Source organism: Martes martes, assembly GCF_963455335.1.
Source record: "Martes martes genome assembly, chromosome: 1".
Taxonomy (NCBI): Eukaryota; Metazoa; Chordata; class Mammalia; order Carnivora; family Mustelidae; genus Martes; species Martes martes.
In genome coordinates, this window is record NC_137888.1 from 64,619,285 (window position 1) to 64,763,463 (window position 144,179).

The 144,179-nt window shown below is 40.4% G+C and overlaps 3 protein-coding genes and 1 pseudogene across 5 annotated transcripts; 3 read left to right on the forward strand and 1 right to left on the reverse strand.

The window, feature by feature from the left end:
- Positions 1–39,662: 39,662 nt before the first annotated feature.
- On the forward strand, positions 39,663–55,546 carry TEX55 (testis expressed 55). The gene is made up of 4 exons (XM_080816652.1): positions 39,663–41,358; positions 41,959–42,105; positions 44,091–44,153; positions 54,407–55,546. Exons 1-4 carry the CDS (start codon positions 40,081–40,083, stop codon positions 54,455–54,457), a joined length of 1,539 nt encoding a protein of 512 aa, XP_080672778.1. The 5' UTR covers positions 39,663–40,080; the 3' UTR covers positions 54,458–55,546.
- A 9,709-nt stretch (positions 55,547–65,255) lies between these two features.
- UPK1B (uroplakin 1B) lies at positions 65,256–93,647 on the forward strand. Of its 2 annotated transcripts, XM_080822040.1 has the most exons (8): positions 65,256–65,298; positions 76,719–76,806; positions 77,823–78,023; positions 80,450–80,524; positions 81,229–81,351; positions 83,715–83,894; positions 88,811–88,894; positions 92,848–93,647. In XM_080822040.1, the coding sequence occupies exons 2-8, from the start codon at positions 76,738–76,740 to the stop codon at positions 92,896–92,898; spliced, it is 783 nt and encodes a 260-aa protein (XP_080678166.1). In that variant the 5' UTR covers positions 65,256–65,298; positions 76,719–76,737; the 3' UTR covers positions 92,899–93,647. The 2 variants fall into 2 exon arrangements, with proteins under 2 accessions (XP_080678166.1, XP_080678167.1); XM_080822041.1 differs by lacking the exon at positions 88,811–88,894.
- An 8,508-nt stretch (positions 93,648–102,155) lies between these two features.
- B4GALT4 (beta-1,4-galactosyltransferase 4) lies at positions 102,156–120,230 on the reverse strand. The gene is made up of 6 exons (XM_080813173.1): positions 119,829–120,230; positions 116,154–116,386; positions 113,491–113,678; positions 108,013–108,135; positions 105,980–106,084; positions 102,156–103,069 (listed from the first exon to the last, which is right to left on the reverse strand). The coding sequence occupies exons 1-6, from the start codon at positions 120,079–120,081 to the stop codon at positions 102,937–102,939; spliced, it is 1,035 nt and encodes a 344-aa protein (XP_080669299.1). The 5' UTR covers positions 120,082–120,230; the 3' UTR covers positions 102,156–102,936.
- Positions 120,231–137,025: 16,795 nt separating this feature from the next.
- LOC308358551 (large ribosomal subunit protein uL23-like) lies at positions 137,026–137,502 on the forward strand (annotated as a pseudogene). Its single transcript has one exon. The product of its transcript is annotated as a large ribosomal subunit protein uL23-like (transcript).
- The last annotated feature ends 6,677 nt before the right edge of the window (positions 137,503–144,179 follow it).

Consider the following 144,179-nt stretch of genomic DNA (forward strand, 5'->3'; position numbering starts at 1 on the left):
ACATCATTAGTTTTTGATGTAGTGTTCCAAGATTCATTGTTTGCATATAAACCAGTGCTCCATGCAATACACACCCTCCTTAATACCCATCACTGGGATATTCCAACCCACCACCCCTGTCCCCTCTGAAACCCTCAGTTTGTTCCCTGAAGTCCACAGTGTCTCATGATTCATCTCCCCCTCTGATTTCTTCCCATTCATTTTTCCCTTCCTTCTCCTAATGTCCTCCATGCTATTCCTTATGTTCCACATATTAGTGAAACCATATAATTGTCTTTCTCTGCTTGACTTATTTCACTCAGCATAATCTCCTCTAATTCCACCCATGTTGATGTAAATGGTGGGTAGTCATCCTTTCTGATGGCTGAATAATATACCATTGTATTTATGGGCCACATCTTTATCCATTCATCTGTTGAAGGGCGTCTCGACTCCTTCCACAGTTTGGCTATTGTGAACACTGCTGCTATGAAGACTGGGGTGCGTATGGCCCTTCTTTTCATTACATCTGTATCTTTAGGGTAAATACCCAGTAGTGCAATTGCTGGGTCCTCTATTTTGAACTTTTGAGGAGCCTCCACAGTGTTTTCCAAAGTGGCTGCACCAACTTACATTCCCACCAACAGTGCAGGAGGGTTCCCCTTTTTCCACATCCTCTCCAACATTTGTTGTTTCTTGTCTTGTCAATTTTTGCCATTCTAACTGGTATAAGGTGGTATCTCAATGTGGTTTTGATTTGAATTTCTCTGATGGCTAGTGATGTCACCAAACTATTAAACTTATCCTGGTCGACCCTACTGGTTAGGAAAAACTTCAGTTATTAAATGACTCTACCTGTCTACATTTTTCTAAATATGTCTCCTCAAGCGAAGAAATCAAAAGCAAAAATAAAATATTAGGAATAAACCAAAATAAAAAGCTTTTGCACAGTGAAGAAAACTACTTACAAATTAAAAAGGCAAGGACACCTGGGTGGCTCAGTTGGTTAAAGCAGCCCACTCTTGATTTTGGCTCAGGTCATGATCTCAGGGTTGCAGGATCGGCTTGGGATTCTCTCTCTCCTTCTGCTCCTCCCCTATCCACCCATGCCCATGTACACACACTTTCTCTCTCTCTCTCTTAAAAAGAAAATAAAAGAAAATATAAGGCAATCTGCTGTATGAAAACAGATATTTACAAATGATATATTTGATAAGGGGCTAATATCCAAAATATATAAAGAACTTATATAACTCAACACCAAAAAAGCAAATAATCCAATTAAAAATGGACAAAGAACCTAAAAAAGACATTTTTTCAAAGAAGACATACAGATGGTCAACAGACACATGAAAAGGTACTCAACATCACTCATCATCAGGGGTATGCAAATAAAACACAAAACAAGATATCACCTTAAATCTGTCAAAATGACTAGAGTCAAAAACATAAGAAATAACAAGCATTGGCAAGGATGTGGAGAGAAGGAGTCCTTGTGCACTGTTGGTGGGAATATAAATTGGTGCAGCCACTATGGAAAACAGTATGGAGGTTCCTCAAAAAATTAAAAATAGAAATATTATATGATCCAGGAATTCCACTAATGGGTATTTACCCAAAGAAAATGAAAACACCATTTGAAAAGATACATACACCCCCATGTTGATTGCAGCATTATTTACAATAGCCAAGATATGGAAGCAAACCAAGTGTCTATCAATAGGTGAATGGATGAAGAAGATGTTTATCAATGGAATGTATGTGTGTGTGTATACATGTATACATGTATACACACATACACATATACAGAGAGAAGTATTACTCAGCCATAAAAACAGATGAGATCTTATCATTTTTTACAACATGGGTAGACCTAGAGGGTATTACACTAAGAAGTAAAACAAGTCAGACAGAGAAAGACAAATATCATATGACTTTGCTTTTATTTGGAATCTAAAACAAATAAATGAATAAGCAAAAAACAGAAACAGACCCATAAATACAGAGAACAAACTGATGGTTGCCAGAAGGGTGAGGGATAGGAGGATGTGCAAAATGGGTAAAAAGGAGTGGTAGGTACAGGGTTCCAGTTATGGAATGAATAAGTCATGAGATGAAAGATACAGTATAGAGAATATAATCAATGGTATTGTACTTAGTGTTATACGGTGACAGAGGGTAGCTACACTTGTGGTGAGCATAGTACAACGTATACACTTATAAATCACTATGTTGTAAACCTGAAACTAATGCAATATTTTTTATCAACTACACTTCAATTAAAAAAAAGCTAACTAAAAAAAGTTTAGCTTCTGAATTGAGATGTGCCATAAGTATAAAATATACACAGGACTTCAAAGACTTAGTATGAAAAAAGGTAAAATATTTCATTGCTAATTTTTAAATATTGATTATATGCTACAGTTAAAATATTTTGGATAGACTGGGTTAAATAAGATATGGTATTAAAATTTTTTAAAAATAAGGAGATCTGTGAAATTAAAGCAAACAAACAAATGAAAACTTTTGAAACCCACCTTAACTAAAAGTTCAGGAAATTAGCAATTCATGTAAAAATGAGCTAAGGAAAAGTATCAAAGTAAACCCCCCCAAAAATTATTAATTAAAAATGGCAGAAGCTGAATAAATCTCTCTCACACACACACACACACATACACACACACACACTTCACATTATGGTTTCTCAGGTCTGAGAATAATCAGTCTTTCTTTTAGCTGCTACCCTCTCCTTCACACTAAGAAACATGAACTCGTAAAGATCTACTGCAAAGAGGGTGCACAAACTCACTTTTTCCAAGAATTGAACTCATGAACCAAGTAGAGCTATAAAGGTCAAAAACAGCAAGACTGCTAAAGCCTTCACAGGATAAACTTGCGTATGTGATCTTCTCGTCAGCCTGGAAAATCCATGTTCATTCCTCAAGTCTCAGTTTACTTCTCCAACAGATAATACAATCAGAAATTGTGAAAGGTCTGGGATTTTACCCTACTTACAAGCTAAGAAGTTAGCTTCCTACATTTCATGGATGCTGGCAGAAGACATGATATTGTTGGATCAGAGACAAAGGACTTTGTTACTTATAGCAAAGTAGAGCCAAAACTTCCCATCTGTGCCAGTTCCTTGGGTCCTCCAAGTCTCGCAGGGGTGACACAGATGGGGCTAGAAAGTTGTCTATGTATGCAGTGGGTTTTATTAAGGAGAAAAACACTTAACTTGGAGATTCACCACTTTTACATCGAGCAGTAAGCTATTCTTTGGAGAAAACATTACCTTATCCTCGGGGTTGCTCACTCCAAATCCAACTCTGAGCAATCAACCAAGTAAAGAAAACTCGGGCCTTTATTCTTGGCATAGCCAGCGGAAACATGCAGGATCCTCAGAGCTCATACGAACAGCCTCTGATAACCATCTTTATTTTTCACTTATATCATATTGTGCTTTAACTATTCATTTATATTTCCTTCTTTTTAAGCATATTTGAGCTCCTTGAGGACAGGGGCAGTTTGGTTTATATATTTTTCATCTCTGGCAACTACCTAGCTCATGTTTAGTACTTAATAGGGACTCACCAAATAAACAATGGGTGTACTGACTAAAATCTACCCTGGTTAGTGACTTTTCTTTCAAGTATTCTTCTTGGTGGGAGAGTGCCTACTGGTGGGCACACTTGTCCTCAAGGCTTTCTTGACTGGCCTACTCTCATGGTCCAAGCTCTGGATCATATGTGTGGATATAGGCTAAATAGTTGTGACTCAAATGGAACATATATGTAGCTTTAACTTCTTAAAAGGAAATGCAATCTTTATTGATGACAATAAAGTCCAAAAATTCTAAAGACTCTTTAAATGGAAGAGACAACTAGACTATACTCCCCACCCCTGAATGAGATTCTTCCTCCCCCCTTTGGGTCTTCCTGCTGATTACTAATGCCATCATTGTATTTGGGAACAAACTGACAGTTGCCAGTTGCAACTGTGAAGCTGCACTACTTTGCATTTAACTATCTACCGCATACTGTGCAAATGTATCTTTATGTCCAGCAGCTCGGGAAGACTGGACATTCATGCTGTTCCTAGATGCCAAGGCATATCAAAAGGGAAAAGAAACAGAGACAGGAACACAGACCTTGATTGGCTTTCATAAGTTGTAACTTACTGTCTGTCTTTCAAGCCCCATTTTATCTCAATAGGGCCTTAAGCAGGGAGCCTGGCCATGGAGTTTCTCTCTCCTTTTTTTAAGATTGTATGTATGTATGTATGTATGAGAGAGAGAGCACGCAAGTGGGGGCAGGGGCAGATGGAGAGAGAGAGTCTTAAGTGGATTGCATACTGAGCATAGAGTCTGACAAGGGGCTCCATCTCAGGACCCTGAGATCATGACCCGGGCTGAAATCAAGAGTCAGACATTAACAGACTGAGCTACCCAGGTGCCCCATGGATTTCCTCTTTTTAATCCACTGAGCTTTACTCCTTCTAATCCATACCATACGATCTTCTACACCAGGAGTCTCAGATAATGTTAGACAAGCATTTTGTCACAAGGTCTGTATTCTCACACTTTTTGAGCCACGTCTTTGTCATGCAGCAATCTGTCTGATGCTTCCACATCCCTACCCCACTTTTAAGGGTGATTACATTGTACCTAATTTGTCTCAGCCATTTCTGGCTGCTGTAACAAGACACCACAGACTGGGGGGGCTTAAAGAACATTTATTTTCTCACAGTTCTGGAGCCTGGAAGCCCACTATTAAGGTGCCAGCACGGTCGAGGTCTCATGAGAGCTCTCTTCCTGGCTTGCAGACAGTGTTCTTCTCACTCTATGGTCACATGGCCTTGCTTCTATGTGTTGTGTGCTCTTAGAGAAAGAGAAAATTCTCTCCCTCTTGCTCTTGTTATACTAGCACCAATCCTATCATGAGGGCCTTGTTCTCACAGCCTAATCCAAACCCAACTGTCACCTAAAGACTCCACCCCCAAATACCATCACATTAGGGGTTAAGGCTTCAACATATGACTTTTGGAAGGACACAAGTATTCCAGTAACACTACTGGATAATTCAGGATAATCTCCCATTTTAAAGTCAGCTGATTAATAAACTTAATTCCATCTGCAAACTTAATATCATCTGCAAGCTTAATTCCCCTTTGACATATAACCTAACATTCACAGGTTCCAGGGATTGGAATGTAGGCATCTTTGGGGGATCATTATTCTGTCTATCACAACGACTTTCTCAAAAAAATCAACTAGGAAATAGCAGGCAAGAGCTAGAAAATATTAGAGGGGTATGAATCACTACTTCTGATGTTTCCTTCCCAGAAGGATCTCACTGATTTTAATTACTGGCTTCTCTCTGCTCAGAATATGTAAGGTGATTCATCTGAGTGGTGAATTTGGGAAGAATAAACTGGTCAGTCTTGGCTCAGAGCCTTCCTTCTTCTTTTTGGGAGTGAAGTGCTTATGGGAAGCACTCATTTCACTGTTCATCTGGGGACTGTGTCCTTGCTGGGGGCAGGTGCTGAGTAGAGGACTGGGGATGAGGTATACCCTAAGCCTGGGCTCATGAGATGGGGAGGGGTGAGTGGGGAAGACTGCTAATTCTGTGGCTCAATATCAGTAAGCCCATTTGCTAAACAAACCTAAAGCCAAATCCTCCAATTCGGCTTATATCAGTAATACAGGTAATATTTTGCCCCCATCTCCCAAGTCTTCGGTTTATTCCTTTAACTGATCAGAATCTAGTTGAGAAATAGGAATCCTTTTATTGACACTTTGTCATAGACCTCAAGAAGAAGCACTTAAGTCATGATACTGTTTATTTCCCCAGGATGTCTCATTTCTCCATAAGTAACTTTTTTGAGAACAGAGCTTACATGGGAAAGAGTGGACTATAGGTGTTGTATTAAGACTGCCTCTGTTCAAGAAAGGGGAACCCTCCCACACTGTTGGTAGGAAGGCAAGCTGGTGCAGCCACTCTGGAAAACAGTATGAAGGTTCCTCAAAAAGTTGAAAATAGAGCTATTGCACTACTGGGTATTTACTCCAAAGATACAAATGTAGTGATCCGAAGGGGCACGTGCACCCCAATGTTCATGGCAGGAATGTCCACAATAGCCAAACTATGGAAAGAGCCCAGGTGTCCACCGACAGATGAATGGATAAAGAAGATGTAGTATATATATACAATGGAACATTAAGCAGCCATCAAAAAAATGAAATCTTGCCATTTGCAACAATGTGGATGAAACTAGAGGGTATATGCTGAGCAAAATGAGGCAGAGAAAGACAATTATTGTATGATCTCACTGATATTAGTAAATTGAGAAACAAAATAGAGGATCATAGGGGAAGGGAGGGAAAAATGAAACGGGACAAAACCAGAGAAGAAGACAAACCATAAGAGACTCTTAATCTCAGGAAACAAACTGAGGGTTGTTGGAAGGGAGGAGGGTGGGAAGGATGGGGTGGCTGGGTGATGGACACTGGAGAGGGTATGTGCTATGGTGAGAGCTGTGAATTGTGTAAGACTGATGAATCACAGACCTGTACCCCTGAAACAAATAATACATTATATGTTAATTAAAAAAAAACACACACTAAGGAAAAAAAAAAAAAAAAGACCGCCTCTGTACAAATGCTGGCCCCACCACTTAAAAATATTATATGATGCTTGCAAGGTACTAAACCTCTTGTACCTCTACCTCCCACCTTTAAAACAACAATACTGGTTCCTACTTCTTAGAGGTTTTAGTAGTAAGTGAGATGAAAGAAGTAAAGCAACTTATAACAGTGCCCAGTGCATTGTATGCATTTGATGCATGCTATTTATTATTATGTCTTATACGTAGCTGGATTCCCTATTTTATTTAGCATAGGAATACTCAAAAAATTTTTTTAATAAAATAGGGTTCTTTGCAGCAAGGACTATATGTTATTTAGCTTTGTATTTGCAGAGAAAGCACAGGGCCTAGCACAGAATAGAGCTTAATTCATATTTGCTGCATGAACAAATAAAATGAGAAAAGAAGTTGAAAACTGATGTAAGAGAATTGTTCTGCTATGTAACACATTTTGCTTTATTAAACTTAATGGCTAAAACTAGGGCTTAATTTCTACTTGGTCAGAAAGTCAACAAAATATATGCTTTTTAAATTAGTGACAAATTTGCATTTTGTACAATTTTACTTTGAAAACTGTACTCCACGGATAATTCCAAAGCATTTTTAAAGATCGCCTGATGAAATAATGAATCATTGCTGCTCTCTAGTGGAAGAAGGCAAGTGGTGCAATATAGGTATTGTCCTTAGCTAAGTGACTTCTTTAAAAATCACTTTTCTACTCAAATATTTCTTTCAAATACTTTTATACATTTTCAAAAACTGTCCCAAAACCTGCATTAATATTTCTGGTAACAAATTTGTTTGCATTCATCATCTAGTCTCTTTGGGAAATCAGTCATATCAAATACAATGTCTCACTTTTTAAAAATCTGCACCAATTATAATAAATTGCAACATAAATAGACATGTGGAAATTGCAACCAAAAAAAGGTCACAGTGGAGAATGCCATTTAGAAGTACAGCAAGTCTCCAGGGTACTTCTGTTGTGCTATTATTTAATTATTTGTGGTTAATCCCTCCAGTTTCTAATCTGTTTTCAAGCCACTTTCAGACCACTAAAGTTCTGCAGAGGAGTCACAAATTTCCGATTCACCTGGGGCATCATCTCTGAGCCTATAGAATGTGCAAAAGTTGGGGAAGAGAAGGATGGTGGAATATACCAAAATGAAAAAGACACAATCTCTCTATGTAAAGAAGAAGGTACATGGACACAAACACCCCTAACTAAAAAAGAAAGCAAACCACTGTCAAAACACTATTCTATTGATGGCACAGACTCAAAGACATGGGGGTAAAGAGAAAAGATTTGCTCTAGAAAGCCAGATGGTAAATGAGTGGGCTCTTAAAGATGGATAAATCTTTAATAAAAATAAACAAAGGAAAAGTTACTTCTGAGTGAAAAAGTACAGATGAATTTTGGAAACAATGATTAGTCAAGTATGGTGGCAGTGGCAGGTGTATTCAGAAATAAAATCAGAAACAAAGACTAGTTACAAATCATGGAGGTCTTGAATGCCACCCAGGAATTCTGAACTTTGACCTACCTGCTTTGAACAGTTACTGAAAATTTTGTGAGAGGTCAGAGTAAGATCCACATTTTTAGAAAGTAACATTTGCTATAATTCAGAAGATACACTGAACAGAGAAAGGCTAACATCGTGATCAGTTTGAAGGTCACTGCTAGGGTCCAGGCAAGAGAATCTGAACTCCAGCTACAATGGTGGCAATAGAGGAAAAACACCAATGTGTTTCAAAGAAAAACCAAAGTCATTCAACAGTGGATTGATGCAGGGTGCGAGGTAGGAGAGTATAATTAAAATAAGAGAGAATAAAGAAATCTTTACCTCTTGAGTCTAGGCAGCTAAAGAGATATTAAAGCCAACGAGACAGAGACAGTCTGACATTCTCATTCATTGTCTATTTGCTACACGTGGTTACAAGACAGTGGTGTTGGAGCACCTGGGTGGCTCAGTGGGTTAAAGCCTCCGCCTTTGGCTCAGGTCATGATCCCATGGTCCTGGTATTGAGCCCTACATCGGGCTCTCTGCTCAGTGGGAAGCCTGCTTCCTCCTCTCTCTCTCTCTGCCTGCCTCTCTGCCTACTTATGATGTCTGTCAAATAAATAAATAAAATCTAAAAAAAAAAGACAGTGGTGTCCTAGTATCCACCACTTAGGTGTGTTATAATTTATTATCTTTTAAATAAGGGAAGAAAGGGAAGATCAAAAATATGTAAGTTCATAATCCAACTTTTAAAAATTTTTAATAAGAAACTAAATCACATAATGCCTCTGCCGTTAGGGTTTTCATTGGTAAAATAAAATGATGAAACCGTGTTTCATCATTTCTAAGGTCCATTTTAAGATTTAGATTTTATGATTCTTTTCTCCTAACTACCTTAATTAGGTAATCGTGAATATGTTTTGAGTTGACAGCCAGTGTAACATGATATTCTAGACGATCCTGAGTTTATAAAAAACAGAGAAACTGTCCACAAAGAGGTGAAAATATGTCATGGGAAGGTGGAAAGGCATAAGGTAACAGAATCCTACAGAGGAAGGCTAAAGCCTGAGTGTCCCACCTTGTGGAATGGGACAAGCACCCCTCCAGTGCCCCAAGCCAGAAGAAACCTACATGTTAGCTTTGACACCTTCGCCTCAATACCCATCATTCCAACTGACAATACTTCCAACCCATCTGCTTCTTTCCATCCCCACCGCCATCTCTGTAACTCAGGTCACCATCCTCTCTTACACAAATAACTTAAATAGCCTCTTAAAAAAAAAAAGTTACTTTTTAAAAGTAACAGTACCAAATGTGTGATACAAAAAAATATGTGATACAAAATCTTAAGATTGCCATGAGGTATATTATAAACATTTTCTTTCACCCTGACCCTCAGGAACGCAGTTCTCTTAATAAAAGGAAACCAAGCTAACAAAGTTTTGTGTGTCCTCCAAGATACATTTTAAACATACACAAGCAGCACATATATATTGGTTTTCCTTCCCCATTCTATTCACTCGGTACCTTGTTTTGCCACTTCAGAATACGTTTTGGAGATGATCTCATATAAATACATAGAAAGCTCACTCTTTAAAACACTGCAATGTATGGATACACCATGTGTTATATACATGTGTATACTATTGAGATACTATATAAGTATGTTACCCCCAACTTTTTGCTTACACAAAACAACAATGTTGCAATGAATATCTTTTCACTCACTTTCTCACAGTTGCAATTATACCTGTGGGCTTACTGTGTTTATAATATATTTAATCTTCTATTTCTATGGATTAAATGATCTGATGTTTACATTACTTTATTTCTATTTCCTTTCTACTCCTCTCCTCACTCCAACACCTAATTTTCATGGATTATAAGATTTCTTTTAGTACTTATCTTTCAAATTTTAAATATATATTTCTATTATTTCATTCATTAGCTTTAAGTAACTTCTGGCTTCCAAATATAAAAGGTGCTTATGTTACTTTCCATTTTTCCTCCTGCTTCTCACCTTTTATCTGTTCTATCATTTCCACCTGTCCAAGTTTATAAAATAGATTCCATTCTAACCATAACCCCTACTTTTATTTCCATCTCAAGCCTACATTTACTCATACTGCCACCTTGCTCCACTCCTTCTGTCACAGTTTCTCCGTTCATCCAAGTTGTTCAAGTTTTCCTGTTAGAATCTTGAGGAAATATCCGGGGTGACTGGGGGGTTCAGTTGGTTAAGTGTCTACCTTTGGCTCAGGTCATGATCGTCATGATCTCAGGGTCCCAGGGCCAAGCCCCCTTGAGTCTACTTCCCCCTTCTCCGTTTGCGCCTCGCCCCTGCTCATGCCTTCGCCCTCTCTCTCTCAGATAAATAAATAACATTTTTTAAAAAGATAATCTTGAAGAAATCCATCTGCTGTAGATTAATGGAAATTACGTTCTCTAGGGGTTTGAATGTTCAAAGATATCTATTGTCTTTATAACTGGAATGATGATTTCACTGTGAATACACTCCTTGAGTCCACATTTTCTTTCCTTGAGGAATTTTAGGCATTGTTCCACTGTTTCTAGTGTTGATTGTTACTGTGCAGAAGTCTGAAGCATACTTTGTCCCAGGAAAGCTTGATACAGAAAAGTCAGCACTGATAGCATAGTTTTTAAAAAATAAATGGTCCTTAAAGATTAAGACTCCTGTGCAATGAGGCAAAAAGATCAAATTTCATACATGGAAAGAACGTTTTCCTGGGATGAAGTATGCCTTTTCCATAAATAGATCCAAGGCTTTGTTTCTAGGAAGAAAAATCTTAAATTATACATTTAAAAATTGATCTATTCCATTTAATCTGTACCTTCTGATGTGTTGGATCTTCTTTACCTTTCCTATCAATTATTTTTGTTTCCAATTCTTTTACTTTTTTCATATATTCTGTTTCATTTTTCATGCTTTTCTTAATTCTACCTATCCTCCTTGTCTCCAAAATGTTTTCCGTTATGTCAAGTCTCCTGTGGGCTAGTTTCAATGAGACTTTCATTTCTGTAATACTTTCCTATTTCTTCCCTGGGTTCATTTTTCAATTCCTTCTGTGGTCTCAGTATATCTTCCCTGAGTCTTGGAGTTCTCTGGTTTGAGTTTTAATTTATAGAGAGAATGCATGATTGAAAATTGTTATTATTTTGTTTTATCCTTTAATTCACGACAACGTGCCTGGTCAAAGTTTTTATCTGATCCATTGTGACCCTTTTCCTAACAAGAATTTTCTTTTCCACTTATCTTTCTTGTTTATTATTTCTTTCCTCTTTTGGGGGGAGGTGAGGGATATACATATATATATATATGATCCCATGCTGATTCCTTTTTAAATTACTGCTCACATTTTAATGTGTTGAGTTCTTCCAATGGTCACTATTGGTAAGAGGTTTATAAGAGAAAGGAGCCAAGACCATGCTCTAGATTAGCAGAAATTCTTCATTCTTCCTGGATCATAATGATGTTTCTTATGGTACAGGGTTATGTGTTAAATTTTCTTTGCTTTCAGTTTTCCTTAGTCAACAAAGATCAGTAGCTCTAGGGTGCCCCCAAATGCAGCATCTTTCTTAACAATAAAATCTCTCTTAATACAATCTCTCTCCTCCACCCTATCTCACTTATAAATAAAATTATGGCTTATCAGTTTGATTCTCCATTCACTCTTACTGGCCTGCTTTTCATTTTTCTGAACTAGGTCTAGAGATGCTCCCACTGCCACACTCCCACTATTCCAAATAAGTAAATGTTTGGGGATTTTTTTTTCCCCCTCAAAGTACAGCATCTCCTCAGGTGAACTTCTCCTTGCCAGTTTTGGCTGAAATAGGCAGATATAAGGAGCATCTTTCTGTATCTTCCCATACTCCTTTTGACCATAACTGCTATCAGGAATCCCTTCTCATATATGGTGGTTCAGGGATATAGATCTCACCTAGTGTTTTTCAAAGACTGAATTTGCATTTCTATTTCTTGCTTTTCTTATCTTGCATCGATTTCTGAGGGAAGAGCGTAGTGCCATCTTTCCCTGGCCATTTTATAAATGGAAGTCTCTAGAACAGGATTTTTGGTTTTTGTTTTTTTTTAGATTTTTTTCTTTTATTTAAATTTTATTTTATTTTTTTCAGTGTTCCAAGATTCATTGTTTAGGCATTTTATTACTCTCCCCACCTCTGGTCTAATCCTTAAACTCATTTTTTCATTACAACAAAAATTATCTAAAATGCAAGTATGATGTCAGTACCCTGCAAGAAAACCGTTCATGACTCTGCACACTCTTTTGTCACTTAAATTTCAGTGTAGTTAGCTTACAGTGTTATATTTGTTTCAGGTATACAATATAGTGATTCAACTGTTCTATATATTACTCCATGCTCATGAAGATAATGTACTCTTAATCCCTTTCACCTATTTCATGCATTTCCCCCCCTTCCACCTCCCCTCTGCTATCTTTTTGTTTTTTGGCTTGTCTCTTTTTTCCCCTTTGTTAATTTTGTTTCTTAAATTCCACATATAAGTGAAATCATATGATATTTGTCTTTATCTGACTGTCTTATTTTGCTTAGCACTATACTCTCTAGATCCACCCACATGGCTGCAAATGGCAAGATTTCATTCTTTTTGATGGCTGAATAAAAGCCCATTGTGTGTGTGTGTGTGTGTGTGTGTGTGTGTGTGTGTGTGTGTTAGATCTTCTTTATTCATTCATCTGTTGATGGACATGGGCTCCTTCCATAATTTAGCAGTTGTAAATAATGCTGCAATAAATATAGGGGAACACATATCTTTTCAAGTAAGTGTTTTCATATTCTTCTCCGGGCAAATACCTAGTAGTGTGATTCCAGGATCATAGGGTCTTTTTATTTTTAATTTTTTGAGAAACCTCCATACTGTCTTCCACAGTGGCTGTACCAGTTTGCATTACCACCAACAGTGCATGAGGGTTCCTTTTTCTCCACATGCTTTCCAGGACTTGTTGTTTCTTGTGTTGTTCATTTTAGCCATTCTGACAGGTGTGAGGTGATATTTCATTGTGGCTTTGATGTGTATTTTCCTGATGATTAGTGATGTTGAGCATTTCCTCATGCATCTGTTGGCTGTCCATATACCTTTAGAGAAACGTTTGTTCATGTCTTCTGCCCAATTAAAATTGGATTATTTGTAGGTTTTCTGGTGTTGAGTTGTATAAATTCTTTATATATTTTGGATACCTTTATTAGATATGTCATTTGCAAATATCTTCTCTCATTCCATTGCTTGTCTTTTAGTTTTGTTGGTTGTTCCCTTCTGTACAGACGCTTTTATTCTTGATGAAGTCCCAGCAATTTATCTTCACTTTTATTTCCCTTGCCTCAGCAACATGCCTAGAAAGATGGTGCTATGACCAATGTCAGAGAAATTACTGCCTATCTTCTCTTCTAGATTTTTTATGGTTTCATGTCTCCATTTAGGCCTTTAATCCACTTTGAGTTTATTTTTGTGTATGGTGTAAGAAAGTGGTCTAGTTTCATTCTTTTTTTTTTTTTTTAAAGATTTTATTTTTTTATTTATTTGACAGAGAGAGGGAGATCACAAGTAGGCAGAGAGGCAGGGAGAGAGAGAGGGGGAAGCAGGCTCCCCGCTGAGCAGAGAGCCCGATGTGGGGCTCGATCCCAGGACCCTGGGATCATGACCTGAGCTGAAGGCAGAGGATTAACCCACTGAGCCACTCAGGCGCCCCTAGTTTCATTCTTTTGCATGTAGCTGTGCAGTTTTCCCAATGCCATTTGCAGAAGAGACTATCTTTCTCCCATTGCATATTCTTGCCTCCTTTATTGAAGACCGACTAATTGCGGGTATATTTCTGGGCTTTCAATTCTGTTCCATTGATCTATGTGTCATTTTTGTGCCAGTACCATACTGTTTTGATTACTACAGCTCTGTAATCACTTGAAATCTGGAATTGCAATACCTCTAGTTTTGCTTTTCTTTTTCAAGGTTGCATTTGCTATTCAGGGATTGTTTATTCTAGTTCTGTGAAAAATGTTCTTTGTATTTTGATGTGATAGCATTAAGTATGTAAGTTATTTTGGGTAGTATAGACATTTTAACAATATTTGTTCTTTCAATCCATGAGCATAGAATGTCTTTCCATTTCTTTGTGTCTTTTTCAATTTCTTTCACCAAAGTTTTATAGTTTTCAGAGTACAGGTCTTTCAACTCTTTCATTAAGTTTATTCCTAGGGATTTTATTTTTGGTGCAATTGTAAACGGGATTGTTTTCTTAATTTCTCTTTCTTCTGCTTCGTTATTAGTGTATAGAAATGCAATGGATTTCTGCACATTGATTTTGTATCCTGTGACTTTACTGAATTCATTTAACAGTTCTACTAGCTATTTGGTGGAGTCTTTAGGTTTTCTGTATATAGTATCATTTCACCTGCAAATAGTGAGTTTTGACTTCTTCCTTGCCAATTTGGATTTCTTCTATTTCTTTTTGTCATCTGACTGCTGTAGCTGGGACTTCCAGTACTATGTTAGATAAAAGTGGTCATAGTGGACATCCTTATATTGTTCCTAAGGAAAAGCTCTCAGTTTTTCTTCATTGAGTATGATATTAGCTGTGGGTTTTTCATATTATGATCTCTATTATATTGAGGTATGTTCCCTCTAAGCCTACTTTGTTGAGGGTTTTTATCAGGAATGAATGTTGTGCATTGTCAAATGTTTTTTCTGCATGTATTGAAACAACCATATGGCTTTTATCTTTTCTCTTGTTGATGTGATATATCATGTTGATTGATTTGTGAATATTGAACTACCCTTGCATCCTAGGAATAAATCCCACTTGATCACAGTGAATGAATTTTTTAATGTATTGTTGGATTCTGTTTGTCAATGCATATATATTTTAGAGAGGGAGAGGGCTGGCGGCAGAGAAAGAGGGAAAGAATCTTAAGCAGGCTCCACTCCAAAGGTGGACCATGATGCGGAACTCAATCTCAGAACCTTGAGATCATGAGCTGAGCCAAAATCAAGAGTCAGACACTTAGCCCACTGAGCTACTCGGGCACCCCCAAAATATTTGCCAATACTTTTTTGAGGATTTTTCCATCCATGTTCATCAGAGATACTGGTTTTGTTTGTTTGTTTGTTTGTTTGTTTGTTTGTTTTGTGGTGTCTTTATCTGGTTTGGTATCAGTGTAACGCTGGCCTCATAAAATGACTTTGGAAGTTTTCTTTCCTCTTCCATTTTTGGAAACGTTTGAAAAGAATGAGTGTTAACTTTTCTTCAAATGTTTAGTAAAAGTGTTGTTCAACGTAGTATTGGAAGTCCTAGTCTCAGCAGTCAAATAAAAAGAAATGAAAGGCATCCAAATTGGCAAGGAAGAAATCAAATTTTCACCCTTCACAGATAACATGATACTCTATGTAGAAAACTTGAAAGACTCCACCAAAAAATGGCTAGAACTAATACAGGAATTCAGCAAAATCACAGGATATAAAATCAACCTACAGAAATCTGTTGCCATTTCTATACACCAATAATGAAGCGGCAGAAACAGAAATCAAGGAATCAATCCCATTTGCAATGGCACCAAAACCTATAAGATACCTAGGGAAAAAACCTAACCAAACAGGTAAATGATCTGTACTCTGAAAATTGTAGAACACTTATGAAAGAAATTGAAGAAGACACAAAGAAACGGAAAAACATTCCATGCCCATGCGCTGGAAGAGCAAATATTGTTAAAATGTCTATACTCCCCAAAGCAATCTACACGTTTAATGCAATCCTATCAAAATAACACCAACATTTTTCATAGACCTAGAACAAAACTTCTAAAATTTGTATGGAACGAGAAAAGATCCTGAATAGCCAAAGTAATGTTGAAAAAGAAAAGCAGAGCACCTGGGTGGCTCAGTCAGATGAGGGCCAACTCTTGGTTTCAGCTCAGGTCATGATCTAAAGATTGTGAGACTGAGCCCCGCATCAGTCTCCCCTCTAAGCAGGAAGTCTGCTTGAAAATTCTTTCCCTCTGCCCTCTCTCCCCACACTTTCTCTCTCTCTCTCACTCAAATAAATAAATCTTTCAAAAAAGAGAGAAAGAAAGAAAGAAAAAAGAAAGAATAGAGAAAGAAAAGAAAAGTAAGAGACATCACAATTCTGTACTTCAAGCTGTATCAAAGCTATAATCATCAAGACAATATGATACTGGACAAAAACAGACACATAGATCAATGAAACAGAATAGAGAACCCAGAAATAGACCCACAACTCTATGGTCAACTAATATTCAACAAAGCAGGAAAGAATAACCAATGGAAAAAAGTCTCTTCAACAAATGGTGTTGGTAAAACTGGACAGCAACATGCAGAAGAATGAAACTGGACCACTTTCTTACCCCATACACAAAAATATATTCAAAATGGATGAAAGATCTAAATATGAGACAGGAAACTATGAAAATCGTAGAAGAGAACACAGGCAGTAACCTCTTTGACCTCAGCCATAGCAACTTCTTACTAGACATGTTGCCAGGGGTAAGGGAAACAAAAGCAAAAATGAATTATTGGGACTTCATCAAGATAAAAAGCTTTTGCACAGTGATGGAAACAATCAACAAAATTAAAAGGCAGCCTATTGAATGGGAGAAGATATCTGCAAATGACATATCTGATAAAGGATTATGTCCAAAATCTATAAAGAACTTACCAAACTCGGGGTGCCTGGGTGGCTCAGTGGGTTAAGCCTCTGCCTTCGGCTCGGGTCATGATCTCAGGGTCCTGGGATCGAGCCCCGCGTCGGGCTCTCTGCTCAGCAAGGAGCCTGCTTCCTCCTCTCTCTCTGCCTGCCTCTCTGCCTACTTGTGATCTCTGTCTGTCAAAATAAATAAATAAAATTGTTAAAAAAAAAAAAAAAAGAACTACCCTACAACCAAGCAATTGCACTACTAGGTATTTACCCAAATGATATAAAACTACAGATTCAAAAGGGCACATGCACCCCAATGTTTATAGCAGCATTATCAACAATAACCAAACTATGGAAAAAGCCTAGGTGTCCATCAACAGATGAATAGATAAAGAAGATGTGGTATATATTTATAATGAAATGTTACTCAGCTGTCAAAAAGAAAGAAATCTTGGCCATTTGCAACGACCTGGATGGAACTAGATTATATCATGCTAAGCAAAGTAAGTCAGTTAGAGAAAGACAAATACCATACGATTTCATTCATATACGGAATGTAAGACAAAATAGAAGAACACAGAAGGGAAGGTAAAATAAAATAAGATAAAAACACAGAGAGATGCAAACCATTATGAGACTCTTAACTATAGAGAACAAACTGAGGGTTGGTTACTGGAGGGGAGGTAGGTGCAGAGAAGAACTAAATGGGTGATGGGAATTAAGGAGAGCACACATTGTGGTGAGCACTGGGTGTTACATGTAAATGATGAATCACTAAATTCTGTTCCTGAAACCAATAATAAACAAACAAACAAACAAACAAACAAATGTTTGGTAGAATTCACCTGTGGAGCCACTTTTGTTTGCTGGGAGTTTTTTTTTTTTTTTTTTTTTTTTTTTTTTTTTAAAGATTTTTTTATTTATTTATTTGACAGACAGATCACAAGTAGGCAGAGAGGCAGGCAGAGAGAGAAGGGAGGAAGCAGGCTCCCTGCTGAGCAGAGAGCCCGATGCGGGGCTCGATCCCAGGACGCTGGGATCATGACCTGAGCCGAAGGCAGCGGCTTTAACCCACTGAGCCACCCAGGCGCCCCAATTGCTGGGAGTTTTTTGATTATTGATTCTATTTTGTAGCTGGTAATTAGTCTGTTCAAGTTTTCTATTTTTTCCTGCTTCAGTTCTGGTAGGTTATATGTTTCTAGGAATTCATCCATTTCTTATAGGTTGTCCAAGTTGTTGGCATATAATTTTTCAAAATATTATAATCTTTTTGTATTTCTGTGGTATCAGTTGTTATTTCTTCTTTTTCATTTGTGATTTTGTTTATTTGAGGCCTTTTTCTCTCTCTATTATGAATCTAGTTACGGGTTTGTCAATTTTGTTGATCCTTTCAAAGAACCAACTCCTGGTTTCATTGATCTATTGTTTTTTAAATGATATAGTTCCTATATCATTTACTTTTGCTCTAATCTTTATTATTTCCTTCCTTCTGCTAATTGTGGGTTTTGTTTTTTCCTCTTTTTCTAGCTCCTTTAGGCGTAACATTAGATTATTTTAAATTGTTCTTACTCCTTGAGACAGGCCTGTTTTGCTATAAACTCCCCTCTTAGAACCACCAGATTATGCTAAGTGGAATAAGTCAAACAGAGAAAATAAATTATCATATGGTTTCACTCATTTATGGAACATAAGAAATAGCATGGAGGACATTAGGAGAAGGAAGGGAAAAATGAAGGGGGAGAAATCGGAGTGGGACATGAACCATGAGAAACCATGGACTCCAGGAAACAAACTGAGGGTTTTAGAAGACAGGTGAGTGGGGGTCTGGATGAGCCTTGTGATGAGTATCAAGGAGGACACAGATTGCATGGAGCACTGGGTGTTTAATGCAAACAGTGAATCATGGAATACTACATCAAAAACTAATGATGTACTGTATGGTGACTAACATAACATAATTAAAAAAAAAAAAAGAAGAAGAACCACTTTATCTGCAGCCTGAAGATTTTAGACCATTGCATTTTCATTTTCATTTTTCTCCATGTAATTTTTCATTTCTTCTTTGATTTCTTAGATGACCCATTCATTGTTTCATAGAATGTTATTTAAACTCCACGTATTTGTGCTCTTTCCAGACTTTTTTCTTACTGTTAATTTCTAGTTTCAGAGCATTGTGGTCAGAAAAGATGGATGGTGTGACTTCGATTTTCAATTTGTTGAGATTTGCTTTGTGGCCTAATATGTGATCTATTCTGGAGAATGTTCTGTGTGCACTTGAAAAGAATGTATGTTCTGCTGCTTTAGGATGGAAAGCTATGAATACATGTGTTAAAATCATCTGGTCTAGTATGTCATTCAAAGTTGTTTCCTTATAGGTTTTCTGTTTGGAGCATCATCTGTCCATTGACACAGTGGAATGTTAAAGTCCCCTACTATTATTATATTACTATTTATTAGTTCCTTTATGTTTTTTATTGCCTATTTTATGTATTTGGGTGCAACCATGTTGGGTGTATAAGTATTTGTAACTGTTATATTTTCTTATTGGATTGTCTTCTTTATTATTAAATAGTATCCTTCTTTGTCTTAGTCTTCTTCTTTGTTACAGTCTTTGTTTTAAAGTCTGCTTTGTCTGCTTTAAGTATTGCTACCCCAGGTTTTTTTTTTTTTAACATCTATTTGCATGATAAATGTTTCTCCATCCCCTCACTTTCAATCTGCAGGTATCTTTAGGTCTGAAATGAGTTTCTTGTAAGCAGCACATAAATGGACTTTTTTTTTTTAATCCATTCCATCACCCTATGTCTTTGATTGGAGCATTTAGTCTATTTACATTCAAAGTAACTATTGTTAAGTATTTTTTATTGTCATTTTATTACTTGTTTTGTAGTTGTATTTGTAGTTCTTCTTTGTTTCTTCTCTTGCTCTTCTCTCTCACGGTCTGCTAGCTTTCTTTAGTGATCTACTTGATTCCTTTCTTTTTTTCATATCTATTACTAGTTTTTGATTTGTGGTTACCATTAGGTTTGTATATGACATCTTCTACATACAGCGGTCTATATTAACTTGATGGTCACTTGAGTTTGAGCACATTCTTTACTCTTCACCCCCCTACATTTTTTGATATGCAATATCATATCATACTTTACTTTTTATTTTGTGAGTCCTTTGATTTTTACAGATACACTTATTTTTACTGCTTTTGTGTATCCTACTTTTCTTACTCTTTGTCTTTGTTTATGGTCTTTCCTTTCCACTCAAAGAGTCCTCTTTAACATTTCTTACAGTGTTGGTTTAGTAGTCATGAACTCTTTCAGCTTTTGTTTGTCTGGGAAACAATCTCTCCTTTTATTCTGAATGATAGCCTTGCTGGGCAGAGTATTCTTGGCTGCAGACCTTTTCCTTTCAGCATTCGAATCCCACTCCCTTCTAGCTTGTAAAGTTTCTGCTAAGCAATCTGCTGACAGCCTTATGAATTTTCCCTTCTATGTAATTGTCTTCTTTTCTCTTGTTGCTTTTAAAATTCTCTCTTTATCACTACTTTTTGCCATTTTAATTACTATGTGTTTTGGTATGGACCTCTTTGGGTTGATTTTGTTGGAGGTCTATTGTATCTGGATATCTATTTCCCTCCCCAGATTAGGAAGTTTTCCGTTATTATTTCTTTAAATAAATTTTCTGCCACCTTTTCTGTCTCTCCTTCTGGGATCCCTGTAATGCAAATGTTATTATGTTTGATAGAGTCACTGAGTTCCCTAACTATATTCTCATTTTGTATAATTTTTTTCTCTAATCTGCTCAGCTTGATTACTTTCCATTATTCTGTATTCCAGGTTTCTAAGTAATTCTTCTGCTTCCTCTAGCCTGCTATTTATGCCATCTGGTGTATTTTTAATTTCATTCTTCATCTCTGTTTCTTTTTTATGTTTTATATGTCTTTGTTAAGGGTCTCACTGAGGTTCTCCAGTTTTTTCTCAAATCCAGTGAGTATTTTTATGAGCATTACTTTAAATTCTTGATCGGACATCTTACTTATATCCATTCCACTTAAGTCTCCTGCTGTGGTTTTATCCTGTTCTTTCATTTGGAACATATTTCTCTGTCTCTTCGTTTTGTCTAACTCTCTGTGTCTGTTACTGTGTGTGTTAAGGGTATCATCTCTATCTCTTGCTCTTAAAAGTAATGGCCTTATGAAGAAGATGTCCTGTAATGTCCTGCAAAGCAGTGTCCCCTGTTCACCAGAACCTGATGCTTCAGGGGTATCTCCTATGTGTGTGGTGTGTGCCCAGCTATTGTTTCTTGGCCACTTTTTCCTTCAGACCAGTCATTTGCAGAGGTTCTCTTTGCTTTTTATGGACAGTGTTTCATCCCTTGCCAGTGTGGGGCAAGAAGTTTTAACAAGGTGAGCTCTGGTATGCTTGAAAAATGAGACCCTCCTCTGCCACCACCACCACCACCACTGGGACCAAGGTCACATAAAATGCGCGTATCAGGAGATACAAGGTTTGCACTGGTCTTCTGGGGGAAGGGACCTGCAGTGCCCAGACTGAGACAAACCTGACCAGAAGGGGTGGATCTGCAGAAGTATGTGTGTGTGGTGGGGGGTGGTGTAAGCAAGTTAGGTAGTAGAATGTCAGTGCCCCACTGGTTACACTGTGGAGCATGGAAGGGATAAGGCACTTGCCAGTTTCTTTGTTCCTAGAGAATTCCCTCCAGGACTTGCTCTGAAATGGGTAAATAATTCTCCCTCCCATATGCCCCAGGTGTTTCCACACTGCTGCTTCTACACTGTATCTCCATGAGCTGTTTGTTGTCCTGTTTCTTTAAGGCCAAGGACTCAACTTCTTGTTACCTTCAGGGTTCCCCCAGAACAAGCACACTGATTTTTAAGATTCCAGGCTTTTTTTTTTTTTTTTCCACATTTTGGGGTTATTTATTGGTTGCGAGTCACATGGCAAGAGCTATAATAGGCACCACGGTGACTAAAGCACTGAGACAGAGCCCTACCCACAAGGAGATCACCGTGCCATAGGGGACAAGCACACATGTTTTTAAAAAATCAAATACCCAGCATATAATGTGGATAGTCTGTTGCATGAAGCTGTTGGGAGTGGCAGGGGGTCAGTGTCCAGGCTAAGGGACTCCCCATCGTGGTGCTCACATGGTGTGTCCTGCTCCAACCATAAGGCCATGCTGGTCCTCCCCCATCTGTGCCTTGCGAAATTCTTGGAGCATCCTTCTGCCTCTAGATCTTCAGTCCAAAGCGAAGACACTGACACTTTGCCTTTGGGTTTCTCAAGCCTCAGTCATGATAAGGCCTCCACTCACAGAGACTTTGCAAAGTCAGGCCAGGAGCTAATAAGAAGCTAGCTGTTCTAGACATGGCCTAGCACATTCTTTATCCTGGGGGGCTCAGCATGCCAAGGCTTCCCAGCAGAAACCATGCATTTGAAGAAGTGTCAAGTCGAGTGCTGGTGGACGTGTTGTGAGCAGAAGATTCTAGGCTTTAAGTGCCACTGGTTGTAAGAACTCGTGAAATTCAGCGCCTCCAGTTTTCAAGCCAAATGCTATAGGGATTCATCTTCTCAGTGCAGGATCCTCTGTGATAGTATGTTTCTCACCTTGTCCTATGCTCAGGCTACCCTCTCTGCAGCACATGCCCACATCTCCACCCTTCCTACCTTTGTCGATATGGTGTTATCTCTGATTTAGTTGTGGAGTTTGTGCTACCAGTCTTTAGGTCATTATTTACACTAATTTGAGTGTTATCTAGTTATTTACACTAATGTAAGTATTATTTAGCTGCATCCATGGGAACAGGTGAGCTTAGGGTCCTCTTATCCCATTATCTGGGCCCCCCTCTCAACTCTGCATACTCTTGGTATAAAGACCAAACATCTCTCTGATCTGGCGCCCCATCTATCTCTCCTCTCTCATCTGTTTTTCTCCAGCTCTCTCCTACTCAGTATTACAGCATAATGAATTTCATTTAATTATTCAAACTCTCCATGATCTGTTCTGCCTCCAGGCATGCAACATGCTCTTCTCTCTGCCTGAAATATTCTTCTGACATTGACCATTCCATTTACTTCTTCACTCTTTATAACCCTTCATAATCATAACCCTTTTAGAATCATAATCATGAGTTACTTCTTTATTGTTTACTACAGCCCTATGCTAAGCACTTTATATTAACTCATTTGTTTTCACAGAAAACCAATGAGATGAGTACTATTATTGTCCCTATTTTAAATATGAGAAAATTGAAGGTAGTAAAGATTAAGAAATTTGTCGAAGGTAACAGAGCTAGACTGCACCTGCAGCTAGACTCTAGCACTCCAAAGGTACTACAGCAAACTGACTATACACCGCACTACTTTTATGTCACTGCTCCTCTCCCCTCAACTTTGATTCAAGCATCCCACTTACATAAACCAATACCTGTTTGTACATCTCCTGCCATAGCTCTTAACACATTTTTATAGTTACTTGTTTTCTTATCAGAAATCCTTTCTAGAATATGAGATTCTTCAGGTTAAAAACTGTATCTATCTTGTTTCCTTTTGTATCCCCCTTGCTCAATAAATATAAACTTATATATATTACCAGTGAAATTTTTAAAATATATTTTCCCAGAATTGAGAAATGGGAGAGTGTAAGAAGTCAGTATCATAAAAAGCCCTTCTTTCAGCTAGGTCATCAGAGATAATAACTACAAATAGTTTTAAAATCTAATAATAAGTAACTCACCACTATTAGAAAAGTAGTCCCACCAGAGCAAAAGTCCCACCAGAGACATCTCCTCTTTGTACCTGAGAGAGGTAAAGAGAAAAAGATTCTATGTTGTGATAACATTATTATAATAATAGACAAATACCATATTTTAAAATTTAAAAATAGTTGCTTTTACTAAGACATATTTGGATATTTGGATACATGATTTGAGTACAAAATATTAGGTGGAAATCATTTCATTAGACTACTTAGTCACACAGGAAAAATTTTTAAAAATGGTTTATCTGAAGCTAACCCAGTTTAGATTTACAGGAGATCACCTAATGGGATAGGAGGCCCATGCAGGACTTCTGACCTTGTTTGTCTCCTGTTTTACTCCTTGTAGAAAGTCATCTGCATCAATTTCAACAAGTTATCAGAAAAGCAGCGGACTCATCCAATCTTTCTTAGTAAATTATGGTTTCTCTGCCATAATCAGTAAGGAGTTAAATGTTACAAGCTCTTTGAAGATTAGGAAACCACAGATACATTGAGTCTCTTCACTAAGAAGATGGCATTTACTGGTTTTCATCAATAGATCTAAATCTCTGAGATCTAGGATTAGACAATGTTTTCTTAAACATAACAACAAAAGCACAGGCCATAGAAAATCATTAAAATTTAATACTTCTGTATGTCAAAGGATACCATCAAGGAAGTAAAAAGACAACACACAGCATAGGAGAATATATTTGTAAATCATATATTCCATATGGGATTTATATCTAGAATACACGAAGAATTCTTACAACTCAAAATAAATAGACAAGCAACCAATTTAAAATGGGCAAGGATTAGGAATTTCTCCAAAGCAAATACACAAATGACCAATAAACACATAAAAAAATGTTCAATATCAGTAGCCATCAGGGAAATGAAAGTAAAATCCACAAAGATATACCACTTCATACCCACTAATGAGGCTGAAATAATAAACACATAATAATAAGTGTTGATGAGGATGTAGAGAAATTGGAACACTCATATACTGCTGATGGGAATGCAAAATTGTGCAGCAATTTTGGAAAAGAATTTTGTGGTCCTCAAAAGATTACACAGAGAGTTATCATATGACCCAGTGATTCCACACCAGGTATCTAGCAAATAGAAATTAAAATATATGTACACATAAAACCTTGTACGTGAATGTTTATAGCTGCATTATTCATAATAGCCAAAAAGTAGAAACAATGTGAATGCCCATCAATTGAAAAATGGATGAACAACATGTGGTATATCCAAATAATAAAAATCATTTGACACTAAAAAGAAAATGAAATACTGATACCTGCCACAATGTTGATAAACCTTGAAAACATTACGCTAAATGAAAGACATAGGTTTTATTGTATTTATGTATTTATTGACTTTGTGAAATGTCCCAAATAAGCAAATCCACAGATACCAAAGATAGAATGGTAATTACCCAGGTTTGGGGTGACATGGGGGAGGAATGAGGAATGATGACTAATGTGTATAGGATTTCTTTTTAGAGTATTAAAAATACTCCAAAATTAGATTGTGGTGTGGTTGCAAAACACTTAATATGCTCTGAGTTAATCTTATAGTATGTGAAATACATGTTAACAAAACTCTTTTTTAAAAATACATAATTAGGGCACCTGGGTGGCTCAGTGGGTTAAAGCCTCTGCCTTCGGCTCAGGTCATGATCCCAGGGTCCTGGGATCGAGACCCACATTGGGCTCTCTGCTCCACGGAGAGCCTGCTTTCTCCTCTCTCTCTGCCTGCCTCTCTGCCTACTTGTGATCTCTCTCTGTCAAATAAATAAATAAAATCTTTAAAAAAAAATACATAATTAACAGGGCGCCTGGGTGGCTCAGTCGTTGAGTATCTGCCTTCCCCTCAGGTCATGATCCCAGGGTCCTGGGATCAAACCTGGCATCAGACTCCCTGCTCCACGGGAGGCCTGCTTCTCCCTCTCGTGCTCCCTCTGCTTGTATTCCTTCTCTCACTGAGTCTTTCTCTGTCAAATAAATAAATAAAAGCTTTTTTAAAAATGCATATTTAAGTATGTTTAAAACACTTAGCCTTGGGGCACCTGGATGGCCCAGTTGGTTAAGTGTCCAACTCTTAGTTTTGGCTCAGGTTGTGGTGATCTCAGGGTTGTGGGATCAAGCCCCACATCAGGTTCTATACTCAGCACAGAGTCTGCCTCAGTTTCTCTCTCCCTATCTGCCTCTGCCCTTCCCCCCGACACTTACTCTCTTTCTCTCCCTCTCTCAAATAAATAAATAAATCTTTAAAAACAGCCTCATGGGCACCTGGGTGGCTCAGTTGGTTGAGCAACTGCCTTCGGCTCAGGTCATGATCCCGGACTTCCAGGATCGAGTCCCGCATCAGGCTCCCGGCTCCTTGGGGAGTCTGCTTCTCCCTCTGACCTTCTCCTCTCTCATGCTCTCTCTCACTCATTCTCTCACAAATAAATAAATAAAATCTTTAAAAAAAAATAAATAAAATAAAATAAAAACAGCCTCATGCTTAAAGAATAAGACACCAACCAAAAGGAACAAAACAAAAGAAAAACAAGAAAAAAATTATCTTCCCTAGTCCAAACTGCAGATTTTTTTTTTAAAGATTTTATTTATTTATTCAAGAGAGAGAGAGAGAGAGAGAAGCAGGCTCCCCTGCTTCTCTGAGCAGGGAGCCTGATGCAGGACATGATCCCAGACCTGGGATCATGACCTGAGTCAAAGGCAGGCCCTTAACCATCTAAGCCACCCAGGTGCCCCAAACCACAGATTCTTTTTTTTTTTTTTAATCACATAATGTATTATTTGCTTCAGGGGTACAGGTCTGTGAATCATCAGTCTTTCACAATTCACAGCACTCACCATAGCACAAACCCTCCCCAATGCCCATAACACAGCCACCCTATCTCTCCTACCCCCACCACCCGGCAACCCTCAGTTTGTTTCCTGAGATTAAGAGTCTCTTATGGTTTGTCTCCCTCCCGATCCCATCTTGTTTCATTTATTCTTTTCCTACCCCCAAACCCCTCACTTTGCATCTCCACTTCCTCGTATCAGGGAGATCATATGATAGTTGTCTTTCTCTGATTGACTTATTTGCAAAGCCTAATACCCTCTAGTTCCATCCACGTCATGACAAATGGCAAGATTTCATTTCTTTTGATGACTGCATAGTATTCCATTGTATATATATGCCACACCTTCTTTATCCATTCATCTGTTGATGGACATCTAGGTTCTTTCTATAGTTTGGCTATTGTGGACATTCCTGCCATAAACATTTGGATGCACGTGCCCCTTCGGATCACTACATTTGCATCTTTAGGGTAAATACCAGTAGTGTAATTGCTGGGTCATAGGGTAGCTCTATTTTCAACTTTTTGAGTAGCTTCCATGCTGTTTTCCAGAGTGGCTGCACCAGCTTGCATTCCCACCAACAGTGTAGGAGGGTTCCCCTTTCTCCGCATCCTCGCCAACATCTGTCGTTTCCTGACTTGTTAATTTTAGCCATTCTGACTGCTGTGAGGTGATATCTCACTGTCCAAACCACAGATTCCTAAATAGGTTTAAGGATAGGCAAAAATGATACCCTGAACTCAGCTCAAAGTTGCTTTCACTTTGGTTTACTCACAAAGCAATAAATAAGTAGGCTACAGAATATAAAGGAAAGATGCAGGAGGCTCCCCACTAATCCCTATGTATATCATGGATGCAAACTTCAAATTTATTGATCTTGGTAGTCCATGCAGAGTTAGATATTACAGGTCAGAGGATCATTAAACTATAAACTCCCTGTCTAGTATACTATAACCTCAACACCCCCAAAGCAACACACAATAGACCTGACAAACAAAAGAGATGTTTCTTTAAAAAGACTGTTTAACAAACATTAAAAGAAACATACTAGGAAGGAAGCATAACTGAATCCAATCAAGAAAGAATGAGGACTCAATATTGGAAATTCAAAAGGAAATATAAACATATATGGGGATTGAAATAATATTCTAAGAAAATACTTATGCTCAATAAATTTTAAATTTGAAAGGAAATGCAGTATTTTTCTAAGTAAAATTGAATTTTCAAAAAATTTTTAAGTAGAAGGAGAAAATTTAAGTAGACCAATAACCATAGAATAAATTGGAAAAATCTATAAAAGATTTGTACACAATACAATCATACTCTCCACACCCCCAAAAAAACAGATCATGTGATTTTATAGGTGAGTTTTAACAAATCTAGAACAACAGATAGTTCATATATAAACACTCTCAGGGCAAAGAAGAGGATAGTAGGTTTCTTTTTTTTTTTAAGATTTTATTTATTTATTTGACAGAGAGATCACAAGTAGGAAGAGCAGCAGGCAGAGATAGAGGGGGAAGCAGGCTCCCCGCTGAGCAGAGGACCCAATGTGGGGCTCCACCCCAGGACCCTGAGATCATGACCTGAGCTGAAGGCAGAGGCTTAACCCACTGAGCCACCCAGGTGTTCCAGATAGTAGGTTTCTAAAGTCATTTTATAAAACTAATATAATACTGGTACCAAAAGTCAGTAAATACAAAACAAGAAAAGGTAACAACAGAGAAATCTCACTTGTTACTAGAATATAAATGCCTTAAATGAAATATTAGCATAACTGGTCCCGGAATTATATTAAAAGACAAATGGAGGATGACCAAGTAAGATCTATTCTAGGAATGGATTACTGATTTGACATTTAAAAATCTATGGATGTAATGTGAATAAATTAACAGATACAATCATATGATCACCTCAATAGATTCTATACATGATTTTACAAATTTCAAAAGCCAATTAAAATCTTTTGTAAAATGGAAATAGAAAGAAAATTCCTTATCATAGAAATTATTCTGTGATCTATTCTTATTCATATATCAGAAACCAAAATTAAGCATTGTACTTAATGCGGCATTCCCATTTTATTCAGGAATAAAATGACATCTGTAATCCTCATAATTATTAAACATTGTTTGGCAGTCCTATTCAATATTAGGAAAAAAAGAATTAGAGTATAAATATTATAAACACAGAGGAAAATTATCATTACAATTATCTATCAAGAAAAATGAAACTATTCTGAAAATCTATTTAATCTAATAAGAAAATAAAGATGGCAGGAGAAAAGAGAAATACAATTATCTTTCCTACAAATTAGCATTAGCTATTTAGAAAATATATTGGGAAAAAATATCCAATTCACAACAACAATAAAATTCATAAATTACATAAGAATAACATTTTTAACCACATATACTCAACATATAAGAAAAAAATTCCAAACATTACCAAGGGACATAAAAGATGACTTCAATAAATTTACATTAAAACTCATAGCAACTATATTTATTTGCTGAATGTTAGGCACTGGACTGAATTCTTCATAAATATTATATCATTTACTTATCTCAATAACTCAGTTGAGTAATTATGTTTCTCTTCTCTTACAAATGAAGACACTAATGATCACAGTGGACAGATCATTTTTCTAAGGACACACAGCCTTTAAATGGTGAGGAAAACATTCAAATACAGTTCTGTCTGCCTCAAGACCTAGGTTCACAGTCACTACATAATACTAAAGAGACTGAAAAGTAAAATGGGTGAAGGAACCAAACAGGTAACGTAAATGATTTGGAAAGTGCAGGGAAAATGAAGAACGTATGTCGTGCCTGAACTGGGCAATGGCTACTCACCAGGCAATTGTTGATAGGTGGAACTATGGGCTCAATATTTTCTAATTCCTCAAAAGAAACTAGATGTGTGATGTGGATATACAAGTTACCATTTTCAAAACTTTAAGGGGGAAGGTAGGAAGTGATGTCAGTGAAAGTGACAGAATAGCTAGCTCCAGGGATTCATCCTTCCATAAAAACAATGAAAAAATGAGTGGAAACTGTCAGTCGACTTCTTCAGAATTCTAGAAAAGAGACAAGGATAGTAGCAATCAAGTGAATGCTGAATCAAGGAGGCAGCTAACAAACAGTAGGAGACCAGTGCAGCATTTTTACGTGTACTTGCTCTCTGCTTCTCAACTCAGCAGATGTCCAATGGATCAAATATCTAGATAGAGGATAAATAAAGAAAATACTGGACTTGAACAACACTATAAACCAACTAGATCTAAGAGACATATAAAGAATATTCCACCCAACAATAGTAGATATACATTCTTCTCATGGAACATTCTCCAACATTCTCCGTACATTAGGACCCAAATCAACTCTTAAAAAATTTTAAAAGATTTAAATCACACAAATAACTTCTCTGGAAACAATGGAATGAAGCTATAAGTCAATAACAGAAGGAAACCTGAAAATTTCACAAATATTAGGAAATTAAATAGTACACTTCTAAATAACCAATGGGTCAAAGAAGAAGTTTCAAGGGAAACGTAATGTTTTGAGATAGAAGAAAATACCTTGAGACAGATGAAACTGAAAATACAACATACAAATTTATGGGATGCAACAAACTAAATGTTCAGAAAGAAATTTACAGCTATAAATTCTTATATTAAAAAAGAAGAAAGATCTCAAATCAGAAACCTAATTTTACATCTTAAACATCTTTAAGGAGAAGAGTAAACCAAACCCTAATTCAAAAGATGGAAGAAAATTCTATTTTCAAAAATAGAGCAGATATAAATTAAACAGAATAAGAAAAACAATAGAGAGGATCTACAAAAGTCCTTTAAAAAGAACAAAATTGACAAATCCTTCAGGTAGACTGAAAAAAAAGAGAGAGAGAAGTAGTAAATAACTAAAGCCAAAAATGAAAGTGGGGACATTGCTACCAATATTACAGAAATAAAAAGGATTATAGAGAATTTTATGAGCAACTGTACAGAAAAAGCAAACAAACAAAAAACAAGCAAAAAAAAAAAAAAAAAACAACAACCCCAAAGAGATAACCTAGATGAAAAGGACAAATTCCTAGAAATACACTACCAAAGCAGACTCAAGAAGAAATAGAAAAAAATCTCAACAGATCTGTAACACATAAACAGGTTCAATCAGTAATCAAAACCCTTCAAAAATTAAAAAAAAAGATCTAGTAATATATGACCTCACTGATGAATTCTACCAACAACAATTTAAAGAAAAATTAACACCAAGCCTTCTCAAATTCTTTCAAAGAATAAAAGAAGAGGGAACACTTTTTAACTCATTCTATAAGGCAGCATTACCCTGACACCGAAACCAGACAATAACAATAAAACTACAAACTAATCTCTTATAATACAGATATAAAAATTCTCAACAAAATACTAGCTAATTGAATCCAGAAACATACTAAAAGCATCACATCCTATGACCAAGCAGTATTTATTCCAGGAAGGTAAAGGTAGTTCACCATACAAAAATGAATTGATGTGATACACCACATTACTAGAATGAGGGAGATTAAGGAGGGCACATGATGTAAAGGACACTGGATATAATATAAGACTGATGAATCACTGACCTCTACCTCTGAAACTAATGATATATTATATGTTAATTAACTGAATTTAAATAAAAATTAAATAGACAAATAATTCAAAAAAACAGAATGAGGGAAAAAAACACATAATCATCTCAACTGATATATCAAAAGAATTTTAGGGGTGCCTGGGTAGCTCAGTGGGTTAAAAAGAGTTTTAAAATTCCAGTACCTTTTCCTGATTAAAAAAAAAAAAATACTCAGAACAAATCAATGAAACTAGGAACTGGTTCTTTGAAAGAATTAATAAAATTGATAAACCCCTAGCCAGCCTTATCAAAAAGAAAAGAGAAAGGACCCCAATTAATAAAATCATGAATGAAAGAGGAGAGATCACAACCAACACCAAAGAAATACAAACATTTATAAGAACATATTATGAGCAACTATACGCCATCCAATTTAAAAATCTGGAAGAAATGGATGCATTCTTAGAGAAATATAAACTACCAAAACTGAAACAGGAAAAAATAGAAAACCTGAACAGACCCATAACCAGTAAGGAGATTGAAGTAGTCATCAAAAATCTCCCAACATACAAGAGCCCGGGGCCAGACGGCTTCCCAAGGTAATTCTAACAAACATTTAAAGAAGAATTAATACCTATTCTCCTGAAACTGTTCTAAAAAATTGAAATGGAAGGAAAACTTCCAAACTCATTTTATGAGGCCAGCATTACCTTCATCCCAAAACCAGACAAAGACCCCACCAAAAAGGAGAATTACAAACCAATAATCTTGATGAACAGGATGCAAAAATTCTCACCAAAATACTAGCCAATAGGATCCAACAGTACATTAAAAGGATTATTCACCACGACCAAGTGGGATTTATTCCTGGGCTGCAAGGTTGGTTCAACATCCACAAATCAATCAATGTGATACAATACATTAATAAAAGAAAGAACAAGAACCATATGATACTCTCAATAGATGCTGAAAAAGCATTTGACAAAGTACAGCATCCTTTCTTGATCAAAATTCTTCAAAGTGTAGGGAATGAGGTACATACCTCAATATCATCAAACCCATCTATGAAAAACTCCCAGCAAATATCATTCTCAATGGGGAAAAACTGAGAGCTTTTTCCCTAAGGTCAGGAACATGGCAGGGAGGTCCACTATCACCACTGCTATTCAACATAGTACTAGAAGTCCTAGCCTCAGCAATCAGACAACAAAAAGAAATAAAAGGCATCCGAATTGGCAAAGAAGAAGTCAAACTCTCACTCTTTGCAGATGATATGATATTTTATGTGGAAAATGCAAAAGAATCCACTCCAAAACTGCTAGAACTCATACAGGAATTCAGTAAAGTATCAGGATATAAAATCAATGCACAGAAATCAGTTGCATTTCTTTACATCAACAGCAAGACAGAAGAAAGAGAAATGAAGGAGTTGATCCCATTTACAATTGCACCCCAAACCATAAGATACAGGAATAAACCTAACTAAAGAGGCAAAGAACCTGTACTCAGAAAACCATAAAGTACTCATGAAAGAAATTGAGGAAGACACAAAGAAATGGAAAAACACTCCATGGTCATGGATTGGAAGAACAAATATTGTGAAAATGTCTATGCTACCTAAAGCAATCTACACATTTAATGCAATCTCTCTCAAAATACCATCATTTTTTTTCAAAGAAGTGGAACAAATAATCCTAAAATTTATATGGAACCAGAAAAGACCCCAAATAGCCAGAAAAATGTTGAAAAAGAAAGCCAAAATTGGTAGCATCACAATTCCAGACTTCAAGCTCTATTACAAAGCTGTCATCATCAAGACAGTATGGTACTGGCACAAAAACAGACACATAGATCAATGGAACAGAATAGAGAGCCCAGGGACACCTGGGTGGCTCAGTTGGTTAAGCAGCTGCCTTCGGCTCAGGTCATGATCCCAGCGTCCTGGGATCGAGTCCCACATCGGGCTCCTTGCCCCGCAGGGAGCCTGCTTCTCCCTCTGCCACTCTGTCTGCCTATGCTCGCTCGCGCGCGCTCTCTCTCTCTCTCTCTCTGACAAATAAATAAATAAAATCTTTAAAAAAAAAAAAGAATAGAGAGCCCAGAAATAGACCCTCAACTCTATGGTCAACTAATCTTTGACAAAGCAGGAAAGAATGTCCAATGGAAAAAAGACAGCCTCTTCAACAAATGGTGTTGGGAAAATTGGACAGCCACATGCAGAAGAATGAAACTGGACCATTTCCTTACATCACACACAAAAATTAAACTCAAAATGGATGAAAGACCTCAATGTGAGACAGGAATCCATCTTGAGGAGAACACAGGCAGCAACCTCTTTGACCTCAGCCACAGCAAATTCTTCCTAGAAACATCGCCAAAGGCAAGGGAAACAAGGGCAAAAATGAACTACTAGGATTTCATCCAGATTAAAAGCTTTTGCACACCAAAGGAAACAGTCAACAAAACCAAAAGGCAACTGACAGAATGAGAGAAGATATTTGCAAATGACATATCAGATAAAGGGCTGGTATCCAAAATCTATAAAGAACTTATAAAACTCAACACCCAAAGAACAAACAATCCAATCAAGAAATGGGCAGAGGACATGAACAGAGAATTCTGCAAAGAAGACATCCAGATGGCCAACAGACACATGAAAAAGTGCTCAACATTACTCAGCATCAGGGAAATACAAATCAAAACCACAATGAAATACCACCTCACACCAGTCAGAATGGTTAAAATTAACAAGTCAAGAAACGACAGATGTTGGCAAGAATGCAGAGAAAGGGGAACCCTCCTACAATGTTGGTGGGAATGCAAGCTGGTGCAGTCACTCGGGAGAGCAGCATGGAGGTTCCTCAAAAAGTTGAAAATAGAGCTATCTTATGACCCAGTAATCACACTACTGAGTATTTACCCTAAAGATACAAATGCAGTGATCCAAAGGGGCACAGGTACCCAAGTGTTTATAGCAGCAATGTCCACAATAGCCAAACTATGGGAAGAACCTAGATGTCCATCAACAGATGAATGGATAAAGAAGGTGTGGTATATATACACAATGGAATACTATGCAGCCATCAAAAGAAATGAAATCTTGCCATTTGTGACGACATGGATAGAACTAAAGGGTATTATGCTGAGTGAAATAAGTCAATCAGAGAAACATAATTGTCATATGATCTTCCTGATATGAGGAATTTGAGAGGCAGGGTAGGAGGTTTGGAGATAGGGAAGGAAAAAAATGAAACAAGATGGGATCAGGAGAGAGAAACCATAAGAGACTCTAATCTCACAAAACAAACTGAGGGTTGCTGGGGAAAGGAGGAGTATGGAGAGGGTGGTTGGGTTATGGACATTGGGGAGGGTATGTGATATGGTGAATGCAATGATATGTGTAAGCCTGACAAGTCACAGAGCTGTACCCCTGGGGCAAATAATACATTATATGTTAATAAAAATAATAAAAAGAAGAAATGCCATGATTCAGCAATTCACTTCTATATATATCCCCCCACAAAGAATTTGAAAACAAGTACTCACGTACGTGCACACTGTTTATAGATGTAGTATTCACAATAGCTAAAAGTTGAAAAGAACACAAATGTCCATCAACAGAAGAATGGATAAAGAACATGTGTTATATACATTATAGTAGAATATTATTCAACCATAAAAAGGAATAAATTATTAAAACATGCTATAATATAGATGAACCTCAAAAAACACGTGCTAAATAATTCAAAATCCAATCACCAAATACCATATATTGTATGATTCCACTTATTTTAAATATCTAGAAGAGGCAAATCTATAAAACAGAAAACAGATTTGTGGTTTCAAAGGACTGTGGGGAGGGGATAATGGGGAAGGACTGCTTAATGGGTATGAGGTTTTCTTTGGGGGTGATGAAATGTTTGACTTGACAGAAGTAGTTGCACAACACTGTGAATGTACTAGATGCTACTGAATTGCATACTTTGAAATGATTAATTTTATTTTACGTGAATTTCACCTAAAAAAAACCCCAGCATTACTTCATTTGAAATATATTCAACTATTAGATCCCTCTCTCTTCTCTAATAATGTTAAAATAGCAACTAAGCGTCAAATGTTTAAAAAAATATATAAAAACTTAATGGAAGGGGTGCCTGGGCGGCTCAGTGGGTTAAAGCCTCTGCCTTCTGCTCAGGTCATGATCCCAGAGTCCTGGGATCGAGCCCCGCATCAGGCTCTCTGCTCGGCGGGGAGCCTGCTTCCTCCTCTCTCTCTCTCTGCCTGCCTCTCTGCCTCTCTGTCTGTCAAATAAATAAATAAAATCTTTTTAAAAAAATTGGAAAACTGTATTAGTCTGCTAGGACTTCCATAAGAAAATACCCAGACTGGATAACTTAGAACTATAAAAATTTATCTTCTCTCAGTTTATCTCTCACAAACTAGAAGTTCAAGATCAAGATGTCAGCACATTTGATTTCTCCTGAAACCTTTCTCCTTGGCTTATAGATGGCAGTCTTCTACCTGTGTCCTCACATGGCCTTTTCTCTGTGTGAGCACCTCTCTTCTTTCCTTTCTTCTTCTAATAAGGTCAACAGTCAGATTAAATTAGGGCCCCACCTCTATGTCTACCCCTAGGTGTATGGTTAATCACCTCTTTAAAGGCCCTACCCCCAGATGCCTTTGCAGGGGTTAGGGCTTCAACATATGAGTTTGGGGGGAACACAATTCAGTCCACAACAGAGATCAATGAAACAACATCAGCTAGTCAGACTCATACATCCTCCGCCTAGAAGGTTTTCCTTAAATTAATATTTAAATTTAAACAGTTCCAACAAGTTTTTTGTTGATGTCATTGTTGGAACTGAACAAAATTATACCAAAGTTACTTGGAAGAGCAAATATATGAAGTAGTCAAAAATTTGCAGAAAACAAATGAAAGGGAACTTGCTCTATGAAATATTAATGTATAGTACAGTAATGTATACCACAACAATAAGAACAGTCTGAGATAAACACCAGAACAGGTCATTTCTTTCTTGATAAAACAGGAGTGAAATGCCCAGAAATAGACTCAAGTATGTACTAGAGGGTGTTATATGGAAAAGCTAGTATTTAAAATCAATGGAGAAATAATTTGTTTAAAAAAAAGGTACTGGAATATCTAGATAACATTTTGCAAATAATATTAGGTTAGATTTCTATCACAAACCATCTACCAAAATAAAATAGGGAAAGCTTTAAGTGTTTAAAAAATACACACATACCTACAAATGCATACATATGAGCATGCTACATAAAGAAGTCCTACAAATCAATAAGATAAACAATCCAACATAAAAACGGGCAAAAGATGTGAACAGGCGCTTCTTAAAAAAGGATACCCAAATGGCCAACAAGCACCTCTAAAAGGACTCAACATCATTAGTCATAAGGGAAATACAAATGAAAACTCCAATGAGAACCAAAAAACCCGGAACAGCCAACAATAAACGGCAAAAATGCAAAGTAACTTGAACTCCTTTATGTATTGCTAGTGAGAGTGTAAATTGCTTCTACCATTTTGGGAAACTCTCTGGCAGTATTTACTAAAGCCACATAGAGTCTATCCTATGACCCAGGAACCCTATACTCTGGTATATTACAGAGAGATAAGCACTCATGTCCACCAAAAGACATATACAAAAAATTACTTCATAGTTCCAAGCTGTAAACAATCTAAAGTCAATCAAGATCAGAATTGATCAATAGTTTGTGGTATAATCATACAATGGAATACTGCTCAGCAATCATAAATAATATTTACTACTACATGGTGAGTGTCCCAGACATAAAGATGAATAAGAAGCCAGAACAAGAGTCATATTGTCAGATGTTCAAAAGCCAGAAAAACTAAGCAATGGAAGCAAAGATCAGAACAGTACTTAACTTTGAGAAGGGTATTCACTGGGTGAGGACACAGAGAAACTTGCTAGGGTACTGGAAACAGTCTATCTCTTGATCTGGGTGCTGTATGTGTAGATGGATACATAAAAATTCATCAACCTTCACATTTTAGTGTTGAGCACTTAACTCTATGTAAGGTAAAAGGAAGTACACACATGCTGAAAAGTACTAAAAGAAAACATAGATGGGGAACATTTATGTAATCTTAAGAGAAGGGGAAGGTCTTTGTAAACATGACCTCAAGATAAAAACTAGAAAGAGAAAAATGAATTTAACTTCATAAAAATTAAAAAAAATGAAACTTCTACATGGCAAATAAACTAGGAAACGTTTTTGCAATTATATGACAAAGAATTAAAAATTTAATATGTAGGAAGAATTAAAAATTTTTTATATAGGAAACTCTCACAAATCAATAAGGAAAGACAAGGGTATGGTAAGGACATTTACCAAATACAAAAATAAATAGCCATTAAACACATAAAAAGAATACAAATTAAAACAAGATACTGTCCTTCACTTATCAGACAGGCAAAAATAAAAGTATATTCAGAATAGTGTTGGTATAAGGAAATAGCTCTCTCATATATTACTTGTGGAGCCACAGAATGGCAACCTTTCTGAAGGGCATTTTAAAATATAGTACTTTCCTAAGACCAGAATGAGCACATTTCCTTAGCCAAACAATTCCACAAGTAAAAATTCATCTTAAGAGAAAAAAACCAACCTGACAAGCTTGTAAAATTTCTGTACAACGATGGTCAGGGCAGCACTGCTAAAAGCAACAAAGCAAATTCATATAACAGATCATGTATAAATTCTAAAATAGCCACTCTTTATGAAGCACATATGAACTAATTACATGTATTATCTCATTTGGTTGTCACAAGAACTCTGAGAGCTATTAGACCATTCCCATTTTCATCTGAAGATGAGAAAATTGAGGTTCAGAGAAATAATGAGATTTGCCCAAGCTCAACAATCTAGTGAGTGACAGATACAGAATTAGAATAAACTTGGTCTGACTCCAAAAGCCAGTGTTCTTTAATTTAGATTACATCTATTGACAAGGAAGAACATTTATACCACAGTGCTAAATAAAAATGCAGTTTATAGAACAATTGCACGGTTTGATTCTATTTTGTAAAATATACGCATAACTATAGCTATTAGACGTACAGACGTGAGTGGGGAAATTCTGGAAGGATATATGTTAAAATGTTAATAAATGTTCTTCTTTAGGTGTTTGGGGAATTTTTTTCTTTATGTTTGTTTTTCTTTTCTACAGTGATTAAATTCAATTTATAAATAGAAAAACAAGTCTATAAAATCAATGCCTCTTTGAAATTTTAAACCATAGCCTATTGCCTATTTCACCAGAAATGTGAAGTCTATTTCCCCCACACATTTTTAAATAAATAAGGATCCTTCATACACTTATACTCAACAAACACATCTTGAGCACCCACTACGTTCTGGGAACTATTACATAAATGATTTTACTTCGGTGTACCTAGATTCTCCTATTTGCTTCTAAGTATGGCATTAAGGGTACCCACCCTCCCTCATATCTTGATCACAACTATCTGCATTTGGATTTTAAGTGCTATCTCTAATTACTGAATGGAATTAAACCCATACTAAAGGCATATCTGGTATGATACTACCAGTGGTTGGCCTGTCTCAGTGATTTCAGGCTTTGCAGAATCAGATAAATAAATGTCTCATCAGACACCACCTCTGTACTGCCCCACTCCCGAAAGTAGGGGGCATGCTGGCCTGAAGTGGGTTCTTAAAGTTTATTTCAAAACTTTACGTGGAGGGCCACATCTCACAACCCAGACCACGGTGGCCACCACCATCAGGTGCAAATTCCCCACTTGTTATATAGTCCTTCTTCTATCTTCCCCCCACCTTTCTTACTCCCTTTCTTTCCGGAACCCTGGGTCCTAACCCTAACCCTCCCTTCTGCTATAAGCCCATCAAATGGGGTGATTTTAGAGCCCATTCTCACTGGATCTCCTCTCTTCCCTTTAGACCTCCAGGTATGTCTGATTCAGAAAACAAACAAGCAAACAAAACAAAACAAAACAACTCCCCCCCCCCCACCACCACACACACACCATGGGACTTTCACAGCCCCAAGTTTTCGCAGCCAAGACAGCTCTTCCCAAAGGGGAGGAAAACAGCTGCTCACTTGTCCCTAGAGACAGAGAAGGAGGTGATCCCGCAGCAGTGAACGCCCAGGGGTCCGTGGTGGTGAGGGAGGGAAAGAGAGCAAATCTCTCCTCTCTACACTCTTACTGCGAGGAAGGATCCATTGGGCTTTGCTAACGTGAGTGTTAGGGGACTAAACTCTTCCTGCTACCACTGAAAGCAGCACGGGCACTGTTTGTGCACGCAGGATCTTTCAAATGGTTTCTTAAAAATAAAAGAAAAAAATCAAGGATTTGGCCACATCACTACAATACCGGTTAGAGTCTAAAGCAGACGCGCAGTTCGCAGGGGCATTCCCTGGCGCGGCGCCCGGCATGAACTCGCACTCCTTCACGACCGTGAGGAGGCGGGAGTCGGCGGCTCGGAGCGTGGATCTGATTGGATGGCAGCAGCGAGCGCCGAGCTGTGTGCTGCCCCCCGGTGGTCGGCCGCAGCCTCCTCGCTAACACTTCGGTGGGGATTCGAGTCGGGGGTACCTGAGCGTTCTCGGTTCCCACGCCCGCTGGGAGCTTCCACAAGAAAACGCGGCAGGTACAATTCTGGGGCGTCGATTCACAGAGCCCGGAGCCTAGTGGCTGGGCAGCGGCGACCGCCGCGTGAGGTCATCACCTCCTCTCACGACAAGGGCGCCCGCCCTGAGCTCGCGACCACACTGAGCGTCGGCGGACTGGGCACTCCTGGCGGCACACAGAGCCCGAGGCGCTCTAACCCGGGCGGGGTGGCGCCCGAGCACCCAGAAGAGCAGGCGCACAGAGGCCAGAACAAAGCTGTGGGCAGCAACGTCGCCCACGCTGTGAAGGTCACCTAGGAGACCAGGTTTGCCCCACCCACCGCGTCTGGCAACCTAGACCAGCCAGGGCAGAAAATGGAAGAGCCTCCCGAAGAGGCTCCCGCAGAATCCTTGGCACCTGAAAGCACAGCCAAGTCCCCAGATGACAGCCACACAGATGGCCAGGAAGACAACTGGCAGAACCAGGATGAAGAAAAGGTAGAGGACCAGACTGATCGCAGAACGGCTGGGCACGCTGCCCAAAGAATGTCCGGACAAACTGACCACAAAGGATCTGAACCCACCGGGCTCCAAGCATCCGATCAAGCGGATCTCAGGGCATCCGACCACGCTAATGTTGCTCTCAGGGCATCCGACCACGCTAATGTTGCTCAGCGTAGTGCATCTGATCAGGACGACCAAAGAATGTATGAACAGACAGACAGGAGGACATCTAGACAAACCAGTCGTGTACAGGTGGAAGAGACTGACAGCCAGATGTTTCTTCCACGTGAACAAAGAACTTCTGAGCAGTCTGAACGCAGGAGGTCCCGCCAGGCTGAGAGCAGAGATTACGGGCAAATTGACCGCAGAATGTCCAGCCAGACTGGGCCAAGAGTTTATGAGCAGAGTCACCATAGATTGTCTGTCTCATCAGAACAACGAGCCTCTGAACAGATTGGCCACAGAATGCCCAGCCAGTCTGACAACAGAACTTTAGAACAGATCGACAGCAGGTTGTCTGGCCTGGTGCAACGAAGAACTTCTGAAAAGATCGACAGCAGGTTGTCTGGCCTGGTCGAACGAAGAACTTCTGAAAAGATAGACAGCAGGTTGTCCGGCCTGGTTGAACGAAGAACTTCTGAAAAGACTGGTCATAGACCATCTAACCAAGCTGACCTCATACCATCTCTAAAGACTCACCAAGATGTGTATGAGGAAGCTGCTGACCAAGCTGACCGCAGTGCCGATCACCTTCCCCTTGACAATGCTGACTACAGCGACGAGATGGAACACTTAATGGCTGAAGAGAATTACTACAAGGACTACCTAAATAACTATGGAGCACCTGTCCAGTATGACGACAGAATATTTGCCCAATTTGGTGACATTAAGGGGTACAAAGAAGCTGAGCCCAGAATAGAACTCTGTGAATTTGAAACCAGAGAAACCACCGGTGACAATTCCCCAGTTTCAGTTGAGACTGACAATGAAAGTGAGACCTATCTGCCAGCCTTTGGCTCGTTTGGTGCCAGATTCACCAGTGATTTGCAAGCAAAAGACCAAGTCTATTCCCAAAGATTCCCCTATATCTCACCCAAGTTGGACTATATCATCAGTCAAGAAAAAACTGAAGCTGTAGAAACCAAGCCTGTAGGTTAAAGGGCATTTGATAACCACCTGAGGGATTGGAGGCCAAGGCAAGGGCCTGTTGTAGTGGTATGGGGGCAGGGAGAGGGTACAGGTTGAAACAAAGATGAGGAATAAACCTGCCTGTTGCAGTTGATTCAGGAAGGGCAGGAGATCCCAGAAAGGCAGGAAATAGGGTGGGAAATAGATTTGTTGTTCTGCTGCTACAGGAAGGGCATTCAGGAAGGATCATGAGCCAGGATTCAGGAGACCTAGGTTTCAAGACCTAGGTCTGCTGCCTTCTCTGGGGCACTAAGTCATTTCCCCTCTCTGGGATTCCTCCAAAGGAAAGGCTTTTTGAATCAGTTGGAGATCCCTATGAAGGGGAAAGTATTTGAAGTAGATTGGATTTGTGTAAGGTACGTCCCGGGACTTGAGGTGCATTATGTTGCCAGGGGGACCAGTCAGGTTTGTCATCAGAATGTGTCTTTTCTCCAGCTCCTGGTGTTCAGGTCCCTCCAACACCAGATTCCACTGACAAAAACAACAACAACAACAACAACAACTTCCTGGGTCTTTTCAGTTTATTAAAGACTCTCTGGTGGGGGAATATTTCTATTTCAGGATGATGTTCCAGAACACCAAGAAGGAAGGAAATCTTTTGGATACAATCAAACTTACAGGATGCAGTTCCCTCCTATTGTATATGAAGATCCTTATCAAGTTTCACTACGATACATGGAGAAGCACCACATTCTGCAAATATTCCAGGTAAACCTCTCAACCTGTTCTTTAAGAGTGAGTTTTACAGTGATTACGGTGTAAAAGACAAACTTGGACCTGGCTCGTAGAGGTACAAGAATGGGTCTTTGTTATAAAAAGGATGTAAACTCATTGAGAAGTCAGTAAGTGCACTGAAATGTGTTAACCAAAAGTAGTAAATGAGAAACATCAAAGAATGAGGGTACCTGGGGGGCTCAGTCAGTGGAGGTAGTGTATCTTAGGCTCAAGTCATGATCTTGGGGTCCTGGGATCAAGCCCCACATCAGGCTCCTTGCTCAACCAAGAGTCTGCTTCTCCCTCTCCCTCTGCTCCTCCCCCACCTCATGCTCTCTCTCTTTCAGATAAATAAATAAATAAATAAAATTGGGGGGAAAAAGACAAAAAACAAAGAATGCTACTTAGTGTAGTATGAAGCCCTTCAGAGGGATTAGAGGTAAGGCAGGTTGGTTGATAGGGGAAAAGTTGGCCAAGGCTTAAAGCTTGAGTCAGACTGCAAAGGAAAGACAAAATATTGGCAATTGAAAAGGCAAGAAAAAAGCTTTTTCAGGCACGAATATAATACTTTCACAAGATGACCAATCTGGGACCACCTAAAAACTGCATTCCTTAGGGAGAAAAAGAAGTAGTTGAAAGTTGCTTTTAATTCTTGAAGTTACAAATTTCATTGACCTCAGGATATGGGGCTGGAGCCTCCTTGAAAGTGTGACATTTTCTTGGTCAATAGAGAATTAGAAGAGATTATCACGTTGATATAATTTTTTGTTATTTGGTGGGTTGTTTTTGTTTTTCCAAATATTTATTTTTATGTTAATATTATTACCCACCAAGGCACAAGTATGTATATTATGAGGTGTACATGTAGTAACGTTGTGGTTAGAAAGGTGTAAAATAAAAATGGCCTACCTCAAATGAAAATGTGCAAACTGGGAGGAAAAAAAAACCACATTTAAACTGGGAAAGTTTAAGTTTAAAGAAGTAGGGTATAGAGGCAAGAGCGCAAATTATGCAATCTGTTAGCCAAAGCCCCAACCTAACTTTGCCAATTCTCATCTTTGTGATTTGGGGAAAATTAATTAACTTCAGTGAATCTTAGTTTCCTCACATAAAACAGAGTGATTTTACTCCATCAACCCTGCTCTATGCCTTTTCTTTCTTAAAATATCCTTTTGTGGGAGAGTGCTAATGGCTGGGGTTTCTGGCTTTAATCAGAGAACTACTAATTATTAATGAATTGAAGAAAGTAGAAATCAAATCATTTTATAAATAATTTCCTTCATCTGTCAAGGAAAAACAGTACTTGAGAATACAATATTATTATATGAAAAATTAGTTATCAAGTATGTGCTCAATAGAAACATATATGAAATATGTAATTGGCATGGGTGCATTAAACAGATATTAAATATTTTATACCTGAAACTTGCCCCACTGTTATTCCCTGCAAATGAGACTTCTGCTTACTTTATTATAATTTTTTGAGTTATTAAACAACAACAAAGTATGGAAGTGAATTTTGAAGTTTTGTATATGCTTTCTCATTTATTATTATAAACATTAAACGTCTTTTTCACCTTTTAAAATCCAATGCCTCACAAGGAAGTTTCTATGTAAAGACATATCATGTTTTTAATTTACTCAAAAGACTTTTCTTTTGAATAAAGATAAAGTGATTAATTTATTTATTTCTCAGGCTAGCAAATCACAATTCTCAAAACAAAAACTTTGTCCAAAACTTTCTCACTACTTGTTTGATCTTGGAAGCTAGAAAAATATCCATTCCTATTTATTATGAAATTTTTATTCTTCTATATTTTACTTTAATTTGTCAGAAAGTAATTTGTCACTTTGTAGAGATGCATAAATTTCTTTAAAAGACTATGGTGTTGGGTTAGTGCAAAAAGTAGCTTCAGCTAGAACCTGACCACTTAACTTCAGCTCAGAACCATAATGTGATGCCTCATGCTCTCTCTCAGCAGATCACTGAGAACTTAGTCTATGAAAAGCCAGAGGACCCCCTCAGTTTTATGCTGTGCCAGGTATGGAATAGGAGAAAGAGAACAAGCTTTTAATACTGTTTATTGTAAAATGCAGCACGCATACATGCACCCAAAACAAAACATGTCCAACTCCATGGGTTATCATGAAGTGAGCACTTATAAAATGTTGAACGCTAATGTCTTTTTAGCATTAGCCATATTCATGGGTAAATAGTAACATCTGCGGCGTCCATCTGCTTTTTCCTGATGACTAAGGCAGCTGCATACCTTTTAACTTGTTTATTGGCCATTTGGAAGTACTTCTTTTTCTATTGCTTGTCTTTTTCTTACACACTTATCACAGTTTTATATGATTTCTAGAAGGGTATGAGCCCTTTGTTGAGTTTCTTGCAGGTTTCTTTTCCTGCTCTCTGCCTTCCCTTTTTATCCCTTGAAGGTATCTTTTGATGAACAGAAATTCTTAATTTTTTATTTTTTTAGTTTTTTTATAAACATATAATGTGTTTTTATCCCCAGGGGTACAGGTCTGTGAAGAAATTCTTAATTTTGATACAGTTACATTTACAACCTTTTAAATTCATGGTTAGTACCTCTGGTGTCCTCTTTTGGAAGTCTTCTTAGTCCAAACTCCTGACATAGCCCCTTATATTATCTCATAGAGAGTTGTAGTTTTGTTTTTTTTTTTGGCAGGGGGTTACATTTACTTTATTTTGCCTTTGACATTGGTATCCAGTCACTTCAGAATTGACTTTGTTTAGGGTGTGAGGTGGGATCAAGTTACATTTTCTTTTCTAAGCAGACATCCAATTAACCAAGCACCTTTAGTAAAAGGACCATACCTCCCATACTGCTTTTTAGTTAATTTTGATGGTATATTTGTTTATCCTTGCTCCATACAAGACTTCTTAATTAGTATACCTTAAATTTAAGTCTTAAAATCAATCAGAGCAAGTCATCATATCTTACTTCTCTTTAAAAATAACTTGTTTATTCTTAGGCCTATGCATTCCCATATCAATATTTGGAGTTATTTATCAAGTCACAAACACATATACACACAATTAGAAACACACACTGATGAGATTTTTACTAGGACTGTGCTAAATCTGTAGATCAATTTGGGAAGAAGGGATGGCTTGAAACAATGAGTATTTCTAATCCTTTATCCTCTGCATTTACTTAGGTCTTTAATTTCTCTCAGTACAGTTATTATTTGCATGAAGATTTTACATATTTTGATAGACTTATTCATAGGTATTTTACAATTTTGATGCCTTTGTAAATAGAAATTTTTGAAATTTCAGGTTCTATATGCTGGCATATAGAAATACAGCAATTTTTTTGCTGATATTATATCCAGCAACCTTACTGAATTCAACTTATTAATTCTAAACATGTATTTGTAGATAGTGTGGGTATTTCTACATATATAATCATATCATTTGCAAACAGTGACAGTTTTATTTAATTTTTCTGATCCTTATCTTTTTTCCCCACTTGTCTTATTGCATTTATTATGTATCTTCTCTTTGCCTCTTCAGATCCACCTTTTTCTCTTTTCTACCCTACAAAGTAGCTAATCCATACGAACTAGATCAACAGGCTTTCATTCCTTCTGACTTCCGGATGGGTTAAACCAATGGGAAACTCTGGAAGATGATTGGGAGGAGGAAAGAGAGTGAGATCAGGTTTATTTCCCTGGTCTTTTCCCTTATGATCTATCTTGAGTTGTCTGAAGGTCGCTGCTCCTCTCAAGACAACTTTTTACAAGACTCTTTGCTTCTGAATTCCAGTAATGTCCTCTCCTCTTGACCTTCAAGGTTAAGAGGTTATCTCCACTTTTACTGGCTTTGGATTATTGTGTTATCTTCTGTGACTCCCCTATGGCCTATTCTTTTGAATGAACCCTTTCTGAATGAACCTTCATTGAATTCTATTTTGAATGTGCTGTCTATTTTCTGTTGGGACACTGACTGATACACTACACTAATTAGGGATCTCCAGTAGAATTAATATTGAATAGAAGTAGCTACAGTCGTTCACTTTGCTTGCTCTTGATCTTTTAAAAAGAAAAAAATTTTTCCCTATTTAACCGTTAAGTATGATGTTTGGCATGTTCTATAGATACTATTAACCATATTAAGGAAGTTGCTGTCTTAATCTGTTTTCTGAGAGTTCTTCATCATGAATCATTAACTTTATCAAATTATTTTTCTGTGTCTATTGAGATGATTGCATGATTTTTTCTCCCTTATTCTGGTAATGTAGTAAAATATGTCTATTTTCATTTTCCAAAACTTTTCAAGCATACATACAGGAAATTACACAAGTCAAAACTGTACAACTTGACAAATTACCACTAATTTAATAGACCCATGAAACTACTGACCAAGTCAAGAGATAAAATGTTACCAGCTCCTCAAATCCCATATGGTGCCTGTTTCCGATCACTACACTTTCTCTTCCACAAAATAACCACTATTCTGACTTCTAGATTAGTTTGTCTTTTTTTAGATTTTTATATAAATGAAATAAAATATTATGTACTATTTGAGGACTGGCTTCTTTTGATCAACTGTATGTTTATGAGATTCATTCATCTTATGCATATTCATTCCTTTTCATTTCTGTATCCTCTATTCTGAGTTAGACTTTGGGTTGTTCTGAATAATGCAGCAGTGAACATTTGTACTTACCTCTTGGTGCACATGTACATGCATTTCTATTGGGTTCATACCTAGAAAGAGAATTGCTAAGTTGTGGGGTATTGACCTAAGTTCAGCTTTAAAAGATGGCTGCCCAAAAGGTTTCAAAAATACTTTGATCAGTTATACTCTCACTTAAAGTGGCATTGCTCTGCTTTTCTTCATGTTTCTTATGTGGTGCTTTGAACTTCTAGGAACTGTGGGCTCATGGTCTTCATCATATTTGGAAAGTTGTCAGCCAAATGTTTCTTCAAACATTTTTCTGTCTCAGCTTCCTCCTCTTGGAACTCAGTTACACATATAATGGGCCCTTTGAAGTTGTCTCACAGCTCACTTGATTCTCTATTAAATTTCTTCCCTCTCTCTGTATCATTTTGGATACTTTCTATCACTATGTCTTCAAGTTTACTAATCTTGTTTTCTGCAGTGTCTAAATTCCCATTAATAATAAAGTATGTTTCTCACTGCATACATCATAATTCTGTAGTTTCATCCCTAGGAATTTAGTTTGTGTCTTTTCTAGACTGATGATATCTCTACTTCACTTTTTGCACATAGAGAATACAGTTATAATAATGGTTTTAATTTTCCTGCTTCTTTATATGCCTAGTAATTTTTTTATTGAGCTATAATTGCCACATAACATTGTATTCATTGTAGGTATATACCTGGCAATTTTTTATTGGTGTAAGATATTATGAATTTTGCCTTGGTAGGTAGTAGAATTTTTTGTATTCTTGTAAATATTCTTGGACTTTATTTTGGGGCCCTGCTAATTTACTTGGAAACAGCTTGATCTTTTCAGATTTTGCTTTTAAGATTTTTTAGAGGAGCAGAAGTGTTTTCAGGGCTAATTATTCCCCACTACTGAGGCAAGACCCTTTTGAGTATTCTACCCAAAGCCCCATTAATCATGAGGTTTTCCAGTTTGACTGGTGGTAATAGGTAGATCAATTTGCCGAGGCCTCTGCTAGTTTTCTCACACACATACACCGATCAATATCCAGAGGATAACTTGAAGGGGACTTTCTGCAGCTTTCCAGAGTGCTTTCTGTGCCATTCTCTCATCTCTGGCACTCTGCCCTATGTACTATAACTGTCTTGGTTTCCCCAGGATCTCAGCTTTGTCTTCTCAACTCAAGGATCTACTGAGTTCCTCTTGGGTTCTTTTCCCCTACACTAACGCCAGGACATCTTCTGAAAACAGCAAGGTACATGCATATTTGTGATTATTATGTCTTTCTGATTAATTGACTCTTTTATCATTATGAAATGTCCAGCTTTCTCCTTGGTAATATTCTTTGCCTTGAAGTCTATTTTTTCTGATATTAATATAGCCAGTCCAGCCTTCATATCTTATTTGGTATATTTTTTTATCCATTTATATTTGGTATATTTTTTTCATCCATTTATTGGTATATTTTTGGTATTTTTTTTTCATCACTTGGTATATTTTTTTTCATCCATTTATTTTCAACCTATCTATGCTTTATATTTAAATTGTGTCTCTTGTAGGTACTACATAGTTGGGTCTTTATTATCCTTTCTGATATTCTCTGCTTTTTAACTGAGCCATTTAGAACAAGGGTAGGCAAACTATGGACCACCTAGTTTTAAATGGCCTTCAAGGTTAGAAAGAATTTGCCATTTTAAAGTGGTTGAAGAGGAAGGAGGAGGAGGAGAAGAAGGAAGAGAAGAGAGAGGAAGAAGGAGAAGAAGGAAGGAGAGAGGAAGAAGAGGAAGAGGAAGAAGAAGAGAAATAAGTTCAAGAAAGGAAAGGGGTGGGCGCCTGGGCTCAGTTGGTTGAGTGACTGCCTTCGGCTCAGGTCATGATTCCGGAGTCCTGGTATCGACTCCCACATCAGGCTCCCAGCTCCAATGGGGAGTCTGCTTCTCCCTCTTACCTCCCCTCTCATGCTCTCATACTCTCTCTCTCTCTCAAATAAATAAATAAAATCTTAAAAAAAAAAAAAAAGAAAGAAAGAAAGAAAGAAAGGAAAGGGGGAGGGAGATTCCGTAGCATCAACAAATAGTTTGTGTTCTGCAATGCCTAAAATATGTAGTATCCAGCTCTTTTCAGAAGAAGTTTGCTAATCCCTGGTTTAGACCATTAGCATTTAACCTAATTATCAATATGGTTGAATTTAGAGCTCTCATTTTATTATTTTTCTTTTTGTCTTTTTCATTCTTCTCTTCCTGTCATCACTTTCTCTTAGATTATTTGAATAATTTCAGTATTCTACCTTAATTTGTATATTGGTTTTTAGCTATACCTCTTATTATTTTTTAGTGATTGCTCTAGGGATCGCAATATGTATTGCTAACCTTCCACAGTATACAATTAATACTTGTATTGCTGCACATGAAAAGGAAACTTTATTATCATACAGAGTCCTTTAGTCCCATCTATTCTTTTATGTTAAACTTGTCATATCCATCACTTTCTACATAAGTGAAAACTCCCACAAGACAAAAATTTTGGCTTTAAATAATCATATGTATTTTAAGGAACTTAAGAGAAAACAAAAGTCATCTTTTACATTTATCTACATAGTTTCTGTTTCTAATGTTCTTTCTTCCTTTGTGAATTTTTATATTTCTCTCTGAAGTTGTTTCCTTTCAACCTGAAAAACTTCTTCCAGCATTTTTTTAGATTTTATTTATTTATTTGACAGAGATCACAAGTAGGCAGAGAGGCAGGCAGAGAAAGAGGGGGAAGCAGGCTCCCTGCTGAGCAGAGAGCTTGATGCGGGGCTTGATCCCAGGACCCTGGGATCATGACCTGAGCTGACGCAGAGGCTTTAACCCACTGAGCCACCCAGTTGCCCCCTTCCAGCATTTTTTGTACTGCAGCACTGATGGCAAAGACGACTCTTAGTTTTCTTTCACCTGAAAATCTCTGACACATTCCTTCTTGTAGAACATTTTTGCTGGCTATAGAATTCTGAATTGACTTGTCCAGCTCTTAAAAAAGTGATTTTACTCATTCCTGGCCTTCATAGTTTTGGATGAGAAATCCACAGTCAGCCAAATTGTTGTTCCCCTCTACATAATGGGCCATTTTTTTCTGACTGCCTTCATAATATTCTCATTTTCTTTAGTTTCCAGAGGTTTTACCATGGTGTTCATTGGAATTTATGATTTGTGGAGTTAGCCGAGCCACTTAAATCTTATAAATTTATGTCTTTCATCAAATTTTGGAAGTTGTCTGCCAGTTTCTTCAGATATTTTTCTGCCCCATTCTTTCTCTTTCCCTCTTTTCTTTTTGATACTCAAATTATCCTTATATTAGACCTTGATATTGATATTATGCCACAGATGCCCTAAAGTTCTCTTCATTTCTTTCAAGTTTTCTTGCTCTCCAGGTCAAATAACTCTTTGGCTCTATTTTCAAGCTCACTGACTCTTTCTTCTGTCATCTTTATTCTCTATTAAGCCCATCCAGTGATTTTTTTTTTTAATTTTCAGTTCTAAAATTTGTTTGGTCCTTTTCTTTATTTTCTACTTATCTTCTGGGATATCTTATATTTTCTTTGACTTCCAGTATATTTTCCTTGACTTCATTGAACATAGTTATAATAACTGCTTTAAAATGCCTATCTGATAATCTCAAATTGGATCATCTTGCAGTTGGCATCTGTTGATTGTCTTTTCCATTTGTTTTTAACATTTTATTGTGGTAAGAACGTTTAACATGAGATCTACCTTTTTAACAAATTATTAAGTGTACCTTACATTATTACTGACTATAGGTACAACGTTGTATAGTAGATCTCTATAGCTTATTCATCTTGCTTAACTGAGACTTTCTGCCCATTAATATCTCCCCACTTCCCCCTCTCCCTAACCATTAGCAACCATCATTCCATTCCTTGATTCTGTGAATTTGCACTTTATACCTCATGTAAGGGGATACAGTATTTGTCTTTCTGTGACTGGGTTATTTTACTTCGCATAATGTCTTTATTCATCCATATTGTCACATATTGCAAAACTTTGTTCTTTTTGAGGCTGAATAGTATTTCATTATGTGTATATACCACATGATCTTTACCCATTTATCTATTGACTGACATTTAGATTGTTTCCACATCATGGCTACTATGTATAGTGCTGCAATGAACATACATCTTCAAGAACCTAATTTCAATTCTTTTGGATAAATAGAGCAATCCCAGAAGTTGGATTGCTGGATCATATGAAGTTCTTTTTTTTTTTTTTTTTTTGAGGATTCTCCATACTGTTTTCCATAATGGCTACACTATGTTTGCATTCCCACCAATAGTAGGCAAAGGTTCCAATTTCTCCACATCCTTGCCTACAAATTAATGTCTTTTTGTTTTGGTAATAGTTACCCTAACTGGTATGAGATGATGTCTTTTGGTGGTTTTGATTTGCATTTCCCTCATGATTAGTGACATTGAACATTTTTTCATATACCTGTTGGTCACTTGTATGTCTTCTTTGAAGAAATGTCTATTCAAGTCCTTAGTCCATTTTTAAATTAGGTTATTAGTTTGTTTGTTTGTTTACTATTGAGTTGTATGTGTTACAATATGTATTTTGGAGATTAACCCCTTATCAAATATATGGTTTGCAAATATTTTCTCCCATTCTGTAGGTGGCCTGTTGACTCTCTTGATTGTTTTGGTTGCTATATGGAAGATTTTTAGTTTGGTGGAGTCCCACTTATTTAGTTTCGTTGCATGTATTTTGGATGTCATATCCATGAAATAATTGCCAAGACCAATGCCATGAAGCTTTCCCTCTACATTATTTTCTAGGAATTTTACAGTTTCAGGTCTTATATTTAAGTATTTAATCCATTCTGATTATTTTTTAAGGGTCCAATTTCATTCTTTTGTGTGTAAACAGTTTTCCCAGTACCACTTGTTGAAAAGAGTTTCCTTTCCCTCTGTGTATCTTTGGCACCCTATTGAAGATCAGTTGACTGTGAATGTATAAATTTATTTTTGGGCTCTCTATTCTATTCTATTGGTCTGTTTATCTGTCTTTATACTGGTACCATATTGTTGTTTTTATTACTTGTTTTTATTACTATAGCCTTGTAATATATGGAATAAAGAAGTGTGATGCCTCTATCTTTGTTTTGCTTTCTCCAGCTTAATTTGGCTACTCAAGGTCTTTTGTGGTTCTGTAAGAATTTTAGAGTTTTTTTCTACTTCAACATTCACCAGAGGAATATGAATGAATTCAGTCTACATAACATACTATTCACAATATTCAGACTATGATCTAAAATTATGCTACTTACAAAAAACCCTGAAAATACAATCCATTTTTAAGTGCAAAAGATTATTTTACTTCTTCCTTCTTGGTTTGGATATCTTTTATTTCTTTTCCTTGCCTAATTGCTCTGGCTAGAACTTCTAGTACTATGTTCAAGTGGTAAGAGTGGGTATTTTTGTCTTGTTCCTGAACTTAGAGGAAGAGCTTTCAGGTTTTCACCACTGAGTATGATGTCAGCTGCAGGCTTTTCATAAATGGCCTTTCTTATGTTGAGGTAACTTCCTTCTATTCTTTCTTTTTTGAGAGTTTTTATCATGAGAAGGTGCTAAATTTCATCAATTTTTTTTTCATTTTTTAAGACAATCATGTGATTTTTATTCTTCATTTTATGAATGTGATATATCACAACAGTTGATTCTTGTTCATAGTATACAGGTGTTATTTGCAGTATTCGTTTTGTAAGTGCTCATTCTTGCATATAGAAAGCAGTTCTTACTTTTTTGTATAAAACACACACATTTAAGGTTTTATCACATAAGTCTAACTATGTGGTATTTTCACTTATTTAGTTCAAAATAGTTTCTAATTTTCATTATGTTTCTTCTTCAACTCATGGATTTGGGGACATTATTTATATATATTACCAAATACTGGATTTTATAATTGCCCTTTGGTTACTTATTTCTGAGTCAATTGCACTTTACTCATAAAACAAGATTTCAAATATTTGAAATGTGTTGACTTGCTTTATGATGCAACATATGATTAACTGTGAGTGAATTAATTGGGGTTGAAAAAATTTATTCTGCAATTATTAGAATACACCCATTAGATCAGGTGTTCTAAATACATTCATTAGATCAAGTTTGCAAAATATGTTGTTCGTCTTATAGTATGATTGTGAATTTGCTTGTCTACTTTAGTTCTGTTAATTTATGCTGTGTGTGTGTAGTTACAGTTATGTTATTAGGCTTGTATGAATTAGAATTCTTATATTTTTCTGGTAACTTGAACTTTTTATCATTAAGAGGCATATCATGAACTCTAATGACTATTTAGTATTGTAATAGCTATACCAGATTTATTTTAGTCAATTTTAAATGATATAATATGCTTATTACTTTTAACTTTACTCTGTCATTAAGTTTTAGATGGCTTTCTTATAAACAGCATGGAATTTTTTATATTATTCAAATCGGACACGCTTTTAATTTTAACCCATTTACACTCGACATTATTAAAGATATATTTGGGTTTACATCTATTGTCCAACTATATGCTATTTGTTCTACCTGTTCTGTTTATTTTCCTCTACTTTTTTCTTCTTTTATCACTCCGTTTTCTATTAGTTCAGAAGTTATATGCTCTGAATTTTTTTTGTTGGTTTCCCATTAGGGTGATTTCAAAATATTGATAGACCTTATATTTTTAGAGTAGTTTTTAGGTTTACAAAACAACTAAGCGGAAAGTACAGTGAGTTCTCATTTACTTCCTTCTCCTTTCCCCATTTCCCACACCTAGTTTCCCGTTATTGACACCTTGAATTGGTGTGGTACATATCTTAACAGTGATGAGCCAATATTGATATATTATCATTAACTAAAGTACATGGTTTACGTTAGAATTCTGTGTTGTGAATTCTTTTTTTTTTTTTTTAAAGATTTCATTTATTTATTTGACAGACACAGATCACAAGTAGGCAGAGAGGCAGGCAGAGAGAGAGGAAGGGAAGCAGGCTCCCCGCTGAGCAGAGAGTCCGATGCGGGGCTCCATCCCAGGACCCTGGGATCATGACCTGAGCTGAAGGCAGAGGCTTTATCCCACTGAGCCACCCAGGCGCCCTGTGTTGTGAATTCTATAGGTTTTGAAAAATATATATGATATCTATGTGTAATTACAATATCACACAGAATAGAGTCACTGCTCTAATAATTACTTTTAGTATTTTTTAATGGGGGCACCTGGGTGGCATAGTCAGTTAAACATCCGACTCTTGGTTTTGGCTCAGGTCGTGACCTCAGGGCTGTGAGATGGAGCCCTGTGTGGGACTCTGCACTCAGTGCAGTCTGCTTGACACTTTCTTTCCTTCTACCTCTCCCCAACTCTGTTCTCTCTGTCTCTCAAATAAATAAACAAATCTTTAAAAATATATATATTTTAATGGTTCCCCTGAAATTTCAACAGGTATACTGGATTTACCAGTCTGAATTATTTGTACTAGGTCACTACAAGGACTTTTGTATTTTAAATGTCTATATATTTTAACCCCCCAAGATATAGTAATTCCAAGTTGACCAAAATTGCAAGTGGAAAAAAATTCTTTTTCATTCTCTTCAGGTACAGGAAATGATAGAAAACAGAGACAAAAGTGAAAACTACAAAGAATGAATTTCTCCTCAGCATTGTTTACAACCCTCAGTATCAACACTATGTTCTGTCTCTCACTCTGAAAAATGATTTTTGAATGGTCATTGGTAGTGACTCTGCCTAGATATGTTCTTAATTTTTAAGTAAAGATCTATAGAGCATCTACTTCAGAAATTCACATGATAGTTACATATACCTCTGGCTAATCATACAAAATATATACATGTTAGTCTTATCCATGCATTGGTATTTCAGACTCATTCCTCCAAAGCACTGCACAATAGCCAGTTCACAAATCTCAAGGAGGATCAAGAAAATAATATGACCAATTTATACATAGTTCTCATAAAGCATACAAATCTATCATATCTCCAAGCTGTTTATAAAATTTTCAATCAGAAAATATGTGGAAAATAATTTTTAATAGCCCTTTTTTCCCCTCTCTTAATGGAAAGTAATTGTTGTAATCTCTTTTTTCTTGTCTCTTAATACCTCCAACATATTTTTACTGTTTTCCTCTTTAACCCTGCCTGTTATATTCTGCCATTAATAGATGGGATTTAATCTAATCCTAGGGATAGCTCGCCTCTGATTTTTAACCTAGAGCAAAATTCAAACATATTATGGTACTATGTACACACCTGTGTGCATAGTACCTGTGGGAAAGGCAGAATCACACTTCCTCATTACCTTTATCCCCTGAAGAGTATCGACATTATATGGACTGTGTAACCAGTGGAACTGGTATTTAAAAGCAAAAGCCTTAACATGGTCTGTCTGGTATGAGAGTATCTGCCCAGCAATCATAACTGACATGATCATCTAATAGTATTTTTGTAAGCTGAACCTTTTGTTTAATTTCTATTGGAATATTAAACCAGATTTGATTCTTTACACTGGTGACTTGGTGTGATTATGTGGTTGCATCACAATGAATTAAGTTTCTGTTTAAATGGTCAAGCACAATCCTACTTCTTTTATGCCTGAATTTCATTTATAATAATTATACAATTATTAGATAACTTCTGCTGATAACTTCAGAGTTTAATTAGTTCCTTCAGTTGCCCACAAATTGTGCATGTACTCAGTCTCAATAAATGTTCTCCACTCAAGAGAGGCAGCTTGTCTGTTGATTGTGGGTTAACAAAACCAAATGAAAGCTGGATAACTTAAGGGAAAATTTTGAGTGAAATGACTAAGGTTATAGTCAGTTGGGTGAACAAAATAACCCGAAGATTATTAGTGTTCGAAAACTTGGATGTTATCAGTAACATCTGAAACTAAGTATTAAATTTAGTTCACTGGTTTTCAGCCCTACCACCAGATAGACTGACTATACTTCTCAAAGTAGAACACTTCAGACCAGACCACCCCAGTCACTTCAGCCCTTCTCATTGGCTTCATTGCACAACTGTCATTTTGACCTTTTGCCAACAAGGCAGTGAACCAGAGGGGATGAGATTGGTATGGCCCCATAATCCTATGTGGGCACATATAACTGAAAGGAGAAGGAAGATGGGAGATCAGGTTCACTTTCAGTGACTCAGGCTCTCTACTAAAAGAACTGTGTAATGTAGAAGATCAGTCAGCCAAAAGTATATTCTGTTCTTAGTCCCTAAGTGGTAAGAAGTAATCTCAGGCCCTGGGATAAACACTAAAGGTGAGAATCTAGGTGAAACAAGCAATCGGCTAAGAGGGTTAGTGGAGTCTCAGAGAAGGCCTTTTCTGAGTAGCTAACAGAGGACACGGATGGCCACGTGGAAGAAAAATGTCATGGGGAGTAAAAGTTTCAATGTCAGAACAACCAGAGATCAAAAGATATGATCTCCCTTGAAGGAATCCTCCCAGGATTCTTCTGAAGAAGGAGTTGTTCCAATAGCTATGAGGTGTGAGTGTTCCAAGTGTTAAATGAGATAACACGTAAAAGCACTTAGAACAGTGCCTGGCACTGTTAGCTGTTATTATTTTAGTGCTATTATTATCCACAATATTAATATTCCATTTTACCATTAAAATAAAATATAAAAAAATTAACTGATAAAAAAATTTTAAAAATATTCCATTTTACCTGAGTAATCCTAATGACCCTCCCTCACTGCATTCCCTGCCAGCCTGATCTCACTGTAACAGAAAGTAAAGCTACTAGACCAGTTTTCTTGGGCCTGTTCCCTCCCCTCTTCCATTTAAGGGATAAATGTGAGACATCATTTATCATTAGGGAAATGGAAATCAAAACCAAGATGAGATACTACTTCACACCCAGTAGGATGGCTATAATCAAAAAGACTAACCAAAACAAGTGTTGACAGGGATATGGAAAAATTAGAACACTATACACTGTTGGTGGGAATGTAAAATGAGACAACTACTTTGGGAAACAGTCTGGCAATTCTTCAAAAAGTTCAATGTCTTATTATCATATGACTCAGCAATTTCTCACCTGGGTATATACCCAAGACAACTGAAAATCTATGGCCCTACAAACCCTTGTACACACATGTTCCCAACAGCATGCATAAGAACCATAAAGTGGAAACAATGCAAATGTCCAGCAAGTGATGAATGGATTTTAAAAATGTGATAATTGACAGATGAATGGAGAAACAAAATATCATAAATACATACGAAGGAATAGTATTCAGTCTTATAAAGGAAAGAAATTCTGTCACATGCTACAGTCTGGGTGAACCTTGAGGGCATTATGCTAAATGAAATAAACCAGCCACAAAATGACAAGTAGTGTATGATTCCACTTATATAATGTATCTAAAGTAGGTCATTTGGACTGACATGAAGATTCAAGCATAGATACACAGATCCCTGGAACCACACTTGGCCACATCTCTGTCAACAAAAATATATCCAGATACATGAGCACAAAAACATAATAGACATAATTGCACTTACATACTTATATATATTTCACACTGATTACATAAGAAAAAAAAGAAGGTAAGTGGAGGAGATTGGGTAACTAAAACAGTAAGTCAAGAAATAATAGGACTTATTTTGGAAATAATTTCATAGTATACACATATACCTGTAATAATTACATTGTGCGCCTTACACAATGTTGTATGTTAATTATAGCTCAATAAAGTTAGACATACACATGTACATGTACATATACATATACATATAAATAACAGGAGGCTAATTAAAAAAAATAAAGTATATGCAAGACACCAAAGAGTAAAACAAGGGAATTTGTAAAGAATGGAGGAGATAGGTAATTCTCCTGGAGGGCTCAGATATTCCTGTTCCTAATGATTCTGAGTTTCCCCTTTACTCTCCTCTGTCATAAACTAGACTTAAAAATATTAATGTCCACATTTATTCTTTTTTAAATAACAGCTTTACTGATATGTAATTCATATACCATAAAACCCACCCTTTTGACATGTATAATGCAGTGGTTTTTAGAACAGAGCTGTGCACCATCACCACCACTATCTAATTCCAGCATATCATCATCACCGCCATAAGAAATCTCATCCTCGTTGCATTCACTCCCCATTACCCTTTCTCCTTTGCCTCTGACATCCACGAGTCTATTGTCTATCTCTATGGATTTGTCTATGCTTGACATTTCACATACATGGGATCATGTAATGTGTGGCCTTTGTGTCTGACTTCTTTCACTTAGCAAAATGTTTTCAAGGTTCATCCAAGTCATAGATGTGTATCAGGACTTCCTTCCTTTTTATAACAAATATTCCACTGTATATATATCTGTATATATATCACATTTTTTTCATTTTTCATTTTTAAAAATTGCGATAAAAAACACATCACATGATATTGACTATCATAACCATTTTTAAATTTACAGCTCAGTGATATTAAGTACATACACACTGTTGCGGACCAGACCTCCAGAACTTTCCATCTTGCAAAACTGAAACTCTATGCTTGCTAGACAACTCCCTATTTTCCCTCCCCCTAGTCCCTGGTAACTATCATTTTACTTCGTTTCTATGAATCTGACCTACTTTAGATACTGGAATAATGTAAGGCTAAAACTCAGAATTGTGGGGGTTTTTTTCTTCATGTGTGGCAAACAATACTAGTGTTCCAGTGCCTTACTAGGCTCTCAAAGGGCCATTTTTTCCCTGTAGCATTGGCAGAATTTGCAATACCCTAACATCACAGAGAGTGGTAGGGTGGCCTGTTGTTATCAACAGAGAGGAGTCTGTAGACAGAATTAAGTTGTCTAATTCTGTGTTGTAGTTTTGCTTAAAAAAGAAAGAGCAGTTATTCTCTAACTCCATTAAAATTACAGTAAAGATTTACAAAAAGAAGTAAACCCATCTTGATACTCACAGCAGGAGAGAAAGAAAGCAGAGATTTTTGTGATTTCTGAAAACAGAAAGCAGATGGGACAGAGCAGGGCCGAAGTTCCACCTCAAAGCCCACAGAGGAGGGAGATGTTTTTCCAGGCAGAGCCTCAGAGCCAAACGCAGTGTGGGCAGACATGGGAGAAAGGAGTGAGCTGTGAGTAACAAAGGACTCCTCCTTTCTCGTGACCTTTACATCCGTTTTAGTCACCTACCCCCAGAGCCACACTGTGTCATCACCAAAACTGCTCCAAAATGAAATCACTCATAGAGTCAAATGACACATCCAGATATGATACTGAACCTGGAGAATTTATAAGGAAGATCTGTGCCTAATTTTTATATTGAGAAAAAAAGTGGGCATAATTTTCCAACTTCAAAAATGTCCAACCCGAGATGGATCAAACAAATTATGACACATCTATGCAATGAGATTCTATGCACCTGATTAATGTTGCTGGACTTACTGTTTAATTATTTGGATGGTATAGTTGGATCTACTCCATACCACATAGCATCCATACATGTACACAACTGTACATATATTCTAAAGAGATAAGTAGGAAAAGACAGACTGAAAGGAATAAAAGAATCAGGAAATACAAAATATTGAGTTAGAAAGCCCTTTTTAAGCATAATGCCAAAGGTGAAAATCATTAAGGAAAATATTTATGTAAGTGACATGAAATATTCTAAAAGTATGAAAGAAAGTTACCAAAAATGTAAATGACTAATCAAGAATAATAATTGTGGTGAACATGGCAGGTCAATATCCTAACTATATGACAAGTTCCCACAAATCAATTTTTAAAACCATAAATACTCCCAATCAAAAAAGAAGGCCAAGAATAAAGGGACATTTATGGATGAAAACATGTAAATAGCCAAAGAAATATAAATTTTAAAAAATTAGATACCAATTAAATATTATTTTAGACAAAAAACTTTTTAAAGATGGCGACTAACCTGGCTTAAAGTGGAGGTAAATGGGCCCTTTCTCACACTGTTGTGGAATGTATGTATATTTTACAAACTTTCTGGAATTCAGTTGGATCACAGGATTCTAAACACTTTAAAATAAACATGCTTTTTAGTCAGAAGCTCTAATTCTAGGAATTTACACCAAGGAAAATAATGAAATGTGTTTAAAAATGTATGTATAAGAAAATTCACAAATTATAATATTGAAAAATTGCAAATCTGAATTTTCAACCTTTAGGATTCAGTTAAATACATAATAACATATTCATATGGCAGGATATAATATATCTATTAAGATTATGTTGTAGAATAATCCCATAGGGAAATGTCTGTATCACATTATAAGTGAAAATAACTGGTTTAGATGACTTTAAATAAGTTATGATCCCAATTATGTGCGGGGAATTCAAAGAAGAAAGATCAGAAGTGCCTTAAGGGCAGGGATTCCATCTGTTTAATGCCTGCTAGAACTGTACCTGACACATAATAGTACCTGAAATAGTTCCTGAATGAATGATTCTACACCAAAATGTATATTGTGTTTATCGCTGGATAAGGGAGTATAGTGATTTTTATTTTCTGCAATGCACATACATTCATTTTGTTATCAGAGTAGAATAATGAATATTTTAAAAGTCGAGAATAATTTAGAGCAATACATAAAGAAATACAGATCCCTTCATAAAACTGGCCCTTTGGTCACATACTTTTTGGCTCTTCTCAAGCATTATTTAATGCAATGGTTGTGGGGTTTTGTTTTTGTTTTTGTTTTTGGTTTTGGCTTTTGGTTTTTGGTTTTTGGGGTTTTTTCCCACCAGGACAAATAAATCTAATTCACCCTAAACCTTCCAAATCAGAAACTCATTCATTCATTTTAAACTCTTCTAGTTTCAGTGAGGCAGTGAAGGCAGAGGAAGAAAAGCAACAAGTAAATAAACAGGGTAATACCAGCCTGATTATTTTTACAAAGGAAATAAACCATGTTTACATGAGCAAGAGTAACTAGAGTGGAGAGGGCAGGCCACTCTCAGAAAGGCCTTTAGGAAGGACCAGGAGGCAGCCCAGCACTACCAGGGGAAATGGATTTCCACTCACTGGAATGGCAAGTGTGCAAGCCATGTGTTTGGAGCACACGCAGGATGAGAGTCGTGCTCAGTGAAGTTGGTGAATACATGAGCAACTAATAAGCCATGATGAGGGGCTTGGATCCTACTCTTGAGCACAAAAGGAAGCCACTGAACGGTTTTCAGGAGGGGAATCACAAAGGCTGATTTACGTTCTTAAACGTCCTCAGGACACTTCTGATTAAAAGTATAGCTTTACACTGCATCACAGAATTTTCTGCCCCCGATATCTAATAAAATAAACAAAAACTTTACAAAATCAGAAGTATATATACTTACTAAATCAAAGTAAGAGAGGCCACAACATAATTCACTGTTCTTCAAGAGCTGGGGGCAAAGGAAAAAAAAGAAGTTTCTAGGAGAAAAGCAGAGAAACACACTTATACTTGTAAGAAGACATAGACCTGGAATTCTTACTGTTTTCCTTAAATCTAAACAATGTGACTCTTTTTCACTGTTGAACTTTCTAACCATGAAGGAGTGGGAATGAGTGAAAGACAAGGAGGAAGGGGCTGAGCCCTGATGGTGGTTTCAGAGCCAGATTCAGAATCCAGAGCTGGATCCAGTTCTTGAGTTTTCTAATGCAACTGGTCAGGCCCAAGAGGAGGGAGCAATGGGGACTAGGAAGGAGCAAGCAGAGAACTAGGGGAAGCATGGAAAAATGCGGTATCCTGGAAGCCAGAAGAAGGGAATAGTGTGAGAAGAATGGAGTCATCAGCTATTCTAGTTGTAGCTAAGTGACCAAATCAAAGGAAGACAAAAAAGTGTGTACCGGAATTGGCCAAATAGAGGTTGTTTGTAACTTGACAAGCAGCTCCAGTGGAAAAATGATAAGAGTGGGGGTGAGATTGAATTTGATTGAAGATTTACAGTGTTCAGTAGTTTAAAATGGTTTAAAAATAGTTATAAAACAAACTAGTTGATTAGGAAAAATATAATCATCCCAGATGCTGAGACCAAAGGGAATATTTAGAACTCTTAGACCCAACGTGGGTAATTGGGTACAGCATCCTGAACAATATCTCTGCAGTAAACACAACAGGCTTCATAGACTTGCCCCTTAATATTGGCTATCAGAGATGTTACAGAGGCATTTCTTCATTGGGTGAAAAATTGGGCTAACTGGTTATTTTATTGGAATATAGTTATTCCATGTCATCATTCCATATAATAACCATAACTGGTTATTGAAATGAGCTAATGTCCTGTCCAATTATAAGAGTCTATTAATAATGAGATGTCCCTTTCCTGGGAGAGGGCTAGGTTTGCTTTAAGTCATCTTGTGGTGGCCATAGTCTAAAATATGAACTGAGTTAAGCATTTATCATCTACAGGAGTTGACAAGAATATGGGAATGTCAATGTTGAGCAAGAGGAGGGCTGAGTCAGAGAGAGGACCCATTAAAGGCCAAAGAGCCTGAATTCATACATTTCAGTAAAATTTGCAGAGAGAGTCAAGACCTGGTAGAGAAAAAGCAGTCTTCAGAGGCGCTAGAGAATTGGCGGATCTAGGCACTTTGCGCACATAGTCTGCAGGTTTGGCTCAGTTATTTCCAATGCAGAAGCTGAGCTCTGATTTGTGACCTCCACCCCCCAAGGAGCTGGTGTGCTCTGGCAGACTTACTTGTGAGCCAGTTTTATAGACAATGTCTTCTCACATATCCCACGAACAATATTCTACTCTCTATTCACCTCATTAACTAGTTAATAGGGAAAAAAATCACATTAATAACTTAAGATTTTAATGTCATTTTCAAAGTTACACTAATTGTCTAACTACACTCAAACAGTATAGCCTAGTATTTAAGAGTGCAGACTAAGAAGACAGACTGAGAGGAGTCTTCACCCCTCAATAGCTCTGGAATCCTGGGCAAATTAATCTCCTCAAACCCCCCTGCCCTCATCTATAAAATGGGGGGTTGTAATAGTATATATTTCACAGGGCCACTGTGAAGGATAAGTCTTATAGTGCCTGGGACTTTTAGAAGAACTGAAAATATGGCAGACAAAGTCATGTTTGAGAAAACTTTTTCCATGAAACTGATGAGTAGAGCAAAAGTCTTTAAGTAACTTGCATTCCTAACTCAGAACTTCCTGAGGGGGGCCATTGCTTTCCCACCCAGCTGACACCACAACTCCCTCCTTCCCCCAAAACAAAGTGAGGGGTCTGTTTAGGGAGAGGAGTGATTCTGAAGAGAACTAGTCCAGTGGTCGCCTGTCCCAACGATGAAAGAGAGAATCCCCATAGTGGTTGGAAAGCTTGAACGAGCGTAGAGGACCAACATCGTGTAGCTCAGGAGACATCCAGCCACCAAGTTTGTTAACTTGCCTTGGAATGACCACAGAAAAGGAAAAAGCACTGGAGGGTGATGGCACCATGGGACAGTGGGTGGAGAGGGACAGACATACTCCTCTTTACCTCCAGATGCCTGAGAGGTACTGATGGTGGATGAGTGGCAATTACTGTCTGAAAAGTAATCTTCCTTTTCCTAGCTAGTCTTTTGTTTTTTGTTACGGGCTTTTGTGTACACATTATCTATTTTGAGAAGATTCATGTTTATTCTCTCCCCACATAATCCTAGTAAAAGAACATAAAATGTCTAGGATATGAATGGAAACATATGTCCTTGTTTGCTTCCTTGTTGCTTTATCACAAAGATTTCTAAAAGAGCACACTTTTAATAATTTACACGTTTCTCTCTCTGTAATTGTAATAGAGATCCTTTGTAGACATAGAAACTATGAAAAAAAAAGAAAATAAAAACCATGCAGATCACATCACCCAGATATAACCCTGTTGATATTTATTTTACGTTCTTCCTAATTTTTAAATTCATATATATATGAATGTGTGTATATTATATATGCACACATATACATACATCAAATTGTACAAACTATTTATAACCTGTTCTTTTTATTGTTAGCACTTAGAAGAGTGCTTGGCACATCATGAGTTCTCAATAAATATTTGTTGAATAAATGAGTGAACATATTTCCACATCATTAAATTTTTTCTATGGCATCATTTTTCACAGTTGCATAGAATTGCACTGTGTGAATGATCGTACCATATCTAACCAGGCCCTAGAGAGCTGAGGAGGAATAAGGCCGTGAGGGGACACACAGATGCCCCGTGCGGGGCCCCCTCAGCAGGGGGGAGTGTGCTGCCCAGCTGCTGGGAGTACTGGCAAGCCCAGCCTCCACTGTCAGCCCCCTTCAGGGATAGTCTCAGCTACTGAAAGCCACCTTCCCAGGGCACCTATATCTAGGACTGACCACAGAGGGGCCCAATGCAGAACAACTTGGGCAGGCCTTCTTCTTCTGGAGCTTTCCGGATAGAGGGAGGGGGGTGACTGAGACTTCCCACCTGCGTGGCAGTTTGTCTTCTCTGTCTGCCCAATCCTATTTCTTCCCTCTCCTTCCAAAGGCGTTAATCGCAAGGGCATTCTCTAATAAATATATTGCACACAAACTTGGTCTCAGAGTCTGCTTCCTGAAGAACCTAACCTGTTATAGAGATGACCCAGACCCAAGAGAACTCCTGAGTCTACTGATGAAAGCACTCAACAAATTCTAACATTACTGCCATCACCCATCCTGAACTGCAGGCTAAATAACTACCGTGTGCCTGAACCATGATATGTTATGCAGAGGTCAACAGAAATGTTCTTGGTGCTGGGTATGACACCCAGTGGCTTCAGGGGAAGGGAAGGGGAGGGGAAGGAGAGGAGGGAGGAGGGAGGGAGGGAGAGGAGGGAGGAGGGTAGGGGAGAGAGGAGGGAGGAGGAAGGGGAGGGGAGAGGAGGGGAGGGAGAGGAGGGAGGGGAAGAAAGGGACAACATTAGTCTTATTAGTCTTTAGACCACCTACAGTGCGAGTGTTAATCGGGCAATCACTCTCCCCCTAAATGTAACAAATGCAAGTTATAAAAACTGAAACCAGACATGGCCTTGGACAGATAGACGTGCACCAGCATGACTATGAGTGGTCAGGACAATAAATAGGCCTTTGAAGGCACAAAAGCAGAAATAAGGATCAAATATTTTTAAAAAATTTTAAATCAAAACAAAAACAAAAGCCCTGAGTAGTATGTGTTCCAGAAAAGCCCAGAACAAGGAGAAATCCAGAGGAGCGATGAGCTAAGCCCTGTCAAGGTGCTTCCATCTGTCAGAATCGTACATTCCAAAGTAACAGAAATCTACGGCCCAAAAACTTCCTGTTACTTCTGGCCTCGGCGAGGCAAGCTCAGACAGCATCAGGCTCAGCCCATGTGAGATGCCTCCTCCCAATCACAGACCACTGCTCCAGGTCCAGGAGGCTCAAAGAATTGGTGCTGGGTAGAAAAGCACCTCAGGCCAGAACAGCTTGCAGAGTGGGCCAGCACAGCACAAGAAGAAGGAGAAGGAAGAGAGGGCAAGGTGAGTAGACTGATCTCACTCTGCCGGGAAGCCAACACTCTCAATGGTTGGGTTGCCTTCCTGGGAGGCGAGCTGGGGTCTGAAAGGGCAGGGGGAAGACGATCATTTCCTCATGAATAGATCTGTCATTTTTTGTGATAAGACTACTATAACAACTTTGTTCTTTTACTTTAAATGGTACAAATTGCTTTCTTAAATCATTTGATATTGTCCAGTTCTCAGAACTGAGGTTAAAATTCTGGGAGTATTATTCACCAACCCTGATTTCAACCTCCCATTTCCTGACAGAAAGACCAAGACAAATCCAAGAACCCTGGGAAAAACTTTATCTCCTGATTAAAATTTCAGACAGACCCCTGTGGACCCCAATTTCCTGGTGAAGTCAGAGAACCAAAAAGAAAATTTAAGGAGAGGCACCTGGGTGGCTCAGTGGGTTAAAGCCTCTGCCTTCAGCTCAGGTCATGATCTCAGGGTCCTGAGATCGAGCCCCACATCAGGCTCTCTGCTGGACAGGGAGCCTGCTTCCTCCTCTCTCTCTGCTTGCCTCTCTGCCTACTTGTGATCTCTCTCTCTCTTTCTCTCTCTCTCTCTTTCTGTCAAATAAATAAATAAATAAATCTTAAAAAAAAAAAAAGAAAATTTAAGGAAATGGGCCATATTCTTTCTTAATAATGTAGTAGGGAGAAACTTCCCTGGTAGTCTTGTCAGAAATCATTTGATCCTGCCTACTCATAATGGGATTTGTAAGGCAATTTACTCATGTTCTTCTCTGCAAACAGTTCTGGTTAGCAAATGTGTCAGTTGAAATAAGTCGACAAATTAGCTTTATCTATGCAATGTTATTTTTACATAATTTATTTTTACTCTTCACCAATTAGTTGATCTACAGGATCCACAGGTCCTAAATATATTTTTTGTTCTAACAACATTTCTACATGCAATATGAGTTGAATTTCAAATAATGCTAGTATTATTTTATGTAAGTTTAAAACCCCACTTGTAACTAGTTTCAAAGATTTTGAACACATTTTGAATTTCATTAATTTCAATGTCTTTTTTAAATTAAAGAAATTTCATTGACTGTTTCTTGATATATATATGTATTTTTATATATTTAAATAGTTTTCAAATCTTGTAAAGAAATGGTTTTCCTTTTGATTAGCTCTTCTCAATAAGGAGAAAGTTTTCTCATTTTGCTTTCTGCTGCAACAGACTTTTTTCCTTTCAGTTACAATAGGCTTAAAAATCAACTCACTTTTTTTTTTTTTAATTACCTGGGAAGAATAAAGACTTGTAAATCCAAAGGGGAATTTACACACCATTTAGTTAAGAAAAACAAATGAAATCTCAGATTTCTTTTTGACCTCTCCTGCTTTGCATTCTTGCTAAGAGCAAACACTGATAAGCTCATGCAGGCTGCCCACACCCCTGATGTTCCCTAACTGGGGCAAAGACCAAATTCATGAAGAGGTGCTCTAATCTTACCTCCCAGGAGTCTCCATAGCATTCTTGCCCTGGGGTTTGGCTCCCGCTGGCATGGCCCATACTTAGGGTCCTCACTTGGCTGAGAATGCCTGAGCCATTGCTTCCATCTTAGTCCAGACTTCAGGTGACTGAATGACTCTAAGGTCAGCGTGACAAGCATCAGGAGTCTAGAGGAGCACTATCCAATAGAACTCTGTGATGATGGAAATTCTGTAAGACAGTCAATAACTACGTGTGGCTGTTGAGCACTTAACATGGGGCTAGTGCAACTAAAGAATTGAATTTCAATTTTATTTAATTGAGCTAGTTTGAATGAAAATAGCTACATGGGGCTTCCAGTTACCATATTAGTGAGAACAGGTTTAGAGCTTTAATGGAAGAAAAACTAATGGATGTTGTGAGCCCTGGGTGTCATGGCCATGGGAACAAGCACCGCTTTTCATCATTCCCAGGGACTCATCCTACCCTAAACTTAAGCAGACCAGCAATTGTTCTGATCTAAAATCCCCACACCCATCTTTCTTCTCCCCTCTAAGTCATACAACTGTTTACTCTTGTCCTGGGTTTCAAGGTCAGGGGTGAGGCAACAACACAGCGTGTTTCTTATTTCTTCCTCTCCTATTTCTCTATTTCTTTTTCTTTTGTTAATCCATATTTCTCTAGAGTGAGCTAGAGGTTGAGGTGTGGTTTGAGTGTTCTCTGGTCCAACAAACGAGTGAGGAAAAGAGGTAATGAACTTGAAAAAATGAGCTCATGCTTGGTGGGAGAGTCTCACTTCTTTTTCTTCTGCTTTGAAAGTAGTTTGTTTAGTGAGCAATGGTTTTTAGACTTATTCAATGTGTCTGGAAACATCAACATTATGGATATGAGTAATTTTTATAAGAAAACAAACTGAAAGAGGGCACAAGAAAAAAAAAGAAATAAAACTCTAGACTTTTCAAACATTTGCATTCCTTAGAGCAAAGGCGCTTCTGGGACGTTGAGCAATTTAGTATATCATCATGGTGCCAGGCCACTGGGCAGTTTTCCACAGGGTGGGGCTCACAGAGGCTATTCTTGAATGTGGAAAACATTTTGAGGCAAACCGCATACTTACAGTCAGGGGCGATAACATTTCTGAAGTGGACAGCCGCTACTTGGCTCTCTGTCCTCTACCAATCCCACCTTTTAAAATTCTCCTCACCCCATTTACTTTTTTGCTATCCCTGCCAAGTTAAAAAAGAAACCTAATACCTCTGTGGGAAGTGCTACTTTGGAATAACGTGGGAAGGTTTCCATAGACTCCATATTTGAAAGAGACGATACATTCTGGAGGCTACAAGGGAAGGTAGGAGGGAAAGCACATCGTATTGTCAGGACTCAGTCTCTACCCACAAAAGACAGACCTAAGACCCCAGATCATTAGTTAGGTCAGTCCACTGAGACTCTACACTCCTTGAGTCTCTTTCTCCCTCATGTGTCTTTCCTCTCCCTTGGAAATATAAGGAAGGGTTTTGATAAAATCATTCACAATGAGGCATTGACATTGATGACTCATAAGACTCACCTGTGCCTCTTTTATATGGATGTGCATTCCAACCAGGAGCAAAGGAATGATTCTCTTGTGGATTTCAGAAAATAGGGTACAGAGTGAGGAAGACTGAATGGAGGGCAAAGACAAAAGGCTCTCTCCTTGCCAGCTTTGTTTATATGGCTCCCTTCATAGCGTAATCTGTAAGAGAAAAGAGCAGGGTAGGGCATGGGACTCTCTCTCAACTTTAAAGAAACATAAAGGGAGGTGGTGTCTACCTAAAAAAGAAGAATGATTAGTGACAAACTCAATAAAAGTCTGTTAAGAGTCAGGAGATCAGGACTTGAATCTTGACTCTGCAAACAACACATTCGAGATCTTGAACAAGTCACTTCCCCTCCAGGAGCTTCAATTTCCTCATTTGCACAATGAGAGGACTGACTACAAAGCCTCTACATCTTCAGCCAAATGAAGAGATAATTTTTTTTAAAGATTTTATTTATTTATTTGACAGACAGAGATCACAAGTAGGCAGAGAGGCAGGCAGAGAGAGAGGAGAAAGCAGGCTCTCCACGGAGCAGAGAGCCGATGCGGGGCTCGATGGCAGGACCCTGGGACCATGACCTGAGCCGAAGGCAGAGGCTTTAACCCACTGAGCCACCCAGGCGCCCCAAGAGATAATTGTTTTAAGGAAATGGCTCACATGGTTGCAGGGGCTCACAAGCCTGAAATCTGTAGGGCCGCTGCAAATTCAGGAAAGTAGTTGATACTGCAATCTTGACTCTGAAATCTGCAGACAAGCTTTCTGTTTTGCAGTTTGGGGGCAGAACTCCTTCCTCTGGAAATCAGTCTTTGCTCTTAAAGCCCTCAACTGACTAGAAGAGGCCCATCCATGTTGTGGAGAGTAATCAGCTTTCCTCAAAGCCTATAGATTTAAATGTCAATCACATCTGTTAAAATATCTTCACAGCTGTATCTAGACTGGTATTTGACCAAACAACTGGGCACTGTATCCTAGTCAAGGCCTTAGAGAACACCCTGGTTTATATTCTGTAGGTAGACTGGTGTCATCTTTTTGTTTCTCTTTTTGTTCTCTCTCTGGGCCTGTCCTCTCTGGTAAGGTCAATACATTCATAATCTCTCTCTCTCTCTCTCTCTCTCTTTTTTAACAGCCATCGGTGTGAAAATTTGTCAAAGCTTTTCTTGCTTTTAACTTAAATAAATTCATTAGTCTGCCCTGGTGCATAGGCATCCAAAACCTTCAAAGAACTCTGAAAGATGAGCCAGGCCTGACGGTTTTCTTTCCTAGAAGTCACGTTGCCTCTGCTCCAAGTATGCCAAGAACCCCTTCCCTGATGCTCCTCCAGCTGTCTATTAAGGAAGTCGCCTGTTTTCCAGGAAACTTTCCTAGAAGTGTTCCTCTCAACATAGGTCATTTGGACACAGAAACGATGTAATATCATTGTTCACATTTTGACCACAGTTTTCCAACTTCACTCTTGAGTATCTCCTAACTCCCTGGGAACTGCCTTCTAGCTCAGTACTTTTCCCACATCTTTCATTCCTGTTAGTTCTAGAAGTTTGGTTGGTAGCCACTCTGGGGCTTACCATGAGGCTCAGGAATTCAGAGTTTATGAGGGAAAGCTCTCCACTCTCACTTCAGCCAAATTTTGATCTGCTTTTATATATTAGCATCTCATATTAAAATCACATGTCTTTTGAAATGTGGCTCTGTGTTTTAAAACAAAATTAAATCACTAGTTTTAGGTGTTTTCCCCATTCAAGTCTGTTGGCTTAGTCTATCTACTTCAAGAAATTGAGGCAAAGGTAAGGAAAATGAATATTGGTTGGGTAACTAATACTGTGTTAGCATTCACCTATATTCTCACTGAATTTTCACAGTAAACTTTTGAGTTAGTTATTGGGATACCCATTTAGAGATGAAGCTCAACAAGATTAAGAAACTACCTGAGCTCACAAAACTGCTAAGCAGCAGGAATGCCTGTGTGGCTCAGTGGGTTAAATATCTGCCTTCAGCTCAGGTCATGATCCCAGGGTCCTGGGATCAAGTCTCACATTGGGATCCTTGCTCAGTGGGGAGCCTTCTCTTCCCTGCTTGTGCGCTTGCTCACTCTCTCTCTCTCTGACAGACAAATAAAATCTTTAAAAAACAAAAACTGCTAAGTAGCAGAGCAGAGATTCAAACCCAGGTCTGTCCAAAGCCCCTGCTCTTCCCACTTCACTGTACTTTCTTTTTTTTTTTTTTTTTTTTTTTTTTTTTTTTAAAGATTTTATTTTTTATTTATTTGACAGACAGACCACAAGTAGGCAGAGAGGCAGGCAGAGAGAGAAGGGAGGAAGCAGGCTCCCCGCTGAGCGGAGAACCCGATGCGGGGCTCGATCCCAGGACGCTGGGATCATGACCTGAGCTGAAGGCAGTGGCTTTAACCCACTGAGCCACCCAGGCGCCCCTTCACTGTACTTTCTAACCTGTTCTGCAATAGAGGTCTCGGCAAACAAGTCACTCATATATTCATTCATTCATTCATTCATTTATTCAAATACACATTCTAAAATCTACTTCATTGGCCTTTTGTTTAGCAAAATTATTTACTGAGTGCCTACTATGTCTATGTGTCAAGCACTGTGCCACCTTGGACCTAGAAAAACAAATGAAACAGGGTCCCAGCATCTCCTCCTGCTTCAAGACTCTTGCAATAAGGTGCAGGGGACCCTTTGTACATTGATACCAGGAGAAAAGAATGCGCAAGGAGAGCAGAACAGAGGACTCCCTAAGTAAATTCTGAAGCCCATGCACAGCAGAGAATCTTGGGTGTCAGCTGGACATCACCTCACAGCCTGGAGCAGAGGCACTAGAGCTAGCCAAAGGCCCACGGATGGAGACCAGTGTCTGGGTGTTAACTGTTCAAGAATGTGGATGGAATGCAAAGAGGTTTCCTCCCATACAGACATGCTGCTTGGTACCTGACTCTGGCCACACCCCAGGCACAACTGGGGAGCTTTTTTCTTGTCCCAAAGAGATGATTCCCCGCCCCACCCCATTAATCCTTCCATGGAAAATAAGAAGCACACATGGGTAAAGCCTATAGATCCCTACAGCAGAGCACACCCTACGCAGAGGACAGAGGGAAGGTAGAGGGGCTGCTTCCGCTCAACCTGGAAGATACTACCTCCTGGCTAGGTTCTGGTGTCACTGGTACATAAAGCAAAGCCATAGCCCAATTTCCTGCCCTACCTAAATATGCCCCTGGTTATTAACCATAATTTCTTGGGTTTATAAACAAAGAGTGTTTGCCAACCCTTCCTCCATCTTTTATCTCAGCGATCACAAAGACCCTGTCAAACACATTGTGTTTTACCCATTTTATAAATGAGGAAGTAGACGGTGAGTGGCATTGTCCAGGGGTATACAGAAAGGCTGGGCAAGAGTAGGGTTGGAAGCATGGCATTCTGATACCAGGTCCAGGGCCCTCACAGTAAGACCACAGCCACCAGGCCACAGCATGAGCCACGAGAAGCCTACACTCAGTTTCCTAACTGCCATCTCTCCTGACATTTGTGACTGTTTGGCAGATGCAAGAAATATTTTAGGTCCCCCAGACACTAACCTAGAATAAAATACAGGTGACCAAGGAGAGGCTAAGAAATGTCTACTCTCAGCATTATACATTGTGTACTCTTACTTATGTCTGTTTTAACTGAACATTAAGGGAATGCAGTATTTTAATGGTAACCCTGCCTGTATCTTTATCTAGAGGCCTGTTGCCATTTTTGTCTTTTCTGAAATCTTTGTCGCCGAGAAAGGCAGGATTACACTTTTTTCTTTCAGATGGAGTTGGTGTAGTGTATTCTTGGTTATCAAAATATTCATAGTTTGGGGACTTTGAAATGGTAAATATTCATGGTGTGTAGAAAAGCATGATACATAACTACGATCTTAATTACATTAAAATGCTTACTTTTGTAGATACACACATGGGACCTAGAAGTCAAACTGTAAACTGCTTGTGATTATGGATCACTTTGTTCTTTGCTTCTTGTGTTTTTCAATTTCCTTTTATGCATATGTTAACTTTTAAAAAATAAACTTTTAAAAACCTTAAAAGAAAGAAAGAAAGAAAGAAATGTCTACTCTCACATTAACCTGCACATGTGCACCTTTTCCTTCCAAGAATTTCAGTCCCTAGGAGTGGGTGAGAGAAATGCAGGCTTGGGGTACATCTAAACAAATTTTCTGGAAACACATGCGAGTGCAGAATCGGATTTGGGGAAAATGTAGAAATACAAGTGCAGTGCCAAGGAGCCTAGGAGATAAGAACCTGGAGAAGTGAGTGAAGAGAGGCCCAGTGATTCTGATCTTGGCAAAGGCAGATCATCCGAACAGCAAAAAGGACCTGTTCTCTCTGCTTGAGTGTTGGCAAGGAAATGAGCCAGGTGTTGCTTTTTAGATTAGCTCTATGACAGGTCTTTACACACTGTGCAGTGTGTAAGGAAATGATCCGAAGCCGGGCAGACCTGGGTTTGAATCTCAGCTAAGGTTGATTATTTATTTATTTATTTATTTGAGAGAGATACAGAGAGGGATAGCTAGAGAGAGGGAGGGTTACATGAGTGGGGAGAGGGGGCAAAGGGAGAGGGAGACGCAGACTCCCCACTGAGCAGGGAACCCACATGAGGTTTGATCCTGGGACCCTGGGATCATGACCTGAGCCAGAGACAGAGGCTTAATTCACTGAGCCACCCAGGTGCCCCTGAATCTGAGCTTTTGCATTTTCTGGCAATGTGCCCTTAGGCAAAGTAAGCATTTTCTCAAGCCTCCCTTTCTTCACCTGCGAAATGGCAAGAAAACAGATTCTCCCCTAGATGTACCAGGAGGATGGCTCTGCTGACAGCTTGATTTTAACCCAGTGAGACTCCCTCACACTCTGACCTCCACTTCAGATGTTACTATTTGTGTTGTTTTAAGCCACTGAGTTTGTGGTAACTTGTTACAGCAGCTGTAGGAAATCAGTACAGATTCTGGTAAAACAACAACAAAAACAATCTCTTGGATCTGCTGAGAGAGGAACATAAACGCCTAACATGAGCTGAGGGGGTCATAAGTGTTCATGAAATGACAGCTTTCAACATCATTTTGTTATTTTGGAAGACGGAAGTGAATTCCTAAGTTATTATGTGCCACTGATCCCCTGAGGCCTGAAGGAAAGGAGAACACACGGGACAAAAGGAGAAAAATGTAGCTGTCAGTGACTAGAGCAGGTCATGTCCATCACCATATCCCTGCCCCTCCTTAAGTCAGCCCGCCGTCAGGCTGCCACCCCAGCCCTTCGTACTGCACGCCCGGCTAGATTTCCTCCCTTCATTCTTCTTTTTGCTCAAAGCAACCCCTCATTTACCTCCTCCTTCTTTCCTCCCACTCTTGTCTGCGTGGTTCCCCCCAATCCTGACAGACAACCCTCCCACAGAGTATTCCTTTGTCTCTTTCCCCTTTATCTCTTTCCCCTTTAAAAAACTCAGTGAGGCTGGTCATCTTTGGAAAAGTGTGTTATGAGGCTTAATGGAGACACCGGGACCAAATCCCATGTTCAGAGTCCCTTCAGCTCCTTTCTGGACCAATAAAGCCCCTCTTTGGTGGCCTGCCTCCCCTTTTCCTTACATTCCTAGTCCTGTCTCCCCCCTTATTCGACCGCATACAGTCATTTTTGCTTGAATCCACGTTGCCGCAATCTCACTTAAAATTCCTTAAAGAACAAATTGCTTTCTTTCTTGTAAACCCAACGAATCAACACAAACAAGCTGCTACCCAGCAAATGGGTGCCTAATCCGTACTGGTCAAAATGGCGCTGCACTTGGCTCCTCCGGAGTTTTGCCCTTTACTCTCTATACTTGTGTTGTCTGAACTTTCGCCTTTTGCCGTCTATTTATTTTTGTCTCTAGATGGTAACTCAACTGGTCGGGAGAAATGTCTGTGCATACTAGTCAGGAACTTTACAGTGTGACTGGTCTGGTCACCACTCCCTTGGTGGAGTTTGTGCATTAACCCCTTCAGGACGCTGAGGCTCGGCTCCGTCTGGCCTGTGACAGTTACTGCAAACATTGCAGGAAAGAATGAATGCCATTTCTAAGCGGAAACTACACAGGAAGATCTTGTAACAATGGCCTGGTTTCTTTTAGTCACTCAGCAAACATTGATGGAAGACCTACGATGCTCCTAATTCTGGGCACAAAACACTCATGGATTTTAATTCTTTCATTTCCCACAGCTGCCCAGGCAAACGAGTAAGGAAAAATAGAGAAGTTGAGATGATATAGAAGGCTGTTAATGCTTAGAATGTAACAATGAAGTTAAATTTTAGCAAGGGCTGAGTCGAGCAGAAATCTTGCCTTCCATTGATTCCCGATACAAACTGGGATGTTAGCCAAACTGCCTCAGGTATTACCTCATGGTCACCTTGCTCTTCTGGGTCTCTGCTCCCTGACTTTTTCTTTCCTTGGAATGTCGGTGAACCCCACCTTCCTCCCACACTGCCCTACATCTCTAGTCTACTTATCAAAACCATACACATTCTGCAAGGCTCACATCTTCCCTATTCAGAACTGCCGTAGCGTTTAGGGTCTCAAGAGATGTAGTAAAGTTATTTAGGAACTCTCTCAGCTTCCCTACTAGAGCATAAAATCCCAGACTACAGCAGTCTACCTTAGCGACCTTTGATTTAGTACATGAATGCAGGAAGTGATTAGTTACTTAGATCGATACCACAGTAAGAAATCTGGATGGCTTTTCTGAAGGTATTTTAAGTACAAAAGCTAAAGTAATTGACCCAAACACTTACCCTCAAGTTCCTTCCAAGACTCCTCAAGGAGAGAGAGGCCCACTTACTTTTAGTACCATACAAAGCACTAAACCTCATAAATAATTTCTGGGAGCCAGTGTGGGCTGGGGGATGAGCTTGGGCTCCAGAGTCACTCAGACCAAGGTCTCCAGCCTAGTTCTTCCACTTAATGATTGCATGACCCCATGGATCTTAAGTACCTAAATTAAAGCTTCAGTGTCCTCACCTGCAGAATGAGGCTCCTCACCTTTTTTTCTTTTTCTACCTAATTGGGCTGTGAGACTGAGATGTGTGTGTGAGAAGCACCGAGGAGAGCAGCACATGGAAGGATCTATACGTCAGCCCCTCTTCTCCCACTCCCTGCCTGGTGCAACAGGGTACTTTTTATTTTTACTTACTTATTTTTTTTCCAATTTTTAATTTAAATTCAAGTTAGTTAACGTATAGTGTAGTATTGGTTTCAGGAGCAGAATTTAGTGAATCCTCACTTACATATAACACCCAGTGCTCATCTCAGCAAGTGCCCCCCTTAATGCTCATCACCCATTTAGCCCGTCCCTCACCCTCACCAACAACTGTCACTTTGTTCTCTATAGTTAAGAGTCTCTTACAGTTTGCCTCCCTATCTGTTTTTGTCTTATTTTATTTTCCCTTTCCTTCTTCTATGCTCCTCTGTTTTGTTTCTTAAATTCCACATATCAGTGAGACCATGTAATTGTCTTTCTCTGATTGACTTATTTCACTTAACATAATACCCTCTAGGTCCCTCCACATCAGTGCAAATGGCAAGATTTCATTTATTTTTGATGGGTGAGTAATATTCTGGGGTGTGTATGTATGTGTGTGTGTGTGTGTGTGTGTGTGTATAAATCAATATGTATTTAGATACCACATATCACATCTTCCTTAACCATTCATCAGTCAATGGACATCTGGGCTCTTTCCATAGTTTGGCTCTTGTTGACATGCTGCTGTAAACATCAGCGTGCAGGTGCCCCTTCAAATCTGTATTTTTGTATCCTTTGGGTAAATAAGCAGGGTACTTTTTTAAATTGCCAACTATTTTTGAAGGTAAAAAATATTCTGATAATAATGGTTTTTAACAGCTGCTTATAGTCCATATGGGCCCCATCTGCCAACTCTGGCCATGGGTTTGCCTTTTGGGTTTCGGTTCACTGTGACCAAGGGCAGGAAGAGCCATGCCAGGACCACTGCCCAGTCTTCCCATGTCTGCCCTTGTCGACGCGCAGGACCTCAGTTCATCACACAGATGTGTGCACCCTGTGTATTCCACACCTTAAAGGACAACTGAAAGTCACCGATCAGACTCCAGCAAGCTTTTCTTTTTTTTACTTCTCAGTAAAATTATGGTAAAAAAAAAAAAAAATTGCAGCGATTCCTGAACTTAGTAACCAAATTTCCACCCTTGCTAAATGATTGCCTGACTTTGGTTTGAACACTTCAGAACACAAGATGCTGATCCGCAATGGTGTGAGGCAGGCATGTCATGGAACGAGCGTCACTTGTCACCTGGTCCTACTCAGTTGTATTCTTCTCTACTGTGTCTCCAGCTTGTGCCAAATCCTAACAATGGCGAAAGATGACTCCACTGTTCGTTGCTTCCAGGGCCTGCTGATTTTTGGAAATGTGATTGTTGGTGTAAGTATTTTTCAGGAAACTCTGTTCCTTCTGTAATCACAGTTTTTGGATTAATCAAAAGTGAGAGTTTAAAGGAAAATAATGATCTAATTACTGGCTTCCTCTCTCTTTTCTTGATTCCAGGAAATGTGTTAGTAAAATATGTTAGCTCGAACTTACAGAAATAATCATATGTAACTATGTAATATGTTAAAAGACCATGGCTTAAAAAAAAAAAAAGGTTATTTCCCTCCCAACTTTCAAACACAGAAATCTGAAAGAAGCCATGTCCACCACGGTCAGTGTCCAAACATTCCCACCACATGCACACTTCAGTGTTCCTTTCCTACTTCACCTTGTTTTGATTTCCACAGAACTGTTCTGTTAGGGCTGTTGGGGACAGACGTTTGCATTTATATGTCCTTATCATGCAGAGGTCAGTATCAGGATGTGACAGTGGCTCAGAGTCCTAGCTGTGTGGGCTCGGTGTACTGACAGAGCACTCGAGAGTCAGATCACTGGCTCTAAGCCAGCCCTGCCTCCATCTCCACAGGACTTTGGACAAGTCATCGACTTTCAAGGCCAAGAGCCCTCATCTATAAAAGGCAGGGGGTGTGGGAAAGATAACCACCAAGGTTCCTTGGATCTCTGGCACTGATGAGTATGACCAGGACTAGTTTCAATATTACAATTCAGGAATTTGAGGAAAGGGCAGTGGAAGAGGGGCTCTGAAGTTATCTCCATACAAGAAGATATTGTTGAGTGGTTCATGCTCCAAGGACTCTAGATGGTCTAAAATTGCCTGGGTCTTTGCCCAAATAGCAATTAGACAGAAGGACGTGTGGGAGGAAGCATGCAACTTATTAAAAGGATGGAAGGAGCTGTTTGATTTCCTCGTAATGCGTTTAAGTCCATGGTTTTGCGCCTATGTAGGGACAGAGTGAGTCTCTCTCATAACCCTCTCCCCACACTTCTGCACCCCTTTCCCAATGCTGTTCTCCTGACCACCAGCCTGATAGAACACCCTTTGCCCCCAGACGTGCGGCATCGCCCTGACCGCAGAGTGCATCTTCTTCGTATCTGACCAGCACAGCCTCTACCCACTGCTTGAAGCCACCGACAATGATGACATCTACGGGGCAGCCTGGATTGGCATGTTTGTCGGCATCTGCCTCTTCTGTCTGTCCATTCTAGGCATTGTTGGCATCATGAAGTCCAACAGGAAAATTCTTCTTGCGGTGAGGCCTTAAAACTCTCTACAGATGCCTCCTGGATCAATTTTGATGGACTGTTTCTTCTTCCCTGAGACAGTGACTTGGCTTGTGGGGGAGGTGGGAGCAGAGAGAGTCAGGTGAGGGGTGATAAGGAGGTCAAGACTTGCCCTGCAGTGAAGCTTATCCATGTGGGGGGCAAGGATGTCCTCCACTCTTGCAAGTCCAGAAGATTCTAGTACAGAGAACCCACAGGGGAGCAACCTGGAGGTGACCCTGTTGAGTATTTTCCAAATCCATGCTTCTCTACCTGGTGTTGGCATGCCTCCAGCAGGTACAGCCAGAAGCTACCTAGGCCAAGGGAGAGACAGACTGAGAACATGATCATTAGATTTTTTTTCTCTTGACAATAAGTAGTTTAAAGTATGATTTTAATATTAATCAGTCATTGACATTTTAGGATATAAAATACAAAATATGCATGAATTTTTAAGAGAAAGCATGAGCTTTTTCAGACATTTTTGAGCTCAAGGCTGATGATTTTGTATAATGACCTGCATTTCCCATATTTTGCATTCACTCTACTTTTTGGGGACTCTAGAAAACCTTGATGCACAGCACTATAGAGTACAACTTCAGCTCCTAATCCTGTGCCCCACAGACAGGCTTCTGCCCTGAGCCACAGACAGCCAAGTCATGCCTTGCTTTGTAGATGGAAGCAAATGTGCAACCAACAGAGCTAAGAACCCTTGGTATTGGGTCTAGACCTCTATTTTCTGCCCCCATGCTCAGGACAATGATTTCTCACACTGTGATGGGGTCTCACACCCACACCCCACCCTGAAATAACTCTCCCATCCAAATGTTGCAGGACCTGAGTTACATCTTTATGAAACAAGCCCAGCAACCTAAGATGCTTGTTGGTTTACTTTTCCTGTGATCTAAACATTGTCCTGGCACCCAGGGAATGCAGAACATTTACATTCTCTGATTCCTTTAGCATGAGTTATTTCCAGGGCAAAAGCACCCACTTTTTCAGGTGGGGAAAAAAATGCAGGGAAACGGAGAGGAGGGGCAGGTGTCCCCAGAAACAAGTTTCACCTGCATCCCGGTCTCACTTTGGGCCAGCCTTGTATGCCTGACACAGCCAAGAGAGAACATTCTTCACTGTGCCCTGCAAAGAGAAGGAGCAAGGCACCTTCCCAGGGGCTGATGGAGAAAACTCCTGCACCCGGAGGCTCCTTTCTGGAATGTCTCTGAGGGGTTTCCGAGCCTCTTTAAGAAGAACCATCAAAGCTCTCGCTCTCTCTCTTTCCTCTTTTAAGGATTTTATTTTTAAGTAATTTCTACACCCCATGTGCGTCTCAAACTCATAACCCCGAGATCAAAAGTCACATGCTCTAGGGACTGAGCCAGCCAGGTGCCCCCCATCATGAAAGCTCCTGACAAAAAACAAGTAGCAAATGTTATGAGGCCTCTGATTAATCAAAGGCCATAATCTTTCTGCGACTAGTAGCTGAGTCATTAGGGCAGCCCAGGGTCCTGCTCAGAGAGCCGTCCCTGCCCAGGGAGAGAGCACAGTTTTCCTTGCCCTCCCCCACGTACACCGACAGCAGCGCCCCTTCCCCGGGAGAACCCAGGGACCGGATGCGAATACTCAAGGCTGAGGAAAGCAAAGACAGACCCTTGCAAAGAGTTCCCACCCCAGATTCAGAGGCAACTTGCTGTCGACATATTTTTCGGTCATAAATAGAGGCAGAGTGGTGGGGAGGCATCGTGCGAAAGTGTGTGTGCGCATGTGCGAGTGTGGACACGCAGACACACGACGGCAACACACAGGGAGGTGGGCTCTGCTCCCCTGACCCATACCTGGGAACCCGGGGTCTGAGAGAGGAGAGCCGGCGCAGGGCTGCGTACCGGGAGCCTCCTGCTCCTTTCTGGGGAGACTGGATGCTTGGCAGGAGGGACGCTGGATGTTAAACACGATCCAGTTCATCTTTTCTGACCTCTGTACTTCTAAAGTTTCAGTAAACCATAAAGAAAATTTCTCTCACTGAGAGGGAATTTATGAAGCTCTATAGAGCGTCTGATCCACCAAGACGGTCTTGCCGGCCATTGAACGATCACGCGCATGCGCACATCAGTGCCTTCGCTTGCGTGTTTTTCTCCGTTGGAATAGCAATGTAGAAAAGAAATTTTTCGCACGGCTGAGAAAGCTCGGTATTCAATAGCCATTTGTTCTCTGGCCATAAGGAGGGAATTGAGCGGATTAGCACCTGGTACCAAGTCTGACTCCAAACAGCTGATCCACGAGGGTTTGCTGAATAATTTCATTAATGATTGGATGATTTGACTTAGATGAATATGCTGAAAGATATGACAATTATTTTTTAAAATTCTCTCTTTGGAAATAAATGTAATTCTTTTTTTTCCCCCACTTGTTTCCCTTCTAGTATTTCATTCTGATGTTTATAGTATATGGCTTTGAAGTGGCGTCTTGTATCACAGCAGCAACACAACGAGACTTCGTGAGTACAGTCACAAAAAGCACAGAGTGGAAATGATCATAGGAGTCGTCATTGTCATAACAATATAATAGCTGACATGTATTAAGCCCTTACTCTGTACCAGGCATGCTAATATGTGCATTGATATTAAATATACAAGTTTCCTTAATCCTCATAATAACTCCATGAAATAGGTATTATCTCAATGGTCACTTTATAGATAAAGAAATGAGACTTGAAAAGGCGAGGTAACTTGTCCAAGATTACACGGCTGGTAAGTGAAAGAGGAGAATTCTGAGTCCAGGCAGAGCAACTCCTGGGGCCCAAGCTTGTACTGCTATGGTCTTCCCACTCTGCGGTGGCCATCAGCTCTTCCATAGGATAATCAACAGTCCACCACATCTAAGACTTCCTCTCAATTCAGCATCTTGTTTTCTCTCCTTTTCTCCATTTCCAAGCCTAGGCCACTGTAAAATGCCTGCCCACCCTGGTCCCACTGGGATTTGTTTGAACATGGGAAGAAGGGAGAAGGAAAACTTTTCCCTTCATGGGGACTTCAGCCATCCAGAGCCTCACACCCATCCCACCCTTTCTTGGGGCCTCTACAGACAGTTTTAGTCCGGGAGATAATGATCAGTGCCCCTAGCAACAGGCAAGGCACATCACTTTGCTTCCTAGTTGGATGAGTGTGCTAACTCTCCTTTTGTTGTCTCCTCCCACCATAGTTCACACCCAACCTCTTCCTGAAGCAGATGCTGGAGAGGTACCAAAACAATAGCCCTCCAAACAATGACGACCAATGGAAAAATAATGGAGTCACCAAGACCTGGGACAGACTCATGCTCCAGGTAATGCCTGCAGCCTTGGGGAGATAGCATTCTGTACCTCAACCAGTATCCAAGAGTGAAGGTATGGATGGCAGTGATGTCAAAGAACACAGCCTCTAGGGTGGTTTCATTCAAAAAGAGATTGGACTGGGGCCTCTGTGTGGCTCAGTGGGTTAAGCGTCTGACTCTTGATTTCAGTTCGGGTCATGATCTCAGGGTTGTGAGATAGAGTCCTGTGTTGGGCTGGGCATGGAGCCTGCTTCAGATTCTCTCTCTCCCTCTCCCTATGCCTCTCCCTTGCTGCTCACATGGACTCTCTCTCTTCTCTAAAAAAGGAAAAATGAAAAGAAAAAGAGACTGGACACAGGCAAGTTCATTCATTCTCATTCATTCTTCTTATCTATTCCTCTTGTGTGCACATCACTCAGTGGGACCCCTAGATCTATATTTTATTTTTGAGCCATGATATTGATTAACTTCCACTTAGGGATAATGACACTGTTAAGAAATTTAGATAAATCACATGCACTGTCTCTTAGAAGTCAAGCATCATTTACACTGGAAGAACAAGTTTGCTTCCTCCACATCACAGTGAGCTCAAGGGGCAATTATTGCCTATTTTGCTTATTTAGTACCAATGGGCTAGTCCTGCCAAGGACCATGGGCTATGACCTGACTTGATTGTCCACTTTTCTGTCACTGGCCATCATACCTTATATACGAGTTTACCTTAAATATCATCAAAAATCCAAGTCTTTCAGAATATCCATTGTTACCCCTGCCTTGCCTTATGTATATGAATATCTATCCCTAACTAAACCCTAATCTGACCCAACTCTCACACTGTCCCTGCCTCCCCTTCCCCTCCACTCGTTCACAGTGCATCATCAGCAAACTCCCTTATAGCCTCTGCTCCCTCTTTGATGTCTCTTTACCCCCTAGCCTCTATCACTTCCTTCATTTATCTGAATATTCTCATTCCAATAATTCTTTTTAGCCCATTAGGACCTCCAATTCATTGACACTTTTTTATTTTCTACCTACTTGTCTGACTATAGGTCATGTACTTTTTCCACTCCGTTAGCAAGAGCTAAGCTCTTCAAGTAAAAATGCAAACGCCCACACATCTGAAAAACCTTCTTACCAACTTCTAAAAACCCAGTCTGAACTTAACCATGTTCCCTCCAAAAGGCTAAGATCAAAATACAAGAAAATTATTTTCCTTGCCAAGATATTTTCAGTGGGAAAATAGAATCTGCTTTAAAGGCAGATGATTTGGAGCACCTGGGTGGCTCAGTGGGTTAAGCATCTGTCTTTGGCTCAGGTCAAGATCCCAAGGTCCCAGGATTGAGCCCTGTGTTGGGCTCCCTTCTTGACAGGGAGTCTGCTTCTCCCTCGGCCCCTCACTCTGCTTGTGCGCTCTCTCTCTCTTCTCTCAAATTAGTAAATAAAGTTTAAAAAGAAGTAAAGACAGCTGATTTACCATCAGATTTGTTTGAAAGTAATTCATTCTGGAAGTTGAGAGGGGCCTGTAATTTTAATTTCTTCCCTTGAAACATTTTAGCGGAATTTCTAATAAGGAAGGAAAAGTGATACGAAGAATGTTTTATCCTCTGTCCTCAACTCTATCCAGAGTGTGAAGATGTTAGCTATGTGTTCCTTGATCTTCCTCTCCTATGTAGAGGCAGAGCTATATGACACCAGGTTTGGGTTATTTTTTTCCAGTTTATTTTCTCCCGTTATAAATGTAATACACAATTACTCTAGAATATGTTAAAAGTACAGAAATGTAAAACAAGAATTACTCATTACTTCTTACCGCTAAAGATTTTAATTTTCTGACTCTCAATTTGCTCATGTGTCATATGAGAATAATCATACCTCCCTCACATTGCTGTATCAAGATATTAGTATTAATAATTAATTAATTAGTATTGATTATTATTATTAATTAACACTGATTAAGTAATTAATTAGTATTAATGATTGACCCTTAATAAATAAGGGCTTACTATGGGGCAGGCACTGTACTAGACAGGTCAGGCACAGTAGCTAATTTCATCCTCACAGGAACTCTGAGGACTGTGGACTGTGAAGGAAACAGAGTCGTGTTTTACAGTGAAGGAAAGTGAGGCGTAGGAGGGAGCTGAACTCATCAGAGGCTTCAGAGTTCATTAACGGCTAGTGGAGTAACAAATGGTGAAGTATTTTGTAAGTTTTAAAATGTAGGTTATCAATACCCTCCGCTCTCATTTGGGGAATTCTAGGAAACTTAAGTTATGGTACATTTTCCATATCTTCTTTCTCCGTAAAATCTCAGTTGCTACATTGAGGGCTATAGCAAGCAGCATGAAGAGAGTTTTGCATCTCTGCTCTGCTGACAGGACCACTGCTGTGGTGTCAATGGCCCGTCAGACTGGCAGAGATACACGTCTGCCTTCCGGACTGCGAATAATGATGCCGACTATCCCTGGCCTCGTCAGTGCTGTGTGATGAACAGTCTGAAAGAACCTCTCAACGTGGAGGCCTGCAAGCTAGGAGTGCCCGGGTACTACCACAAGCAGGTGAGTCCCCTCTGCCCAACACCTGCCAGAAGGTTTTCTGCTCTTTATGAGGGAAAGACTGGTGAACTATAGGTCGTAATGTCTCATGAAGAATTCTGCATCATTTTGCCCTAAACCTCATGTCAACTATTTCCTTTTCTGTCAGTAAAATGCAGATGCTAATCTAGGGCTGTTCTGGGAAAATCAACATTTCTTTTTTTATTTTTATTTTTTTTAAGATTTTATTTATTTATTTGACGGACAGAGATCACAAGTAGGCAGAGAGGCAGGCAGAGAAACAGAGGGGGAAGCAGGCTCCCCGCCGAGCAGAGAGCCCGATTCCGGGCTCGATCCCAGGGCCTCGGGATCATGACCTGAGCTGAAAGCAGAGGCTTTAACCCACTGAACCACCCAGGCACCCCGAAAACCTACATTTTAATAACAGAACAGGAGAATGGTGATAGCAAAGTCCAACTTTGTTTAAATGCAAACTGTTTGTACAATAGAATATAGACTTGGTACTTCAAAAACTATTTCCACTATGCAAAGATTGGTTCTCTTTTTGCAAAAATGTAAATGCGGTGGGGAGGGCCTGGGTGGCTCAGTGGGTTAAAGCCTCTGCCTTCAGCTCAGGTCATGACCCCAGGGTCCTGGGATCGAGCCCCGCATCCGGCCCTCTGCTTGGTGGGAAGCCTGCTTCCTCCTCTCTCTCTGCCTACTTGTGATCTCTGTCTGTCAAATAAATAAATAAAATCTTTTAAAAAAAAAAGTAAATCGGAAGGGGTGTATACAAAAAGAATGTTTTGCTAGTGCCAGAGCAGTGGCAATTGGCGATGTTAAATGCAGTAATGATATAACCACCCTCATTATTCCGTGGTGATATAGGATGGTTTTAATGGAATATTAAGTTAATGATTTGGGTAGAAGGCAGTTTACATACAGATGGTTTTTGAGAAGGTATTTCCAGCCTGATGGAAACGATTTAACGAACCTTTGTTGAGTACTTACTAAAACCAGATACCGTTCCAAATGCCATATGTGTATTGACTCATTTAAGGCTCAAAGGTAGGGGTCAGTATGATTCTTATTTTACGGACGAGGAACTGAGACACAGAGGTATAAGAATCACCTTGCCCAAGGTCACTCAGCTAGTAAATGGTTGAGTCAGGATTCAAACCCAAGCAGTCTGGCTCAGGAGCCCAGACTGTAAGCCAAGAAAAAACTTGGAAATATTCCCAAAAAGTCTGAGGAGAATTCTCCTATACTTGGAATCAGCCTCCGAAATGCCTCTACTGCTTTGCAAGTTACCACTTTGAGGGAATCTGGCTGTGTGTCAGTTCATTAAATATTGAGAAATGTCAGACTCCTTAGTAGTCTGGGAGTAAATACTTCAAAGGACACATTCAGAATGAAGGACACTGAACAGCTGATCATCATGCCGCACCTGGAGGGTGCCTGGACTAGGATCGGTTGTGTTCATCCAGAAAAGGACATGGGTGTGATGCAGGTTATTTTGCAGAGTCCCTCAAAGCCACCCTTTTTAGCTTTTCAGCAACTGTTGCTGCATCAGTTATATTCAGACTGCTGTAACAATTAACTGTGCTCCTTATAGCACAATATGCAGTATAATGATCACTCTCAGGAGAAATAAATGCTTTCAGTATTTCAACCTTGGCACAGGCCCACACAAACGTATCTTGATTGGATTGGATTGTGTATAGAGTGTATCATCTCTGTGAAAGGGCAGGAAAGGGTATTTGTTGTGAAATAATCAGCTGATCTCCCTCGGACATATAATGTTCTGGTAGTGAGGAAAGTCCCCATGAGTTTTGACAATGCTTCCCACCTCCTCCCATAGGATTCCTTGGTCTCACCTGTGCTTAACATTTCTACTTCCTCTCCCCACTAGCTGCACAACTACAAACTTAGCATCACGCAGCCTTACTCCCCTGCCAAAATCCTGCACCTGAAATTCTTCTGTCCCCGGCTCCCTGTGCTCCTACCCTCTCAATCTCACTCATTCTTCACCCTCGACACCTTTCTGCCTCTCCCTTTCCCCGTCCCCCAGATTTCCACACACCACCGTTCTTTCTGAGTCATAGGTCCTGCTATTTCTCCTATAGCAATCCCTTTCCACCAAGTAAAATATGGCCCAGTTCTTCCTATATTTGACTTCTGTTACTGCAGCCCTGAACCATATTGCAAGTATTTGCTCACAATCTATCTTTTCTGAGTCTCCTTGAGGACCGTGCATTACTCAATTCTACATCTTCAGTACATCTCATACCGCCTGGCCCAGAGCAGGCACTGAGAACTGTTTGGTGGGTGGGTGGTGGAAGAGGGGAATGACTCTCTTTTTCACATCCATATTGTAGATTTTGAAATCTACATTGCATAAATGAAGGCTAACAAAATTAGGGATGTCCTCATAGGTATGGGGAAAATAGAAACTAACCAGGAATTCACATAGCATGTCAGACGCAGATACATGTGTTCTTACTCATGGTCCACCTGCCCCAGAAATTCTGTGTGCAAAATCTGATCATTGTACCTCGGGAACATTATCACAGAACTGAGGAAGATCAAGGACCAGCACAATGATAAAAGAAAAAACAAAAAAACAAAACACACACACTCTGAGCAGGAACTAAATTAGAAGAGGTGAAAAAACTGGGGCTTTTGTCTGTGAGTTCTATAAGAACAATGTCAATGTCTGTCTTGTCACTGCTGAATGCCCAGCCCAGTGCCTGGCACCCGACATAAGTGGTTTCTATGGGTACCTGTTAGGACAAATGACCCCCTCCAAGGATTGTCAGGAAGATCCGTGAGCAACGGATATAGGAGTGTTCATGAACTACTCTGTCACAAATGATACTGTTGTAATCATTAATTCATGTTGGGCTCCATTCATTCTCTCAACATTTATTAGGTGCCTACTTTGTGCCAGGCACTTGTGCTGGGTCCTAGAGATTCAGCCAGGAGCACAAAAAGATCCCTGCCCTCGTACTTGCACTGTAGCATGGGAGAGAGACACCAAACAAGTTACCAAACAAATACATGATAAATTCCTGGTAGTGATAAATGCCATGAGCAGAAGTAAAGCAGGGTGAGTGTATATGGAATGACAGGGAAAATAGTGTTTTTCCATGAAAGGCTTTGTTGGGGGATACTTGCACAGAGTTCTGAATTAAATGGGTAAATGAAACACTTAAAGAAGATTGAGGAAGAGAGTTCTAAGCAAAGGAGGCAGCAGGTGCAAAAGCCCTGAAGTGCGAGCATTCTTAGTTTTTAAAAGAACATCAAGGACATCAGTGTGGCAAGGCCAGAATGAGTGAAGGAGGAGTTGAAGACTGGGATGCTTTAGATTTTGTAGGGCTGGAATCTGTATGGAAGGATACCTTCCTTGGGAAAAACAATTAAAAATATGCATACAAAATTAAGTACAGGGGCTTGAAATGGTCTTGTAAGTAAGCAGCCCTGAAGCTTAAGCTCATTAGCTTTACAGGGAAACAGCCTCTGGAAGAGGACACTGGGCTCATAGAGAGGGGCAGAGCCATGTCAGACAGGCCTGCTAGGCCATTGTGAGGACTCAGAATTTCATTTTAAGGGTGGTAGAGAGCCATTTCTTTTGAGCAGGGATCTGAAGTGATCTGATTTATGTTTTACAAGCATCCCTCTGGCACTGTATAAAGATAAGTAGGGTGCCAACAGTGGACTTGAGCCCCAGAGAGACCAGTGAAGAGGCTGTTGTAGTAATTCTGGAGAGAGACCATAGTGGACCAAGGCAGGGGCAGGAAGTAATGAGTGTTTGGATTTGAGATGTATTTTTAAAGTAGACCCAAAAGGTTTTGCTTAAGTATTTGATGTTGGATAAGAGAAGAACAGTTAAAGATAATTCCAAATTTTTTTACTTGAGTGAGTAGGTGAATGGAGATGCCTGTAACATAGATAGAGAAGAGTAAATGGGAGAGAAATAAAGGCTTAGCAAAGTCAGGGGGCATAAGAGGGTTAACAAGGGCCTGGAACAGGGTCAGAAAGATGGAACCTCACGTGGTCACCTATAGCCTCGGGGCAGGGGCTAAACTTCAAGGTCAGCCTTTTGAGGACATTTCCCTCTGGACCTCAGTGGCCCATGGAACCACCTGGCTGCTGCATTCACTAGACTTCTCCCAGAGCTTTAGCACAGGTCACTCAGAGGGCAGCTCTAACCTTATACGTGTGTTTTACTCCAGCACTTTGCATGGTGACTGGAACAGAGCCTGCCACGTGTAAAAAAACCTCACTGGATTATGGCATGCATGAATGAATGATTTGATTAATACAAAATGAATCGTTGGCACACACACCTTGGCTTCTCAAAGTCTCACTAGAATCCAATAAAGATATGCTGCAATATGATAGCAAATGAGAATTTAGACAGCATCAAACAGGGGTTCCTTTAATGGTTAAAAAAAAATCTTTGATATTTATAGATCAGAAGTACTTTCATTTAAGAACAAACAAATCAAAGGTACCTCTGCCCTCAAAAAAAAAAAAAAAATCACCGAAAAATTCTGTAGGGAGAGAATAAGTACTCAAATTTTATTACGAATACTTTATATTGTACTTTATACTACAATTTTTTTTAAAAAGAGAATACATTGCCCACGTATTCAATATGAAAAAACATTAGCCTGAAAGAGCAGCACCTTTGTTAGACTGAGTGATAAAGACACAAAATAATGTGATCTAGAGTAGTTGTTGAACAGGACTCTTTCTGTTCCCTCAGCAAAGCCCGGTTGATACCCGCTGTCCATGGGCATGTGGAAATAGCCTGAGTATGTTAAACTAGACTTTGGGATAGTCTTGATCCAAGTAGAAATCTGCCTTCCCACCCATCCCTTACATCTTCTTCTCTGGTTCTTCTCTCACACACGTGGAACCACGTGCTCCTCCAGGGGTGCTATGAACTCATCTCTGGACCCATGAACCGACATGCCTGGGGGGTTGCCTGGTTTGGATTTGCCATTCTCTGCTGGACTGTGAGTATTTGCCTGCACTTGATAAGGAGAGAACTTGAGAAGGCCCTGGTTAACCCAACCACGCTAGACAGTCTGGAAACAAAACCTCAGACCTGAGGGCGAGGCAGGAAGCTGCTGGCATCAGGCCAAGGACTGTGGATTCCGTGGGCATGTGGGGCGTTTATATCCCCTCCAGGGGAAGGGATATGCCCTATTAGCCAGATCTACTACCTAATGAGGGAGCACTTGATTGCCTCCAGCTCTCTGGATCTCATTAATTCATTAATTTATTATACTGAGATACCACTTCCTGGGGAAGCTTCGAGAAAAGAAAATATACCTGGGCCCCACTCTCTGAGATTCTGATTCATTGGATCCAGGGGCAGGACCCAAGCATTTAAAAAAACCTTTTCTTTCCATATGATTCTTATTTGCTATCAGGATTAAGAGCCGTTACATTTGGGAAGCAGGTCTAAACTTTTGATTTCAGAACCCCTTTACACTCAAAAATTACTGAGGACTCTAACAAGCTTTTATTTATGGGGGCTATATCTATTTATATTTACCCTAATGGAAATTAACCCAGAATTTTTTTAAAAACTTATTAATTCATTTAAAATAACAATAATAAACTAATTACATGTTAACATTAACAATGTATTTTTATGGGAAAAGTAACTATTTTCCAAAACAAAAAACAGAAAAGTAGCACTGTATCTTTAGTGTCTGGTTTTAACAGAAGACAGCTGGGTCCTTTTATTTGCTTCTTCACTTAATGTTATAGTAAGTTGCTTAGGCTGAAGGATTTGAAGAAAATCCACCCTCACACTGATAGATAACTGGAAAAAAAAAAAAGGAATGCTTTGATAACCTTATCTAAAAGTAACTGTGAATAATCTTTTTTGGTACTACACAAAACTTGACAACTAGCAGGTTCTTAAGCGTTAGTTGTGATGTGGAATCTAAAACTATGTCAACAAACTTTTCAGACTCTATTATATTAAAATACATTTACATCAGTTTGTCTTACGATATGCATAAATCATTCACCCATTCATGATTCCATAACATCATGCATTGGTCATTTGGGAAAATATTGGTTCACTGAGTTATGCTGATCTTCCAAATATTGGCTGAATTCTTTATGAGATACCAGGAAATCTGTTGCCACATTGGAAAGGACCTTTATCATGAGGATGCTATCAACCCATCATGATAGAAACAAATTGTCTGATTTTTGCTTAAGCACCCAAATTTATCACTGGCAAGAAATACTGTCAGTTTTCCTCGAAGAGACAGACCCACTTCATAAATTTTTGAGAAAATGTCTGCCAAACATTCAATCTAAATAACTGTAGCTTGTCTATTAGTCATTTTTTCAAGTAAAAATCATGTTTCATGAAAAAATGGCTAGTTCAGGGGCCTCTGGGTGGCTCACTCATTAAGTGTCTGCCTTCAGCTCAGTCATGATCCCAGGATCCTGGTATGGAGCCCCATGTCAGCGGACTCCCTACTCATCAGGGTGTCTGCTTCTCCCTCTCCCTCTGCCCCTCCTCTTCCCCCTCTCTCAGCTTGGTGCTCTCTCTCTAATAAATAAATAAAATCTTAAAAAAAAAAAAAAAGGCTAGTTCAGTATACAGTCAAGCAATCACACAAGTGCTTTTCCTTAAGACAACCATTAGATTTCAGTATGCAACAAAACTGCTTTATGCATACTTTCCATTGCAAGAATATTAAAAAGATATATATTCAGGGGCGCCTGGGTGGCTTAGTTCATTCAGTGCCCAACTCTTAATTTCCACTCAGGTCATGTGATCTCAGAATCTTGAGATGGAGCCCCCCATGGTGGGCTTCCCCTGTCTTCTTCCACTCTCCCCTCCCCACCGCTCTACTCCAGCACAGGAGCACACATGCACTATCTCTCAAGTAAATAAAATCTTTTTAAAAGAAGATTTTATTTATTTATTTGAGAAAAGAACAAAAGAGAACAAGGTGGAAGAGGGGCAGAGGGAGAAGTGGACTCCCTTCTGAACAGGGAGCCTGACATGGGGCTCGATCCCACGACTCCAGGATCATGACCTGAGCCAAAGGTAGACGCTTTACTGACTGAGCCACCCAGGCACCCCAATAAATAAATCTTTCAAAAAAAAGATGACTAGGGGCGCTTGGGTGGCTCAGTGGGTTAAAGCCTCTGCCTTCGGCTCAGGTCATGATCTCAGGGTTCTGGGATCGAGCCCCACATCGGGCTCTCTGCTCAGCAGAAAGCCTGCTTCCTCCTCCTCTCTCTCTCTCTCTCTCTCTGCCTGCCTCTCTGCCTACTTGTGATCTCTGTCTGTCAAATAAATAAATAAAATCTTAAAAAAACAAAGATGACTATTCAAAGGTAAACATTTAATAAAATTAGTATTTCTTACTGCTTCATCAAAAACAATCTCAAAATTCTAAACTTCTAAATCTCTTAAACTGCCGTTTTTTTTATTATTGACAAGTAGCTGTGAAGAATACACCCACTACTGACACAGTTTATTGCCTCTACTTCGAATCCTAAGACGCCAGCAGTTTTACCTGCCCCTGCTTTTGCACCGTCAGTGCAAATGTGGAAAACAGTGAAAAGGGCAAATAAAGTCTTAACATGATTATACAAATGGCCTTGACATCAGGCGCACCCATGAGGGTCCCTTGGGTGTTTGAGCACCACAGTTTAGGAAATGCTGGGTTTGGCGTGAGAAGCTGAGTGAGGCAGGAAGGAAAAGTGAGCTCCTTTGAGAGGTCTTCTGTGGTCCCTCACCCACCCTCAGGAAGTCCCACGGCGCTCCACCCCGCACACACGTGGCCGTGTCTCCATCACTCCAATACAACGTATTTGTCTGCTAAAAACTGGGGATCCAGCTGCCCTCTGTATCCCCAGGGCCTTTCTGAGCACAAGCAGGTGCTTGATAGTTTGTTGAGTGAGTGGAAAATGGTAACACGTTTCTATGACTTGAATGGTAACAACTTCTATGAAGTTTCTCTTCCTGCCATGCTAGCAGGAACTGTGGGATAATGTTTAAAGGTTCTAAAGGACCTTAGCACTCCAGACCAGCTGAAACTCTTGACATTTCCACAAGCATCAAGTGCACTCTGAATTTAGTAAGTCCCCCTGAAATTCAAAAGAGGGAAGCAAAAGGAACTAAATGTATCGAAGACCTCTATGGACAAGGCATCATGTCCAATACTTTCAGCACTAAATCCCCCCAACAGTAGCTAGGTAGGGAGCCAGTCTCCTTACCCTCTCTGTGCCTTGGTCTCTTTGTAGGATTCTGGAAGCATTCAGGGAAATTGTATGTGTAGCCCTCAGAACAGTGCCTGATGTACAGTAAGTTGTCAATAAACATCAAGCATTTGTGGTAATAGTATTTCTTCCTCATTCCGTCATCTAACTCTGGGGCAGGTGAAGAATATTATCGTTACTTTCCAGATGCAGGGAGGGAGTGTCAGAGCTGCAACAGAACCCAGATATTCTAACCTTCCTCACCTGAGGCAGAAACCTTGAGTTCTGTGGCATTCTTCAGGGATAGCCATTCCAGGTCACAAGCATTTTTGGGAAAATAGGGGGTTCTTGGGAGGAGAGGTTCAGTACTAGAAAGCAAGCAACTTGTACCTTCAAATAGTACAAGAAATAAGAATCCACCGGAAGTTCATTAGCCCTGATGGGAAGAAGAAAGAATTTGCCTGAGGGGCTAGTTCAGCACAGACATGAGGGGAGCAGCCCCAGCAAACAGGAAGTCTAGGGCACCTTGGTGCAGGGAAGTGGAGAACAGAGAAGCTATCTCTGAGCAGCAGGATAGTTACCTCTGCCCATTGAGGTTTCTTAAGGCGAGATTACCCTTAAAAATTCAGGATCATCTAGGCCTGAGTGAACCTAACATCCTTTTTCCCCCAAGTATGAGTCGTTTCTAAAACAATTCCTTATTTTTTTTTCCTTTGTATTCTAGTTTTGGGTTCTCCTGGGTACCATGTTCTACTGGAGCAGAATTGAATATTAAGAACAAAGTGTCACCACCACACCACCTTCCTCCAGTGACTCTGGGCCCGGTGCTGCAAGCGAGCTCTCCTGGTAAAGCCCAACCTGCGCCCCGAGGGGGCTCTGTGCCTCTTACTCGAACTGCCGAGGTAGAGGTGTTCCCCTGGGCTCACAGCCTCTCAAAATTCTCACTAGGGTTTTCAGTCTGGTCTAGCGTACTGCAACATTTTTATAGCCGGTAGGAAAGGAAGACTTTGGAAAGTCCATAACTACTTCTTCCATCCCTGCCTATTTTTAATTTGAGGGCATAAAGACTTCCACAAGAACCTGTGTTATCACAGCAAGCCAAATCTGTATTCGCACAGCAAGGTTGCGCGCATTTCTCCCTGCTTTCTGAAAGAGACTTGCGAAGGTTTTCATTCTTCTCAGTCTTGCCCAGGTGAGAGAATTAAGGAAAAGGTTGCTGAGAGAGATCTTTGGCCTTTGTTCTATGGTGGCTCCCATCTACACAGATTCCAGTGATTCCCTTAATGCCGCCTTAGAACCCTTTTATTCTCCAGGACAACGCCCAACCTTGAGTTAACAGTGGTTGAAACTTCCTCTCAGACATGGCAGGGTGACCTGTGTGTTTTAAGCGCCCTTCTCGCATTAATTCCTTTTACTGTCAAAATATTTCTCTTCTAAAACTATGTTTCCGTTTGTGGTCCTGAAAGAAATTCTTACAAGTCAATATTTGTCTAGTCTTATAAATAAAGAGGGCTTTTAAATATGTTCATTTTCTTTTGTTTTCACCAGTGGCATAACTGGTCACATAGCAAAACAAGTGTTCCAATGCAAGAGCCTTTTAGGTTCATGGGAATTAACGTTTAGGCGATGGAAAATGCGATCGGGTGAGGTTTCCTGCTGGATGCCCTGTAACTTTGCTGTATGGTTTTGATGGTTGGAAATTCTAAATTGACTTTTACTTTTCATTTCTGCTTCACTTAGCCCAGTAGTGGGATGGAGCTCCAGCTCCTCAATCCTTTTCCTTCTGCAAGGGAAGCATCTCGAAATTCAGCTGTGAATGATGTATCCTATGAAGGAAGTATAGGTTTTCTTCAGGGTCCTACTCACAGCTAACTCTGTCACAAGGAGTGCCCCTATCCCACATCCTGGTGAGTGAGGCTGAGCCCTGGGGTAGGGAGGGACAAAGGAGGAGTGGGGTGTGGACACACCTCTGCCATGCACCTGGGGAAAAGCTGGGGCAGCAGCCTGATTTTAATTCCCAGGACAGGGGGCCAAGGTTTCCTGTCCTGATACTCAACCAACCTTGCCCATCACCTTGTCTCTCCAGGGGAGTGCTTCTGCTGTCAGGATAAATGACATCTGCACTTAGCTGAGAAGGTTTTCTCCATGGTCTTTTAGAAGAGAGGAGAGGGAGGGAGCTTACACTGGGCCAAGCTTTTAAATGACTCCCAGGTGTTCTGATGTCTTTTTCTTCCACTGATAACCAGATTTTCCAGTGCCTCATGCTGTCTGCTGCCTGAGCAAAGTCTGCCCCAAACCCACTTCTGACTTCCCCTCCAGGGCTTCGTGCATGCTCCCAAAACTCTATCTACCCACAAAATTCCATTCTCCTTGTGATTTGATCTCAGCTAGGTTAAGGGAAAGGCTTTGTACAGACTAATTCATCCTAAGGGGTGAGTGACAACTAGTTCCCTCTCTCTTCATCTTCTCTATGGATTTTTCATTGATAACTGAAAATTGATCTCTGGTTGCTGGAATCTAAGGCAGCGGTAGGGGCAGGAAGAGCTCTCGTGGGGCAAGATGGCCCTCCTGCTGCTCTCTAAATCTTACCTCCTGCCTTCTCTACCAAGAAGTACCTAGAAAGAACACAGGCCTTTAGTCAGTGCCCCTTGTCCCCTCTCCAGCTAGATTCCTAGTGGAACCTCAGCCTTATCTTCAGAGAAGGTGAAAATTCCACTGTAAATTTGGACAGGTTTTTGATCCGCCCCAAAATCAAGTAAGTCTCTGCATGTAGGTACCCACTATGCGCAAGCCCCCAACACGTGGGAGGCTGTATCTTCCAGCTGAGACAAACCCAGGCCAGAGGACCCCCTCTGCAGAGACTCGGCCATTCAGGCCCCTGCACTTTCTGCTCCAGGGTCTCCAGTTTAACTGCAGAGCAATTTCTGCTCTGCCTAGTTCCTGCTTCCACCCCTCTCCACCTGCCGAGGCAGCCCAGCTTTCCCCTTCTGGAAGTGGGACGCACAGTGAGACTCGAACCACCATTCAGGGCGAAGCCCAGGTCCAGCCTCAACAATGCCACCTCCGGCCCTGCTAGACCAGGGAGTAGAAGGCGAGCAGGGAGCTGGCAGGTTGGTGGGTTCAAGACCCACGAAGACAAAACCATCTTGAGAAAATGCCACTTCTCCAACAGACCATGGGCCCGCTTATCAGGTGCACAAAGAACGATTACTGCCCAACACCCAAAATGAGTCAGGCTAACTTGGGGTAGGTGTTACTGGGTTGCAATGCCAGAGGCGTCATCATGGTCTCTTGGTTGGCTCATTCCTCCCAGGTGGCCACGCGGGCTCCTGGCAGGCTATGTACGGGGAATGTCAGAAAGCCTACTGCTCAGAGGCACCTGGTTGGCTCAGTTAGGTGGCTGGCTCTTGGTTTTGCTCTGCGATGATCTCAGGGTCTTGGGATTGAGGCCCCTCTGGGCTTAGTGGGGGAGGGGGAGTCTGTTCAGGACTCTCTCCCTCTTCCTCCCACCCTTAAAAATAAATACATACACCTAGAATGAAAGAAAGGGAAGAAGGAAGAAAGGGAAGGAGGGGGAGGGAAGGAAGGAAGGAAGGAGGGAAGGAGAGAGAGAAATAAAGAGCGAGCCTACTATTCAGGTTTGCAAGCCCTACAACTTATTTTCTACCTGAGCTGGAACACACGGAGAGGCTCAGATTCTGAAGAGTAGATAGGTACTTCCTGGCTACTGGTGAAGAAGAACAAGAACAGATAATGGTCACGTGAGTTTGAAAATCCAATCCCCTCTCAAACCTCCACCCCGCCCCACCCCCACCCATCCCTGACAAGCCCGATAGGGCGGATAGGGCCGAGGAACTGGAAACTCAGCTGCTTTCTTATCTCTATTGATTAAACAAGTGTTTCTCCTTCTGTATCTAATATTTCCTTTCCTTTGTCTTTTCTGCTTCACCACACCCAGATTCTTATCACCTTCCAAGAGTGAGGCTGAATCAAAAAAGAAACCCAGCCGAAGGCTAGTTGCAAGCTATAAGACTAGTTGCAAGCTAGGCAGTTTGCTTTCACGTGTGACATTTTTAGAAGGCTTGAGTGGCCCCATCTAATGAGATGTACAAATATCTTGGGAACAGGTAGCATTGCTGAGAAATGCATAGTTCCCAGACCCTCCTCCAAGCAACCCTTCCCACAGTGCCCAGCCAACTCCCAACACACACACACACACACACACACACACACACACACACACACAACACACAGACTTAACTTCAGAGACAAACAGCCAAATCCTAGGGTTAAAGAGAAAGGGTGCCATCATACCCTTTCTTTTTCTTGTGGCCTGTACCTGGAGTTCCTGCTGAAAAAGAAAACGAGAGCAGCCCCTGACATTCAGAAACTAGGCTGCCCTCATACCTAGGCCATTAGATATAAACAATCCTATGGGATGCAAACAATCTCACAGAATACCGACCTCAGATAAGGTCACACAAAATGAGGCAAAGTGAGCCCACCTCCTAATTCTGTCCAAGCACAAGTACAAGGTCACCGTGCCACCTGCAAAATACCAAACCTACCCTCCTTTGGCTAAAATAAGTGACTGCTATGAGTTTACCAATTACAGTTCTATTTTCCTGCTAGTCCCAATGAATAAAATGCATTCACACTCAGAATTGCCCCTGCTTTCTGACAATGTCCAATGTGGAGAACACCCTGTTTGCTTAGGCCCTCCCCAAATGACCCAACTGAAACCCAAATGCTAAAATAGGTTCTAACTCCCTTTTCCTAAGACAGCTCATGGTTCCCTATGGTGTGTTCTCCCTCACCGAGTGTCATAATCCCAACTTATTTAACTGCAGATGTGTTGAGGGGTGGTCTTTGAAGGGCACAGCCACTCTCCAGATAACTGCCCATCCCTATTTCCTCTCTTGGTGTATTTGTTGGTTAGTTAAGAACATAAGCTCTGGGGGCACCTGGGTGGCTCAGTGGGTTAAGCCTCTGCCTTCGGCTCAGGTCATGATCCTAGGGTCCTGGGATCGACCCCACATCGGGCTCTCTGCTCAGCGGAGAGCCTGCTTCCCCCTCTCTCTCTGCCTGCCTTTCCACCTACTTGTGATCTCTGTCTGTCAAATAAATAAAAAATATTAAAAAAAAAAAAAAAGAAAAGAAAAGAACATAAGCTCTGGAGTCAGGTATCTGGCTCCAAATCCCAGTTCTGCAGGACTTTGGCAATTTACTTAGCCTCTTGGAACCTGCTTCAGGAAAACAGGTCTAACCTCAGAAGGGACTGGAAGGGTTCTGTAAGTTATGTCAAGTGCGTCAGAATGGCAACAGGCTATGAGACCCCAATAAGAAGTTACGACGTAAAAAAAAAAAGGTTATGACGTAAGTCAGGACTGAAGGCCTGTGCTTGGCCCATAATCTTTGGAAATATGCCAACTAATGTCACGTTACTTCAATTTATTACAGTAGGCTTGATGACCAGATCCACTGGTCTAGATGGACTGACCCTCCAACAATAGCGGAGTAATAGCTTTTCAGCAAAACTCCTACTCCACAGAAGAATGTACTAGGGTTGTCAAGATAAGACATTTTAACGGACGCATCTCATGTCCTGTGTATTATTTCTACAGTCCTCACTACAAATGAGATCTCTGCCTTGCTGGTCTCACAGAGAAATCTCATCCTCTCCTGACAATGTGATATTATTCAAGGTGGGAGGACACAAGGTACTGGAGAGAGACTTGAGTTTAAGACTTCTCTCTTCCTCTTACCAACTTTGGAAGTTACTTAACTTGAATTTGTTTTTGTCTTGGAAGTACATATGTGCCTACAGGGCTACTGGAAAGTTAAAACAGACACATACACACATAGGTAACTTGGCTAATGCAGAGCAAGCACTCAGTTATTGTTATGACACATCCTTCGCCAACCTCTCTTCCAAGGCCCGAAATTACACACATATATACACACATACACACGCACATACTCAAGGTTCAGTTTTGAGTTTTCAGCTTCAAGAGCCATCAGTGGGGGCACCTGGGTGGCTTAGTGGGTTAAAGCCTCTGCCTTCAGCTCAGGTCACGATCCCAGGGTCCTGGGATTGAGCCCTGCATTGGGCTCTCTGCTCAGCAGGGAGCCTGCTTCCTCCTCTCTCTCTCTCTGCCTGCTTCTCTGCCTACTTGTGATCTCCGTCTGTCAAATAAATAAATAAATAAATAAATCTTTAAAAAAAAAAAAAAAAAGAGCCATCAATGGAACAATGGAGTCTTTGCCTGTACAGTCCTGTTCCCTGTGGGAACTTTAAGCCACTCCTTTGTGAATACGTCTGAGACCTATCGGACGCTCTCAGCAGGTGTAAGGTGGTCTTCAGTGTGCTTGACACCAGTGAGGGTGGCAACAGCTTAAAATGTCTAAGGTACAAAGGGATAGGCTTAAAGTTTGGAATGTGACTGGCAAAAAGTACCTATGAAATAGAACTGAATATGCTCGGTCTAGGAGGACGTGTTAATGGCTTTGCCCAGGAACTGTATATACATACAACACGTGGAGAAAGTCGAGGTTTTGAGTATAGCAGAAAACATCTTTTCTCTCTCCCAAGAGCTCCTTCACAGAGCATTTGGGGTCCCTCAGGACACCTGTCCAGGAGTGGCTTGAGTGAAAAGTCAGGGGGCTAAGGGCAGAAATACCAGGGAGGGGGTCTGGAAAAAAGTTTCAAGACCAGACGAGAATGGAACATACCTTTTAGATCCCAGAAGATAGCAAACTCCTCTAGGAGTTAGGACAGGGTGTATATATATATATATATATATACACACACACACATATATATATATACACATATATACATATATATATAATATACATATATTATATACACACAGGAAAACTACCTTTAAAAATGAAAGAAGCCCCCACCTCAAAAAAAAAAATTTAAAAATGAGAGAAGCCATGATGATGGCAATATGATGTCATGGTCTTGAAGTCGGAAGACCTGAGTCTATACCCTGACCCTGCCATTTACTAGCTGTGAGATTTCTGGCAAGTCCCCCACTGTTCAAAACCTCTACTTCCTCATCTACACTACTAATCTCAAGAGTCAACAGGATCAATAAAGTGTGTGTAAAACACCACCATACAGCATGATAAAACTGAGTGGCAGGCTTTGGAAAACAGTGTGGGGATTCCTTAAGAAATTAAATAGAGCTACCCTATGACCCTGCACTTGCACTACTGGGTATTTACCCCAAAGATACAGATGTAGTGAAAAGAAGGGCCACCTGTACCCCAATGTTCATAGCAGCAATGGCCACAGTCGCCAAACTGTGGAAAGAGCCAAGATGCCCTTCAACAGACGAATGGATAAAGAAGATATGGTCCATATACACTATGGAGTATTATGCCTCCATCAGAAAGGATGAATACCCAACTTTTGTATCAACATGGACAGGACTGGAGGAGATTATGCTGAGTGAAATAAGTCAAGCAGAGAGAGTCAATTATCATATGGTTTCCCTTACTTATGGAGCATAAGGAATAACAGGGAGGACGTTGGGAGAAGGAAAGGAAAAGTGAATTGGGGAAATCGGAGGGTGAGACGAACCATGAGAGACTGTGGACTCTGAGAAACAAACTGAGGGTTTTGGAGGGGAGGTGGGGAGGGGGTGGGTGAGCCTGGCGGTAGCTATTAAGGAGGGCATGTATTGCATGGAGCACTGGGTATGGTGCATAAACAATGAATCTGGAACACTGAAAAAATAAAATTAAATTAAAAAAAAAAAAACAAAAAAACAAAACTGAGGGGCACCTAGGTGGCTCAGTGGGTTAAGCCTCTGCCTTTGGCTCAGGTCATGATCTCAGGGTCCTGGGATCCAGCCCTGCATCGGGCTCTCTGCTCAGCGGAGAACCTGCTTCCCCTCTCTCTGCCTGCCTCTCTGCCTACTTGTGATCTCTGTCAAATAAATAAAATTTAAAAAAAAAAAAAAAAACAACCTAAGTGGCAGGGTGAGATAAAATAAAAACATGTAAAGTAGCATGCTGTTCATGTATTTGTGATGTCCAAATAGACCAGGCTCATACAATCGTTAGCAATTACAGGAGGCCTGTCTACAAAGCTCAAAAAGTTTGGCCTCTTTGTAGCAGTTGACAGTGAAAACACACAGGGCAGGAACTGGGGAAAATTCCTTCTTTTGAGGCCAAACTCCTCTGCCTGGCTGTGAAGGGAAGCAGGATGACCACAGCAATAAGCAAAGGTCTATAAAAAATTCTCTTCCACCCTGGGAAGTTGCATGATGAGGAATCTTTTTTTTAAATATTTTATTTATTTATTTGACAGAGAGAGACTCAGCGTGAGAGGGAACAGAAGCAGGGGGAGTTGGAGAGGGAGAAGCAGGCTTCCCACCGAGAAGGGAGCCCAATGTGGGGGTTGATCCCAGGACTCTGGGATCATGACCTGAGCCAAAGGCAGACGCTTAACGACTGAGCCACCCAGGTGTCCCCATGATGAGGAATCTTGATTGAAAGAATAACCTGGGGGCACCTGGGTGGCTCAGTCAGTTAAACATCTCAGGTCATGGTCTCAGAGTCCTGAGATTGAGTCATGCATCGGGCTCCCTGCTCAACCTGGAGTCTGCTTCTCCCTCTCCCTCTGTCCCTCCTCCCACTAATGCACTCTCTCGCTCTCTCTCATGCTCTCTCTCTAATAAAAAAAAAATGAAATCTTAAAAAAGAATAACCTGAAAAACAGTAATTGGCATAGAGCAGTGGTTTCTAAAACATTTCCCAAAATACACAGATGCCTGTTAGTAGCTGAAAACACGCAGAGAATTTCCACATGATAGGAGCTGTATTTTGTTTCCATTTACTAAGAAACTGAATTCTCAAATATGGATCCTCAAATTCCTTTCACACAGTATATTCTCTTCCTTTATCCTGCCAACCATGACCAGGGACCCACAGCTCCGAACCGGGGATCCCTGGCATGGGCTGTTGGCAATCACAACAGTTAAGATTGTAATTAAGAGAATTTGGGGCAGAATGCTCAAGATTCTGCAGAAAAGAGCATGGGGGAAAATGATGGAAAACCAACATTATTTCTTTGCTAACTGAAAAAAAAAAAAAAAAAAACCAGCTTTTACTTGTCCTTTCTGAGTTAAAGGTAAATGAGGCCAGCCCTAGGTAAACCTGTCCTGGTCTATAAAATGTATTTTCCTTTCAAATTCTCCTTCCCCACTTGGGAGGCAACGGCTGCCTTTCTTGGGAGCCCCAAGCCCTCCTTCCCTCCCTCGCCCTGTTCGGGAAGGGCATTATTTACACTCCTCGGCTGGCACTCATTCATGTTCAAGTTGAACAATTAAAGTGTCATATTGTAATGATGGATCGGGAGAGCCTGGGGCACAGAGCCACAGTGCTTGCTGAAGAACGTCCACATCTACATTATTTATGTGTCCGTTCACCCATGCAAACACAATATTAGTTCTGCATCCGAGTATCCACCTCTGAATATTTCTGTATTCCAGTACCCACCTCCTATTACCTTCCTGAGATGATCCTCCCATGCCCCTGCCCCCCATCCCAGGAAGCTCAGCAGTACAGGCTGCTCCTCTCCCAAATCACTGCCACAACCCCAGTCAGTGCCACAGCCCCATCTTCCCCCCAAATCAAAGGCTTCCGAGCCCTGGCCTCCACACCCCCTTCCTATCCTATACCCAACCAGGTGTGGCCTCTGGAGGCCAGCCCTGCTGCAGCTGGCATTGATGACCAGGAAAGGAGCAGGCAAAAGAGGATGAGGAGGATAAAAGCATGATGTGGCCCAGGTAACGAGATGCAGACATACCCGCCACGGGCCTGGACCCGGTTATACAAAGGGGCTGCACATAGGAAGAACAGGAGAAAGGGACAGAAAGATAAAGAGAAGGAGTGGAGTAGGGGGGAGGGTGTCAGTCCAATTTGTGTGTTTCTAAACCGCTGAGGATTAAGGATAGTGAAACGAACATGCCTATGGGCCTCAAACGACAGTAAAAAACCAAGATGGGGCATCCACAGCTTTTTTTCCTATTTTACTACAGAGGTATTTTCAATCTATGACTAGTTAATAGGTGATTTGTAAACTGCTAATTCATATCCTGCATGTACAAAATCATTTTACAAAAATACTTTTAAAAGTAGTAGATAACGTATGTCCTGCTGGGCGATTCCTGGGAGGCATATGTGGGCAGGGGACACTCGCCACAGACCGGCAGTGGCGGCGGCCACTCCGACACTGTCCTCCTGCGCCATTCATGCCCAAGTTCACAGCATCTTGATTCTTCACCTTTCTCCTCTCTTCTGGGGCCGCCTTCTCACCTGGGACCCAACTCCTCTCAGAGGATCATGCAGGATAAATGAGTAAACAGATAGACTTCGTACCTTTCTACCTCAGATGAGAACAATTCCGGTTCTCTGGACCACTCAGCAATCCTATTTCCTGTGGGCTTTTCTGATCCCATCACGGATCACTTCAAACTTAAATTTCCTTCAGTCCAAGTTTTCAAGTAGTCTTCATGGTATCCCTTGAGCAATCTTTGTAGACTCAGCCCTTCACATATGTGTATTACAGTCTTTAATAACCCCCAGGAGCAAACCAACCAAGAAAGCTGTCTTCTTACAACTGTTCTACAGTCCCCGTTACTTGGAACTCTGCTAAGAAAATACAAAAAGGAAAAATTCAGCTCAGTCATTAGCTGTGACCAGTTCTTAATGTGTGCTACTAGGGAAAGTCTCTAGTCCAAAATTATTGCAATAAAATATCCAGTTCTTCCAAACGTCACCAGAAGATCCAGGGTCATGCACCAGACCAGAAATCCACTGTGATGTTGGTATACAAAGGATTATAATCCACAGAGAGTAATTTGTAAATACAACTAGTCAACCCATCTGTTCTCCAGACTCGTGATACCTGATGTAAGAGCTTCATCCTAAAGATAAAAAGAACAATGTAAATGGTAATGCAAGAATTTAACACATATTTCCATTGCTTTTTGCCTTGCCTCCAAATTTGACAAAATCATCTTTGTAAATTACTGCACCTGCTGCGTTTCCTACTGCAAAAAGTTCATTTTCCCCATCTAAAGTAAGGGACACCAATGATAACTGCGTGGTCATGTGTCAGATACCACGTTAAGACCCTAGGGACCAATGTACCCAGTCTATAGGACAGAAGGACACACAGGTAACACTGACGAATATGATACGTGCCAGCCACTGCTAAGAGGCCCTCTGCTAAGCTTCAGGGTATCTAGGAAACCTCCCATGTTGTTGTCTGTGGGCAGGAGGGTACACAGTTTTCCTAAGAGTCTCTAACAAAGTTAGAATATATGCAGAGGACGATGAATGAAGCCGCACCTGACTTCATGAGGGAGTCTAGGGATGGGTGCACAGAAAGGACATATGACCGAGGCTTAGAGGAGGAGAAAGGTGAGAGAAAGGACATGCAGGCAGGAACACCACCCTGTGCAAGATGCAGAGACATGCAAAATAGCAGGCTGCATTTCACGAGCAGCAGCAATTGCATGGCTGAAGCCCCTGAGTGCCAGGAGTGGAGCAGGAGGTGAACTGAATTGGTCTCCGGGAACTCTGGATGAAAAGCAATACATTCCGGTTACAGTATCAATGTGGTCGGAGATCAGAAACACAATGTTGAACTCAACAGGGTCAGAGAAAACTAATACAGTATGATTTCATGTATATAAAATTGGAAAACATGAAAAAACTAAACAATCTTTTGTAGAGGGATACACACCTATGGGAAAACAACAACAAAGAAACAGCAGAAGTAATTATCATTATCACAAGTATTTATCACAAAAATTCAGAAATTTTTCAGACCTTTTGGGGTAGGAGGAGGAAATGGGATTGGGGAGGTTACACGGGTAACAAACATATATTGGGTTGGGGGTGGTGGTCAGGCCTGGGTGGCTCAGTCGGTTAAGCATCTGCCTTCGGTTCAGGTCATGATCTCAGGGTCCTGGTATTGAGTCCTCCATCAGGCTCCCTGCTCAGCAGAGAGCCTGCTTCTCTTTCTCCCTTTGCCTGATGCTCTGCCTACTTGTGCTCTCTATCTCTCTGTCAAATAAATAAATAAAAATATTTTTAAAAAATAAATAAATTGGGTGGAGGACACTAAACTGTTCATTGCATCAAGAATCTTCACACTTTTCAAACAATTTTAAGTATTCTTTCGGATCTATTCCATAATAATAATTATTTTTTTTTAATTTAAAAGAAAAAAAATGCACCCCTATGGACAAACACTAGAAAGACACATGGAAAATGGAAGTTTTGTTAAAGTCACAGATTCTTAAAAAAAAAGGGCTAAGAGCCTTTTTAATATTGTTTTAAAATATAAACTCTAACAAGGCCCTTTGATATTTTAATACTGTTTTAAAATGTAGATTCCAACAAAAAGGCTAAAAGCACTTTAATATAGTTTTAAAATTTAGAAGAAAAAATCAGAACAAAGAACTGTAGATTCTTCAACTATTGTCCCAAAAAGAAATGGCTTATCTGCCAGGATTCTTCGGTGAAAGGGCCAATTCCTGGAGCATGAGAAGTACAGGATAAGCCTAGAACAGCTCATCACACAGGAGCACAGGAAAGGAAGCTCTCAAAACTAGTGTATTTATGTCAAAGGATCAAGGAGTCAGCTCAAAAAAGATGCCACTCGCCAAAGATGAGACAAACTGGGCACTGAAAAGAATATTAACTACATCCTGAAGGATGCTAGGAAAGAGCAACTCAACATTTTGAAAACTGAAAAATTGGTACTGATTCTTCACCTTCATTCTACCTTTTCTGTGAAAACCATACCCTGGTATACTCAAACAGATGAAGAAGGGAAGTCCTACTTTGCAGAAAAATCTATCTAATCAATGCAGAAGGCATGACAGAATATCAGAATTTCACAATCCTAATTAAATAATAAGTTTATGCAATGAGCACCAATGGCTGCTAAGATCACTGGGTACCTATGGGGAACCTGGATGGGGCTGACAACACTTAAACCCAGAGATCAATGCTAGTATCACAAAGACCTGACCAGACACTCCTTCTTCCTGTGGTGATACAAGAGGAGCTACGTGGCTCCATTGGTGAAGTGTTCTTGCCCCCGAAATAGTACTGAATTCCATTCAAGTCTCCAGGATCTAACTCGCAGTTTACAAGGGAATGTAGAAGTCAGAGGCACATATGAAGTTTTACTGCTGGGATGCCATTCACAAGATCCACAAGGTAGCAAATTCCATCTGACAAATGACCCGGTTTGTTCAACAAATAAAATGCAAGGGCAAAAAAGTAGGGGAGAGGTAATCTGCAGATTAAGATATTTCAGAGAGATCATCCAAATGCACTGTGTGGACCTTGTCTAGATCCTGATCTGAATGAACCAACCATTAAGGGGGAAAAAATTTTATGAGATAATCAGGGAAATCCAAACACTAACTGGATATTTGATGATCTTGAGTAAGTATTGTTAATCTTGTTTTAGGTATGATGCTACAGTGGTTCTTTAAGACTTTTTATACTGAAGGATGTACACTGAAGTATTTACATATAAAATGCTGTGATATTTGATTTGCTTTTAAAAATCTAGTGGGGGGAGGGGAAGAAGGTCGGAAAAGGAAGAGAGAACAGTTGGTAACTACTGAAGCTAAGTATGTGGTATGTGAAGGTTCAATATACCATTCCCTCTACTTTTGTGTCTGTTCGAAATAACCTTAATAAAAAGCTTTGAACAAAATAAATGGACTCATCTGATCAAATTCCACAGAGTCCTTATCGACAAAAGACACTAACCAGGTGCCTGACAGGCATGTGAATGCAGGACTTACCGTTCTATATTCACTTCATTGCCTCTGTCTCTAGTGTGGAAGATCATGGTATATTTACCCACTTCAGGCATTGGCCGGATTATTTTCATTCTATGAAGTTCAACCCTAGAAGAATAGCAGAATTTTTTTTTTTTAAGTCTATCCTACTTATCTATCACCAGGCACTTAACAAAAATCATTTACAAAATTTACACATATGCACACACACAGAGTCACACAGAGTTTGATCACTAGGATTAAAAAAAAAAAAAAAAGACTTCTTGTGATTTGGGGCCTCAGGCAGTAAAGTCCATAAAGAATCACATTTAACATTTACTACTGGGATACAAAGGAGATGTGTCAATTTATAGTTTGTCACTTTCCAAAACACCTGAGAAAGTACTCATTCTAATTTTTTTAAAACATCATAACAAATAGGAGAATCCAGTCTCTCTGGAGAATCCAGTCTCTCTGGATGCCTAATTTACTTAGCGTTTCCTTTTTTAGCAAAGAAAGTAATGACCATTTAAGGTCCCAGGCTTATAAGCCAACAAACACAGGTATAAATCTAGAATTTGTTTTTTACAATCTGGGTAAGTCAGTTCGTGATTCCGGGTCTTGACTGCTTCTCTGTAAAACGGCAATGGTGTTATAGGGGTGTTATGACAGGCCCAAATCAAACAGTCTCCACGGAACACGCTTTGCAAACAGTAATGTGATACAGAAGTGCAAAGAAGGCTGGTGCCCGTTGTCTGGGTGAGTAAATTAATGCTTAGTAAATAAATCTTAGCCAACTTTTAGGTTCAAATCATTGGTGTTTATTCATAACATCAGTCAAGAACCACTCTGGAGGTCAGAATGTTTTCCTCAAATGAAAGCAAAACTGGGGTCTCCCCTCTACCTTGCAGCTGAGGAGGATCAAGATAGTGAAGTTACATGAAATGTGCAAAAGTCTATTACGCATCCCATCTGGACAGTGAAGTGGATCTGGGGAACATGGTGGATACTGTTGATCTCTAGTCCTTGCTACTCTTGCCCTGAAACCCATCAGGTGCCCTCTGTCTACTTCATAAGCCAAGGCCATACAGGCTGCTGATGGGCTGGGCCATAAAGTCCTGATGCCCATCCCTAAGGCTATTCCTACAGAGCCTTTCGTGAGGGAAACCCATTCTCTCCTGCCAGAAACATTCCAGAGACTCTCAGCCTAGCCATGGAAACAAGACCAACATGGAACCATGGTGTCTTCATACTAAAGCTATGGAAAGTTTCTGGCAGTCACACATCTATTAATTCAGAACCCCAGCTAAGAAATTTCCTTTCTAAGAGGCAACAGTAGGAGGAAGGGGGGGGGGGTCTCCTAACAGCCCTAAAGGCCTTTCATTAGAAGTCTGAAGATACTAGCCTCAGGCTCTTGTATACTTAATTTGGGGAGCTAGGGATACCCATAACTATCTAATCACAACACCCAAGACAAGGGGGTGGGTGAGCTAAGAGAAGAGGCCAGACATGCTCCCTTGAGCCCCCCAGAGCAGAAAGTAGTCCAAGAAAATCTGGGTGAGGCCAGCAGCTGCTCCCGGTGCATGAGGCTGGCTAAGGCCTAAGCACGAAAGGACATCTTGGCCTGAGCCTGGGGGTGCCACTCCTCACAAGCTGTTGGCACTCTCTGCTCTGGAAATGGAGAACTGTGCCAGGATTCCCTTGGGTCTGGGGAAAAGCATGGCTTACAACAGACTCTCTGGCCATTTTCCTCAAATTACAGTTTGGCAGAATCTTGGACTCTGTCTCAGGAAGTAATACCCATCAGCAAGTCCAGAAACCTCCATCAACATTTCTGGCCCCTAAACGCTCCCAGGAGCCAAAAACAAACGAGCTGAGCTGCCAGTGGCAAACAGCAATTTGGGCCAGGCTGCCCTCTCCTACCCCCCCTTCACGCCCGATTCTGCGGCCTCATGGCCTCCCGGACTGGCATCTATAGGAACTCTCTGTAAACGTAGGTTTCTAGAGCCACCAGTGATAGCAGAGCCCCGTGAAGGGGACCTGCCCCTGTTGTTCACCTGAGTCTGAGGTCATCGTCTTCGCCTCCCCATCCCCAGTAGTTGTTAGAGAATCCATTCACCTTGAAAAATTGCTCTCTGCTGAGGGCAGTGACACCCCCAAAATATCCGCTGTAACGTAACCTGGAGAAGAAGAGAGGAGAAATAACGGTAACATTAGCACAAGGCCTTTTTGTTCTCCACACACTCTTCAGAAGTCTCTCGTGTCAGGGCTAGCATCCTAGGAACACGCTGAAGACCACACATTTTCATCCATCCACTCCTTCTTGACCTCCACCTCCCAGCGTTCCTGGCCTTCCTGCCCCCCTTTCCTCTGCCTAAATAAATGCTCCCATCTGCTCACTAAGCAAAGTGCTCCCCTCCTGTGACTGTGAATGTTTGTGTGCAGAGGTCTGCAGAGGTACCTGTAAACACGTACAACAACATCAGAGCTGAATGACAGATTTCACCTCATGCGCCAAACCAGTAAGGAGTGATGGTGGCCGAGGACACTGGGTCAGGAAGGATCCTGAGGCTCCCTCCAGGTTCAGCATGAATGAATGCCCTAATGAATATACTGGTTTTTCACTTTTACTTTTTTTGGCTGGGTGGGGTGGAGAAGAGATAGCTCCTATACACACTTTGTGTGCAAACTCCACTTCTGTGCATGGGAAGTTCCATCTCCGAGACCTGGAGAAGCCAACGCACCTCAGCCATCTTGAGGTTTCTGGCTTGGGCTACAAGACACAGGATACAGTTTTTCAACAGAAATAGAGTGCATGGAACAGTAAGAGGAAGACAGTAGATTATGTTTTGGGTAAGCTTAATTTGAATTTGAGATACCCCTGGTGCTTTTGCTAGTGGGCAAAAGGATATAGGATCCAAGTCCCAAAGAGAAGAGTGGCTGCAGATATGGCTTTGGAACTAAGATGTCCAGAGGTGGTGGGTGAAGCTATAGGAGCAGGAGAAATTGCCTAAAGACTACACAGTAGGTAAGAGGAGGAGAGTGCAAAGGGTAGAGTTGTGCAGAGACCAGTAAGAAAAAGGGGATGGGGAAGAGACCAGCAGGAGTAACGGGGCAGAGAGCATCTCCCAGTCATACGGGTTTCTGATGGAGGACTGGTGGACAAATGAGCAAACCTGAGCAAAAAGGCAACATGTGAATTTAACACTGTAACAATCCAGAAATGCAAAGGTAGGCACCTTAGTAACGTGGATGTTACTGAATAAAAAGATACAAACATATGGAGGATTTCTAATTTGAATTAACTTCAGTTCAAAGTGTGCCACGACCAATTAAATATTTCTGTTTTCCCAGATAAGAAAAACCAAAAGGAAAGATCAATAAGCACATAGACAGACACTTGCTATGGAACAGGTGTGAGTCTCAAAGGCTAATCTGTCGTTCAGCTGTTCGCTTCTGTGTTCTGAGTATAAATGGGGAGGGTCTGCTTAACCCACAATGGAAATAGATTTACTTGTAACCCCTCAACCTAAAATCCTAGAAAACGGTATCACAACAACTTAAATTAAGCAACAGGAATAAAGTGCTCAGAAGGCAGCTGTTACTGGCCAAGGCACAGGCTGCTCTGACTTGTTGCCATGGCTGCTGGCCTCTGACTGGGAAGGTGGTTTTTTTGTTTTTGTTTTTTTTTTGAAGATTTTATTTATTTATTTGAGGAGGGGGAGGGAGAGAGAGAGAGATAGCAAGAGAGAGCATGAGCAAGAAGGAGAGGGAGAGAAGCAGGCTCCCCAATGAGCAGGGAGCCCGATGCGGAGGATCATGACCTGAGCTGAAGGCCCACGTTTAACAGACTGAGCCACCCAGGCGCCCCTGGGAAGGCATCCTCAAGGCCCTGCAGACCAGCAGCTTCATCAGGACACTGAGGAACAGCACTGCCCAGACACAGTCTGCCAGGCACCCATGATGGGTCACCAGGAGCAAACAACCATTACTGACCTGACGGTGATTGATTAAGTAACCACCAGCCACTGTGTGCAAGACGGTGAGCTAGACACAGGAACAGCGGGGCCCTGCCCTGAAAGAGCTTCCAGTCTAACACAAGACACGAGGGTCATCAGGGTCCTAAGGAAGGTGATGCCATGCAGTGGCGGCAGGTGGGCCTGCGAGGGTTCAACGGGCAGGAACATGGGGAAACTCCTATGGCCAGAACACCATGAGGACGAGTGAAGAGAGAGATGAACGCAGGCTGTCTGGGAGCACCCGGAGAGCCATGTAGTCACAGTGGGAGGCAAACAAGGACACCAGACTGAAAGAAGGGTGAGGAACTCTCAGTTTCTCAGCTGTTTCTTAAATGGCAAATGTCTACGTGTTTGTCGATCCCTGCTTTTGGTTTTTCTTCTTATCGGGAAAAGCATAACCACTTAACTGGCCCAGAAGTTTTATTTATTTTTAAAGGGCTGTAAGGCCCAAAGGTGGGGGAAATATAGCCCTAAAATAACAGCAGCATCCTTGCACAAAGCAGTCAGGTACCAAAGCAATTCTTGGCAGTCAAATGTGTGGCAGGCTGGTCCAAGGCCTCATCACTGATCCATAGTCAGTGAGATAAACAAGATTTACGTCTGGCCTCATCAGAGTCTGAGACAGTGGGGGCAGGTTCCTGTAAGTTCTTTCCTGTGTGTGTGGGTGAAGTGAAAACTTTTCTTGCACTTCTCATCACACTCATGGGGTGGCTGTTTAAAGATTAAATCACGTGTTTCAAGCTCTGTGACCCAGTGGAACATAGTGGCCAAGAGAGCAGACGTTTAGCTGCCTGTAACCAGAGGGATTTTGCCCAAAATAGCAAAGGTAAGGAGTAGGGGAGGGGGTAAGGGCAACTCCTCCATTACTTGGGCCACACAGGATGAGGCGGTTTACACGATACATACGATAAAGTAGAAAAATAGAAATGACAAACAACTGGGACCGGAGAAGTTAAAACAGAATCAAAGATTAAAATAGGAAATATATTAGAACTCTGATCTACAAATAAGATATTTTTCAGCTTCTAAAAGAAGGCCATGGCTTTGGTTCAGAGCTGCCTACGTCCAGATCAAAAGAGGAGACACACTCAATCACCTGATTCATATTAAGAAAACCCTGCCAGTTACTCAAAGAACAGAAAGGCTTTCTGGTATCTAGTTACAAAGGAAATGTCTGGCCAGTGACAGTAGCAAATCAAATACCAAGATTCACACAGGGGCTGTTTTTAGAGTGAGCAACATATAATGAAACTGCTGACTGTGGCAACTGAAGTTTTACTCAAAATTAATTTCCAGCAGGAGACCCAAGAACTCAGTTTCTTGTGGTCCAGCTGCATTAAAAAAAAAAAAATCTAGAATCCGAATAAAAATCCTTTAAACAATCCTGCGTATCTGCACTCCAAAAATAAACAACAAAAACAATCCTGTGTGGTTGTAATTTCTCAACACAAATGTGTAGAAAGAACTGGGCCACAGGAAGTTATCTATGGAAGGTCCAAAGTACAGGTGTTCTGTGTTATACATGGTGATAATCTTACTAATTTTATGTAGACTGTTGACATGCTTCTGAAAGCACCAAGGTCCCCGATATAATAGGCTGCTTTCTTTCATGCACAAGTGGCTCAAGGAGACCAGAAAGCAAAATCTCCAGGTAAGGATCATGATAAAATTCCTCAAGGGAAAAACTCCTGCAATTCTCTTACAAGCATGGCATCTCCTGTCTCAGCTTCTCCCCTCTGCCTTGCTCCACCCAGTACACTAAAGGCCAGCTGCACTGAGCTCCTCCGCTCATTCTCTAGCTGTATCCAGGTATCAGAAGCCCCTCAGTCCCCTCCATTAGAAATTCAAATTCCTTAGCTGCCTGAACCAGGCTTGCCTAATCCAGCCCCTGCCTACCCCCATCTTTGCCCCTCCTCCCTCCACCATCCCAGACATTCATGTTTGAGCACTAATAAACTACCTGCATTTCCCCCAAAACCATGCCATGCGCTCTCTTTTCCAGGTCTTAGAACTCTGCTAGGAAGCTCCCATTGTCACACACAATGAAGGGGCCACATTCCCTGGGGAAGAGCTTTAAACCCTTCCGTAGGTGTTTCTTTATTAAAACCCTGTGTGCTCACTCACCGTAGCTTGTTCTAGGTATTTGTTTCTATCCCACAGTTCACACGGGGACTCGGTTTGAAGTCAGCGCCTAAGGCAAAAATTACTTGTGATGTTACGCTTAGAGATTTCTTAGAGTCCAAAGTGACCTACACAATTTGAGCAGCATGGCAACTCAGATTAAGTGCGTTATCAAGGGATTTCGTGGTTTCCATCTCACGCTCCCTTCCCGGAGTAGACAACGGTGCAATCTCCTGGGTTGTAATTGCATAATTCTCTCCCTGCCTCCTCCTCTCTCCCCATCATGACCAACTGTTTACAGCTGGATTGGCAGAAGTGTAAAACCGATGCATCTCCATGGCAGCTGGTGTCCCCCGCACCAGCGCACCACAGCGAGCTCTCTGGGGGCAGGCACCAGCCTTATTCAAACTGGTCTCATGGCCCCCAGCACAGTAAACACCACAGACATGAGCACACTGGAACGGCAGGGCCTGGGGCAAGCAGATGGGGAAACATGCACACACATAAGCAAACATACAGTTTCATTTATGGAGAATTTTTTTGGTCATCATTTCTTCTTGGTTGTGCTTGAATAGGAACTGGTATGAAGTAAGTTGAAAAACAGCTAAGCCTCTGCTGAAGACAGGGGGCAGAAGTGAAGACAGGAATGATAGGACCTGCGGTGTCTGGGTGGCCCAGTTGGTTAAGCGTCTGCCTTCAGCTCAGGTCATGATACCAGGGTCCTGGGATCGAATCCCACATGGGGCTGCTTGCTCATCAGGGAGCCTGCTTCTCTCTCTCTCTCTCTCTCTGCCTGCTGTTCCCTCTGCTTGTGCTCACTATCTGTCAAATAAATAAATAAATCTTGCCCAAAAAAAGAAGAAAAATGTGACCTAAGCAATTCTCACAGTGGCTTTGAGAGTCAGAAACTTGTCCTGGGAGTCCTGGCCCTTGAACAGACTAGTCTGTGGCCATGCCCCTCCCCGTTCTCCCTCAGAACCCTGGGAAGATGCCACAGTCTGAAAAAGAAACGTCACAGTCTCACAACAGAGGCCCAATAGTTGACGTAAAGGGGCACACTCTTGTCGCCTCCTGGGAGGGGAAGTCAGGGATAGCCACGCAAGTAACTTGAGTTCTACTCAGCGTGGACTTCCTGGCAGAAGTTCCATGACGGGGTGCTGTGGGCGGGGCTGGCTGTCATTTGCAATGCTTGGACAGCCTTCCCTCTCCTGCTCTTTCCCTGCGTCTTTCATCCTCTGCCAAGACCCTTGTGATTCCTGTTCTGAACTTAAGTGATGGGTCATGGATCATTTTTCCTATTCCTTGTTTTCCTGCGATGTCCCACACAGCCCTGATGACAACGGAGAGAGCTTCTCAGCCTGAGCAAGCCATGGGCGCCGCCGCCTTCCTGCTTACCTGTACCCTGTGCTGTTCCTGCCGACCACAAGATGCTTGGGCTGCTCCTCACATTTATAAAGGTTCAAGTCGTTCTCAGGCACCAGGTCCACATCGTGGAATATAAAACAGTCCCAATTTTCATCCTTGAGAGCTTCTAGATAGCCCACATTCAAGAGTTTGGCTCGATTAAACTTTTTACTTCCAGCCTACAGATGCAGAAATTAAAACTTAGAAAGCAGAAGAGATTAAGGTTTCACACTGTGCCCCTCTCCAGCTCTGAGGCAGGAGCTGGAATTATTTTTCCCAAGTAAAGATCTGATGCAGTAACAATAAAAACCATTTGTTTCTTTTTTTTTTTTTTTTTGCATTTTTTCATATATACTTATATCTCCAAAGTGACAAACATGCCTTGAAGTGGAGAATTGTTGTTGGATGGGTACATAGTTTCAGTTTTGCAAGGTGAGGAATGTTTAGAGACTGGTTACATGATAATGTGAATATACTTCACACCACTCAACTATATACTTAAAAATAGTTAAGATGCACTTTTAGTGACTGTGAACCGGGGTAAAATCCTGGCAGGGCTGAAGACATCGGATCTCATCGTTCTCCCAGCCCACTGACCTTGCCCTGAAGCCCCTCACTAAAATCATCTGATCAGAGGGGGAAAAAAAGTTAAGATACTAAATTTTATGTATATTTCATAATTTTAAAAAAGGTCATGGTTTTAAATTACAAATAAAAATAACTCAAAAAATTTTTAAAAACATACATTTATTTATTCCACATAAAAGTATAAACCATTTTTATATACAAGTCATGCCAATTAGTATCACTGCTTTACTACCTTCCAGCTGATCCCAATCTTACCGTATGTAACAAATTTACACCAAGCTTCCAAGAGTCGTTGCTTACCAGAAAAGACCAATAAATCTGGACCTATAAACAGAGGTTATCACTAGTATTTCTAAGCTATTTAGAAGTTTCTTGGAATCAGTGTAAGAGAAGCCTATTTTAATCCTTAATTGCAGAAGTTTATCCTCAGGGCACCTGGGTGGCTCAGTCAGTTGTGTCAGTCCCTTGATTTTGGCCCAGGTCGTGATGTCAAGATCCTGGGATCAAGCCCCATGTGGAGCCCTGCGGTGAGCCTGCTTGACCCTCTCCCTTTACATCCCACCCCCCAGCTTGCTCTCACTCTCTCTTTCTCAAATAAATAAAATCTTAAAAAAAAAAAAAAAAAGGCAATCCTCATAGTGACCTCATAGAAGGGATTCATCACTGGGTAAGAAGAGAATACAATTCAAACAGCAATATGAACAAAGCTACAGCATGAAGAAGATTTTACAGGATTAATTTTCTCATGGCTGTGTGGATCATAATCCTTAAGAATAAATTCCACTTTAATAAGCGGTTTATCATAAAGAAAATATAGGCAGTTCTCAAAAGTGACTAAAGTATTTTCCTGAAAAGAGTAACACTAAGCAGACATATTTTTCTAGTCACAAATATACTGTACATTGGGGGTTGCTGTCCTGAGTAAGACCTGAGAATGAACAACAGTGTTAAAAAGAAAAATAATTATGGGGCGCCTCGGTGGTTCAGTCAGCTAAGTGTCCAGCTATTGGCTTCAGCTCAGGTCATGATCTCAGGGTCCTGAGATTGAGTCTGACTTCAGGCTCCGTGTTCAGCAAGGGATCTGCTGGAGATTCTCTCTCTCCTCCACCCCCTCTCTACCTACCTCCCATGTGTGAGCTTGCTTTCCTCTCTCAAAATAAATAAATAAATAAATAAAATCTTTTTTAAAAATTGTAATCCACTAATAGCAAAATTATATCCTCTGACTTGTCAAAGGTTTCCTAAAACAAATACAACCAGTTATGAAACATTAAATATGTAGTGAATGATTTTGCTTACACTTTTGGCATTTGTGAGGGTTTGAAGGGAATTATTTGAATGGTGTGGGACAATCTGGGAAAGCTAGAAATGGGTATTTAAGTTGATGCCTCTTATTTCAATAAACATTAATACCAAATACAGGCATCTGCATCGGCCTCTCTACTTAGAGCTAAATTCTTCAAAAGCACCCTAGCTTATCACTGACTGTGCTCCTACTGAATCATGCTTCAGGAAGCCAAATAAGGGAGTCAAGAAAGTGAAAACTAAACATATCTGTTTTATATAATACAAGTTATAGGCAGAAAGATGGAGACAGTTATAGAACCCCATGGCTATTAACACGGTAATCTGTCAGATCCTCTGCCTAGATCCCCACTGATTAGCCATGCTCAATAATGAAAAACAATTCCAACATCTCATCACGTAGTATATAGCAAAGGCAGGAGGAAATATAAGGCAAATCTCCAGGGAAAATCTTCGGGCGGTCATTGGCCCACATGGAAGGGCTCACACACAAAAAACGAAATGAGACAAAACAAAACTAAACAAAACAGACTTCCTCCAGAGGTTTATTTAAGCAGCAGTAAAATTTCCCAGCATTTAGTCTGATTACTCCACACTCAGAGACAAGAATTTCCCTTACTCCTTTCATGGATAAGTGAGGTAGGAGACCTGTTCTTTGATGAGTTTGTCGCTCCTTTTACCCAAGAGACACAAATGGCCAAGTCCCTCAGTCTCATCCCAGAGAGAGGAGGATGGGAGGGAGGGCAGACCAGACCACTCACCTGGTGGATGACGTAGATGCCATAGTCCAGCTGCTGTCTCTGCAGGAAGGGGTGAAGGTGTTCGAGCAGGTACATCAGGTGTTTCTCTCTGTTCCGGTGAGGAATGAGGATGGCGACCCGCTGTAAGGCCTTACATTCCTCAGGGTGATGCCGGCCTCTGTGTACTTGGGGATTTTTTGCCGCCACTTCCTCCAGAGTGAGGTCTGGTTTGAAAACGAGTTTGTTCGGGCCCTCTGCAGTAGAAACAGAACACAGGAAATAACAGTGGCTATCTCATCAAGGGCTGACAGGGGTAACATGAGCACTTACATAATGCACTTAGAACACTATATGGCCACACCGTGAGGACCAGAGGAGTGCTGGCTTTTATTACTATTACTTTAAAGGCTCGTTCTTTAAAGTTCATGAACTGTAACCAGAGTCATGTGACCCAGGTTCCCAGCTGCAAAAGGAAGTAAATAACACATAAGAGCATTCTCTTGTGGCTGGGTAACCAACTCTGGGTCTGTGACTCATCTGTGAGGGGGAGATGGCATTCTGTCCCCATGGCTCTGGTAAAGAGCAGAGGTCAGGACTAGACTAAGTAACTTCAAATTGCTCAAATCCTTGTTCCCTTCTCAAAATTCCAAAGGAGGGTAAAGTCCCTTACAAATCAGGAGCACTCCATGGGATCAAGCTCATGGGCAAGGCCATTCTCCCACTCTGTCCCTGAGCTCCAGGAAGCTATCCTAGCTCACTGAAGGTAAAACCACGAAAGGAAACAGCAACCAGGCTCACGCCTCACCCAACAGCAGCATGTAGGCACAACTCCCTAACTCTCCCCCGGGCCATGGTAGCAGATGCCCCCCCAACACCACATTTGCCCAGTGAGTCTGGACACAACCTGAGTGGATGAAAGCCAAGGGCATGCATGGTAACCAACCTCGTGCATGGCTTTACAGATTAGGCCAAAGCCACTGGCCCTCATCCTCAATCTGAATTAACAGCGAATACTGACTGGTGAGAGAGGAGGCAGAACTCTGGTCAGAGAACTCAGCTGCGCATTTCTGAAACTCCATACACACCGCTCAGGCTGTGACATCTCAAGATGCTGGCATGTTGTGCACGCCTCTCTGGAGCAAGGCAGTCACCCGCCCTCCCAATGTGTGAGCCCCCATGCCTTGCTCCGTGGGACCACCCCTGCCTGGCCATGGCTGCCTAGACTAGGTGCCAGGGTCCGCAAAGCAGTTCAAAGGCTCAGCCCAGCAGCACCAAGGGCAAATAACTGCTTCCAGCCGCCTAGAGAGACTAACTGGCCCATAAGGAAGACCCTTTCCTGAAGGTGTGAGGCACAGAGCTGGCAGGCAGTGATGCCTGAAAAGCCACCAGTAGGAAAATGAGTTGCATGGGGACGCCTGGATGGCTCAGTCAGTTAAGTCGCTGCCTTCGCCTCAGGTCATGATCCCAGGGTCTTGGGACTGAGTCTCGGGGCTCCTTGCTCGGCAGGGAGCCTGCTTCTCTCTCTGCCTCTACTCCTCCCCCTGCTTCTGTACGCTCGCTCGTTCTCTCTCTCTCTCTCTCTGACAAATAAATAAATAAATAAAACCTTAAAAAAAAGAAAAGAAAATGAGTTGCGTGAAAGGCAAGCTACCAGAGCTGCTGGGAGGGGATGGTGTTGAGAAGGCTTCCTATGTGGCCTGTGAACAAACCCACCATCTGAGTGAACCTAAGCCTCTATTCTTGGCCCTTGAAAGAGCTCCCTGCAACAGGTCTGATACCAACTTAGATCCCTTGCTTACTTTCTCCCTGTCTTGACTCTGTAGGTGCCCTAACCTTCTACAGGGCCTGCTTCTGCTCCATCAGTCTCCCCACCCTGCGCACAGCATCTTCTCAAAGTCTGTCCCTTCTTGGTCCATCTTAATTCATCACTACTTTTGTCACCCTCTCAATCCAGGTACTTCCTCCGTACTAGGTCATTGCCCATCTTTTTTTAGGAACACTTTTATTGTTTAAATATGTTGTGAGGGGGCGCCTGGGTGGCTCAGTGGTTTAAGCCTCTGCCTTCGGCTCAGGTCATGATCCCAGCGTCCTGGGATCGAGCCCCACGTCGGGCGCTCTGCTCAGTGGGGAGCCTGCTTCCTCCTCTCTCTCTGCCTGCCTCTCTGCCTACTTGTGATCTGTCTGTCAAATAAGTAAATAAAAAATTAAAAAAAAAATTTTAAATATGTTGTGAGAATTTCGAACAAGGGAGATAACACAGTCAGATCTGCCTTTTAACAACTCATTCTCCCATCTGAACTTGTATCACTTGTGAGCAGAATAATTTCCCTCACAACACAATCAGGACTCCATGATCAGAAGTAATATTTTGGCTTTTCCCCGACTGAGTTAAAGAGAAGCAGTATGCCAACGGGAACATGGTACAAGACCGTGATTCATTTAGGAAAGAAGGTCTGCAGGCGTTCGTTCAGCTAAGAGCAAGAAGCCACCCCACAGAGGGCTGCTTTAGTGTATGGACTTCTCTGAGAGAAGTAATCTAAATTGGATTTTTTGATGAGCAAAGAGAAATCCACCAGGCAGTCATAGATTAAGAAAAGGCATTCTGGAAAGAGGAAACAATTTAAGGCTCAGAGGACCATTTGGAGAACTACAAGCACTTTGACAGTCTGGAGAATCAGAGGCCTGATAGAATCTCTGTGGGTTATTTCCAATATCTCTGTGGAGTTTTCCCTCTCTAATCAACGTGTTCAATAAAACCAACTTGCTGTTAATTTAAAGATTTTTATTTATTTATTTGACAGATAGAGATCACAAGTAGGCAGAGAGAGAGAGAGGAGGAAGCAGGCTCCCCGCTGAGCAGAGTCCGATGAGGGGCTGGATCCCAGGACTTTGAGATCATGACCTGAGCTGAAGGCAGAGGCTTAACCCACTGAGCCACCCAGGCACCCCCCAACTTGCTGTTAATTTAAACAGAAGGGCAAGACACCAAGGGGAATCAGAACGTTATTAAAGAAATAAAGAAAGAAATAAACACTAAAGACAACCATGAAAAACCCACTCGGTTATTCTCTTGACTCTATACTTTTGGCCAAGGGAATGCTAACAGATGTGACAGGAGTGGATTTCTCCACCTGTGCTCTGTGGATGCCAGGAGAAGGACAGACCCAGGCTAGCTCATTGATCCCAGGAGAAGAATGTGAGACCCATGGAGCAGAGCCACCAGCCTAGATCAACGGGCCCCCAGTTCATCTGGCAGACTTGTAAACTAAATACAGTCCCATTGACATGTTGGTCTGAGGCTCCAGTGGCTTGGTAATAAAACTGGGCATATTCATATAATGGAAGATGGCCTGCACACAGCACTATGGATATACCTCACACACACGACGCTGAACAACAGAAGCCAGACACAGGAGAGACCACAGTGCCTGTTTCTGATTATGTAAAGTTTAAAAAACAGGAAAATGCCTGGTGTTGGAATCTTGAAGTAAGGGTCATGACTGAAAGAAGCATGAGAATTTCCAGGGTTCTAGAGGATTCCATTTCTTAATTTACACACCTATCATACACGTAGGTTTATTTTGCGAAACTTCACCAAGCTGCACACTGCTGATTTTTGTGTTTTTCTGTATAAATGTTACTTTAACTAAAAAGTCTACAGAGCACTTGTAAAAAAGAAAACACGAAAAGCCTTACTGAGGTGCGGAGACACAGAAGGGCAGTCATCCAAGTCTGTTTTTTTCACGGAGTCTTCCTGAGTCAGAGTTTCTTCCTTCCCCCAAACCAGGACCTTGTTGAAATTAGCCATAAATTCCTTTGCTTTAGGAATGTCTTGAATAGCCCCCACAAAGTAGTTACTGGTGGCCCACCCAACCACGGTCAGGCACAGGAGAAAAATCAACAGTAACCGGACTTTGTAGGAGAGGTGGAAAGTCAGCAGGTAGCCCATGTCTGTTACACTGTGAGCAGTATGTATCTCTCTCTGCTTCACTGCAGGCGGGAAGCTTCAAGCTCCACTTTCCCAAGCCGATGGCAAACTTGGCAACAACCAGAGACAGGACGCCCACTTTTGCTCAGTAGTTCTGTTCCAGCAGCCTCTGAAAGGCAATCACAAAGACATGTTGTTTCACATGGAAATCCTATCCTCAATGATACACGCCAGCAGAGACTAAAAACCCATTCCCAGTGGGTCTTGACTAACAATAACGGGAACACTCAACGGGGGCTCAGAGGTCAGAAAATCAGAGATTTCAGGGGTAGAAGGTTCCAACCTTCTATATATCCCAGGAATTCTCTCCAGGTTACCACCCAGGCTGTCTGTCTCCCAAGAAGAAAGGCGTTTCCAGATGTTACACAGGAGGCGAAGGTAAAGAAGAGACCGTGAATGCCTCCTCAGCTCTGAGGGGGGCACAGCCCAAAATACTGCCCCCTCCCAATTTTTTCTTTAATGGCCCCTTCCTAGCACAACTTTAAGATAAAGTTGACAGGGATGTCTGGGGGGCTCAGTCAGTTAAGCCTCTGCCTTCAGCCCAGGTCGTGATCCCTGGGTACTGGGATTAAGCCCGGAATCAAGCTACACTCTCAGCAGGGAACCAGATTCTCCCTCTCCCTCCACCATTTCCCTTGCTTTTGCACTCTCTCTCTCTCTCTCTCTCTCTGAACAATAAATAAAATCTTAAAAAAAGAAAAAAGAAGACAAGGTTAATAACATGTAAAATCTTATATTTTGACCCAAAGAGGAAATAAGGAAAAAGACAAAAGCTCTTCTCTGTGACAGCTAGAAAAACTTGTTCCTCAACAGCAGGCAATAAAAATCAAGGCTGTTTCAGCTATAAATGTTACATTCACAACGAGGCACTGGCACAGGGCACATCCCAACAGGTTGGTGGTGAGGGCAAGAAACATAAGAGGATGTTGACACAGGGGCTCGGTAGTCCATATGACTAACAGGCAGACTACAGTGCAGCGTTTATGATAAGGGGTTTGAATTTAGACAGAAATGACAGTTCCACCACATATCAGCCCTGACACCTCAAGCCCATCACTTAACTGAGCCTTAGTCTCCTCACCTGTAAAATGGGGATAAAAACAGTACCTCCCTGAAGAGGTTATGGTGAGACTGAATGATCTCATGTATTAACACATAGTGTCAGCCCCCCTCCTGATGCACAGTGAGCACCAACTAAGTGGTCACACCATCAATGCTGTTGTTGGCATATTACGTCCATTAAGTGATTCTAACCAAGGCTGGCCAACAGGTGGACACACCGGGTGGCTGTCACAAGCATCATGCTATTGTACTATTCTCACTGTCAGCTGATGAACTGCCATACTGTTTTCACTGATTTCATACTGTGCAAGCATGTGGTGAGATAGTATTAATTCACCTCTGAGAGGTGGCTATGTGCTTAATTATTGACAAAAATCCAGTTTCAGAGGCCACAAAGCAGAGGGCCCACCCTGGACCACAGTGAAGGCACAAAGGTGATGAAGGCTACTTGGCAAACCCCCCGTGGGGACAGCCAGCAATTCCCCCCACATCCTCCCTTCATTGCCAAAATCACCTCTCTTCTCAAATTCTAAGCGTGTTATCACAAGGGTGCAGAAAATGCTAAAGAAAGCCAGGGCAGTGACTGTCTTCATAGCCAAACATATCCTTAGTTAAATGGATAGAAGAGGGGGGGGGCGCCTGGATGGCTCAGTGGGTTAAAGCCTCTGCCTTCGGTTCAGGTCGTGATCCCAGGGTCCTGGGATCGAGCCCCGCATCGGGCTCTCTGCTCAGCGCGGAGCCTGCTTCCTCCTCTCTCTCTCTCTGCCTGCCTCTCTGCCTACTTGTTATCTCTGTCTGTCAAATAAATAAATAAAATCTTTAAAAAAAAATGGATAGAAGGGAGACCAAAATATTTTCTGTGCCAAATAATGACATGAAAACAGGTATGATTAAATCTTAAATAACAAAAAGGAAAACAGAAATAAATGCTGTATGTATATATGACTACCACTAAAATTACAGAAACAAAATATATAGAAATATATCCCAAAGCTAACAATAATTGCATTAGGAGTATGGGATTAGCCAACAGTATTTTTCTTTTGTACGATGTACTTCAGTCTTTTCATAATAAAAACAGTTTTTAACCTGGTTTTTTGTTGAGTTTTGTTTTGTTTTTTTTAAAGATTTTATTTATTTATTTGACAGACAGAGATCACAAGTAGGCAGAGAGGCAGACAGAGAGAGGAGGAAGCAGGCCCCCCGCTGAGCAGAGAGCCAGATGCGAGGCTCGATTCCAGGACCCTGAGATCATGACCCGAGCCGAAGGCAGAGGCCTCAACCCACTGAGCCACCCAGGTGCCCCTGTTGAGTTTTGTTTTAAAAACAAAATGGCTTATTTACTTGAGAGGGAGAGAATGAGAGAGAGAGAGAGAACACACAGAGCAGAAGCCAGGGTGGTGGTAGCAAAGGACAAAGCAAACTCCCCCATTGAACAGGGAGACCGAGGTGGGGCTCGATCCCAGGACCCTGGGATCATGACCTGAGCCCAAGGCAGATGCTTAACCCACTGAGCCACCCAGGTGCCAGTGTTCGTTTTTTTAAATTGGACATAAGGATGTGGTAATTCACTGTGATAAACAAAAACAAAACAAGCTTTGCACCTCTCAAGACAGTCCCCTACTTACTGAATGTTAGTATTCCAAAAATTTAGCTTCTAGGTTAGTTCAAAGGATACCTAGAATGCATTTCTCTCCAGATTCAATTTATAAAGGGAGGTCAGGTCCCTGGGTCAAGCCACATAAGAGAAGATTTGACTCAGGAATCAAACAGTATGGCCCGTGTTCAGGGTCTTGCAAAAGTATCACAAGAAACTGATGCTGAAGGCAGTAATAACGGCTAATAAGAAGGGTAATTTATTTGTGCATTTACTCTGTGGCATGCACTGGGGTTAAATCGTTGTATTAATTTACCTAATTCTTATTCTCAACCTTGCGAGGTAAGAATCATTAATCTCTTCATTTTATAGAGGAGAAAAACGAAGGTTTAGAGAGATTAAGGAACTTGCCCTCGACCACACAACTAGTAAGTGATGGAGCTGGGGGGTCTGAGTCCGCAAGGCCGGGCCCAAAGCTTTCTGCGATTACCTTCACAGGGGCATTCCAGTCTCTCTCCTCACCTAGGTCCTGGGTGCAACCAACGCTAACCCTTGAAATATGCAGAGTTCCCTCTGGCTTCCTTCTGTCTCTCCTGTATCCCCCTGTCCCTTTCCTTGGGACCATGTTCATGAGCTTCCTGCATCTGTTCTCTTCCCTCCAGGAAGTCTGCAGGTTCCTGGGGCCAATCAGACAACCTCTTGGGGACTTAACTGCTGGAATCAGCAATAGTGTTTTTCTTCTTTATTTAAATTCCAGTTAGTTAACACACAGTGTAATATTAGTTTCAGGTATACAATACAGTGATTCAACACTTCCATCTCATTCTTGGAAAATTTAGACTGAGAACATTGTTTTTCTAAGAGCTGCTTAGAGAGGAACAGTCCCCTGGCTGAAGAGACTTCCGACCACAGAGGTTATACAGTGTTAGAAGCAGAAAGGACCAGAACGCACACAAGTCCAGCACCCTGTCCTGTTACAGCAGGAGGAAGAATGGCTTAGATAGATTTAACTTCCACCCAACCAGGAGCAAGCTGGGAAAAATCATAGACGAATATTGCTAAACTGCAGCCCATGGAATTTGGCCAAAGAAAAGAAATGTATTATAAAAGCAAGAGGTCATTCTTAAGGATTACTTATTAGAGCTTCACTGGTAACTTGGCTTCTTGAGTGGATCTAGTTAAAAATAATCACTTCCCCCTTTTTCTACGTCTTAGTGCCATTCTCAAAACTGACCGTCTAGGGAGCCAGCATGAAGGAAGCTCACGTGTGAGGTCTCCTTGGTTCCTGGGAGTAAAAATGTGAGGTGTGAAGGGTCTGTAACATCCATCCAACAGTCTTTCAAGAGAGAGCTCCCACCCAGCCTGCTTATGGGCCAAGTGACTGAAAGCAATCCCTCTCACCATGTTTATCAAGCTGTCAAACATAAATACACACACACACATGCATCTTAAAACGTTGCCATAAGAGGGGCACCTGGGTGGCTCAGTCAGCTAAGCATCTGCCTTTGGCTCAGGTCATGATCCCGGGATTGAGCCCCACATTGGGCTCACTCAGTGGGGAACCTGCTTCTCCCTCCCTCTGCCTGCCACTCCCCCTGCTTGAGTGCTCTTTGTCGAATAAAAAAATAAAATCTTTTAAAAAAATGTTGCCGTAAAAATTTAACGAGAGAATACACCCAAACACACCTGGTACATTCCCAGGAACATAGTAATCATTCAGCTGTTTACCAATGTGATTCATGCTCAAACCTTACCAGACTGCTAACCATGCTAATGTTATCTTGGGAATTACATGTTGACACACAGCTAATTTTTATTTTCCATTTCTCTGTTATTTCCTATTTCTCTTTTAATGGGTTCCTATTACCTTTACAATTGAAAAAATAATGATTTTCAAAAGAAAGTTTTTTTGAAGGCCGGTAACTCTTGGCTAATATTTGGGAAAATGTCACTCACTAGATGAGACTTATTTATAATAACATATAAGTAATTGAGGGACCCTGAACCTCCCCTTGGAAAGTTTTCTTTCTCAATGAAAAAGGTGATAGGAAAATTCTGACCATAGACAGTAAATTCAGGTAATGTGAAAGAAGTTATTTTAGGGCAAGAAGTATTTCCTAGAAGTAGGCCCTATAGTTCAAAATGATGTTTTAATACGTTTTCCTTTTCTTACTCCCAATGCAACCAGTCTTTTCTGAGCATCTGCTATTAACAGGCATAGTACTAGGCACCGAGGGGATAAAATAGGGAGTTAAGGTAGCGTCCTTACACATAGAGTTTTTTATTTCAATCCTTTCTTAGACTTTGATGACTGTTTGTTTTAAAATATGCCAGCCCCATCCCTTGAAAATGGAGGAATAGATGAAATTAGATTGGCAAATTACTGAGATGTATTGAAACTAGGTGATAGGTACCCAAGGGTTCATTTTCCTTTTCTCTCTACTTTTGTGTATGCTTGAAATTTCCCATAATAATGAAAGAAAAATATCTAGCAAAGAAGATAAGCCATTAACAAAAGATAAAGCATGAGCACTAAGTATCATTTTTGGAGAATCTCTACACATACACATTTTTGTATCATGGGGGCAGGAGGGAGGATACCAGGTGTCACTTCATAAATATTTACTACACATTTATGCACCAGGAAGAAAGGGTGTGGTCTTCATTTAGCAGCTAAGAGTGCCAACTCAGCCTTCCAAACCCATGTGGTTTCCAAACCCATCTGCAAGCACAAGGCATCTCAGAGTGGGCACGATGCGTCCCCAGGCAAGTGATCCTACTCCCTTGGGCCTCTGGAGCATCAAAGGGGAAAGGCTGATATTTTGCTACTCCTCTTACTCCCGTGGAGTTCCTGAGAGCTGTGTTTGCACACACGTTGTCCTACCTTCTTTGGGCCTCTGGTATTCATCTCCTCTACCTGGCTTCTGAGTGATCACTGCCCAGACCCCAGTGGTTCCCTGGGTGGGGGTAAGGGTAAGGATGACAGCCACTTACAAGTACAAATCATTTAAACTCAAAGACTAAGCTCTGAATGGCCAAAACTGGAAGCATTTGAGCAAGAAAATAATGATGGCATTGTATTTTAACCCACAGAAAAAAAACAGATATCCTCGAGTCCATACTGATAAAAATGATCAAATAAATAAAAGGGAGGAAAAGGGCAGTTCTTCCAGGAACCTCTCAATTAATAAGGAAGCAGGAGATGGAAAAATAATCACCACTAGGCAAACACTACTGTAAGAACTGTTGCAGACAAGATCCGTCAATGGGTATTAAAATGAGTAGGTGAAAATCTGAGGATAAACAGGATAAACAGAATCTGTATAGTCTCAAAGTATGTCGCCCAAGATAATTATTGGTGGCCCGAGGAAAGACAGTAACTTCTCAGTAGAGAAACACAGATTTCACCCTTACTATTACCAGTGATATGACCTATCAACCTCATGAATCAATTATCTTTTAAATTCCCCAAAATAACTAATCAGCACTCTTCAAAATGGTAAAAATAATGAAAGACAAGGAAAAACTGAGGAACTGTCTCAGATGGAAGAGACTAAGGAGAAATAACTAAATGCAATGTAGGATTCTGGAGAGAATATCGGAAAAACAACAAAAAAATTATTAGCAGGTAAGTTAATGAAATTCAGATAAAATCTGGAGTTCAGTTAATTGTATTGATAATTGAACCATGGTTATGTAATGGTCTAATATTAAGGAAAGATGAGGGTTTCTCTGTACCAAGTTTGCAACTTTTCTCTAAGTCTAAACTTAATTAAAAGTTAAAAATTTTTTTTAAAGATTTTTATTTATTCATTTGACAGAGAGAGATCACAAGTAGACAGAGAGGCAGGCAGAGAGAGGGAGGGAAGCAGGCTCCCTGCTGAGCAGAGAGCCCGATGCGGGACTCGATCCCAGGACCCTGAGATCATGACCTGAGCTGAAGGCAGCAGCTTAACCCACTGAGCCACCCAGGCGCCCAAAAGTTAAAATTTTAAAAGTCAGGCTGACTATAACCCAAGTCAACATAGGACAGTAAAATTAACTTCATTCTCAAAGAGAATCACTGTTTTTTTGTATTCCTGGACCTCAAACTGACCTGACACATAGCAGGTGCTGAATTTGGTAAATAACTAATGACTATCTAGAGTATACTAGTTGAAATACATAAGGTCTCACCATCACTCCAGGCAACTACTAAAAACTGATGAGACTGGATTGGGGGTGGGATGTAAGAAAAAATAAACATTAATAAAGAAGAAAAAACTGGGGAGCCTGGATGGCTCAGTCAGTTAGGTGGCTGCCTTTGGCTCAGATCATGATCCCGGGGTCCTGGGATCCACACCCACATGTTGGGCTCCTTGCTCAGCAAGAAGCCTGCTTCTCCCTCTCCCTCTGCGTGCCTCTCCCCCTGCTTGTGTGCTCTCTCTTTCTGTTAATAAATAAAATCTTTTAAAAAAAATTTTTTTAAAAAGGGAAAAAATTAAATGGGTCTAAAATTACATTATGGGAACATTTAAAAACTGAAAAAAGCTCACTCCCACGCTAGCTCCCTTGTATTTACTAACACCATCACTTTTCTAAGGGTAAAAAGCCTCCTCTCTAATAAATGGTACTTTCTCTTGGTCACGCCCACCACTTTCTGCTGAATATTCAAAAGCAGTGCTTCTCTCTCCTGATTCTTTTTTTTTTTTTTTTTAAAGATTTTGTTCATTTATTTGACAGAGAGATCACAAGTAGGCAAAGAGGTAGGCAGAGAGAGAGGGGGAAGCAGGCTCCCCACAGAGCAGAGAGCCTGATGTGGGGCTCGATCCCAGGACTCTGAGATCATGACCCGAGCTGAAGGCAGAGGCTTAACCCACTGAGCCACCCAGGTGCTGCTTCGACTGTCCCTCCCATTCTGAAGCCGCGGGGCACACTGGAGCAAAGCCCCCCACTGCAGGCAAGAGCTGCCTGATGACCCTGCATAACCCATTTTAGAGCAGCAAGAGTTGCCCCCAAACCGTCAGGAAACACGAAGTAAATGTAAATTTGTAGCAAAGGACTAAAATTGTCTTATATAGCATATGTTACACAGCATAACAGAATCCAAAAGAATTTCTGATGGGGAAGTTTAATGGAGATTCATGGTATACTTGGGAGTCAAGTTCAGGTACCACAGAGAGCCTGGCGGGGGAGGGGAGTCAGAGTTCCCTTTCTGCAGTCATTAGGGGCACACCAATGAGAAGGCTTGACAAGGCCTAAGGAAATGGGAAAAACAAGGCTCTGAAGTCACAAAGAGCTGAGTTCAAATTTTGTTACCAGATGCATGAATGGCTTGGGCAAGTGACCAAAATTTCTGAGTCTGTTTTGCCATTTATTTAATTTTTTTTAAAGATTTTATTTATTTACTTGACAGAGAAAGAGAGAGCACAAGCAGGGAGAGCAGAAGGCAGAGGGAGAAGGAGAAGCAGGCTCCCCACTGAGCAGGGAGCCTGACAGGGAGCTCGATCCCAGGACCCAGGACCCATGACCTGAGACGAAGGCAGCCCCTTAATCGACTGAGTCACCCAGGGGCCCCTGGCATTTATTTAAAAAGCACGTTTAACATGTGGTTCCAAGTATGCCCCTAGCAAATACAATGTGAAATCTGATAAAATTGCAGGCTCCTGAGCCCTACTCCAGAGCTAATGGGTCAGAACACCTAGGCATGGGACTCAGAAAAATGAATTTTTAACAAGCTCCCCAGGTGATTCTTCTACCCATTAAAATTTGAGAACCACTGAAATGAGAGAATGGGCCTAGAATGCAAGAGATCCTTCAGAAATGTTCATTTTCCTTCTAGTGAAGTCAAGCAGTAAGAAGATCTGTGAGGGGCGCCTGGCTGGCTCAGCCAGTATAGCATGTGACTCTTAATCTCAGGGTTGTGAGTTCAAGCCCCACACCGCTGTACAGATTACTTAAAAATGAGACTGTTAAAATGCATTTGAATAGCTTTCGATTCCATCATTTAGTAACTTATTCTAAGGAAACAATCAGAAAGGCAGACCACAATATTCAAGCCAACATTATAAAAAAACCCAAAATTGAAAAGAATCAGAATGTTAACAATATGGAGCTGATTTAATTAATTACAGTACCTCCATATGCCGAACATATGCTTTTATTAAAAAAAGTGTTTAAAAAACTTAACCACATGGGGGACACCTGGGTGGCTCAGCTGGTTGAGCATCTGCCTTCTGCTCAGGGTATGACCTCAGGGTCCTGGTATTGAGCCCCAAATAGGGCTCCCTGCTCAGCGGTGAGTCTGCTTCTCTCTCTCCCTGGCCCCACACCATTTGTGCACACACCCTTTCCCTCTCTCACTCTTTCTCTCAAATAAATAAAATCTTTAAAAACAAACAAACAAAAAAAAAAACCAAAAAACTTAAATACATGGGAAAGTGCTCATGATAGCAAAGTGAGAAAAAAAAAAAACCCAGAATATAAAAACATACATATACAGTTCCAATTATTCTATGTATGATGTATATGTCTTTTATATATAAAATGCCAAAAGGAGTGACTGGTGGTTGTTTGTCAATGATAAGATTAGGGAAATTGTGTTTTTTCCCCTGTCTGTTGTTTTTTTCTGATAAAATGACTATACAGAGTCCCTTCAAAATACATTAAAATTTAGAGATAACACAATAGACAGGATTATAACTTTCACTTACATAAGTCTGGCAGCAATTCATTCATGTAACTTTTAAGAAGATCTGTTCTAAAGAGGCCCCAACAAGCCCAAATCTAAACACACACACACACACACACACACACACACAAAACAAAAACAAAAACAAAAAACAACCCAAAACCTCAGAGGCTGTCAATAATTTTCAATGCCAGAGAATACTGCAGTCTCAGTTTGAAATTCCTTTTCCTAGTTTCTACCGCCAGACATTTTTATTTCAAGGGTTTGAGGTGACGTTAGGGAATCTCATTTTCTTTTTTTTTTTTTTTTTTTTTTTTTTAATATTTTTTATTTATTTATTTGAGAGAGAATGAGTGAGAGAGAGCATGAGAGAGGAGAAGGTCAGAGGGAGAAGCAGACTCCCCAAGGAGCTGGGAGCCCGATGCGGGACTCGATCCTGGAAGTCCGGGATCATGACCTGAGCCGAAGGCAGTTGCTCAACCAACTGAGCCACCCAGGCGCCCGGGAATCTCATTTTCAACAGGAACCTAGGTATGTTTGAGAAACCACTGTCCCTTGATGGCTCAAAAAAGAGAATAAAACCACCACTGACTTGCTTTTGATGTTCCCACTCTGAATAAAAGATCTTCGAAGAGATGGTTAGCTCTCAAATTATTTGTATGCATCTCTGGAAAAAGCACCCATTATTATCAGCTCAGTTTAAAGTAGATACTAAATACTCTATCAAGGGGTATATAAAATACAGTAACAGAGCTTGTTTTATCCCTCCCCCCCCCCCAAGATTACATGGTCAAATTCAGTACTTCTCTCTAACAGATGTTTCTAATCTGATCAAGGCACACAGACAGGAACCTGAAAATTTTTGCAATTTCGTGGGGTTTAAAGGCTAATCTTGCTCTAGAAGATAAAATTCCAAAAAGATAAACTATGGTCCAATGCAGCATTATCTACTTCCCCTAGAGACACATTCCAGCACTCCTGCCCAGCCCTCCCGCCTAGGATAGCACTCCACCCCTCTTTTTAAGCCCTATATCTCAGCCTGGGCCCTAAATAATATACATTCCTATCCAAGATTCCTTGACTTTCTTGCATCTCCAACATGTTATCTTCCTGTCTTAAAAAACTTAGAAATTAAAAAATTAAAACACACACACACTGCCTCCGCGCTCGTCAATCCTCAAATTACTATTTTCTTGCTCCTCCTTTTCATCACCAAAGGGCTGCAGAACTCTCCCTGCGCCCTGAGCGCCTCCAGGTCCTCAACCCTCCCCCACTCTTGATCACTTTGCAACGCAACGCACGCCCACTTTGTTGATAATTGCTCTCCTAAAGCTAGCAATCCAAAGGTCTTTTCTCAGTCCCAGTCTTCCTGGACTTTTCCATTCTTTTCAAACTAGAGTTAGCCCTTATCTAACGGAAGACCGATCTACAGATACCGACCGAAAGACGGGGGATGGACTGAGAGCCCGACTCCGGGCAGGTGTCCCTGAAGTACTTTAAAATCCAGGTGACTCTGACACTCGCGGGCCACAGCAGGCCCCAGCCTGGGATCAGCTGATCGGTCTCCTAGGAGAAACCCTGGGAGAAAGGGCTCCGAGGAGGAAGGGGCTTTTTCACGTTGATGCGCCCGCGGCAAAAGAGGTGCGGGAGGACGACCCCAGATTCGTGAGACGACCCCTGAATCTCTCCCCACTTGGCAGCAGCTCACCCGACCACTCCCCCGGCCCCCCCGACCCCCCGCCCCCCCGCCGACAGCAGAGGGAGCGCCGCGGTGGCGCGGGGCACCTGAGCCTCCGCAGGCCTCCAGTCCGGCCCCACCGCTGGGGCAGACGCCAGACGGCCCCACCGAGCCGGGCCGCGCCGGCTCCCCGCGCGCCCAGCCCCAGCGCGGGACCCAGCCCGGTGCGCCGCACAGCGATGCCCACGCCGCGCCCGCCACCGCACCCCGCCTCCCCACTCCACACACACACTCCGCCCCGGACTGCGCGTCCCAGGCGGCCGCGGAGCCCAGGCCCCGCGTACTCACCGCAGACGCGGCCGCCGTGAGCGCCTCCCGGAGCAAGGGGAGGAGGCGAAGGGGCCAGGGGGGCCACCCCCGCCGCCCAGGAGGAGGTTCCCGAGTGTGGGCTCCGCCCCCTGCCCGCCCCGAAAGTCGCGTCGGCAGGGTCCTGGGGGCGGGTCTACCGGTGTCTCTGCAAGCGTGGCGCTCCGCCCCCAGCCAGACGGACCCCACCCGGGCGGTGGAAGAACTGGGAGGGAGAACGAGGGGTGGACATGTTGTCTTTTGAGCGCTCTTGAAGCCTTGTTGCTAATAATGCTGAGCTAGGTGCTCGGCGCTTCCCACATTCATCCGCGTAAATGCTCACAGAGCATCGGTTAGTCCAAAGAGATGGTTAGTTCTGGTTTTACAGACGAGGAAACTGAGGCTTCAGAGATTAGTAAACTTACCTTACATCACCCTGAGAGCTTTCAGTTTTCTCAACTACATAATGCACCAAATTAAGTGCCTTTCCCATTTCGCAGGACGATTAAGAATATTAACTGAATAAATTGTGAGGAATCCTAACTTATTCGAAGATACCATAACATAAAGTCAAGACAGAATCATATTTATAACTAAAGATTTAAGTGAAAAATCATGGTGTTTTTTTCTGCGTAGGCAGGCAAGATAGCTGGCCAGATTCTCCAGGGCACCCTACTATGCTCGGGAAAGTAAGAGATTCTCCGAGAATTACTCCATCCCAGAAGAAACAAACCATGGGAAGACCCAGAACTGAGTCATTGAACTCTAAGCAGGAGAACTGGGCCTTTTAAGAGCTACCAAGTTGGGAACCTGGGTGGCTCAGTGGGTTAAGCCTCTGCTTTCGGCTCAGGTCATGATCCCAGAGTCCTCGGATCGAGTCCCGCATTGGGCTCTCTGCTCAACAGGGAGCCTGCTTCCTCCTCTCTCTCTTCCTGCCTCTCTGCCTACTTGTGATCTGTCTGTTAAATAAATAAATAAAATCTTTAAAAAAAAAAAAAGCTACCAAGTCTCCTGTGCTCTAAGCAGAAGCAATAGAAATTCACTCTGAAGAAACCACTTGATTCAGTCTCATAGGATTCACGCAAATGCAAGTTAACAGCAACAACAAAATTGCCATGAGTAGGAGGTAACACCTAAGTGACAGTCAGAAGAACTGATATACAACAGATTAGGGGATTCTCTAACACAGAATACAGGACTTTTTTTTTTTTTTAATTTAAAGGAAAAGAAAATAAAAGGACGTTCCTGGAGATTACTTACCAATTAAGATGGAAATAGAGTAACAGTACTTTGGAGACGTCTGGCAGGTACCACCTTAATGAAGTACCCAAAAGTTAAGTTCACCAGTAGTACAAATTAGCATCACACGTGAGGTGGTATTCTAAGGACATGACATCACCTTTATTGTATTCCTGCCAAAAATACAGAATTGGAATTTAATCATGAGGAAACAGATAAGCCCAAATTAAGGGGCATTCTATGAAAAAACTGGCCTGCACACCTCAAAAATTTCAACGTAATAAAAGACAAGAAAAATTTTAAAAACTGTTTTTAGAATAAAGGAGACTAAAGAGATTTGACATCTGAATTTCTGGACTGAAAAAAGAATTGCTGCAAAGTATATTACTGAGGCAATAGGAAGTGAATATATACAGTGTGATAGGATTAAAAGTAGCCTGGAATTCTTTGACATTCCTCTGGCTGAGAAATGGGTACATATTTCCCCTCCATGTAAATCTGGGTTAGCCTATGACTACTTTGACAAATGGAATAGAGTGGAAGTAAGGGAGTGCCAATTCTGAACCCAACATACGTATGTACGTACATACATGCCTTTATTTATTTATTTATTTATTTATTTATTTCTGAACCCAACCTTTAAAAGGCAATTTCTGGGAGTCCCTAAGTGGCTCAGTCAGTTAAGCATCTGCCTCTTAATTTTGACTCAGGTCATGATCTCAAGGTCATGAGATTGAGCCCTGCATTAGGCTCCATGCTCAGGGTAGAGTCTGCTTGAGATTCTATCCCTCTCCCTTTGCCCCTCTCCCTGCTCTCTCTCTCTCAAAATAAATACATAAATAAATAAAATCTTTAAAATAAAAGGCAATTTCTGCTTCTTCCTCTATGCTCTTTCTTGAATTTGATCACTGTATTATAGTTATATAGGAAAGTGACTTTATTCTCAAGAATTATTTAATGATTATCATGATGTCTGCAATTTCTTTCAAATGGTTCAGTTAAAGTCTGTGTGTGAGAGCGAGGGAGAGAAAACATGCATAAATGTCGCAAAATGTTAACAACAGATGAATCTAGATGAAGTGTATACAGGTGTTCCTTGAATAATTTTTACAACTTTTCTAAACCTTTACATTTTACTCTCAAAAAAGTGAAAATAAAAGAGAAAAGATTAAATCTCAAAGAGGAAAAAAAGCAATGACCTGACTTCCCCTTTCAACCAAGAAGAACAAATAAGGACAAGATGTACCATCCCAACTAAAGTATCTAAAACAAAACAAAATAATAAACAAAATATCTACAACAACAGTTTTTGAGATACTCTATAACTTAAGTATCTCCTAGAACAAAGCAAAAGATTTATAGAGCTATAAAAATAATCAACACTGAACGAGGTGAAATTCACAATGTCTAGCATCCAAACAAAGATTATCAATTATACAAAGATCAAGAAAATACAATCAGTAGGAGGAAGAATAATTAGTGAAAAGCAACCCAGAACTGACACAGATGTTAGAATTAACAGAAAAGAACATTAAGACAATTATTATAACTGCATTCCATACATTCAAAAAGCTAGAGACACAGAAAATATAAAGGAAGACTCAAATTAAATTTGTGGAAATGAAAAATAAAATACATGACAACATCATATAGACCATAAAGGGATAAATGAAAGTATATATTGTAAACTTCTTATATTATGTGTGAAATAGCATAAGATCACTTCAATATACACTGTGATAGATAAATATATATGCTATAAACCCTTAAGCAACCACTAACATAACAAAATAGAGAATTATAATTAATAAAGCAACAGAGGAGATAAAATCAAGTCAAGAAGCAACTTGATTAGTCCAAAAGAAAGTAGGAAACCAGGAAAGTGAAAACAAATAACAGGCAGGACAAATAGAAAACAAACAGCAAATCTAACTACTTTAATCTCAAATTAAATGTAAATGGTGTAAGTAGCATAGTGAGGATGAATACAAAAGCAAGTCCCAACCATATGCTGCCTATAAAAAGTGCACTTTTAATATAAAGATAATATATTGGGGCACTTGGGTGGCTCAGGTGGTTAAGCGACTGCCTCTGCCTGGGGTCATGATCCTAGAGTTCTGGGTTAGAGTCCCACGTTGGGCTCTGCCTGCTCTGTGGGGATCCCACTTCTCCCTCTGCTTCTGCTTGTGCTCTCTCTCTTTCTGTCTAATAAATGAATAAAAATGAAGAAAATCTTTAAAAAAAATAATATAGTAAATAAGTTAAAAGTGAAAGGATGAAAAGAGTGAAACTATGCTAACAGTAGTCAAAGGAAAAATGAGATTAACTACTTTGAAATCAAACAAAATAAATTTCAGACCAAAGAATATTAACCAGAGATCAAGAAGGTCATTTTATAAAGGGGACAATTCATCAAGAGGAAAGAAGTGTCTTAAACATTTATGAACCTAATACTAGTGCTTTAAAATAAATGAAGTTAAAACTGATAAAACTGTACAAAGAAATAGGTGAATCCAGAATTATAGTCAGAAATTTTAACACTCCTCTCTCAATAATTGCTAGATCATGTATGCAAAAAATCAGTATGGATATAGAAAATTTAAATAATACTATTATTTACTTGACCCGACTGACATTCATGGAACACCCAACAATAGCAGAAGAACCCAACACATTTTCTCAAGTGCACAGAGAACTCTTTTGGGCCATAGACTCAATAAAATTCAATAGGTTCAAGTCATACAACCGATGTTCTGACCACAGAAAAATTAAATTAGAAATCAATAATGAAAAGATCCTTGGAAAGTCCCCAACTCTTTGGAAGCTAACAACACCCTTCTATAATAACTGGCAGATTAGGGGCTCCCAGGTTGCTCAATGGGTTAAGCATCCGCCTTCAGCTCAGGTCATGATCCCAGATCCTGGAATTGAGTCCCGCATTCGGCTAATTGCTCAGCGGGGAGCCTGCTTCCTCCCCTCCCCCCGCCCCCGCTTGTGCCCTCTCTCTCTCTCTCAGACAAATAAGTAAATAAAATCTTAAAAAAAAAATAATTGGCAGATTTAAGAAGAAATCAAAAGAGAAATTGAGAAGTATTTTGAACTGAATGAAAATGAAAACAATATTATCAGAATTTGTAGATGCCATTAATGCAGTACTTAAAGGAACACTTACAGCACTAAATGTCTCTATTAGAAAAAAAGGTCTCAGGGCGCCTGGGTGGCTCAGTGGGTTAAAGCCTCTGCCTTCGGCTCAGGTCATGATCCCAGGATCCTGGGATCGAGCCCCGCATTGGGCTCTCTGCTCAGTGGGGAACCTGCTTCCTCCCCTCTCTCTGCCTGCCTCTCTGCCTACTTGTGATCTCTGTCTGTGAAATGAATAAATAAAGTCTTTGAAAAGAAGGAAAAAAAAGAAAAAAAGTCTCATATCAGTGATCTCAGCTTCTACCTTACAAACCTAGAAATGAAAGAACAAGGCAAACATAAAGCAGACTAAAGAAAGTAATAAAGACCAAGGCAGGAACCAATTAACTAGAAAAGAAGAAAACAATAGAAAGAATCAAATAAAGGAAAGGCTGGTTCTTTCAGAAAATCAATAGAATGGACTAAGCTTTAGCTATATTAATCAGTTAAAAAAAGAAGAAAAGACAAATGATCAATATCAGGAATACAGAGTTGACATTACCACATATTCTACAGGTATTCAGGATAAAAGTAGGTCTTTTTATAGTTCATAAGTGTGATGACTGAGTATTCACAGTGTTTTGTGACAAGTCAAACCTTGTTATGACTACAACATATTATGTCTGAAGTGGAAAAAAAGGATAAAAATAGATTATTATGAACAATAATAACTTCATGTCAATAAATTCCACTACATAGAAAAAATGGACAAACTCCTTGAAAGACATAAATTATGACAGATCGCAAAAGTGTAGATAACCTAAAAAGTCTAATATTTATTAAAGAAGCTGAAATTATACTTAAAAACCTTCCCACACAAAAATTCCAGGCCTACATAGCTAAAACCAATAATACTAACTCTCTAGAAATTAGTATTTGTACTAATTTTATAGATGGAAGAAATAATCCTAATTCTACACAAAGTTTTCCCAAAAAGTTGAAGAAAAGGGAGTACTTCCCAACTCATTCTATGAGGCCAGTATTACCCTAATTCCAAACCCAAAGATATTACCAGAAACAAAACTATAGACTAATATCTCCCATGTATATAGAAGGAAAAAAAAAAAACAACTAAACAAAACTTCAGCAAACTGAATTCAATGGCATAAAAAAGGATAGCACGAAATCCCTTTTATGAAGATGGCACCAAAAGCTAAGAAGGAAGCCCCTGCCCCTCCCAAAGCCAAAGCCAAAGCAAAGGCTTTGAAGGCCAAGAAAGCGGTGCTGAAAGGTGTCCACAGTCACAAAAAAAAGAAGATCTGCACATCACCTACGTTCAGACAACCCAAGACTCTGCGTCTCCGAAGGCAGCCCAAATACCCTCGAAAGAGCGCCCCCAGGAGAAACAAGCTTGATCACTATGCCATCATCAAGTTCCCCCTGACTACTGAGTCAGCCATGAAGAAAATAGAAGACAACAACACACTTGTATTCATTGTGGATGTCAAGGCCAACAAGCACCAGATCAAATAGGCTGTGAAGAAGCTCTATGACATTGATGTAGCCAAGGTCAACACCTTAATCAGGCCTGATGGAGAGAAGAAGGCATACGTTCAACTGGCCCCTGACTATGATGCTTTGGATGTTGCCAACAAAATTGGGATCATCTAAACTGAGTCCAGCTGGCTAAATCTAAATACAGTTTTTTCATGATCAAAAAAAAAAAAAAACTATTACAAAGCTGTCATCATTAAGACAGTATGGTACTGGCACAAAAACAGACATATAGATCAATGGAACAGAATAGAGAGCCCAGAAATAGACCCTCAACTCTATGGTCAACTAATCTTCGACAAAGCAGGAAGGAATGTCCAATGGAAAAAAGACAGCCTCTTCAACAAATGGTGCTGGGAAAATTGGATAGCCACATGCAGAAAAATGAAATTGGACTATTTCCTACCACCACACACGAAAATAGACTCAAAATGGATGAAGGACCTCAATGTGAGAAAGGAATCCATCAAAATCCTTGAGGAGAATGCAGGCAGCAACCTCTTTGACCTCAACCTTCTTCCTAGGAACATCGCCAAAGGCAACAGAAGCAAGGGCAAAAATGAACTATTGGGATTTCATCAAGATCAAAAGCTTTTACACAGCAAAGGAAACAGTTAACAAAACCAAAAGACAACTGACAGAATGGGAGAAGATATTTGCAAACGACATATCAGATAAAGGGCTAGTATCCAAAATCTATAAAGAGCTTATCAAACTCAACACCCAAAGAACAAATAATCCAATCAAGAAATGGGCAGAGGACATGAACAGACATTTCTGCAAAGAAGACATCCAGATGGCCAACAGACACATGAAAAAATGTTCCACATCACTCGGCATCAGGGAAATACAAATCAAAACCACAATGAGATACCACCTCACACCAGTCAGAATGGCTAAAATTAACAAGTCAAGAAATGACAGATGCTGACAAGGATGGGGAGAAAGGGGAACCCTCCTACACTGCTGGTGGGAATGCAAGCTGGTGCAACCACTCTGGAAAACAGTGTGGAGGTTCCTCAAAAAACTGAAAATAGAGCTACCCTATGACCCAGCAATTGCACTACTGGGTATATATCCTAAAGATACAAACGTGGTGCTCCGAAGGGGCACGTGCACCCGAATGTTTATAGCAGCAATGTCCACAATAGCCAAACTGTGGAAAGAACCTAGATGTCCATCAACAGATGAATGGATAAAGAAGGTGTGGTATACATACAAAATGGACTACTATGCAGCCATCAAAAGAAATGAAATCTTGCCATTTGCAACGATGTGGATGGAACTAGAGGGTATTATGCTTAGCGAAATAAGTCAATCAGAGAAAGACAACTATCATATGATCTCTTTGATATGAGGAAGTGGAGATGCAATGTGGGGGGGTTGGGGGGAGGTAGGAAAAGAAAAAATGAAAGGATGGGATTGGGAGGGAGACAAACCATAAAAGATTCAATCTCAAAAAACAGACTGAGGGTTGCTGGGGGGAGGGGGGACGGGAGAGGGTGGTGGGGATATGGACATTGGGGAGGGTATGTGCTATGATGAGTGCTGTGAAATGTGTAAACCTGGCAATTCACAGACCTGTACCCCTGGGGATAAAAATACATTATATGTTTATTAAAATAAATTTTTAAAAAATTAATATAAATAAATAAATAAATAAATAAATAAATAAAAAGGGATAACACAACATAACCAAGTAGGGTGGGTTCATCCTAAAATTGCAGAATTGGTTTAATGTTCAAAAATCAAAGAGTAGGGGCACCAGGGTGACTCAGTTGTTAAGGGTCTGCCTTCAGCTCAGGTCATGATCCCAGGGTCCTGGGACAGAGCCTCACATCTAGTTCCCTGCTTGGCAGGAGGTTTACTTCTCCATCTCCCACTCCCCCTGCTTTTGTTCCCTCTCTTGCTATGTCTCTCTCTGTCAAATAAATAAATAAAACCTTTATTTAAAAAAATCAAACAGTAATTCACCATATCAACAAATCAAAGGAGAAAAACCACACAATCATCCCATAGGTGCAAACGGTACATTCAGCAAAATTTAATATTTATTCCTAATAAAAATTTTTGGCAAGCTAGGGACATGAGAGAACTTATTCAACCTGATAAAAAATATTTACAAAATACTGACAACTAACATCATTTTCAGTGGTGAAAGACTGAATGCTTTCCCAGTAAAATCAGGAACAAGATAGGGGGGTGTCTTCTGTCACCACTTCTATTCAACGTTATATATAGATAGAAAAACTCTAAACATAATTTCAACAAATTAAACAATATATAAAAAGGATACTACAACGTGACCAAAGGGGATTCATCCCAAGAGGGATTCCACCCTTCAAAAATCAATCAATGTAATTCAAAATATTAGTCAACTAAAAAGAAAAACCAGATGAAACCAGAAGAAAAATGGTCTTTTTCGTAAATAACATGATCGTCTCTGTAGAAAGTCCAGTGTAATATACAAAAAAATCCTACAAAAACTAATGAGTCTGGAGAGATACAAGATACAACATCAATATATAAAACAGAGTTGAATTCTATGTACTGGCAATGAAAAATTGGAAATTGAAATTTTAGCATCAAAAAATATGAAAGACTTAAGGATAAATGTGACAAAAGATGTGAAAGGTATTAAACTGAAAATGACAAAATGTTGCTGAAAGAAATTCAAGAGACCTAAATGAATAGAATTGTAAGCTTTGTTCATGGGTCAGAAGACTCAAAATTATGTCAACTCTCCCCAAATTGATCTGTGTGTTCAATGCATTTCTAACAAAAATCTCAGCATGTTTTTCTTTTCCCAGAAACTGACAAACTGAAAATCATAATGAAATGCAAAGGACCTAGAATTCCTAAAAATAATTTTGGAAAAGAATACTATATGATTTTGAGAATTACCATAAGGCTACCATAATTAAAACAGTGCAATATAAACATAAAGATGGATAGATTAATGGAATATAATGGAATAGGAGCACCTGGCTGGCTCAGTCAGTAGGACATGTGACTCTTCATCTCAGGGTCATGAGTTTGAGTAAATTTTACTTAACAAAAAACAATTTTTTTAAAGATTCCAAAGATAAAGTCATGTAAATATGACTTTTGACAAGGGCGCAAATGCAATTGAGCAGAGAAAGGATAGTCTTTTCAATAAATAGTGCTTGAACAACTAGATAGTCTGTCAAAAAAAAAAAAAAACAAACAATTTCATCTTAACATGTACAAAAATTAACTCAAAATGAATGAAAAGCCTAAATGTAAAACTTAAATCTATAAAATGTCTAAAAGAAAATATAGAAGGAAACCTTTTGAAGGTTTTTTTTTTTTTGAAGACTTCAAAAATCAAAACTGCTCTTAGAAAAACACTATTTAGAAAATGGAAAAGCACTAAAACCAGATAAAGTCACCACAAAAATTTTGAATTATAAGCCAATATCTTTTGTGAATATAGATGCAAAAATCTCAACAAAATATTAGCAAATTGAACCCAACAACTAATTTTAAAAATTAATATACCACAATCAATTGGGATTTATTCCCAGGACGCAAGTATGGCTCACTATCCACAAAACAATTAACACAATACGTCACATCAATAAGAGAAAGGATAAAAAACATATGATCATATCAACAGGTCCAGAAAATGCATTTGACAAAGTATAACAACGATTCATGATAAAACCCTCTGCAAAGTAGGTCTAGAGAGAACATACCTCAACCCAATAAAGGCTTTGTATGAGAAAAAAACACAGCCAAGCTCATACTCGATTGGGAGCAACTGAGAGTTTTCCCTCTATGATCAGGAATAAGACAAGGATGTCCACTCTCACCACATTTATTTAACATAGTACTGGGAGTCCTAGGCACAGCAATTAGAAAACATAAATAAAAGGCATCCAAATTGGTCAGGAACAAGCACTCTCACAAATTTGCAGATGACTTGATACTATATACAGAAAATCCTAAAGACTCCACCAAAAAAACTACTAGAACAGATAAATGAATTCAGTAAAGCTGCACGATACAAAACCAAAGTACAGAAATCAGTTGCATTCCTATACGCTCCTAATGAAGCAGCGAAAAGTGAAATTAGGAAAACAGTCCCACTTATAATTGTACCCAAAACAATTAAGATAGCTAAGAACAAATTTAACCAAAGAGGAGAAAGACCTGCACTCTGAAAACTACAAAACACTGATGAAAGAAATTCAAGATGATGTTAAGAAATGGCAAGACATTTCTTCAAGACATTCCAATCCACTGCTGGATTGGAAAAACAGGTTATCATTAAAATGTCTATACTACCTAAAGCAATCTACAGATTTAGTGCAATCCTATCAAAACAAAAAGAGCAATTTCACAGAACTAGAACAAACAATCCTGGGGTGCCTGACTGGCTCAGTCTTGATCTCAGGGTGATGAGTTTGAGCCACATATTGCGTGTAGAGATTACTTTTTAAAAAGGAGTAGAATAAACAATCCTAAAACTTGTATAGAACCACCAAAGACCTTGAGAAGCCAAAGCAATCTTGAAAAAGAAAAATGGGGTTATCACAATTCCGGATTTCAGGTATTGTAAAGTAGTAATTAAAATTGTATAGTACTGGTATAAAAATAGACACACAGATCAATGGGATAGAACAGAAAACCCAGAAATAAGCCCACAATTCTATGATCAATTAATTTTCAACAAAGAAGGAATGAATACACAATGGGAAAAAGACAGTCTCTTTGACAAATGGCGTTGGGAAAAATGTTCAGCTATATGCAAAAGAATGAAACTGAACCACTTTCTTCCACCATATGCAATAATAAACTCAAAATGGATTAAAGACTTAAACATGAGACCTGAAACCATAAAAATCCTTGAAGAGAGCATAGGCATAATCTCTCCGACATTGGCTAGAGCAACTTTTTTCTAGATATGTCTCCTGAGCAAGAGAAGCAGAAGCAAAAATAAACTAGCGAAACTATGTCAAAATAAAAAGCTTCTACATAGCGAATGAAACAATCAACAAACTAAAAGACAGCCTACAGAATGGCAGAAGACATTTGCAAATGACATGTCCAATACAGGGTTAGTATCCAAAATATACAAAGAACTTGTACAACTCAATACCCAAAGAACAACAAGAGACCTAAATGAATAGAATTGTAAGCTTTGTTCGTGAGTCAGAAGAACAATCCAATTAAAAAAATGGGCAGGGGCGCCTGGGTGGCTCAGTGGGTTAAGCCTCTGCCTTCAGCGCAGGTCATGATCTCAGGGTTCTGGGATCGAGTCCCACATCGGGCTCTCTGCTTGGCAGGAGCCTGCTTCCTCCTCTCTCTCTCTCTGCCTGTCTCTCTGCCTACTTGTGATTTCTCTCTGTCAAATAAATAAATAAAATCTTATAACAAGAAAAAAATAAAATAAAATAAAATAAAAAATGGTCAGAAGGTATGAACAGACATTTCTCCAAAGACACCCAGATGGCCAACAGACAGACACATGAAAAAAAGGCTCAGCATCACTACTCACTGGGGAAACGCAAATCAAAACCACAGTGAGATATCACCCCATACCTGTCAGAATGGCTAAAATAAAAAACTCAAGGAACATCAAGTGTTAGTTGGTAAGGATGTGGGAAAAAAAAGAACTTTCATGCACTGTTGGTGCAGCCACAGTGGAAAACAGTATGGAGATTTCTTAAAAAATTAATAGAACCATCCTATGACCATGTATATGCATATGCCAAAACTTATCAAATCATGTACAGCACTATTTGATATACATGGGAGAATGTCGTTATAATCTATAAGTGGAGGGTTCCTTCATAAACATGATCGATACTCATAAATTACAAAAGAATACATGGATACATTTCAAATTTTTTTTAATTGCATGGCAAAAACATAAAAAAAGTTAAAAGGCAAATTTGGGGAAAGCATAAGTAATATTACAGATAAAAGATTAACTTCTTTAATGTAAAAAAACGCTTACGAGTCAGTGAGAAAGTTCAACAAACCAGTGGTAAAACAGGAAAAATATATGAAGTAACAACTTGTAGTTAAGAAAATGTAAAGTCATCCTTATTTTATGAGAAGATCCTCATTCTTACTTATAAAATAAATGAAATTCAAATGCCAATTAAAACTACACTGAGAGAACTGGTGGCACAGACTCTTTTTTTTTTTTTTTAAGATTTTATTTATTTATTTGACCAGCAGAGATCACAAGCAGGCAGAGAGAGAGGGAGAAGCAGGCTCCCCGAGGAGCAGAGAGCCCGATGCGGGGCTGGATCCCAGGACCCGGGGGTCATGGCCTGAGCCGCAGGCAGAGGCTTAACCCACTGAGCCACCCAGGAGCCCCAGGCAATCTTTACCTTAGCTAGTAAGAATGTAAATTGGTATGATTTCCATTGAGGACAATTTGGCAATATTATCAACCCTTAAAAAATGCACATTACCTCTGACCCAACAATTCTTCCCTAGAGATTTATTCTACAGATATTCCAGCATATGTGTCCACAAAGATATTCAATAAAGTATCATTTGTCATAGCTGAATCAGAAACTAGTTGCCATTGATAAGACCCAAATATACTTGTATGCTTGTAAATGCATAAAATATCTTAGAGATAATACATAAAAACTAAAAAGAGTGGTGACTTCTCGAAAGAAGAACTGAATGGCTGAGGGACAAGTGTGAAAAGAAGACTAACTTTTCACTACATATCTATTATTTCCTTTTAAACTATGTAGTATGTACATTTATTACTTCCCCACAAACAAAATAAAAAGTTGTATAAT

What these genes read in the sequence shown, in the direction of transcription:
- B4GALT4 (XM_080813173.1), bottom strand. Translation starts at nt 120,081, where the DNA reads ATGGGCTACCTGCTGACTTTCCACCTCTCCTACAAAGTCCGGTTACTG. An exon ending in GCATCTACGTCATCCACCAG is followed by an intron (nt 113,679 to 116,153) that starts GTGAGTGGTCTG and finishes CTGCATCTGTAG; the next exon opens with GCTGGAAGTAAAAAGTTTAA. An exon ending in AATGAAGTGAATATAGAACG is followed by an intron (nt 103,070 to 105,979) that starts GTAAGTCCTGCA and finishes TTTTATCTTTAG; the next exon opens with GATGAAGCTCTTACATCAGG.
- UPK1B (XM_080822040.1), top strand. Translation starts at nt 76,738, where the DNA reads ATGGCGAAAGATGACTCCACTGTTCGTTGCTTCCAGGGCCTGCTGATT. An exon ending in TTGGAAATGTGATTGTTGGT is followed by an intron (nt 76,807 to 77,822) that starts GTAAGTATTTTT and finishes CTTTGCCCCCAG; the next exon opens with ACGTGCGGCATCGCCCTGAC. An exon ending in ACAGGAAAATTCTTCTTGCG is followed by an intron (nt 78,024 to 80,449) that starts GTGAGGCCTTAA and finishes TTTCCCTTCTAG; the next exon opens with TATTTCATTCTGATGTTTAT.
- TEX55 (XM_080816652.1), top strand. Translation starts at nt 40,081, where the DNA reads ATGGAAGAGCCTCCCGAAGAGGCTCCCGCAGAATCCTTGGCACCTGAA. An exon ending in AAGCTGTAGAAACCAAGCCT is followed by an intron (nt 41,359 to 41,958) that starts GTAGGTTAAAGG and finishes TTTCTATTTCAG; the next exon opens with GATGATGTTCCAGAACACCA. An exon ending in ACATTCTGCAAATATTCCAG is followed by an intron (nt 42,106 to 44,090) that starts GTAAACCTCTCA and finishes GCTCTCTCTCAG; the next exon opens with CAGATCACTGAGAACTTAGT.